Source organism: Pongo pygmaeus, chromosome 21 (assembly GCF_028885625.2).
Source record: "Pongo pygmaeus isolate AG05252 chromosome 21, NHGRI_mPonPyg2-v2.0_pri, whole genome shotgun sequence".
Classification (NCBI taxonomy): Eukaryota; Metazoa; Chordata; class Mammalia; order Primates; family Hominidae; genus Pongo; species Pongo pygmaeus.
The window spans coordinates 15,634-158,282 of record NC_072394.2 but is presented as its reverse complement, the minus strand read 5'-3'; the positions used below and the strand labels follow the sequence as shown (position 1 = coordinate 158,282).

Here is a 142,649-nt window from a genome sequence, read left to right as displayed (position 1 = left end):
TCATATATATGAGCCTAAAATCATATTAATAAAGGGCTATTATATACAAGATTTAATATCCAAAAGAAAAGACAAGTAAAGGTGGTTTAGGTACTGAAATAGTGAGAGAAATCATTGACAATGACAGGGTTCCTATATCCCCTCAGATCTTACCAGAAAGGCTGATGCTTCTTACTCTGCTTTGTTTTTGGTTTTTGTGGGTTTGTTTTTGAGACAGGGTCTTGCTCTGTCACCCAGGCTAGAGTAATCATGATTAGACAGCATAATCATAGCTCACTGCGGCCTCAACTTCCTGGACTCAAGTAATCCTCCCACCCCAGCCTCCCAAAATCCTGGGATTACAGGTGTGAGCCACTATACCCAGCCTGCTTTATTTTTTTATTTTTCATTCTTGAGATGAATTTTGTTCTTTTTGCCCAGGCTGGAGTGCAGCGGTATGATCTCGGCTTACTGCAACCTCTGCCTCCCAGGTTCAAGCAATTCTCCTCCTGCTTCATTTTTATTATATTTTTTATTTAAAAAATTATTAACTTACGAGAGAGAGAGAGAGAGAGACAAGGTCTCATTATGTTGCCCAGGCTGGTCTCAAACTCCTGGCCTCAAGCGATCCTCCTGCCCTGGCCTCCCGAAGTGCTGGGATTATAGGTGTGAGCCACCGTGCCCAGCCTAGGCTGCTTTCTTAAAAGCCTCACTTAGTAGATCTTAGAGACTTTGCAAAGAAACATACTTCAGTAGTCTGTCATGTCGGAAATTGAAAGTCAACTTAAGCATCATGTCCAAAATTGCAAAAACCATCATTTGCCAAGCAATTTGTTTTTGTTTTTGTTTTTTTGAGACAGAGCTTCAGTCTTATTGCTCAGGCTGGAGTGCAGTGGCACAATCTCGGCTCACTTACAACCTCCACCTCCCAGGTGCAAGTGATTCTCGTGCCTCAGCCTCTGGAGTAGCTGGGATTACAGGATGCCAAGCAATTTGTTTTGAACAGTTGCCTTGTCTATGAAGGGCAGCCAGTAGAAGGTAACATTGTACTGTAGCAATGTAAACACAGACTATCTCCTTATAAACACATGCCCTAAAGACCATGAGCCCCTCATTCAACCTTGGGAGTCGGCAATTGCATGTGGATGTAATGATTGGAAGTTTTCAGGTAGGAAAAAAACACAAGGTGTGTCTTTTCAGGGTGAACTAGGGAGATTAATGGTTACATTAATATCCAACTATTAGACATATTTACTGCTGCAGGAGAACCATCTCCTTACACCATAGCTTGGCCTTATGATAGCAGAGAAAATCACCTGCATATATAAATATGAAATGTGACTGACTATAATGGGGCTATAATGTTGAAAATTTGTAATGGTCAGTCAAGGTCAATGGATTACAAGCTTTTGAAGTGTCTAAAGTTTGTCCCAGCTGACGATTATCTGGATAGAGAGGGACTTAGAGGAGTGTCTTAGTCTGCTTTCGCTGTCATAGTAAAATATCACAGACTGGGTGGCTGAAGCAACAGAAATGTATTTTCTCACAGTTCTGGAGGCTGAAAACCTAAGATCAGGACAACAGCAAGGTCAGGGTGTGGTGAGGGCTCTCTTCCTGGCTGGCAGATGGCTGCCTTCTAGCTGTGTGCCCACATGGATTTTCCTCAGTGCAAGCATGTGGAGAGACAGCAATCTCTCTCTCTTTTCCTCTTTCTATAAGGCCACCAGTCCTACGCCTCCACCTTGGACTCACTTAACCTTAGCATGAAACAATAGCACCCTACAGTAAGAGAGGTGTGGAATCTGCAGCTCAGAGCAAGGAGGGCTGGAATATTCAAAGGAGGCTTGATTATTTATTTATTTATTTACTTACTTACTTACTTTAGAGGCAGAATCTCATTCTGTCACCCAGACTGGAGTCCAGTGGCACGATCATAGCTCACTGTAGCCTCAAACTCCTGGGCTCAAGCCATTCTCCCACCTTAGCCTCCTGAGTGGCTGGGACCACAGGCACACATGACCATGCCAGGCTAATTTTTTTATTTTTATTCTTTTAGACAGAGTCTCGCTCTGTCCCCCAGTCTGGAGTGCAGTGGCGTGACTTCGGCTCACTGCAACCTCTGCCTCCTGGGTTCAAGCAATTGTCCTGCCTCAGCCTCCCGAGTATCTGGGATTACATATGCCCGCCACCATGCCCAGCTAATTTTTGTATTTTTAGTAGAGACAGGGTTCCACCATGTTGGCCAGGCTGGTCTCGAACTCCTGACCCTGTGATCCACCCTCCTCAGCCTCCCAAAGTGCTGGCATTACAGGCATGAGCCACTGTACATGGCCATTTTTTTAATTTGTATGGATATAGGAGGCACAAGTGCAGATTTCTTACATGCACATACTGCGCTGTGGTAAACCTGAGCTTTTAGTGTACCCATCACCCAAATAGTGAACATTGTACCCACTAGAAATTTTTTTTTTTTTTCATTACAGATGTGAGCCACCATGCCTGGCCAATAATTTTTTTTTTTTTTTTTTTTTTTTTAAGAGACAGGGCCGGGCACGGTTGCTCACACCTGTAATTCCAGCACTTTGGGAGGCCGAGGCAGGCAGATTCCGAGGTCAGGAGATCGAGACCATCCTGACTAACATGGTGAAACCCCGTCTCTACTAAAAAAATTAGCCAGGCGTGGTGGCAGGCGCGTGTATTCCCAGCTACTTGGGAGGCTGAGGCAGAAGAATGGCGTGAACCCAGGAGGCAGAGCTTGCAGTGAGCCGAGATCATGCCACTGCACTCCAGCCTAGGTGACAGAGCGAGACTCCATCTCAAAAAAAAAAAAAAGAGAGAGACAGAGTCTCGCTCTGTCTCCCAGGCTGGAGTGCAGTGGTGCAATCATAGCTCACTGCAGCCTGGAACTCCTGGGCTCAACTAATTCTCCTGCCTTAGCCTCTCAAGTCGCTAGGAATACAGGCATGTGCCACCACACTCAGCTAATTTTTACTTTTATTTTTGTAGAGATGAGGTCTCATTGTGTTGCCCAGGCTGGTCTGAAAACTCCTGGGCTCAAGTAATCCTCCCACCCTAGCCTCTCAAAGTGTTGGAATTACAGGTGTGAGCCACTGCACTCAGCCTACAATAAGTAATTTTTCAAACCTCATTCCCCTCCCACTCTCCCACCTTTTAGAGTCTCCAATGTCTATTATTTCATTCTGAATGTCCATGTGTACTCATTGTTTAGTTCCCACTTATAAGTGAGAACAGGCAGTATTTGACTTTCCGTTTCTGAGTTATTTCCCTTAGAATAGTAGCCTCCCATTCCGTCCATTTTGCTGCAGATGATATGATTTTATTCTTTTTTATGGCTGAGTCGTATTTCATGGTGTGTGTGTGTGTGTGTGTGTACTACATTTTCTTTATTCAATCATCCATTGATGGACACTTAGGTTGATTCTGTATCTTTGCTATTGTGAATAAATAGTGCTGCAATAAACATATGAGTGCAAGTATCTTTAGTATATAATGATGTCTTTCCCTTTGGGTATATATGCAGTAGTGCAGTAGTGGGATTGCCGGGTCGAATGGTAGTTCTTTGAGAAATCTTCAAATCTTCAAAGAAGACTTTTTTTTTTTTTTTTTTTTTTTTTTTGAGATGGAGTACTGCTCTGTTGCCCAGGCTGGAGTGCAGTGGCACAATCTCGACTCACTGCAACCTCTGCCTCTGGACTTAAGTAATTCTCATGTGCCAGCCTCCTGAGTTGCTGGATTACAGGCACGCACCACCACGCTGGGCTAATTTTTGTATTTTTAGTAGAGATGGGGTTTCACCATGTTGGCCAGGCTGGTCTTGAACTCCTGGCCTCAAGTGATCCTCCCACCTCCACCTCTCAAAGTGCTGGGATTATAGGTGTGAGCCACCACTCCCTGCCCAAGGAAGACTTCGTAAAGTTAGGACTATCTTGGGACAATAAAGCTTAATTGTAATTTTCCTAAAGCATGAATACAGTCAAGTAAATCCCTTGTTCATTGGCTTCCCATTGCTCTTCAGAGAAATGCCCAGACTTTTTACCACTGCCTCCTGACCGTCCATTCCAGTGCTCTGCCTCATCTATTGCCAGGCTCTAATGCAATCCTACTGAGCTTCTTCCAGTCCCAAGGAGCTTGCTTTCACCTTCAGGCATGTGCCTACACTGTTTTCTCTGCCTCGAACACTTATCCAACCAATACCTCACACCTCACCCCTCCACCCTCAGTTTGGGCCTGCTAGCTGATCTTATCCTTGAGGTCTCAATTGAAAGAATGCTTCCTCCAGGAACACATAACCTTCCACCAGGGCTGGTTATGTGTACTTTCTTTTTTTTTTTTTTTTTTTTTTGAGACAGAATCTCACTCTGACACCACGCTGCGCTGGAGTGCAGTGGTGCCATCTCAGCTCACTGCAAGCTCCGCCTCCCAGGTTCAAGCGATTCTCCTGCCTCAGCCTCCCAAGTAGCTGGGATAACAGGCATGTGCCACCATGCCGGGCTAATTTTATATTTTTAGTAGAGATGGGGTTTCTCCATGTTGGTCAGGCTGGTCTTAAACTCCCAACCTCAGGTGATCGGCCTGCCTCGGCCTCCCAAAGTGCTGGGATTACAGGTGTGAGCCACCGCGCCCGGCCACGTGTACTTTTTATGCTCACTATCCACCATGGTAGTGAGAATAGCATCATAACTGCCCACACACCCATCCCCTGGCTTCATTTGGTGATGGAAATCATCAAATATTCCATCAGTGAGCTGAGATGGCACCACTGCACTCCAGCGTGGGGTCCACACTCATATCTACAAGTGAATCTCTAACCACAAACTCACTACTGCTGACATTGTTTCCCTCGAAGCGAACTCACCCAAATGCATTGACAGACAGCCCAGATGTACCACTGATATGGTCTGACCTCATTGTAGAGCTCTTCAAGAGCTGGAGAACTGACAGTGTGCTGTTCTTAAAGGGAAAGAAGGGCAAGGATCTATGGCACCTCCAGGGGGAAACTCTGGGCCCCACCCCAGCGCAGGCTTTGAGGGCATCTCAGGAAGTTTATAACAGGCTGCAAGAAATGTTTGTACACGTGCAGTCTATGTCCCTGTGAGGCACACTATACCAAAAGCTGGATCTAAGTTTAGGTCGTTTCTGAGATCTTCCCTCCTTTCAAGATCCTCTAAAAATAGCTTCTCTCTTACTTAGGAAATCTATCTTGCTGTGGAACACAAATATGCTGATTTGAGTCCAACAGAAAGAAGCGTTACTGCCTGAGAGAAAAACCAGGGCTCCTAGTGAGGGACATGGGTGGGTAAGGAACTATCTGAAATTATTTTCCTTGTCCTTTAGAATGTATGCAATGGCCCCCACCTCCCCCACCCCCAACCCTGGCAAGGTTCTACACTAAAAATGCAGTGGAGGGGGGCTTCACCGTTGAAATTTGGTGAATCTAGGAGGGAGATACGGGCAGCGTTCCAAGGCCTGCTTTGCAACACAGAATGTGTCAGTGAGAGAAATGCTGAAAAACAGAGAAGAGGAAGGGTTGATATTTCCATGTTGGCAGTTGATCACATTCAGTCTTGTTCAGCGAAGCCGCTTCAGGGCTGTTGCCATGGGAACCAGACGTGATTCAGTAGTTTGTTGAATGCAGCTTCCATGGGCTGAAGTTCTGAAGCTGTATCAGGGTTTCCCCCTCTTGACAGGTGTTTTGAAGCTGCCAGAGTATTTTCTTCCAATACATGTGTTTTTTTTTTAATATTTAATTTTTTTTTCTTTAACAATACAGATGGAGTTTCTCTATGTAGCCTAGGCTGGTCTTGAACTCCTGGGTCCAAACAATCCTCCCGCCTCAGCCTTGTAATTTTTAATGTTCATTTTGTGTAGAGATGGGATCTCACTACGGTGCCCAGGCTGGCCCCAAACTCCTCTGCTCAAGTGATGCTCCCACTTTGTATGCCCAAAGTGTTGAGATTATAGGCATGAGTCCCTGTGCTTGACCCCAATACATGTGTTTTTATTTGTATTTTGTAATGTTGTCCTGTTTTAAAATATTTATTTGTAGATTTTTGAGACGGTCTCGCTTTGTCTCCCAGGCTGGAGTGCAGTAGCATGAACATAGCTCACTGCAGCCTCCACCCCCTAGGCTCAAGTGATCCTCCCGCCTCAGCCTCCCAAGTAACTGGGACCACAGGTGTGCACCACTACCCCTGGATAATTTTTTTAATAATTTTTTTTTGAGATAGAATCTTGCTTTGTTGCCCAGGCTGGAGTGCAGTGGCGCATCTCTGCTCACTGCAACCTCCACCTCCCAGGTTCAAATGATTCTTGTGCCTCAGCCTCCCGAGTAGCTGGGACTACAGGTGTGCACCTGTATTTTTTTTGTGTCTTTAGTAGAGATGGGATTTCGCCACGTTGGCCGGGCTGGTCTCGAACTCCTGGCCTCAAGTGATCCACCCGCCTTGGCTTCCCAAAGTGCTAGGATTATAGTTGTGAACTTAAATAATATTTGCAGAGACAAGATCTCACTATGTTGCCTAGGCTGGTCTCAAACTCCTGAGCTCAAGCAGACCTCCTGCCTCAGCCTCCCAAAGTGCTGGGTTTACAGGTGTGACCCACCATGCCAGGCCACAAGTGTTTTTAATTTCACTATCTATGAACACACAAAACAGCTGAAATAAAATGGCTAAATGCATGAGCCTAATATTTGTAGGATTTTAATTATTTTGTCAGGAATGAAATAATTTGGCACATTTCCCAGAAGGAGCCTGTGCTTGTAAATTGCATGTGGGTGCATGCTGAATTCTGCATCCCAATGTAAAAGACGGAGATCACCAAGGTCAGCCCTGATTTGCAGCCTTTGCTCTTTCCTGTCCGTGCTGGTTCAGGAAAACATTCATCATCGCAGTGACTTCCTTGTAACCTTTCCAAGTTCTTCACGGTCCTCATTTGTTCAGACTGGACAGTTCTCTGGTGAGAGTCTGGCCAGACATCTTGTCTCTTTAACCACCCAATGAGGTGTATCACCACCAGTTTCCTCCTTGCCTTCAGCCCTCTTAGTTGCTCACAAGACACACATGGATAGGCAGCTGATACTTAGAAACTCTGATCTGGGATTCTTTCCAGAAATGCCTACAGCGGTCAGTGTGTAGAAATCAGCACACATTGAACAGGAAGTGATGAGGTGGGGGCTGTAGCAGTGGCCTCTGAAAAGACTGAGTTGAGATCCAGGATTGGCCTCTCAGTGACTTGTTTCCTTTTCCATGACTGCTTCCAGATTCCTGGGATGTGCTGCCCAGATTCCTCCTCGGGCTGGAAGGATTTCTTCTCTCAGCTGCTGGAAGTGCTGTCAGCTGATGGCTGATTGCCTCTCCAGGAACTGCCCTCTTCTAAAAAATGGGCCACCCACCCCACTCCAGGCTTTGCTTCCTTCCTGGGCATCCCACAGACCATACCTGGTTTGTGGAGGGGATGGGAGAAAGGCCTGGCCCCCTCACTCCTGCCCACCTTGCTCCAATGCAGGCGCGTCTGAAGGGTCACCTGGCTGGCTGCAGCCCTTACTCTGCCTCGCAGCCCAGCTTCCCCCTCCGCCCCCTCTTGCTATCTGGCCTTCCCTTCCACAGGTGCAGGTCTCAAGGACACCCCCCAATAAACCTGCACACGAATGCTCTTCTCAGAATCAGCTCCTGGGATACAAATCTGCCACAACTCTGAACTTTCCAAAGGAAGTTCCTCCCCTATTTATGCAGTGCAATTTTGGAGTGATTTATTCCATACTCAGCCTCAGGTTTAAGGCATTAAGAAAAGCCAGCCTCTCCTCCTTCCCTGGGCCACAATTATTTCTGAATCAGGGCAGTGAGACAATGAGAAGCTGGCTGAAGCCTTTCAAAAAAGTAGCTTTCCGGCCGTGCGCGGTGGCTCACGCCTGTAATCCCAGCACTTTGGGAGGTCAAGGTGGGCGGATCATGAGGTTAGGAGATCGAGACCATCCCGGCTAACACGGTGAAACCCCGTCTCTACTAAAAATACAAAAAAATTAGCCTGGCGTGGTGGCGGGCGCCTGTAGTCCCAGCTACTCGGGAGGCTGAGGCAGGAGAATGGCGTGAACCCGGGAGGCGGAGCTTGCGGTGAGCCCAGATTGCGCCACTGCACTCCAGCCTGGGCGACAGTGCGAGACTCTGTCTCAAAAAACAAACAAACAAACAAAAAAGTAACTTTCCTAATTTTCCAAAAGATCCACCAGAAGAGAAGTTTCTACATCATTGGATGTGAATGAAGAACGTGCATGGAGCCTTTGAGTTCCTGACAAACGTCTCGAGATGATGAGGAAAGACGCTTGCTGAGATCACAGCTGATCTGGGAAAGAGAAGGCGAGAAATAATCACAAGATTTGACCTACTGGCTCACACTACACCTGCCCAGCCGCATCGGAAGACAGCCTTCCCCTGGATTTCCCAATTTGTGAGCCAATGTGTTTACTCTTAGGCTAGTTGACTTCAAGTTCCCCATCTGTAAAATGGCATTAATGATACTGCAGCCTACCTTATGGGGATATTTTAGAGAATAAACCGTCAATGCATTCAGCACATAGACAGTGCTCCACAAATGTTACTGATTTTTTTTTTAAGACACGGTCTTGCTCTGTTGTCCAGAATGAAGTGCAGAGTGTTGTCCAGGCTGGAGTGCAGTGGTGAGATCATAGCTCACTGCAGCCTCAACCTCCCAGGCTCAAGTGATCCTCCTGCCTCAGCCTCCTGAATGAGTAGCTAGGACTATAGGTGTGTGCCACTAAGCCTGGCTAATTTTTTGTAGAAATGAGATTTCACTATTTTGCCCAGGCTGGTCTTGAACTCCTGGGCTCAAGCAAACCTCTGGCCTCAGCCTCCCAAAGTGTTGGGATTACAGGCATGAGCCACTGCACCTGGCCTGTTACTGATTCTTATAGTTTTCAAAACCCATGGCTGATTTACATGATGAAAGACAGTGTGTTTTTTTTAAGCATGGGTTCCTTGAAGGTACAAAGGTCTTTCATTGACAATTGATACTTTCCTTCAGCCTGTACTTTGAAGTTTGATCCAGAGCTGAGATTTTCAAACAATTTTAAAGCAATGACATTTTATTATTTATTACTATTGTTATTATTCTTTTGAGACAGGTCTTGCTCTGTCACCCAGGCTGGAGTGCGGTGGTGCAATTATGTCTCACTGCAGCCTCAGACTCCTGGCCTCAAGTAATTCTCCCACCTCGCCTCTTGAGTAGCTGGGACTCCCGGCACGTGCCCCCATGCCCATGCCTGGCTAATTTTTAAAATTCTTGTAGAGACAGCATCTTGCTATGTTGCCCATCTGATCTCAAACTCCTAGCCTCAAGCAATCCTCCTGCCTCGGCCTCCCGAAGTGAGCAGTGCCATTTTAAAAAATTGAAATCCTGGCCGGGCGCAGTGGCTCATGCCTGTAATCCCAGCACTTTGGGAGGCCGAGGTGGGTGGATCACAAGGTCAAGAGATCAAGACCATCCTGGCCAACATGCTGAAACCCCATCTCTACTAAAAATACAAAAATTAGCCAGGCATGGTGGTGTGCACCTGTAGTCCCAGCTACTCGGGAGGCTGAGGCAGGAGAATCACGTGAACCCAGGAGGCAGAGGTTTCCGTGAGCCAAGATGGCACCACTGCACTCCAGCTGGGCAACAGAGTGAGAGTCTGTCTCAAAAAAAAAAAAAAAAAAATTGAAATCCCGTGTAGAAGCCATAGCTATGATATACATAATAATAATTTTTAAAAACGTATAAAGCACTTACCAGGTACCATGCTTAGCATTTTACTTACAGATTCTGTGTGTACACTTGCGTTATATATGAGTCACTGAAACCTCCCAACAACCCCATGAGGTAAGCACTATTATTATCTCATTGTAGTTCTTAGGGAGCCTCTCCCTCTGCACTCACAAGAGTGCAGAGGATCTCATGTGGAATTTGATGACTATGACTCTCTATTTACTCTGAATAATGGATACTTTGAATCAGCTTTGGGTCACAAGACTTTTGTTAAAAAGCAGGAAATAGAATATATGTAGGACAAATAGCCCAAAGTAATAACTACACACACACACACACACACACACACACACACACAATATTCATTTCAGAGCTTTAGCTGGGTCTTTGTGTAGCTGAGAGCAGTTGTTGAGAGGCGCAGCAGCTCAGTCACAGACCTCTTTCATATTCCAAACAGGCTTGAGAAGACACAACTGGAAAGGGGAAAGGGGAAGGCAATTTAAGAAAAGGAATTAATATTGCCTTATATAGAAATGTGAAGGCCAGGCACAGTGGCTCACGCCTGTAATCCCAGCACTTTGGGAGGCCAAGGCAGGCAGATCACGAGATCAGGAGATCGAGACCATCCTAGCTAACACGGTGAAACCCCGTCTCTACTAAAAATACAAAAAATTAGCCGGGCGTGGTGGCAGGTACCTGTAGTCCCAGCTACTTGGGAGGCTGAGGCAGGAGAATGGCGTGAACCCAGGAGGCGGAGCTTGCAGTGAGCTGAGATCATGCCACTGCACTCCAGCCTCGTGACAGAGTGAGACTCCGTCTCAAAAAAAAAAAAAAAAAAAGAAATATGAAATTGTATATTTATAGGGGAACGGAAACTGTGCAAATTATAGGGGGTGTTTGGAAAACATTTTACTTCCTCCATTTGCGCTTAGACCGCACTGAGAATTTATGTTTGTCTTTAGGAGACTATGTGTGTGTGTTTGTGTGTATATAATCCTTCGGTTCCCTGGTGGGCAACTAAGAAATTAAGAGTCGTGCCCGGGCACGGTGGCTCACACCTGTAATCCCAGCACTTTGGAAGGCTGAGGCAAGTGGATCACCTGAAGTCAGGAGTTTGAGACCAGCCTGGCCAACATGGCGAAACCCTGTCTCTACCAAAAATATAAAAAATTAGCCAGGTGTGGTGGCACATGCCTATAATCCCAGCTACTAGGGGAGGCTGAGGCAGGAGAATTGCTTGAACTGGAGAGGCAGAGGTTGCAGTGAGCCGAGATCGTGCCACTGCACTCCAGCCTGGGCAACAAAGCTAGACTCTGTCTCAAAAAAAGAAATTAAGAGTTGTATCTGCAACCACACTGGTAGGAAGATTTGGAGTTAGGGCATCCACGTCCACACTGGACTCTTTGGTGAGATTTGGAATGCCAAGACTTCGAGAACTGTCCTGACCCCTTGCCCCAAGGCATTACTCCAGACCTAATAAATCAGTTTCAGGACCATGTACTCTGCTCAGGGAGGGACATAGACAAGGACCCAAAACTAAGTCCTGTGGGCAGGGGCTGGGGTTTTGAATGGGCTATAGAGCTATGCATGGCAGTCAAAGAGGATGTTCGACAGGAAGTAGGAAGTGAGTTGGTGGGGGAAGATTTAGAAACTGAAGTGTGCCAACAAGAAAACCCAGTGAAGATTTGAACTTTTCAGATTTTCCTTTTTTTTTTTTTTGAGACAAAGTCTCCATCTGTCACTCAAGCTGGAGTGCAGTGGTGCGATCTTGGCTCACTGCAACCTCCATTCCCAGGGTCAAGCGATTCTCCAGGCTCAGCCTCCTGAGTAGCTGGAATTACAGGCATGCACCAGGATGCCCGGCTAAGTTTTGTATTTTTAGTAGAGATGGGGTTTCACCATGTTGGCCAGGCTGGTCTCAAACTCCTGACCTCAAGTGATTCACCCACCTTGGCCTCTCAAAGTGTTGGGATTATAGGTGTGAGCCAACATGCCCAGCCAGATTTTCCCTTTAACAAGAGGAAACTTCTTACATAGCCTAATTTTTATATGCTTTACTCATATATTTCATACGTAGTTTGAGATTACCACAACCAGTTAATGAAATCTGATACACTCACATACCTTGTGAATCATGGAGATTTGGGGTATGCGACATGGGGGACAGGCTGAAAAATGGTGTGGAGGTCCAAGGCAAAGAAGTGAGAGACAGGCCTCTTCTCACCAGGAACTGGTGGGATCCAGGATGTGGATGTCAAACCATCCTTCAATGCGCTACATATAACTGAAAGTGCTGCGCTTCAGGAGTCCAGAAAACTGACTATTGAGTTATAAGCATAATTGGGCCAGACACAGTGGCTCTCGCCTGTAATCCCAGCACTTTGGGAGGCTGAGACAGGGGGATCACCCGAGGTCAGGGGTTTGAGACCAAACTGGCCAACATGGTGAAACCCCGTCTCTACTAAAAATACAAAAGTTAGCTGGGCATGGTGGTGTATGCCTGTAGTCCCAGGTTCTTGGGAGGCTGAGGCAGGAGAATTGCTTGAACCTGGGAGGTAGAGGTTACAGTGAACTGGGATTGTGCCAGTACACTCCAGCCTGGGTGACAAAGTGAGTCCCTGTCTCAAAAAAAAAAAAAAAAATTGGAAAGTTTATTTTGCAAAGGTTAAGGACCTGCCAGTAACACAGCCTCAGGAGGTCTTAATGACATATGCCCAAGGTGGTCAGGGTACAGCTTGGCTTTGTATATTTTAGGGAGACATGAGACAACAATCAATGCATTTAAGATGTACATTTGTTTGGTCTGGAAAGGTAGAACCACTCAAAGCAGGGGCTTCCAGGTCTTAGGTAGATAAGATGCAAATGGTTGCATTATTTTGAGTCCCTGATCAGCCTTTCGCTGAATATACAATTTATATATGAGAGCAGGGTAGAGGAATAGTCACTTATGCCTTAGCCTGGCTCAGTGAATCTGCATTTTTCCATAAACAGTAGGGCAGAAGAAGCAATTAGATACACATTTGTCTCAGGTGAGCAGAGGGATGACTTTGATTTCTGGCCTTTGTCCCACACCAGTGAAGATAGCTTTCAATTTACATTGCCAGGGTGAAATCCAACAGAACTGTTTTAGAGTAAAGATCTTGAGGCTCACAGGGAATTTCTTTGTGGACAAACTGCAAGGGAGGTATGTAGCTTTTTTTTTTTTTTTTTTTAATCTTTGTAGCTATCTTATTTAGGAATAAAATGGGAGGCAGGTTCACCTGACGCAGTTCCCACGCTGACTTTTCCCTTTGGCTTAGTTCTTTGGCGTCACGAGATTTAGTTTCCTTTCACATACCCAGGTCCATGACATCCAAGTGCGTTTTTTGGTAGGTGTTGCTGCATGGCAGGATGTCAAGGTGACAAGAGAGAAGCATGGTGTGGGACAGGAAAGAAGGGGCTCCAGCTCAAGACGCCAGCAGCCAGTAGTGTCACTTCAGCCTCTTGGTGCCTCAGATTTCTCTTCTTTACCATGAGAGCGTTGCAAATTTCACCATTAGAGATTCATTTTTGTATCCTAATGTCTTTCCTCTGGCTAAAATACACATACCAGCCAGGTGTGGTGACTCACGCCTGTAATCCCAACACTTTGGGAGGCCAAGGTGGGTGGATCACTTGAGGTCAGGAGTTTGAGACCAGCCTGGCCAACGTGGTGAAACCCTGTCTCTACTAAATATACAAAAATTAGCTGGACATGGTGGTGGGCGCCTGTAATCCCAGCTACTTGGGAGGCTGAGGCAGGAGAGTCGCTTGAACCCAGGAGGTGGAGGTTGCAGTGAGCCGAGATTGTGCCATTGCACTCCAGCCTGGGTGACAGAGCGAGACTCCATCTCAAAGAAAAAAAAAAAAAGAACATCTTTGAATCCACCTATGACTTGTAAGCCTTTCCTCCCCTGCTTCAAGATATTTTGCCTCTTTAGGCTGAGCCAATGTACATCTTCCATATATTGATTTATGATTTTACCCACAATTCCTATCTCCCTAAAATGTTCAAAACTAAACTGTAACCTGACTGCCTGGGGCACACTTTCTCAGGCCCCCTTGAGACTGTTCCCCAGGCCATGGTTACTTATACTGGCTCAGAATAAAGCTTTTTAAAATATTTTATAGAGTTCGGTTTTTCCATTAATAACATATATCAAAATATCACACTATATGCCATAAATATGTGCCATTAGTATGTGTCAATTAAAAATAATATTAGGCCACGCACAATGACTCACGCCTGTAATCCCAGCACTTTGGGAAACCAAGGCAGGCAGATCACGAGGTCAGGAGATCGAGACGATCTTTACTAACACGGTGAAACCCTGTCTCTACTAAAAATACAAAAATTAGCTGGGCATGGTGGCACGCACCTGTAATCCTAGCTACTCAGGAGGCTCAGGCAGGAGAATCGCTTGAACTTGGGAGGCAGAGGTTGCAGTGAACTGAGATTGTGCCACTGCACTCCCTCCTGGGCAACAGAGTGAGACTCCATCTCAAAAAAATAATAATAACAATAATAGTAATATTAAAGCAAAGCCAGGTGTGATGGCTCAGGCCTGTAATCCCAGCACTTTGGGAGGCTGAGGCAGATGGATCACTTGAAGTCAGGGGTTCAAAACCAGCCTGGCCAACATGGTGAAACCCCGTCTCCACTAAAAATACAAAAATTAGCTGGGTGTGGTGGTGTGCGCCTGTAATCTCAGCTACTTGGAGGCTGAAGCACAAGAATCGCTTGAACCCAGGAGGCAGAGGTTGCAGTGAGCTGAGATTGCACCACTGCACTCCAGCCTAGGTGACAGAGGGAGACTCCATCTCAATAATAATAATAATAATAAGGCAAAAAGAAAGGTCTAATCATTCGGTATTTATGCTAAAGTGAACTCATTCAAGAACAGGCTTGGATGGAGGAGAAAAGAGAATTGGAAGGGAAGTGGTGTAGACCTCTAAGGCGGAGGATGAGCACAGAAAGGGGAGGTTGCACAGACCAACGTAAATGTTTGATGAGAACTAATCAGCTGAGTGAAGGAAAAATAAAGAGATTTGACAGTGTCACCTTTTCAAGAGAATAAGGAAGTAGAATCTATATACATGTCACAGTAGTAAGAGTTGAGATTTACTAAATGTTTGTTCTATTGATAAACAGTTGCTACAAAAGTACCCTTGGGTTTCTTCCTGGGTTGTGGTGTGAGTCAAATATACTTCAGAGTGGAAAAACTAATTTCTTTATTCCTTTTTTCCTTGTATCTCTTTTTTATTTCTTTTTCTTTTCTTTTCTTTCTTTTTTTTTGAGACAGGGTGTCACTCTGTTGCCCAGGCTGGAGTGCAGTGGCATGCTCTCAGTTCACTGCAACCTCAACCTCCCAGGCTCAAGAAATCCTCCCACCTCCGCCTCCTAAGTAGCCACCATGCCAGGATAATTTTATCTTATTTTTTTCTTGCAGAGACAAGGTCTCACTATGTTGCGCAGGCTGGTCTCCAACCCCTGGACTTAAGCAATCTTCCTGCCTTGGTCTCCCAAAGTGCCGCGATTACAGACGTGAGCCTCCATGCTTGGCCTAATTTCTTTCTTTCAGTTTTTCTCCCTAAAATATATAGTTGATGTTCCTTTCCTTTCCTTTTCTTTTTGAGACTCGCTCTGTTGCCCAGGCTGGAGTGCAGTGGCGTGATCTCAGCTCACTGCAAACTCCGCCTCCCGGGTTCAAGCGATTCTCCTGCCTCAGCCTTCCGAGTAGCTGGGATTACAGGCGCACACCATCATGCCAGGCTAATTTTTGTATTTTTAGTAGAGATGGGGTTTCAGCATGTTGCTCAGGCTGGTCTTGAACTCCTGACCTCGTGATCCACCTGCCTCAGCCTCCCAAAGTGCTGGGATTACAGGCGTGAGCCACCACGCCTGGCCTCGTTTTCTAATATAGTAATTCATTAAGAATGTAGGAGCCGGGTGCGGTGGCTCACGCCTGTAATCCCAGCACACTGGGAGGCCAAGGAGGGTGGATCACCAGAGGTCAGAAGTTCAAGACCAGCCTGGTCAACATGGTGAAACTCCGTCTCTACTAAATATACAAAAATTAGTTGGGTGTGGTGGCGGGTACCTGTAATCCCCAGCTGCTCAGGAAGCTGAGGCAGGAGATTCGCTTGAACCTGGGAAGCGGAGGTTGCAATGAGCCAAGATCGCACCATTGTGCTCCAGCCTGAGCAACAACAGTGAAACTTCGTCTCAAAAAAAAAAAAAAAAAAAAAAAGAATGTAGGAAAGTTCTACTCTGTTTTATCAAAACTCCAAAACAAAAATTGGTCAATGATTTTTTAAAACAAAATTTTCAGGCCAGGTACAGTGGCCCGGGCCTGTTCAAGACCAGCCTGAGAAACATGGTGAAACCCTGTCTCTGCAAAAAATTTAAAAAAAATAGCCAGACACGGTGATGCGGGCCTATAATCCCAGCTACTTGGGAGGCCGAGGCAGGAGAATCACTTCAACCCAGGCTGTCAAGGCTTCAGTAAACCTAGATGGCACCACTGCATTCCAGCCTGGGCAACAGAGCGAGACCCTGTCTCAAAAACAACAACAACAAAAAAATTGAATTAGAAGTCATAGGTTTTTGGCTGGGTGCAGTGGCTCATGCCTGTAATCCCAGCATTTTGGGAGGCCAAGGTGGGTGGATCACAAGGTCAGGAGTTCCAGACCAGGCTGGCCAATATGGTGAAACCCTGTCTCTACTGAAAATACAAAAATTAGCTAGGCTGGTGGTGCGTGCCTGTAGTCCCAGCTGCTTGGGAGGCTGAGGTAGGAAAATTGCTTGAACCCAGGAGGTGGAGGTTACAGTGAGCCAAGATAGTACCACTGCACTCCAGCTTGGGTGACAGAACAAGATTCCACCTCAAAGAAAATAATAATAATAATAATAATAATAGAAGTCATAGGTTTTTGTTTGTTTTTGTTTTTAGGCAAGAACTTACTTTGTCACCCAGGTTGGAGTGCAGAGGTGTCATCTCAGCTCGCTGCAACTTCTGCCTCCTGGGTTCAAGCAATTCTCGTGCCTCAGCTTCCCGAGTACCTGGAATTACAAGTGCACGCCACCACGCCACCACACCCGGCTACTTTTCATATTTTTGGTTGAGATGGGGTTTCACCGTGTTGGCCAGGCTGGCCTCAAATTCCTGGCCTCAAGTCATCTACCCACCTTGGCCTCCCAAAGTGCTAGGATTACAGACATGAGCCACTGCATCCAGCCTAGATTTTTTTCTTTTTTAAGTGAGAATGTTGGAGGAGGTGACCCCTCAGGTCTCTTCCAGCTCTGAGATATTTTGTTTTGTTTTGTGTCTTGCTTTACTTTCTGAAAGTGACAGTGTTTGAAGGAGGCCCATGCCTGTGGGACCAAATTAGGCAGAGCTCAGAGTTGGCCAATCTGTCTGACTCATTGAGAACAGAAGCACACACCCTGTTAGCATTTGTTGAGCAATGAAGACAGAGTTGCGTCTTGTGTCTCCTGTCTCATAGCATTTCTTAAGTTCTTTCAGAATTTCACCAGACACTGAATTCGAGATAGAGCTGATGTCGTTTCTTTTCTTTCTTTTTTTTGAGATGGAGTTTCACTCTTGTTGCCCAGGCTGGAGTGCAGTGGCGCCATGTCGGCTCACTGCAACCTCCTCATCCCGGCCGGGTTCAAGCGATTCTCCTGCCTCGGCCTCCCGAGTAGCTGGGATTACAGGTACCCGCCACCATGCCCGGCTGATTTTTTGTATTTTTAGTAGAGACGGGGTTTCACCATGTTGACCAGGATGGTCTCAAACTCTTGACCTCAGGTGATCCACCCGCCTTGGTCTCCCAAAGTGCTGGGATTACAGCATGAACCACTGCACCTGGCCAGAGCTGGTGTAATTTTCTACGTAGAAGTTAAACTGGGTAACTCAGTTCAGAGCCCAGTACAGAACAACCCCTTTAGAAGCAGCCAATCTGGAGGCAATATAGGTCATTAAAAAAAGAAAAATAGAAGCAGCCAAGAAAATGGCCTTAGCAGTTACAGCATGCTTGGACAGTTTAGGGAACTCTCTTAGCCCAATCGTATGATTCTTATGGTTAAAACAACGACGGCAACAAAAATGTTTCTCTTGATATTATTCTAAAAGTTTTCATTGAGTCCTGAATAGAGACTGTATTAAAGTGGCATGAGAAAATGCAAAAGCATTTCAGCTCTACCTCAAGCTTTCTTCCTTATAGAAACAAATATAAACAAACAACTAACCACATTTCCTCCTCAACATTTCCTCAGAGACAGATGAGCCTGGGAATTTTGCCCTTTATGGTATCTAGTGACTCGCTTTTCTTTTTTTTTGAGATGGAGTCTCGCTCTGTTGCCCAGGCTGGAGTGCAGTGGCATGATCTCTGCTCACTACAAGCTCCACCTCCCAGGTTCACGCCATTCTCCTGCCTCAGCCTCCCGAGTGGCTGGGACTATAGGTGCCCACCACCACGCCCAGCTAATTTTTGTATTTTTAGTAGAGAGGGGGTTTCACCATCTTGGCCAGGCTGGTCTTGAACTCCTGACCTTGTGATCCACCCACCTCAGCCTCTGGACATGCTGGGATTACAGGTGTGCGCTGTCGCACCCAGCTGCATTTAATTTTTAATTTAACTTTATTATTTTTTTGAGACAGGGTCTCAGTCTGTCACCCAGTCTGGAGTGCAGTTGCATAATCATGGTTCACTCGACTTCCTGGGCTTAGGTGATCCCCCTACCTCTGCGTCTTGAGTAGCTGGGACTACAGGTGCATGCCACCACACCTGGCTAATATTTCTATTTTTGTAGAGATGGAGTTTCATCATGTTGCCCAGGCTGGTCTCAAACTTCTGGGCTCAAGCAATCTGCCCACTTTGCCTTCCCAAAGTGCTGGATTACAAGTGTCAGGCACTGTGCCCGGCCTCCAATATTTATAAAAGTCATAAATCACCTTTGTCGAGTTATAGATCTAGAAATTTTAGCTCAGAAAGGAGCCTATATTCTTTGTGGTATCTAGTGACTCACTTTCTTTTTCTTTTCTTTTTTTTTTTGAGATGGAGTTTCGCTCTTGTTGCCCAGGCTGGAGTGCAGTGGCGCCATGTCAGCTCACTGCAACCTCCTTATCCCAGGTTCAAGCGATTCTCCTGCCTCAGCCTCCCAGCTACTCGGAAGGCTAAGCAGGAGAATCGCTTGAACCCAAGAAGTGGAGGTTGCAGTGAGCTGAGATCATGCCATTGCACTCCAGCCTGGGCAAGAAGAGCGGAACTCCGTTTCAAAAAAAAAAAAAAAAATGAGCTGGGCATAGTGGCACGTGCCTGTAATCCCAGCTACTAGAGAGGCTGAGTCAGGAGACTTGCTTGAACCTGGGAGGCAGAGGTTGCAGTGAGCCGAGATTGTGCCGCTGAACTCCAGCCTGCGCGACAGAGCAAGACTTCATCTCAAAAAATAAAATAAAATAAAATAAAATAAAAATAAATGCTGGAAAGCAGGAGCTTCAGTGAGTTTAATTCTCTGAAAACTTGCTAGTGATTTGTATGCCACACTTATTGATTTATTAACAAAACAGAAGAGAAGCTGTTCAAGTTGTTAGAAGAGAATTCAAATTCCTGAGTAGGTGTTACCCAAATAAGTGACAACTTCAATCACATAATTATTGGGAGATCTGTTGTCAGCTCCGTGCATATGACCTAAGTTTTCACCTTAGAAACAAAAGGGAGAAGCTGTACTTTACAGAGTATGTTTTCTACATGTTGATAGTGTCAATGAAAAAAAATTTGAAAGTGCTGGAGCCCATTCTGGAGTTTCATGCATGCACTCATATAGCATTTGAGTTGAGTTCAAACACTTTTTCACTCTACCAAGGTCCATCTCATGGGACTTTGGTCTTAGAGGAGGAATAAAAAGAGAACAACAATGAGCTCTAATATAAAGCACAGGAAATGAGACTCGTGAGAAAGTTATTCTCGTCTTTACGTGTTCGGTTGAATGCCGCCGTGTCATGTAAGGCCAAGATTGCAGCAAAACAGGATCTGGGTCATTACACACTTTCCACTGAAGGGGGGTCTCAAGAGTATCCTCATTTTGGGTTTGAGATGCTGATTCACCTTAACAGTGTTTACTTTTTAAAAACTAGTTGGGTTTTTTTTTAAGACAGAGTCTCACTCTGTCACACAGGCTGGAGTACAGTGGCACAATCTTGGCTCACTGCAGCCTCAACTTCCCAGGCTCAAGTGATCCTCCCACCTCAGCCTCCCAAGTAGCTGGGACTATAGGTATGTACCATGCCCAGTTAGCCTTTCAATTTTTAGATATGGGTGGAATTGGGTATGACTGGTCATATCCAGCAGGATGCCCAGTTAAGAGAGAAGCAGTTTGTTGTTTATGTGGTGTTTGATTTGTCTAAAATCTAACAAATTCCTCAAAAGTCTTTCTGTTTCCTCATTTGTGGAAAAATTGGGTTGGCATTATGACTGTGGGAATAACTGTGAGGACTGAGGGGAAGAAGGAGCTAAAAAGAGAATAAAGCAAACAAGCTTACTTCAGATAGGATGGTCAGAAAGTCTGTTTTAGTGGACAATAATTAAGCTAAGGCCCAGAGGAAGAGACAAAGCTAGCATGGGAAGAGTAGGGGAAGAGCTTCTAGGATGAAGGAACAGTATAGCAAAGACCTTAGGCTGGACAGGACTGGCATTGTGTGCCAAAGACAGAGTGGCATGAAATGAGCTTCAGCTTGGTAGGATGGGTAGAAGCCAGGTCCTGTAGCAGTTTAGAGGGCACTACAAGTTTATTTTTATTTATTTATTTATTTTGAGATGGAGCCTTGCTCTGTCATCCAGGCTGGAGTGCAGTGGCGAGATCTCAACTCACCCCAACCTCTGCCTCCTGGGTTCAAGCGATTCTCCTGCCTCAGCCTCCCAAGTAGCTGGGATTACAGGTGCCCGCCACTACGCCTGGCTGATTTTTGTATTTTTAGTAGAGACAGGTTTCGCCATGTTGGCCATACTGGTCTCCAGCTCTGACCTCAGGTGATCGGCCTGCCTTGGCCTCCCAGAGTGCTGGGATTACAGGTGTGAGCCACTGTGCCAGGCCCAAGTTTATATTTAGTTCTAAGTGTAGTGGGAATCCAGTGAAGGATGTTGCATAGACTGTGAGGGATCTGATTTTTATTTTTTAAGATAGACCAATTTTCTGGGTAGAGAATGGGTTGGATAGGGCAAGGAGATAGGGTGGTAATTGAGAGGGTAAGGAGATGGGGTGGTAATGGAGAGGGTAAGGAGGTGGGGTGGTAATGGAGAGAGTAAGGAGATGGGGTGGTAATGGAGAGGGTAAGGAGATGGGGTGGTAATGGAGAGGGTAAGGAGATGGGGTGGTAATGGAGGTGGACAAGTTTGAAATGGCTTTGGATACACAATGAACAAGACTTGTGATGAATTGGATGTAGAGAGTGAGGAGAAAAAATGAATCCAGATATAATGAAATTTCCTACTAGTGTGGTTAAATAGGAGGTGATGCTACCTACAAGACAAGTAAGGCCTACTGTGGGAGAACAGGTTTAGGAAGGGAGGAACCAAGAGCACCTGGCGATCCATTGTGCTGTCTATGAATTTCCTGGTTGGAATATTAAGAAGGCAGGTGAATGATAACAGTCTGAAGTTCCAGGAAGAGATCAGGGCTGGAGATACAAATGTTGATAATGCTGGTATCGAGATGGCATTAGAGCCATGGGATTGGATAAAATCATTCAGAAAGAGAACAGTGGAGCTCCAGTACTGTAATCGCTTAATGTGCGGTACTTATATGACAGAAAGCACAGAAACAGCAGAGACGTGGCTGGGTGTGGCGGCTCATGCCTGTAATCCCAGTATTTTGGGAGACCAAGGTGGGTGGATCACCTGAAGTCAGGATTCCAAGACCAGCCTAGCCAATGTGGTGAAACCCCATCTCTACTAAAAATACAAAAACTACCTGGGAGTGGTGGTGCACGCCTGTAATCCCAGCTACTTGGGAGGCAGGATAGTGCGGAGGTTGCACTGAGCCTGTTGTTGCACTCCAGCCTGACTCCACCTCAAAAAAAAAGAAAAGAAAAAGAGAAGAGACGCAATGATTAAGATTCTCAGCTTTATTATTATTATTCTCTTTTTATTAAAAAGTAGAGATGCGGGCCAGGTGTGGTGGCTCACACCTGTAATCCCAGCACTTTAGGAGGCTAAGACAGACGGATCACTTGAGGCCAGGGGTTCGAGACCAGCCTAGTCAACATGGTGAAACCTCATCTTTATTAGAATACAAAAATTAGCCGGCCATGGTGGCAGGCACCTGTAATCCCAGCTGCTCGGGAGACTGAGGCAGGAGAATCTCTTGAACCCGGGAGGCAGAGGTTGCAGTGAGCTGAGATCATGCCACTGTACTCCTTCCGGGGTGACAGAGCAAAACTCCCTCTCGAAAAAAAAAAAAAAAAAAAAAATTGAGATGGGGGTCTCACTATACTGCCCAGTCTGGTCTTGAACTCCTGGCTTCAAGTGATTTTCCCACCTCGACCTCCCAAAGTTCTGAGATTACATGCATGATCCACTGTGCCTGACCAGGATCCTTAACATTTAGAGGTTGGATAATGGAGGATGACTTTAAATAGATCGCCAGGGAGATGACAAACAAGGAGAAAATGGCATCCCTGAAACCAGAAGGAAAGTATTTTCAGAAACAGTGAGTGGTCCATTGAGTCAACGTTGCTTAGAGATCAGAAAACACAAAACAGAAAAATGTCCAGTAGATTGGGCAACATGGAGTCCTTGTTGGCCATAATGAAAGCAGGTTCAGTGAAGTGGTGGTGGGGGCAAAAGCCAAGCCAGAGGGAAGTAGATGGCAGGCAGAGGGCATTCTTCCAAGAAATTTGGCCCAGATGAAAGTAGTTTAAAAAACCCTTTGCTTCTTCTCTGTGTGTTGTGAAAGAACAAAGCTCTAAGGTTATTGTCTTATTGCAGTCTGGTTTTCCCTTCCTGTTTTGATTGCAAAGTTCACTTTGCTTCAATTTTCAATTAACAGTAACTGGAAAATCATCTCCTTTCATCACAGCATGAAACCTGCACAGCATTGTCCTGTAAAGCAACTACTAATTACATTGGCACAAGTAAACTTCCTGAAAGACTGTGTCCTTGTTGAATAAAGATATTCAAGCGACCCTGATTTCTTAGAAGCTAAAAATATCTTTCCATCTTCTTAAAACCAATTAATTATTCAGGAGAAATATTCTCCTTCTAGTTTGGCCAAGAGATTGAAAATGACCTTTTAAGGGCAAGGGCAGCTTGTCTCCTTCTGTGAGTGCAAAAATAACATTGAAAGAGGAAAAATGGGTCTGTCATTCTCACTTCTGTTTTCCCTCCTCTTATCTTCTGCAAGACATGTCAAGGACAACCAGGTCTCAAGACCCTCAGCTCCATTCCCAGCTCTGGGACTCAAATTAGTGCTTGAGTTTTCCTTAAAATGATCCTGGATCCAGTATTACATACCTCCTTTGTCTCCTCTTTTTTTTTTTTTTTTTTTGAGATGGAGTCTCGCTCATTTGCCCAGGCTGGAGTGCAGTCAGCGCACCGCACCTCTGCCTCCCAGGTTCAAGCGATTCTTCTGCGTCAGCCTCCTGAGTAGCTGGGATTACGGGCGCACACTACCACTCCTGGCTAATTTTTATATTTTTAGTAGAGACTGGGTTTCACCATGTTGGCCAGGCTGGTCTTGAATTCCTGAGCTCAGGTGATCTGCCTGCCTTGGCCTCCCAAAGTGCTGGGATTACAGGCGTGAGCCACCGCACCCGGACTCCTCACCTTTTTAAAATTTATTTTTAAAATTTTTTGTAGAGATGGGTTGTTACCATGTTGCCCAGGCTGGTCTCAAACTCCTAGACTGAAGTGATTCTTTTGCCTCAGCCTCCCAAAGTGCTGGGATTACAGGCATGAGCCACCACTCTTAGCCTGTCTCTTCTTTTCTCCCCTTAATATTAGCTTTCCCTTGGCCCAGTCTCCCACCACCTCCTGGTGTTCATACCCTTTCTCATTGAATAGGACTGACCTATGTGACCAATAGGATATTACAGAAATGACAGAGGATGGCTTCTGAGGCTAGCTCACACAAAAACATTGCAGCCTGTTCCTTCTTCTCTCTTGGATTGCTTACTCTGAGGAAGGCTGCCGTCATATCATGAGAACAGTAAAGCAGTCCCTCATAGGGAAGCTCTGAAGGTTCCGGCTAATAGCCAGCACTATGTGAGCAAGCCCTCTTGGAAGTAAATCTGCTAGCCCCAGGCAAGCCTTCAGATAACTACAGCCCCAGCTGACATCTTGTCTGCAGCCTCCCAAGAAACCCCAAGCCAGAACCACTCAGCTAAACTGCTTCTAGTCTTCTGACCCACAGAAACTGCAATATAAAATGTTTATTGTTTCAAACCACTAAGTTTGGGGTGAATTGTTATATGGCAATATATAACTAATACATCGCTGGGATTAAATGACTGGGAACAGCTTCATGACCTCCGGGAAGGAAAGGTTCACATATATTAAAGAGGATTGTTTTAAATTCAGGTATGTAATTGAGGAATTTTAGAAAACAGAAAATATGGTGTGAAGGATCCAAGGCAAGGGGTAAGGAGAGGAGACAGTTTTTCTGTGCACATGCATGTTTTGAGATGTAGGAAAGAGCAGAAGGGGCCAGGTGCAGTGGCTCAAGCCTGTAATCCCAGCACTTTGGGAGGCTGAGGCGGGTGGATCACCTGACGTCAGGAGTTCAAGACCAGCCTGGCCAACGTGGCAAAACTCCGTCTCTACTAAAAATACAAAAATTAGCAGGGTGTGGTGGCAGGCACCTGTAGTCCCAGCTACTCAAGAGGCTGAGGCAGGAGAATTGCTTGAACCTGGAGGTGGAGGTTGCAGTGAGCCAAATTGCACCATTGTACTCCAGCCTGGGCAACACAGTGAGACTCTGGCTGAAAAAAAAAAAAAAAAAGGCTGGCCATGGTGGCTCATGCCTATAATCCCAGCACTTTGGGAGGCTGAGGCAGACGGATCACTTGAGGTCAGGGGTTCAAGACCAGCCTGGCCAACATGGTGAAACCCTGACTCTACTAAAAATACAAAAATTAGCTAGGCTTGGTTGGTGGGCACCTGTAACCCTAGTTACTCGGGAGGCTGAGGCAGGAGAATCACTTGAACCCAGGAGGCAGAGGTTGCAGTGAGTCGAAATCGCACCACTGCACTCCAGCCTAGATGACAGATCAAGACTAAGTCTCAAAAAAAAGCAAAAGGAGCTAACATATAGTTGAGTAGGTCCTGAGAACTTGCCTTCAGATCAAACACCTCCCAGCCTGTATTTGTCAGGGCTTCTTACCTCCCTACACTTAAAAAATATTTTATTGATTACATTATCATGGTAGATTAAAAATAACCCCCTAGGGAAGCCAGTCATCATGTGAGATGTCTGATTCTCTTTAACCCACCATGCTGTAAGGAAGCCCAATTTAGCCATGTGGAAAAGTACTTGAAAAGAGAAAACCAGCCTTAGCTGTTTCAGCCACTCCAATTAGCTACAAGGCATGTAAGTAAAGAGGCCATCCTTCGTCGGACATTGTGGCTCACACCTGTAAACCCAGCACTTTGGGAGGCCAAGGCAGGATTGAGTGAGGCCAGGAGATCAAGACCAGCCTGCAACATAGTGAGACCCCCCCCCCACCCCCACCCCAATCTCTATGAAAAATTTAAAAATTAGCTGGCCATGGCAGCACATGACTATAGTCCCAACTACTCAGGAGGCAGAGGTGGGAGGAACATTTGAGCCCAGGAGTTTGAGGCTACAATGAGCTATGACTGAGCCACTGCACTCCAGCCTCGGTGACAGTGAGACCCTGTCTCAATAATAACAGTAATAGAGGAAGAAGAAGAAGGATGAGGAGGAGAAGGAGGAGCCATTCTGGAAATCTGGTTCAGCTTTTATGCCCACTCCAGCCCCAGCTGCCATCTTACTCCAACTGCATAGAAATCCTGAGCAAGAACCTTCCTACTGAGCCCAGTCATCCAATAGAACTGAAAAAGATAATAAAGTCGTGGTTTTAAGCTGCTAAGTTTTGGAGTGATTTGTTCTGTAGCAAAAATAATCAGAGCAACGAAAGAAGGAATTAATCAGGGAAATACTAGGAATCCTTGTTTTGTAACGGAGCCATTTGTCTGGCTGTGTGACCTCCTCCAGCTCAGCTTCTCAGGTTCAGGAGGAGAGGTAATAAACAGTAGTGCTTATGCAATATTTTCATTTTACCGTGGCACATGAAGAGACATCAAACACCCTATGCGTGATAAATGGGCATTTAATAAAATTGGGGCCAAGTGTGGTGGCTCAAGTCTGTGATCCCACTTTGGGAGGCTGAGGTGGGAGGATTGCTTGAAGCCAGGAGTTTGAGACCAGCCTGGGCAACATAGTGAAACACCATCTCTGTAAAAAAATTTTAAAAGTTGGCCAGGCACAGTGGCTCAAGCCTGTAATCCCAGCACTTTAGGAGGCCAAGGCAAGCAGATCACTTGAGGTCAGGAGTTTGAGACTAGCCTGGCCAACATGGCAAAACTCTGTTTTCACTAAAAATATAAAAATTAGCCAAGCACGGTGATGCGCACCTGTAGTCCTAGCTACTCAGGAGGCTGAAGCAAGAAAATTGCTTGAACCCAGAAGATGGAAGTTGCAGTGAACAATTTAAAAAGTTACCAGACATGCTGGCTGGGCACGGTGGCTCACGCCTGTAATTCCAGCAATTTGGAAGGCCGAGGCGGGCGGATCACGAGGTCAGGAGATCGAGACCATCCTGGCTAACACGGTGAAACCCCGTCTCTACTAAAAATACAAAAATTAGCTGGGCGTGGTGTTAGGCACCTGTAATCCCAGCTACTCGGGAGGCTGAGGCAGGAGAATGGATTGAATCTGGGAGGCAGAGGTTGCAGTGAGCCAAGATCGCACCACTGCACTCCAGCCTGGTGACAGAGCAAGACTCTGTCTCAAAAAAAAAAAAAAAAAGTTACCAGACATGGCAGAGAGACAGAGAGAGATCCTATCTCAAAAAAAAAAAAAGAAAGACAGAAAAGAAAAAATTCTGATTATCTGGCTTACCTTGTTTGACTGTAGGCCATAAGACCCCTATTCCAGAGAGGGTCTTGCCCCATACCCAGAAGGAAGTAGTGCTACTCAGAGAGGCCAGGAATCTAGACAGACAGGCCTTGCTGGGCTCCTCACTCAGTCAATTAACATTAGATCTTGCCCTTTTTGTCCAGTTACCTGGCTGTTCATACTTTGTTGAACCCAAGCATAAAAATCGACATTTTTTCCTGTATCTTTGAGTTTTCATTCTGAAGGCTCCCGTGTATACATGTTAAATAAATTTGTATGCCTTTCTCCAATTAATCTGCCTGTCAGTGTTTTTCAAACCTCCAAGGGCCTTGGCCCCTACGGGAGCATCCACATCTTTTTCGTTTGTTTGTTTGAGACAGAATCTTGCTCTATCACCCAGGCTGGAGCACAGTGGCACTATCACGGCTCAGTGCAGTCTCGATCTCCCAGGCTCCAGCAATTCTCCTGCCTCAACCTCCCATGTAGCTGGGACCACAGGCATGTGCCATCAGGCCTGGCTAATTTTTTGATTTTTTATTGTTGTTGTTGACATAGGGTTTCATTTTGTTGCCCAGCTGGTCTTGAATTCCTGATTTCAAGCAATCCTCTCAACTCAGCCTCCCAAAGTAAAGCCCCACATTATCTTTATTGTTAACATTTTTCTTAAGCATGAAGCAGAATGCTGGAGGGTTTTTTTTATTTTTTTTTTTTGTTTTGTTTTGTTTTTCCTGAGACGAGTCTTGTTCTGTGGCCCAGGCTGGAATGCAGTGCTGCGATCTCGACTCACTGCAACCTCCGCCTCCTGGGTTCAGCCATTCTCGTGCCTCCGCCTCCGGAATAGCTGAGACTACAGGTGCTCGCCACTGTGCCCAGCCTAGAGTGCTGGAAGCTTTTAAAACCCATGGAGGCCGGGTGCAGTGGGCCTTAGGACCCTCCCCAGGGACAGTCCTGCCCTATACACTCGAGTGTTACTGGTAAAGGGTCCGGATCCAGACCCCAAGAGGGGGTTGATCTCGGGCAAGAAAGAATTTAAAGCAAGTCCATAGAGTGAAGTGAAAGCAGGAACGAAAGAATGGCCACTCCATAGGTAGAGCAGCCCCAAGGTCTGCTGGTCTGCTGGTTGCCTTTCTTGAGACGGAGTTTTGCTCTTGTTGCCCAGGCTGGAGTGCAATGGCGCGATCTCGGCTTACCGCAACCTCCGCCTCGCGGTTTCAAGCAATTCTCCTGCCTCGGCTTACCGCAACCTCCGCCTCGCAGTTTCAAGCAATTCTCCTGCCTCAGCCTCCCGAGTAGCTGGGATTACAGGCATGTGCCACCACACCCAGCTAATTTTGTATTTTCAGTAGAGACGGGGTTTCTCCATGTTGATCAGGCTGGTCTCGAACTCCCGACCTCAGGTGATCCACTCGCCTCGGCCTCCCAAAGTGCTGGGATTACAGGCATGAGCCACCACGCCCGGCTGGTTGCCCTTTTTTTTTTTTTTTTTTTTTTTTAAGAGAGACAGAGTCTGGCTCTGTTGCCCAGGCTGGAGTGCAGTGGTGCGATCTCGGCTTACTGCAAGCTCCACCTCCCAGGTTCATGCCATTCTCCTGCCTCAGCCTCCCCAGTAGCTGGGACTCCAGGTGCCTGCCACCACGACCGACTAATTTTTTGTATTTTTAGCAGAGACAAAATTTCACCGTTAGCCAGGATGGTCTCCATCTGCTGACCTCGTGATCCGCCCGCCTTAGCCTCCCAAAGTGCGGGGATTACAGGCGTGAGCCACTGCGCCGGGCCCTGGTTGCCCATTTTTATGGTTATTTCTTGAATATATGCTAAACAAAAGCATATATGCTAAACATAAGCATATATGCTAAACATGTATATGAATATATGCTAAACAAAGGCATGAATGTGGTTGTTCATTCCTCCCCTTCTTAGACCATATAGGGTTACTTCCTGATGTTGCCATGGCATTTGTAAATTGTCATGGCACTGATGGGAGTGTAGCAGTGAGGACGACCAGAGGTCACTCTCATTGCCATCTTGGTTTTGGTGAGTTTAAGCTGGCTTCTTTACTACAAACTGTTTTATCAGAAAGGTCTTTATGACCTGTATCTTGTGCTGATCTCCCATCTCATCTGTGACTTAGAATGCCTAATCATCTGGGAATGCAGCCCAGTAGGTGGCAGCCTTTTTTACCCAGCTCATATTCAAGATGGAGTTGCTCTGGTTCAAATGCCTCTGACAGAAGGAATGCTGAGGCCATGAAGCTTTCACAAAAACACAGAGGATTGGTTTGGAGAGCTTCTGGATGGCTGAACGTGTGGAGATTTCTAGAGGGTGGTGCCCCCAGGGAGGGCATGGAAGCTCTGCACCCCTTTCTTCATATCTATGCATCTCTTCATCTGTATCCTTTATAGTAATAAACTGGTAAACAATACTGTTTCCCTGGGTCCTGTGAGCCTCTCTAGCAAATTAAAGGAACCCAAATTGGGGGTTGTGGAGACTTCAACTTGTCGTTGGTAGGTCCGAAGTTCCAGCGGCACAGACTTGCAACTGATGTCTTCTGTGAGGGAGGCAGTGTTGGGGACTGAGACCTCAACCCATGGGATCTGATGCTATCTCCAAGTAGATAATGTCAGAATGAAATTGTAGGGCCACCACCTGGTGTCGGGTGCTTGGTGTATGGGGAAAAACTCCCACATATTTGGCCACAGAAGCCTTCTTCTGTGTTGACGATCGTTCTGGTGGTGTGAGAACAGTGGAAAAGCACAGTTTGGGAGAGTTTTTCCTGAAACACACCCTTACAGAGGAGTAGCCATTTCCAAGCAACAAAAAAATTGCTGTGAGCTCCATAATCAATGCAAGGGAAGCCTTTAGGAACACTCAGCCTGGTAAAAAACATATATGAAAGGAGATATCTCGGGGAAAAGAAGCAGAGGTGGGATCCAGGAGACATCTCCTACTCAGCAAAGTTTGCGGATGTTCTGCAGGCAGAACACTGGTTTCAGCCTGCTTTAGATCATTTTTGATCCAAGAAAGTCAATTTTTAAAAATTCTAGGTCTAGACATAGGATTGCCAGTTTTAATTTTGCCACAGGGAACACTGTAAAACAAAACACACTCCTGTCACTTCCGGGCTTTTTTGTTTCTGTTTTTGAGATGGAGTTTCACTCTTGTTGCCCAGGCTAGAGTGCAATGGCAAGATCTCGGCTCACTGCAACCTCCGCCTCCCGGGTTCAAGTGATTCTCCTACCTCAGCCTCCCGAGTAGCTGGGATTATATTCATGGACCACCACGCCTGGCTAATTTTTGTATTATTGGTAGAGATGGGGTTTCTCCATGTTGGTCAGGCTGGTCTCAAACTCCCGACCTCAGGCGATCTGCCCGCCTCAGCCTCCCAAAGTGCTGAAATTACACGTGTGAGCCACCGCACCCTGCCGTCACTTCCATTTTAATGGATATTTTGATCCATAAAAAGTAGAAACTGTCTGGGCGCAGTGGCTCTCACCTGTAATCCCTGCATTTTGGGAGGCCAAGTTGGGAGGATTGCTTGAGTCTAGGAGTTTAAGACCAGCCTGGGCAACATGGCGAAACCCCATCTCTACTAAAAATACAACAACAACAAAACCTAACTGGGTGTAGTAGCTTTCACTTGTGGTCCCAACTACTCAGGAGGCTGAAGTGGGAGGATCACACCATTGCACTCCAACCTGGGCAACGAGAGTGAGACCTGTCTAAAAAAAAAAGTAGAAACAAAAGACATTTATGAAAGGATACCTTTTTATGGGATAAATTTTGCTTTTTTTTTTTTTTTTTTGAGACAGAATCTTGCTCTGTTGCCCAAGCTGGAGGGCAGTGGCGCAATCTCGGCTCACTGCAACCTCCGCCTCCAGGGTTTAAGGAATTCTCTGCTTCAGCCTCCCGAATAGCTGGGATTACAGGTGCGTGCCACCACGCCCAGCTAATTTTTTGTATTTTTAGTAGAGATGAAGTTTCACCACTTGGCCAGGCTGGTCTTGAACTCCTGACCTCGTGATCCATCCGCCTCATCCTCCCAAAGTGCTGGGATTACGGGTGTGAGCCACCGCGCCCAGCCAAATTTTGCTTTAGGAAGAACCTGTCACATTTCCTTTGTATTTATCAGTTTTCTTCTGGCTGGTGAGCTTGTTTTCAGAAATCATGACCCGTTCCACGCTGACTTTGGGAAAATTACTCTTCTGCTCAGGGTTCTAATGATTTTAAAGTATAGAAAGGGAAAGCCAGGCTGGGCTCACGCCTGTAATCCCAGCACATTGGGAGGCAGAGGTGGGAGGATTGCTTGAGCTCAGGAGTTCCAGACCAGCCTGAGTAACGTGGCAAAACTCCATCTCTGACAAAAGCCTGTCGTCTCTGCTACTTGGGGGGCTGAGACCAGAAGATTGCTTGAGCCCAGAAGGTCAAGGCTGCAGTGAGCCACGATCACACCACTGCACTCCAGCCTGGGTGATAAAACAAGACCCTCTGTCAAAAAAAAAAAGAAAGAGAAAGTTACTCAGGTGAGTAAAAATAAAGAATGGAATGGTGAGTTGACACAAGGGATGTCATGGAGACCAGTCTTCAACTTTCTGGGATATTCTCTCTCTGCTTCCCTCTATACATCTGTTCCACCCGTCTGTCCCTTGATTGATCCTCTTGAACTTGGCCTGATTAGTTACAACCTCCTGCGCCAAATATCTAGCATTTTCTGAGAACAAACTTCTCAGTATCTATTATGGGTTGACTCATGTTCCTCAAAAACACATATTCAAGTCCCAACCCCCATATCTGTGAATGTAACCTTATTGGGAAAGAGGGTCTTTGCAGATGTCACCAAATTAAGATAAAGTCATTAGGCCAGGTGTGGTGGCTCATGCCTGTAATCCCAGGACTTTGGGAGGCTGAGGCAGGTAGATCACTTGAGGTCAGGCGTTCGAGACTAGTCTGGCCTAAACGGTGAAACTCCGTCTCTACTGAAAATACAAAAATTAGGCCAGGCGCGGTGGCTCACACCTGTAATCCCAGAACTTTGGGAGGCCGAGGCAGACAGATCACCTGAGGTGGGGAGTTCAAGACCATCCTGACCAATATGGAGAAATCCCGTCTCTACTGAAAATACAAAACTAGTCAGGCATGGTGGTGCACGCCTGTAATCCCAGCTACTCGGGAGGCTAAGGCAGGACAATTGCTTGAACCTGGGAGGCAGAGGTTGTGGTGAGTTGAGATCGTGCCATTGCACTCCAGCCTGGTCAACAAGAGCAAACCTCTGTCCCCCCAACCCCCCCAAAAAATACAAAAATTAGCTGGGCGTGGTGGCAGGCACCTGTAATCCTAGCTACTCAGGAGGCTGAGGTGGGATACTTGCTTGAACCCAGGAGGCAGAGGTTGCAGCAAGCTGAGATGGTGCCACTGCACTCCAGCATGGGTGTCAGAGCAAGACTCTGTCTCAAAAATAAATGAATAAATAAAAAGATAAAGTCATTAGGGTGAGCCCTAATTGGTCTCCTTTTCTAAGAAAAGGAGAAGAAACACAGAGACAGACACACAGGGAAGACAACAGGAAGCGAGATACACAGGAGAACACTGTGCAACAACACAGGCAGAGATTCAAGTGATGCGTCTACAAGCCAATAAGTGCCAAGCATTGCTGGGAGCACCAGGAGCTCAGAGAAAGGCATGGAATAGATTCTCCCCTACAGCCTTCAGAGAGATCATGGTTCTGCTGTCACCTTGATTTTGGACCTCTGTCCTTCAGAACTGTGATAGTATAAATTTATTTCACTCCAAATCAGTGGGTTGGCCGGGTGCAGTGGCTAGCTGGGACTACAGGTGTACTCCACCATGCCCAGCTAATTTTTTGTATTTTATAGAGATGGGGTTTCACCATGTTGTTGAAATGTAGAGATGGGGTTTCACCATCTTGTTCATGCTGGTCTAGAACTCCTGACCTCAAGGAATCTGCCGACCTCAGCCTCCCAAAGTGCTGGAATTACAGGTGTACGCCACCACACCTGGGCCAAATTATGTTTAAAAACTGATCCCCGAATGCTTGGAGAGACTGATTTGAATAATACAACTGTGGCCAGCTCTGTGTGAATTACTCTTTCTCTGTTGCAATTCTCCTGTCTTGATAAATTGGCTCTGTCTAGGCAGCTGGCAAGGTGAACCTGTTGGGTGGTTATATTCTGGGCTCCAGTGATCCTCCCACCTCAGCCTCCCGAGTAGCTGGGATTACAGGCACGCACCAGCATACCTGGTTAATTTTTTTGTTTTTAAATTGTTGGTAGAGACAGGGTTTCACCATATTCCACAGGCTGGTCTCACACTCCCGGGCTCCAATGATCTGCCCTCCTTGGCTACCCAAAGTGCTGGGATTACAGGCATAAGCCACCTCACCTGGCCTTAATAAAATATCATAATTTCTCTATGCCAAGCATTTGTACAAGATATGGTCCCTTAGGAGAAAAAACACTGTCTGGTTAGTAAAATAGTTACTCCAAGATGCAAGTATGCCAAACAAATTGGGCTATCATGGCTGAGAGTGGTGGCTTACACCTGTAATCTCAGCACTTTGGGAGGCCAAGGCTGGCGGATCACTTGAGGTCAGGAGTTTGAGACCAGCCTGTCCAACATGGTGAATCCCCATCTCTACTAAAATTAGCCAGGCATGGCAATCGCCTGTAATCCCAGCTACATGGGAGGCTGAGGCCTGAGAATTGCTTGAACCCGGGAGGCAAAGGTTGCAGTGAGCTCAGATCGCGCCACTGCACTCCAGCCAGGGTGACAGAGCGAGACTCTGCCTCAAAAAAAACCAAATTGGGCTATTCATAAATATCATTAATCAGGGCCCTTTATGGAAGCAACAGGCAGCATAGAGATCAAAAAAAAAAAAAAAAAGAAAGAAAAAAGCTCACATCAACACTCAAAGATGTTATGTATAGTGTATTGTGTTTCCCTAATCAGATTGAAACAGCTGAAATGGGAAAAATCTTTGGGAGACTTTTTTTTTTTTTTGCCATTCTTGGAATTCCTTCATGTTACAGTTGAGAAGATAGTGCTCATGACATGCAGAGTTCAGTTCTGAAGCATTCTACCTAAATAAATAAATGAAGGCTGAATTTGAGCCAGATTAGTAAGTTCATCAATCATCTTTCAATTTAGGAATTGTACATGCAGGTAAATATCGACCAAATGGCTCTCCAAGGAGAATAGCCCTGATGAATGGTGTTTTCTGCTGGCTTCTGATTCCCATCATGGCCAATTTCAAGTCCCCAGGCTGAGGACAGTGAACTTGAAGTTGAGAGGAGATATGTGTACCAAGCATTTGAGCTATCTTCCAAACTGTATTGCTAAGGAGTCTGTTTTAATAGTAGCACTCGACATCTGCAGAGAACATAAAGGAAGAGTATTGTTTTCTGTAGACCAGGTATCTCATGTAAGAACTCCTTCACAGTTGGCATTCTTTTTTAATCCTTACATTTAATGAGGGAGATACTATCTCAGTTTTATAGGCCATAAAACTAAGGGCCTAAGAGAATTAGTGGTTTGTATAAAGCCGCACAGCCAAGCTGAACTAGGTGTGTTATTTAACCTTTATGGCTTTTGTTTCCTTTGCTGTAAAATGTACTAACAGTAGTATTTCAAAGATGGGCCAGGTGTGGTGGCTCACGCCTGTAATCCCAGCACTTTGGGAGGCCAAGGCGGGTGGATCACTTGAGGTCAGGAGTTTGAGACCAGCCTGGCCAACATGGTGAAACCCCGTCTCTACTAAAGATAAAAAAATTAGCCGGGTATGGTGGCTGGGGCCTGTAATCCCAGCTACTCGGGAGGCTGAGGCAGGAGAATCACTTGAACCCTGGAGGCAGAGGTTGCAGTGAGCTGAGATTGTGACACTGCACTCTAGCCTGGGTGACAGAACAAGACTCCATCTCAAAAAACAAAAAAAACAAAACAAAACCAAAGATGGTTGGGAGCAGTTAGTAAGATAATGCATGTAGAATTCTTAGCACATTGCCTAGTATGCAGTTATTCTCTACTTGAAATGGCAACAAGTGTTCATGATAGAAAATTAGAAAATACCAATATACCAAAAGAAGAAAATTTAAAATGCTATTAACTGCCAACGGTCTTGATGGAGAATTCAGTTCTGGCTTAACATGACTTATGAAAGGCAGTCCCAACATATGAAATGCTTTTTTCAATGATGAAGCATTTGAGCAATTGTTTTGTTTTGTTTTTTTAATTTTTTTTTTCTTTCTTTTTTAGAATCAGGGTCTTGCTCTGTCACCCAGGCTGGAGTGCAGTGGCATTATCACAGCTCACTGCAGCCTCAAACTCCTCAGCTCATGTCATCCTTTTGCCTAAGCCTCCTGAGTAGCTGGGACTACAAGCATGTACCATCACGCCTGGATTTTTTTTTTTTTTTTTTTTTTTTTTTTTTGAGACGCAGGGAGCCTTGCTCTGTCACCCAGGCTGGAGTGCAGTGGCGTGATCTTGGCTCCCTGAAACCTCCCCCTTCTGGGTTCAAGTGATTCTCCTGCCTCAGCCTCCCCAGTAGCTGGGACTACAGGCATGCACCACCATATCCAGCTAATTTTGTAATTTTAGTAGTGACGGGATTTCACCACCTTGGCCAGGCTGGTCTTGAACTCCTGACCTCAGGTGATCCACCCACCTTGGCCTCCCAAAGTGCTGAGATTATAGGCCTATTGTTTTTTGTTTTTTGTTTTTTTTTGGTGGGGGGACATAGGGAGTCTCTCTATTTTGCCTAGGCTAGTCTTGAACTCCTGGCCTCAGGCAATCCTTCCACATCAGGCTCCCAGAGTGTTGGAATTACAGGTGGGAGCCACCACACCCGGACTTGAGCAATTGTTGAATGCAATTCTGTTTGGATTATAATGAAAGTTTAGAGGCAGGGCAGGGTAGCTCAGGCCTGTAATCACAGCACTTTGGAAGGCCAAGCCGGGCAGATCACTTCAGGTCAGGAGTTCGAGACCAGCCTGACCAACATGGCAAAATCACATCTCTACTAGAAGAAATACAAAAATTAGGCAGGAGTTGTGGTGCATATGTGTAGTCCCAGCTACTTGGGTGGCCAAGGCACGAGAATTGCTTGAACCTGGGCAGAGGAGGCTTCAGTGAGCCAGATGCCACCACTGTACTCTAGCCTGGGTGACAGAGGAAGACTGACTCAAAAAAGAAAAAAGAAAAAGAAAAGAAAAGCAAGCAAGTAAGCAAGATTGGGTTGTATACAGATGCATGCAAATTATTTTAAAAAATAAATTAGAGCAGGAATAATAATGTCATTGCCACTCATGGATGTTATGATATTCTGTCTGGGGTGGGAGTACCAAGAAAGAAGATGCAGCCAAGGCCCCAGGGCATTTAATAACTGTTGGATGAGACACCCATGGGTACACAGTGGTGTCTGTAAATGATATTTCTCATGAGTGTTGTAAGAGAGATAGGAAGACAGAATTGAGTTGAACACATTCACAGCTAGACAGGGAGAGCAAATGTGTTTCTTTGTAGCCTACTGTGCTGGTGGGTTCTCCTTGGAGCCTTGTGTTGAAAATGACTGCGGGGCCTCTCCTGTGGAGGTGCAACAGGGCTTCGTGTTCATCACATCTGCCTCCTCCTCTTCCTCATATTGCATTGAGGCCAAAAGGTAGAGAATTACTTGAAGCAAGCAAAGGGAAGCCTTCTGAAACTATAGATTCATAATATAGTTTGTGATATGACTTTGGTATATAGAACACAGAGAACATGCACCAATAGTATTTACAAAGAGAGATGAAAAGAGACATTATAAAAAAAAACAGAGATGGAAAGAAAACTGAATACTATATAAAGAGATGTGAGCATCTTGGTTTGGCTGAACCTGGTGAAACAGGAAATTTTCCTTGATCCCATCATGGGCCTCATGACAGGGATGCCTCGCTTACTCAGCCCATAGCTCTCAACCCCTCACAGGAGGGGGAGCACGCAGGTAAGCAGGTGCAGGTGTCAGAGTGAGTGCTTTTGGGTGCCAACAGGAGCAAAATTCCACGTGGGCCCCTGGCAGTGTCTAGCGGGGAGTACCCACGACCCCCAAGGCCCCAGAGGGTGTGTGTTATAGTGCTCTTTTAGCTTTGCCATCTACAGATGGCTTAAATGTTAAACAGCTCAGTGGGCCCTCTCTTTTTTCGTGAGGTGGTTGCTCTCTGCCAGCGAGGGCAGAAGGTCAGTGTGACAGCCTTTAGCATCCACACCCGTGGCACTTGAGCTGTTGATTAGCATCCAGGAAAAATCAGGTCACACAAATGAACTGAAGAGTGGTGAATACAGAGGATTTTATTGCTGATGAAAGTGGCTCTCAGCAGGAAGGGGAGCCAGAAGGGGGATGGAGTGGGAAGGTGATCGTCCTCTGGAGTCCAGCTGGGACGGAAGCAAGGTTGTCAAGCCATCCCTCTGAAGTCAAGCTGCTTCTCTCTGACATCAAACTGCAGTCTCTGATGTCCAGCTGCTTCTCTTCTCCCCTTCTCTGCCCTCTGCCAGTCAGGTCAGGGGTTTTTATGGGTACAGGATGAGTGGCAGGGTGGGTCATGGGCGGTTTTGGAAAAGGCAACTTTCAAGTGGGAAAACAGGAATGCATGTTCTCATTTTGGGCCAAGGTTCCAGGCTTGAGGGTAGGGCTTTACCAGGGACCCTGCCCTTTTCTGCCTACAATTTCTCTGACTCCTGTCCCTATCACTGGCATACTACAGATCAGCATTATTTTGAAGACAAAAAGAGATTTCTGGGTAACACAGGAATCTTAGGGCTCTGAGTTCCTTATAATTTTCAAAAGGAGTTTTGATCTTCTAGGGAAAGAATTTTGGCTGTTTGCCTTATACTATGGGTCTTCACTTTGATTATAATTCTATAATTTGAATCATGAATTGGTGATTTGAAAATGGCTTCTCTGGAGTTTGATCTGGGACCTAAGGACATAATCACTGATTTTAATGATGTTTTGATACTTTATTAGACAGTGATACCATTTTCTTTCATTTTCCTTTTTTTTTTTTTTTTTTTTGAGAAAGGGTCATACTGTCTCAAAGTGTCTTGGAGTATGGTGACGTGATCGTGGCTCACTATGGCCTTGACTTTTCAGGCCCAAGCAATCCTCCCACCTCAGCCTCCCAAGAAGCTGAGACCACAGGCACAGGCCACTACACTTGGCTAAATTTTTTAGTTTTTGTAGACAGGGTCTCACCATATTGCCCAGGCTGGTCTTGAACTCCTGGGTTTAAGTGATCATCCCACCTTGGCCTCCCAAAGTGCTGGGATTACAGGCATGAGCCACTGCACCCAACCTGAGGCCATTTTTCTTTTCTTTTTTTTTGAGATGAAGTCTCACTCTTGTTCCCCAGGCTGGAGTGCAAAGGCACAATCTCGGCTCACTGCAACCTCGGCCTCTCAGGTTCAAGTGATTCTCCTGCCTCAGTCTCCTGAGTAGCTGGGATTACAGGTGCCTGCCACCACACCCGGCTACTTTTTGTAGTTTTAGTAGAGACGGGGTTTCACCATGTTGGCAAGGCTGGTCTCGAATTGCTGACTTCAGGTGACCCACCCGCCTTGGCCTCCTAAAGGATTGGAATTACAGGCGTGAGCCACCGCGCCCTGCCACCTGAGGCCATTTTTCTATAGAACCCTTCTGTAGTCAATTCCCTGCCTGGAACTTCTCTCCCCAAACCCAGAAAAATGTTGAAGCCACCATTGCAAAATTGTAACTGAGCTGACCTAACCAACTCCATCTTGCTTCTAACCTCCAAGCTGTCCTTGTTCATTCTTGGGCATAGGCTGAACTAACTTTGGGAGGAACTTAGTTTATAGTTTAAAACAAAGACAATAACAGACCTTTCCCAAAAAAAACCCTCCTTCTTGCCTGGGGACTAGACTGCCTTTGTAGGATTAACAAATGAGCCACAAGATTAGAAATTATGGTTTAGGAGTCATGCAGCTGGAGGCTACAAGATGCTGACCCTCCCTAAACTGCTCCTAAGATTAGTGCTTGAGATATTTTGCAAACTCTGCCCTTGATGGATCAGCTGGCAACACCCAGGAAGATAAACTGGTTCATCTGACCTTGTGGCCCCACTCAGGAACTGACTCAGTGCAAGAAGGCAGCTTCAACTCCCTATAATTTCATCTCTGACATGGCCAATCCACATTCCCGGCTCACCAGCTTCCTCCCACCAAGTTGTCCTTAAAAACTCTGATCCCCTGGCCAGGCGTAGTGGCTCACACCTGTAATCCCAGCACTTTGGGAAGCCGAGGTGGGCAAATCATCTGAGGTCAGGAGTTCAAGACCAGCCTGGCCAACATGGTGAAATCCCATCTCTACTAAAAATACAAAAATTAGCCGGGTGTGGTGGTGTGTGCCTGTAATCCCCGCTAGGTGGGAGGCTGAGGCAGGAGAATTGCTTGAACCTGGGAGGCAGAGGTTGCAGTGAGCCGAGATTGAGCATTGAGCCACTGGATTCCAGCCTAGGCAACAGAGCAAGACTCTCTCACCAAAAAATAAATAAATAAATAAATAAAAACCTCTGATCCCCAAATGCTCGGGAAGACTGATTTGAGTAATAATAAAACTCCAGTCTCCTGTACCAGCTCTGTGTTAATTACTGTCTCTATTGCAATTCCCCTGTCTTGAGAAATCAGCTCTATCTAGATAGCAGGCAAGGTGAACCCACTGGGTGGTTACAAATTCTCTAAAATCAACTAATACTATTGATTGATTGATTGACTGATTGAAACAGAGTCTCACTCTGTCGCCCAGGCTAGAGTGCAATGGCACGATCTTGGCTCACTGCAACTTTAACCTCCCAGGTTCAAGCGATTCTCCAGTCTCAGCCTCTTGAGTAGCTGGGATTACAGGCACTCACCACCACGCCCGGCTAGTTTTTGTATTTTTAGTAGAGATGAGGTTTTGCCATCTCTACTAAAAGATGAGTATGTTTTACTCATGCCATGAGGTAAAACATACAACTCAATCATATTGGCCAGGCTGGTCTCGAACTCCCGACCTCAAGTGATCCACCTGCCTCGGCCTCCCAAAGTGCTGGGATTACAGGTGTAAGCCACCAGCTCTCAGCCTCAACTAATATTAGAATTTATTAATCCCTATTAATTTTTTTTTGCAGAGATGGTATCTCACTATGTTGCCCAGGCTGATCTCAAACTCTTGGCCTCAAGGGATCCTCCCACCTCAGCCTTGCAAACTGCTGGGATTACAGATATGAGCCACCACGCCCACGCAAATGCTATTTTCCATACTTGGCTGAGTAATAAAGTAACTTAGGAGATAGTTTTCATTTCTGATGGGCATTGGTTGACTGCACACACTATAATTTAGTCTTTTTTTTTTTTTTTGAGACACAGTCTCGCTCTGTCACCCAGGCTGGAATGCAGCGGTGCAGTCTCTGCTGACTTCAACCTCTGCCTCCTTGGTTCAAGGATTCTTCTGCCTCAGCCTCCCAAGTGGCTGGAATTACAGGTGTGTGCCACCGTGTCTGGCTAATTTTTGTATTTTTAGTGGGAACCGGGTTTCGTCATGTTGCCCAGGCTGATCTTGAACTCCTGATCTCAAGTGATCTGCCCACCTCAGCCTCCCAAAGTCCTGGGATTACAGACATGAACCACTGTACCCGGCCCTAATTCAGTTTTCCAATCATGAGTTATAGGTATAATGTTTGTATTAAATAAGTAAAAACCACTTATTCTGATTTTAAAAAGTACCAGCTAGGGTGGTGGCCCACACCTGTAACCCCAGCACTTTGGGAGGCCAAGGTAGGTGCATTCATTGAGCTCGGGAGTTCAAGATCAACCTGGGTAATATAGCGAAACCCCATCTCTACAAAAAAATACAAAAATTAGCCAGGCATGGTGGCATGCACCTGGAGTCCCTGCTACTGGGTGACAGAGCAATATCCTGTCTCAAAAAAAAAAAAAAAAAAAAAAAAAAGCCTTAGAATGCTAATCATTACTTTCATATTCCCTTGGTATTTTTTTCTTTTCTTTTTTATTTATTTTTATTTTATTTACTCATTTTTTTTTTAAGACAGAGTCTCCCTCCTGCCACACAGGCTGGAGTGCAGTGGTGCTATTTTGGTTCAATGCAACCTTACCCTCCTGGGCTCAAGTGATCCTTCCACCTCAGCTTCCTGAGTAGCTGGGACTATAGGTGCACCCCACCACACCCTGCTAATTTTTGTATTTTTAGTAGAGATGGGGTTTTGCCATGTTGCCCAGGCTGATCTCAAGCTCCTGGGCTCAAGTGATTGGCCTGCCTCAGCCTTCCAAAGTGCTGGGATTATAGGCGTGAGCCACCCCACCTAGTCTGTCTTCCTTTTTCTTTAGGAAAATATTTTTATTATTTCATTTTTGATCTCTTAGCCTGTTTGTATCTAGTCATATTAATTGATTGTATGATAGCATTGGTGAACTCCAAGTGGTTTGGATGATTTCCACCTTCTCTCCATGCACCTTGGGTTTGGATTTAATTTGCTCTTTTAGCAGGAAAATACAGCAAGGGACATAGCCAGGATGCCCAACTATTTTCATGAAAGAGGATAAAGTTCCCTTTACCGAACAGGATTGAGATAATCAGGAGTTTGTTCTTTACCCTGAAATCCAAAGCCTGGAATCCTGGGCCAGGCCGGAAATATGAAATGCATGATTAGGAGAGTGAGTGAGCAACAGGGCATGGTGGGGGCCTGTGCTGGGTTGGGGTATGCATTCCAAAGTCAATACTTTTTTTTTTTTTTTTTTTTTTTTGTGACGGAATCTCGCTCTGCCGCCCAGGCTGGAGTGCAGTGGCGCCATCTTGGCTCACTGCAACCTCCACCTCCCGGGTTCACGCCATTCTCCTGCCTCAGCCTCCCAAGTAGGTGGGACATCAGGCACCCACCACCATGCCTGGCTAATTTTTTGTATTTTTAGTAGAGACGAGGTTTCACTGTGTTAGCCAGGATGGTCTCGATCTCCTGACCTCGTGATCCGCCCGCCTCGGCCTCCCAAAGTGCTGGGATTACAGGCGTAAGCCACCACGCCCGGCCCAAAGTCAATACATTTTTTAAAAAAACCTCTCCAGTGGCTAAGCCCAGCATTGTTATATGATTAATAAATAAAATATTGACATCTAGGGTTGACAAACCTAATACTTTTTCCTGAAATTTTCAGTGCTGTCTGTGAGTATATTTGCACTGTTATGTGCCAGCAACTGTGCACATAACAACTGGTATGATCAATAAGACATAGTCCTCACCAGGGCCAGGTGCAGTAACTCATGCCTGTAATCCCACCACTTTGGGAGGCTGAGGCAGGCAGATCACTTGAGGTCGGGAGTTTGAGACCGGCCTGGCCAACATGGAGAAACCTCGTCTCTACTAAAAATACAAAATTAGCCAAGTGTGGTGGTGCATGCCTGTAATCCCAGCTACTCGGGAGGCTGAGGCAGGAGAATTGCTTGAACCCGGAGGTGGAGGTTGCAGTGAGCTGAGACTGTGCCACTGCACTCCAGCATGGGCAACAAGAGCGAAACTCTATCTCAAAAAATAAATGAATAAATAAATAAAATAAAATAAAATAAAAAAGATCTCCTTGCCTTGAAAGCCTGCTTATAGGAAAGCAAAATAGAGATATAACAGATAAAGGCAAGGAAGTGTTAGTCGTCACTCTCGTTTTCATATTATAAGTAAATAACAAAGGTAGGGTATGAGCCAGCAAGTCAGGAGCAGAACAGAAAGCAAAAGCATAGCCTCTAATCTTCCCCCATCTAAATCATGCACATAATTAATTGGGTGTCATTGCCAAGAACCCCTGTCTTCCTGACTCCAGTCCTAGCTCATTTTGGCTGGCTTCCAGCCTGGAGTTGGCAGCTGGGTTTTTGAGCCTGGTGTGTGGTAACCACGCTGTTAGAGCTCTTTTATTCACAGGAAGGATATACCCGGCAAACAGCAGCTCATTCTGTAGACAGTCATCAATATTTTCACTAAAATGATAAAATGATAGCCAGTGAATTGTTGAAACATTTAAGCAGTAGTAAGAATTCCCTTGGGGAATCCATTTTAATACAGAATGCACAAGACTGAGAGGCATTTGGAAAGATACAAAAAATTAATCATAATAACATTATTATTCATCATCATAATAAATGGACCAGGGAGGAAACAAAATGGCTCAGTTCAATGTTTTCTGAAGTAACTTTGGCTTCTTAGTTTTATAAGGGTTTTTTTTTTTGAGACGGAGTTTCACTCTGTCACCCAGGCTGGAGTGCAGTGGCACAATATTGGCTCACCGCAACCTCCGCCTCCCGAGTTCAAGCGATTCTCCTGCTTCAGCCTCCCAAGTAGCTGGGACTACAGGCGCCTGCCACCACGCCCGGCTAATTTTTTGTATTTTTAGTAGAGACGGGGTTTCGCCATGTTGGCCAGGCTGGTCTTGAACTCTCGAGCTCAGGCAATCCACCCGCCTCGGCCTCCCAAAGTGCTGAGATTACAGGTGTGAGTCACCACGCCCGGCAGTTTTATAAGGTTTTGATTTCTAAAGAGTCCATATTACATATGCCTTAAAGAGCTGCAATTGGGAGGCTGAGGCAGAAGAATGGCGTGAACCCAGGAGGCAGAGCTTGCAGTGAGCCGAGATCGCACCACTGCACTCCAGCCTGGGTGACAGAGCGAGACTCTGTCTCAAAAAACAAACAAATAAACAAACAAAAAAAAGAGCTGCAATTATGTTACATTGTGTTAAAGGTGGTAATTTTTCTTTAGAGCTTCATTGGGCCGGGGGCGGTGGCTCACACCTGTAATCCCAGCACTTTGCAGGGCCAAGGCAGGTGGATCACCTGAGGTCACAGGTTCAAAATCAGCCTGGCCAACATGGCAAAATCCCATCTCTACTAAAAATACAAAATTAGCTGGGCATGGTGGTGCATGCCTGTAATCCCAGCTACTTCAGGGGCTAAGGCAGGAGAATCGCTTGGACCTAGGAGGCAGAGTTTGCAGTGAGCCGAGATCACGCCACTTCACTCCAGCCTGGGTGACAGAGTAAGACTCCATCTCAAAAAAGTGGGGGGAGAAAAAAGCATTAATATGTTTCTTAATGAAAAAGAAGAGCCAGCCAAGAGTGGTGGCTCACGCCTGTAACCCCAGCACTTTGGGAGGCAGAGGTAGGCGGATCACCTAAGGTCAGGAGTTCGAGACCAGCCTGACCAACGTGGTGAAACCCCACCTCTACTAAAAATACAAAATTTGCCAGGCATGATGGCGCAAGCCTGTAATCCCAGCTACTCGGGAGGCTGAGGCACGAGAATCACTTGAACCTGGGAGGCGAAGTTTGCAGTGAGCCAAGATTGCGCCATTGCACTCCACCCTGGGTGACAGAGTGAGGCTCCTTCTCAAAAAGAAAAAAAAAGGAAAAAAGAAAAGCCAGGCATGGTGGCTCACGCCTGTAATTCCAACACTTTGGGAGGAAGAGGCAGGCAGATCACCTGAGGTCAAGAGTTCGAGACCAGCCTGGCCAACACGGTGAAACCCTGTCTCTACTAAAAATACAAAAATTAGCCAGGCATGGTGGCGGGTGCCTGTAATCCAAGCTACTCGGGAGGCTGTGGCAGGAGAATCACTTAAACCCAGGAGGTGGAGGTTGCAGTGAGCTGAGATCATGCCACTGCACTCCAACCTGGGCGACAGAGTGAGATTCCATCTCAAAAAAAAAAGAAAAAGAAAAAGAAAAAGAAATAAAAAAGAAAAAGATTTTTTCTTTTTTATTTCTTTTTCTTTTTCTTTTTTTTTTTTTTTTTCTTTTGAGGCAGGGTCTGGCTCCCTCACCCACCCTGAAAAAGAAAAAGATGTAAAAAATTAAAAAATGATAACAGCCTTTCTCAAAACTAAACTGCCTTTGTAAAACTAATGAAAGGCCACAGGTTAGGAGGATGGAAGGGGTTAAAATTTGACTACGATGCAGATGTATTACAAATCTTTATTTTGGAAATCACAAGATTTGCGACTTCTCCAATTACTCCTGTAATTAACATCACTGTTGTAGAACCTAAGACTAGACTTTTGAGATGGCTTTTGAATTTTTTTTTTCTTTCTTTCTTTTGGAGACAAGGTCTCCCCTCTGTTGCCTGGGCTGTAGTGCAGTGGTGTGATCAGAGCTCACTGTAGCCGCAACCTCTCAGGCTCAAGCAATCCTGGCACCTCAGCCTCCCAGGTAGCTTAAACCACTGGGACATGCCATCACGTCTGGCTGATTTTTGTATTTTTGTAGGGACAGAGTTTTGCCACATTGCCCAGGCTGGCCTCAAACTTCTGGGCACAAGCAATCCACCTGCTAAGGCCTCCCAAAGTGCTAGGATTACAGGTGTGAGCCACCATGCCTGGCCTTTATTTATGTATTTATTTATTTATTTATTATTTGTTTTTGAGACAGAGTCTTGCTCTATCACCCAGGCTGGAGTGCAGCAGTGAAATCTTGGCTCACTGCAACCTCTGCCTCCCAGGTTCATGCAATTTTCCTACCTCAGCCTTCCAAGTAACTAGGATTACAGGCGTAAGCCACCACGGCTGGCTAATTTTTTATTTTTATTTTTTAGAGATGGGGTCTTGCTATGTTGCCCAACTGGTCTCACATTCCTGGTCTCCAGCAATCCTCCCCCGTCAGCCTCCCAAAGCATTAGGTTTACAGGCATGAGCTACCACACCAGGCCGTCCTGTAGTGTTAAATTCCCATTTCATAAAGGAAGAAATGGGTCAAGGAAGACCTTTTGATCTTATCATGTGAACCTTTCTTGTTCCAGACATTTGGATCTTATGATGGATTCAGGAAGTTGGAAAGCAATATACCCAAAAAACTGCAGCCAATTTAAAATTGGTTTAAAGGCTCACATTTGAGGCACTTAAATTGCTTTGGAAATCAGCAATTCCTTGGTCTTCTCCATATAGAATTAATCTTTATCTTTGTTTTGTTTCTTTTCTTTTTTTTTTTTTTTTTTTTTTTTTTTTTTTGAGACAAAGTTTTGCTCTTGTTGCCCAGGCTGGAATGCAATAGCGCCATCTCGGCTCACTGCAACCTCCGCCTCCTGGATTCAAGGGATTCTCCTGCCTCAGCCTCCCTAGTAGCTGGTATTACAGGCATGTGCCACCACACCCTACTAATTTTGTATTTTTAGTAGAGGCAGGGTTTCTCCATGTTGGCCAGGCTGGTCTCGAACTGCTGACCTCAGGTGATCCGCCCGCCTCGGCCTCCCAAAGTGCTGGGATTACAGGTGTGAGCCACCACGCCCAGCCTTTAGGATTGATCTTTATCTAAAAGAACAATCAATAGCAAACACTAACAATTTTATCACCTACATGAAGCCTAGGTAGTGCATACTATAATTTGGGAAATTGCCACATGGACTCAAGCCAAGGGAGTAAAAGGCATGGAAATCCTTTGAGTAGCAGGGCCACCAATGAGGTGCATAAAACACATAAAATTGACAGTGTTTGAGTCTGGTAAAAGATTCTCACAGTAGATCAATTGTGGAATATCTGAGGAGAATAGTCAAAATATTTTCATGAATTGGCCAAGAGATAAGTATATGTGATTACTCTTTTATCCAACTCATAATGAATACTTCTGGGAGAAGAATCAGTGCAAAACGAAGCTGATAATAGCTAAAACTGCCAAGGTAAGCTGTGCTATTACCCAAACATTGCTGGAAGAATCAATACTTTGTAACAAAATATAGACTTGCAAAATTGGATTCATGAAATAATGTGGCCACAGAAAGAAACTCACAATGGTGGAAGCTACAGTTGGTGGTTGGTTTAAAAAAAAAAAATCACTGTATTGGCTGGGTGCGGTGGCTCACGCCTGTAATCCCAGCACTCTGGGAGGCCGAGGCAGGTGGATCACAAGGTCAGGAGTTCGAGACCAGCCTCCCAACATGGTGAAACCCTGTCTCTACTAAAAATACAACAATTAGCTGGGTGTGGTGGCGGGCACCTATAATCCCAGCTCCTTGGGAGGCTGAGGCAGGAGAATTGTTTGAATCTGGAAGGTGGAGGTTGCGGTGAACTGAGATCGTGCCATTGCACTCCAGCCTGGGTGACAGGGCTAGACTCTGTCTCAAAAAAAAGATTCTCATAGTAGAGCAATTGTGGAATATCTGAGAATAATCAAAATATTTTCATGAATTGGCCAAGAGATAAATATAAGTGATTATTCTTTTTTTTTTTTTTTTTTTTGAGATGGAGTTTCACTCTTGTCGCCCAGGCTGGAGTGCAATGGCACGATCTCGGCTCACTGCAACCTCCGCCTCCCAGGTTCAAGTGATTCTCCTGCCTCAGCCTCCCTAGTAGCTGGGATTATAGGCATGTGCCACCACGCCTGGCTAATTTTGTATTTTTAGTAGAGACGGTGTTTCTCCATGTTGGTCAGGCTGGTCTCGAACTCCCGACCTCAGGTGATCCACCCGCCTCGGCCTCCCAAAGTGTTGGGATGATAGGTGTGAGCCACCACGCACGGCCTATAAGTTATTATTCTTTTATCCAACTCATAATGAATATTTCTGGGAGAAGAATCAGTGCAAAACGAAGCTGATAATAGCAAAACTGCCAAGGTAAGCTGTGCTATTACCTAAACATTGTTGGAAGAATCAATACTTTGTAACAAAATATAGACTTGCAAAATTGGACTCATGAAATAATGGCCGCAAAAGCCAACTCATAATGGTAGAAGCTACAGTTGGTGGTTGGTTTAAAAAATCCCTGTATTGGCTGGGCACGGTGGCTCATGCCTGTAATCCCAGCACTTTAGGAGGTGGATGTGGGAGGATCGCTTGAGCTCAGGAGTTTGAGACCAGCCTGGGCAACATGGAGAAGCTCCCCTTCACCAAAAATGGTGGCATGCACCTGTGGTCTCAGCTACTTGGGCGGCTGAGGTGGGAGGATTGCTTGAGCCTGGGAGGCGGAGGCTGCAGTGAGCTGAGATTGCATCACTTGCACTTCAGCCTGGATGACAGAGTGAGATCTCGTCTCAAAAAAAAAAAAATCACTCTATGATCCTGGGCAACATAGTGAGACTACATCTCTACACTCACGCACACACACACACACACACACACACCCCAAATTAGCCAGGCATGCTGATGTGCACCCATAGTCTCAGCAACAGAACAAGATCTTGTCTTGGCCAGGCCCAGTGGCTCACTCCTGTAATCCCAACACTTTGGGAGGCTGAAGCAGCAGATCACCTGAGGTCAGGAGCTTGAGACCAGCTGGGCCAACATGACAAAACCCCGTTTCTACTAAAAATACAAAAATTAGCTGGGCATAATAGTGCACATCTGTAATCCTAGCTACTTGGGACGCTGAGGAAGGAGAACCACTTGAACCCAGGAGATGAAGGCTGCAGTGACCCAAGATTGCACCGTTGCACTTCAGCATGGGGGACAGAGCAAGACTCCGTGTCAAAATAAATACATACATACATACATACATACATAAACCAGTAGCAGCAAAATTTTTACCAAAGATTAATGTTCACAATGTCACAGGCTGGGTGCGGTGGGTCATGCCTGTGATCCCAACACTTTAGGAGGCTGAGGCTGGAGGATAACTTAAGGTCAGGAGTTCAAGACCAGCCTGGCCAACATGGCAAAACCCTGTCTCTACTAAAAATACAAAAATTAGCTGGGCGTAGTAGCACACACCTGTAATCCCAGCTATTTGGGTGGCTAAGGCAGGAGAATCGCTTGAACCCAGGAGGTGGAGGCTGCAGTGGGCCAAGATTACACCACTGCACTCCAGCCTGGGTCACAGAGTGAGTCTCTGTGTCCAAAAAAGAAAAAAAAAAAAAGCCACTAGTCACTTGTAAAGGGTAGGATTCAAGCCCATGTCTGGCTTCTATGTCTAGAGTTTTTTGCATCAATATTGCTGATTTTTTTTTTTTAATTAAAGAGGCACAGCCTCCCTTTGTCACCCAGGCTGGAGTGCAGAGGTGCAATCATGGTTCATTGCAGCCTGGACCTCCCAGACTCAAGAGATCCTCCCCTCTAAGCCTCTGGAGTAGCTAGTGCTACTGGCTGGTGCCACCATATTCTGCCATATATCTGACATGGATATATATATATATGTGTATATATATATATATGTGTATATATATGTATATATGTGTATATATATGTGTATATATGTATATATGTGTATATATGTGTATATATGTATATATGTGTATATGTGTATATATGTGTATATATGTATATATGTGTATATATGTATATATGTGTATATATGTATATATGTGTATATATATGTATATATGTGTATATATGTATATATATGTGTATATATATGTATATATATATATTTATTTATTTATTTATTTATTTAGCTAGAATCACTTTTTTGTTGCCCAGGCTGGACTGCTACCGTTTTTCTTTCTTTTTTTAAATCAGGCAGCCTCCTGAGCCAGAGTAGGCTCAGACTCCCTACTAATGTTTTTCAAAAAATGATTGCATAAGGTGACATCCTGTGGTCCTGATTTCAGACAAATGAGGTAACGTATTTCATTATTTAATCAAGTACAATAATGAATGTTAAATATTTTATACAATTTAAAACATATGGAGCTCTTCTGGAAGTAATCAGTTAAGACCTAAATTGATCTGATTAACCATATGTTTGAAAAGTTATGGCTGGGAGCCATGGCTCATGCCTGTAACCCCAACACTTTGGGAGGCTGAGGTGAGAGGGTCTCTTGAGCCTAAGAGTTCAAGTTCAGCCTGGGCAACATGACAAGACCCCATCTATACAAAAAATAAAAAACAATTAGTTAGACATAATGGCATGGTGGCCCACACCTGTGATCCTAGCTACCAGGGAGGTGGAAGTGGGAGGAGCCTTTGAGCTCAGGAGGTCAGGGTTGCAGTGAGCTGTGATCATGCACTCCAGCCTCGGCGACAGAGCAAGACCCCGCCTCAAAAAAAAAAAAAAAAGAAAAGTTAACATTTCACAGACTGTTGGGAGAAAGGAATGTGGGAATGCATTACCTATATTCTAATTATCTATATTCTACTTCAGTATCCCAATCAGAACAGTGTGATTATGGAGTAATCTAAAATACATTGCATTATCAAAGAGTTTCTAAGCAAGGCTGTGTAAAATGGCATCTGTAGGAATTCCTTCTTCTCTTGGATGGGTATAGGTTTCTCTGCCAGTCTTCTTATTTATTTATTTTGAGATGGAGTCTGGCTTTGTCACCCAGGCTGGAGTGCAGTGGCACGATCTCTGCTCACTGCAACCTCTCTCTTCCAGGTTCAAGCGATTCTCCTGACTCAGCCTCCCGAGTAGCTAGGACTACAGGCGTGTGCCACCACGCCTGGTTAATGTTTTGTATTTTTAGTAGAGACAGGATTTCACCATGCTAGCCAGGATGGTCTCAATCTCCTGACCTCATGATCCACCCTCCTCGACCTCCCAAAGTGTTGGGATTACAGGTGTGAGCCACCGCGCCCGGCCTCTGCCGGTCTTCTAATGCTACTGGTTTGTTCCATATCTTTTAGAGCAAGCTTGTCCAACCCATGGCCCAGGGGCTACATGTGGCCCAGGGTGGCTTTGAATGTAGCCCAACACAAATTCGTAAATTTTCTTAAAACTTTATAAAATTTTTTTGCGATTTTTAAAAAGGTCATCTGTTATCTTTAGTGTTAGTGTAGTTTACGTGTGGCCTAAGACAATTCTTCTTCTTCCAGTGTGACCCAGGGGAGCCAAAAGAACCCTGTTCTAGACATTTCTCAGTCTCTGGCCATTGATGGCATCCTTTGAATATGTATAATTCTTCTGTCATTTCAAAAGGATTTAGGGAAGGAGCATGGATTAGGTCTATTAGCTGGAACTACAAACACTAGGCAAATAGCTTCACTAAATGGTGGTTATAGAAAAATAAAGATCTGGCTGGATGTGGTGGCTCACACCTGTAATCCCAGCACTTTGGGAAGCCGAGGTGGGTGGATCACCTGAGGTCAGGAGTTCGAGACCAGCCTGGCCAACATGCTGAAATCCCATCTCTACTAAAAATAAAAAATTAGCCAGGCATGGTGGCAGGCGCCTGTAATCCCAGCTACTCAGGAGGCTGAGGCAGGAAAGTCGCTTGAACCTGGGAGGTGGAGGTTGTGGTGAGCCGAGATAACGCCATTGCAATCCAGCCTGGGCAACAAGAGCTAAAGTCTGTCTCAAAAACAACAACAAAAACTCCATTTCAAAAAAAAGAAAAATAAAGATCTATAAACATTTTAAAGAAGCAAACTCTTATGAAAAAATTCATCACTGAAGTATGACTAACAGAGGAAATTCACTCCAAACTACGTAGGAAATGTAAGACCAGAAGGAATTTTAATTCTTTAAGAAATCTGGGATTAAAATGAGTACTATCAAAAAACTATTGCATCCTGAGCCTAGCATAAAGCAGGCACTTAATTATTTAACTGAATGGATGACATTGTCAGAAATTTTCTGGGATTGAATCCAAGCTAAATATCAAATGTGGTAGAGAACAATCCGATTTATAAAACCAGAAATTCTGCCTAAAGCTAGAGCTCATCTAATCCAAACACATTTTTAGTAGGCCCATTTTGAACCAGCGTGCAACTCGAGCTATTTCTCTACGTCTTGTTGTAAGAGAACTTCAACATCTCCTGAAAGGTGGTTCTTTTTAGTCGGTTTTTTGTTTTGTTTTGTTGTTGTTGTTGCGAGAGTCTAGCTGTCACCCAAGTAGGAGAGCAGTGGTGCAATCTTGGCTCACAGCAACCTCCACCTCCCAGGCTTAAGTTATTCTAGTTCCTCCGCCTCCTGAGTAGCTGGAATTACAGGCGCCCGACCACACCCGGCTAATTTTTGTATTTTTAGTAGAAACGGGGTTTCGCCATGATGCCCAGGCTGTTCTCAAACTCCTGACCTCAGATGATCTGCCCGCCTCGGGGTCCCAAAGTGCTGGGATTACTGGCATGAGCCACCGCACCAGGCCTCTTTTTACTTTTCAATATCTCACTTGATTTAAGTAAAAGCTGCTAATATAATTTTATATTGGACACTAACCAGAGGGTAACTTTGATACTGGTAAGGTAACAGTGTAAGTTAGGTGAGTCGCAAAGTTTTTTTTTGTTTTGTTTTGTTTGAGACGAAGTCTGGCTCTGTTGCCATGCTGGAGTGCAGTGGCGCGATCTCAGCTCACTGTAACCTCCACCTCCCAGGTTCAAGCAATTCTCCTGCCTCAGCCTCCCAAGTAGATGGGACTACAGGCGTGTGCCACCATGCCTGGCTAATTGTTGTATTTTTAGTAGAGACGGGGTTTCACCATGTTGGCCAGGATGGTCTTCATCTCTTGACCTCGTGATCCGCCCGCCTCGGCCTCCCAAAGTGTTGGGATTACAGGCGTGAGCCACCGCGCCCGGCAAGTTGCAAAGTTTCATAAGAGAACTTCAAGTGGCAAACGCTGATTAACTTTCTGGAGACCACCAAAGGAGAGGAAAAAAAAATTTTTTTTTTGATACGGTTCATTTTTTAGAAAATAAATTACAACTCTGGCAGGGAGAGTCAGCTTTCAAAAAAGTTCCTTCTGCTTTAATTTGCATACTTGTTAACCTGGGGATGTTGCTAGAGGCAGATTTGATAGGGTAGGTCTGGGATGGTCCTGGGAGTGTGCAATTCTGAGTTCTGGCAGGTGCTACTGGCTTGCCGACCATACTTTGCGTAGCAAGGGTATAAACTCTCATCCAGCTTAGGTGACTTAATAGTTTTCAACTAATGATTTGATCCAAGTGTGATTGTTGTTTTGCAACGAAAGAAAGTTTCCAGAAAACATCAGTACTGGTAATTTCCCCCGTTTTCAAATGGGGAAAAAAAATACAACTCTGAATTGTAGCTCCAGGCTCCATAGTCGGTTTTTGTTTGTTTGTTTGTTTTGTTTTTTGTTTTTTTGAGACAGTTTTGCTCTCGTCCAGGTTGGAGTGCAATGGTGGATTTCGGCTCACTGCAACCTCCGCCTCCCGGGTTCAAGCGATTCTCTTTGTCTCAGCCTCCTGAACAGCTGGGATTACAGGCATGCGCCACCACACCCGGCTTATTTTGTATTTTTAGTAGAGACAGGGTTTCACCATGTTGGCCAGGCTGGTCTCGAACTCTGATCTTAGGTGATCCGCCCGCCTCGGCCTCCCAAAGTGCTGTGATTACAGGCGTGAGCCACCGCGCCCGGCCCACGTGGGTTATTTCTAAGGCGGCTTTGATGGACCACAGTACACGCCTATGACCCCAGGGCAGCTCTCCAAGGTGTGGGCGCCGGGGTCGGCTGAGAAGGGCAGCGGGGACACTGGGGATGCCCGGCCGCCCTCTGCCGCCGACGTCAGCCCTTTCCAGGAACTCGCGGGCCCGCACCCCCCCGGCGCGCGACTGCCGATTGGCTGGGACGGCGCCGGGCGTGACGTCAGGGCCCGCCCCACCGCCCTCCGGCCCCGCCCCGCGGGGGGGTGGCCTGGCAGTTTGGTCTGGAGCAGCTGAAACCGGTTTGAGCGTGGCTGCTTCCTGCCGCTCGACGCCGCGGCAGGCCGCCTGGGGAGCGCTGGCTAGGCGCGGACGGCGGGCGCCCGGTACCTCTGCCCGCGGTCCTCGCTCTCGGGCGGGGCGGCGGCGACGCGGACCTGCGGACTAGCGAACCCGGCAGGTGAGGCGGCGAGCCGGGTGCGGGGGCCGGGCGGCCGCTCACGTGGCGGGCTGAGCTGTCAGGGCGGCCCGGGACGCGGTGGGGCGGGGGGCGTCGGGGCCGAGGCGCGCGCGGGGTCCTCGGGCCGGGCCGGCCACTGCCCGCAGAGGAACGGCGGCCGGGCGTTCGCTGCGCTAAATCGGTGGCTGGGACGCACTCTTCGACTTTTATTGTTCACTGCCGAGCTTCCGCTGGGCTGCCTGGGGCTTAGTTCCCTTCTGAAAAATAACGTGGAGCATTTGAGGCGTAGCAGGGTGCGTGGAGCATAGGGCCACTGCAAATATGCAGAGTACTGAGTCGGGGAACAAAGACACCAAAAATGCAGGTGAGGTCCTCTGGGGACATCCCCTGCCCCACAGCGGCCCCCTGGCTCACCGCCGCTCTCTGTCCCTAAGTTACTCATCGTGTTTTGACAACTGCTTATTTTCTGAAATTGCCTGGACACGTAGTCTAGGGCATGCTTGTATAATTCAGTTATTCCGAGGAACTAAAGTGCCTTTCCTAGGAAAAGGTTCCAGGAATAGTCATGAGTGCCCTCGATACAATTTTTTAGGTCTGCTTCCCCTTCTCTCCAAAGCTCAACTTTTCCCAAAGCTCTTCAGACTGCCTTGCTGAGGTAGGAGAGAGAGCCTCAATCACTTAGGTGTCCTCATCAGCCCTCTCCCCAGACTCCACTGGCTGGCTGGAAAAGAAATCGGGCATGAATTGTAGAGGATTATTCCACCTTAAGGCAGCTGTTAGTCTGATGTAGACCTGCATAGAGGAACTGATGGAACTGAGCAGGATGTTTGGACCTGATGTTTTTTCTTCATACTCTTCTGTCGCCTCCTCCCATTTCTGCACAGTTCTCACCCACTACTCTACCCCGTCATGCTTCCTCTTGCTACGTTTCTGACGAGTTGTGACTTAACTAAGAAATATTTACAAGGTATCAGTCTTTTTTTTTTTCAAAATTCCTAATGTCGTGGATACAAATAACACCAAGCAAACAAGCAGAACTGCACATGGTGCAATCCATTCCTGATTTAAGAACTAGGAAGAACCAAGAGCTAGAGAAAACCAGTATTCTAGACAAAATTTAAATCTGCAAAATAACGACGTGGGAAAGCTGGACTCTGAGAAATAATGACCACAAAAGAAAACTCATCGTAGCAAAGTGAGTAAAATTTGATACGTACATAAAGTACGTTGATGAATCGAATCTTTATGTATGAGTTAAAACAGGAAAAAAGGTATGAAACATACACAAGAGAATAATATCACGGTAAAATAAATGGAAAACATTTGAGAAAATGTTACTGCATTGTTTAGAAAGTTGATCAAGGAGTTAACTTGGCGTAATGAAACTTATTCCAGAAACACTTTTTTAATAAAGATCCATTAATATCTTAACATATTTGATTAAGATATTGGCTTCAAGTATATGGGAATCAGAATGACAGTCACAACTTGTCGGAAATGTAGCAAGGGTCGTAATGATGCTTCACCAAGATGAGCAAAAATTAACTCAGGGAAAGTTAGGCATTTTATATATTACTTTATTTAGCCAGTTAGGAGGATCAAAGCTGCCAAGGCCTGGGAAAGGGCAAGAAGAATTGGAAACAGCTTTTTTCCTTGAAAAAATTCGAAGGAAAACAGACATGTTCCTTGTAGCCAGAAAAACACTTTAGCTAAAAATATTTGACTTCAATTTAGCTCTAAAGTGAATGTCCCTGTACCTTGGTTTACTTCATATCCCTTTTGTTTCCCAGCCTGGTAAATCAGTAGTGTCACGTGTCGGGAAAGTTTATTTGAGGAAAAGAATAGAGTAAAATTTATTTTGGCAGGTAGTGTGAACTCTGAAATTTTTAAAAATGTGGATTAATTACCATGTTGTATTTTGCTAATTGCTTGAGTCTTTTAAAAAGGGTTATTTAAATACTACCCAGAATCTCAGATGAGAATGCTGTTTAGTGTTTCTCTTCAAAAAGTACAGAATAGATGTTACGTTTTCAAAAACCAAAAAGCAAAAGCCTGTCTCAGGAAGTGTAGTCTGTATGTGAGGTAATAGGCAAGTTGGTTAAATTATCTGGTCAGCTCATGTGCATACAATGACTAACATTTTTCATCTTACTCTTGTTTTTATGTATATCCAGAACTGACCTTCCCTTTCCAAGCTGTGATTTTTTTTTTTTCTTCCTTGTTTAGAAGAAGGTGTATGGGTGGGTGCATACATTTTTTGTTTCACAACACAGTCTTTTTACTTGGTCACTGCTGTTTTGGTGGTAACTGGATGCCAAAATTGTATACTTCAACACTGCACCAGACTTTTGGCCTCTGTCCAAAATCAAGTAAATTGCATTTGGAACAGCTCCTGAGGCTTTTATTTGGTATGGTATCAAATTTGGGGAGAGGGGGTGCTCAGGGTGGAAATCAAACCAGATTGCTTGACTTTGGTAAATCAAGTGGAAGATGATGCTTTGTTGACTTTTGGAGAGGTTTTCTGGGAGGTGTTTTTGTGCTTGTGTATATAGCTTTGTATAATACATTTACTGCAGCTGTTTACCGCTAAGTTACTGTAGTCACTCTTCTAAACATCTTTGAGAATAAAAGACTCAATTTCTGTAATCAGTTCGTTTCCCTTTTATTATATTTACTTAAGTTTTCCATTTGCTTTAATGCAGTAGAAATCTAGAGATAATTTTGTACTAGCTGTTGATTTTAGTACATAGGAATAATATCTGATTTCCCTTAAGTTGATTAAAATAGTTATTTAAAGTTAGTCAACAAATAGCAAAATACAAACTATTTAATCATGTATATGAGGTTGTCCTTAGTTGAGAACCGCGGCAGTAAACACCAAATGAAAGGGCACCTTATAGGTTAAGACTGAAGTGGTCATTCAGCCCTTTTGATGGGTGATGGAGTATTTGCTCTCTTAAAATTAATTCAGTAACTTAAATGTCAGGCTTTTTTTTTTTATTATTATTTTTATTTGAGACAGAGTCTCACTCCGTCACCCAGGCAGGAGTGCAGTGGCACAATCTCAGCTCACTGCAACCTCCGCCTTCTGGGTTCAAGTGATTCTCATGCCTCCCAAAGTGCTTGGATTATAGGCGTGAGCCACCACACGTGGCCACCATGTTTACTCTTAGATGCAGAAAGTAGAATAAGAAATTATTTATTTTAGAAATTATTTTGATGAAGGGAAGGCTTTTTTTTTCTTTTTCTTTTTTGAGATGGAGTCTCCCTCTGTTGCTCAGGCTGGAGTGCAGTGGCGTGATCTCGGCTCACCACAACCTCCGCCTCCTGGGTTCAAGTGATTCTCCTGCCTCAGCTTCCCAAGTAGCTGGGACTACAGGCATGTGCCACCATGCCCAGCTAATTTTTGTAGTTTTAGTAGAGATGGGGTTTCACTATGTTGGCCAGGCTGGTCTTGAATTCCTGACCTCATGATCTGCCCACCTGAGCCTCCCAAAGTTCTGGGATTACAGGCATAAGCCACCATGCCCGGCCTTTTTTCTTTCTTTCTTTTCTTTTGAGATAGAGTCTCGCTGTGTTGCCCAGGTTGGAGTGCAGTGGCATTATCTTTGCTCACTGCAACCTCTGCTTCCCAGGTTCAAGCGATTCTCCCGCCTCAACCTCCTGGGTAGCTGGGATTACTGGTGCCCACCACCATGCCCAGCCAATTTTTGTATTTTTAGTAGAGACAAAGTTTCACCATGTTGGCCAGACTGGTCTTAACTCCTGACCTCAGGTGATCCACCCGCCTCGGCTTCCTAAAGTGCTGGGATTACAGGCATGAGCCACCGTGCCTGGCCAAAGGGAAGGTTTTCACTAGTGTAGTGTTGGGTATTCTAACCAAAATGGTAGAGTTGCCAAATAGGGAATTTCATATCCGAATGTGACATGACTCCACATTGGTGGTCTTGCGCTCTGTGAGATGAATATTTGACAATGTACATTTATAAATATATATGTATGTATTCAGTGTTACATTTTATAATTGATGTAAATGTGATGATACATAGTTTATAGTTAACATGGAGCCTGGACTCTTGACCCTCATCTCAACCTGAGCCCTGTTGATGTTTGGAGCTGGACAATTAATTATTTGTGGAGGGCTGTTCTGTGTATTGTATGGTGTTCAGCAGCACTCCTTGGCCTTTACCCGCTAGATGCTAGGAGTGCCACTCCCAGTTGTGACAGCCAAAAATGCCTCCTGACATTACCAAATAATCCCCTGGAGGGCAGAATTGCCTTTGGTGAGAACTGCTGGTATAGATCTATCTACCTTGACTGGGAAGTGTGGTTAATTGTGTGTAGCAGTGTTCATTAAATGATTCAGGGGGAGGGGAAGGGAGCAAAGCAGAACTAGAAAAATGACTATGTAAGGTAGCTATGAAAGGTACTTTAGAATTGTTTCATAAGGTAATATATAAATGCAAATGAAATTTAAGCTGGTAGAGTAATGTACATGATGCAGAATAAAGATGTGATTGGAATTCTTGTAGTAACATTGGTGGGGGGGGCAAAGGTTTTTTTGAGGGGTCCTGGAGAAGTTACGATGTAGAATATGGTGTGTCTTTGGATGGAGTATGTTCTTTCTCCATTTAAATTATGTAAGTATCTCGAAGTTATTGTATGCACATGTGTGTATTAATCTATTTTTTATATTCCTTTAGGTACTTAAGTTAGTGGATAGGAAACAGATTCCTTTGACAGGGAAGAAATGAAAAAAAATTAGCTAGACAAAATGTGGATAAGTGGAAAAGAACTTCAAAGGCTTGGATTTTAGACTTCTTTCTTATTCTTTTTTTAATCTCCTTAAATTCCTTTTACTGTGGAGTTCAGATTTCTATAAATAATCAAAGTGATTCCAAGCCAGGGATGTGAGGAAGAATCCTAATTGACAAAATGGATATAAGGTCAATTAGATAGAATCATCAGGATTTGATAATAGGTTGTAGGTAGAGTTGAGACTGTAAATTTGAGCCTGTAGAACCTGAGTAATGATGGTCCTAGGGTTAATAAAGAGAAAATCTGAAAAGTTATTTGTGTAGAAAGTTTTTTCTTTTCTTTTTTTTGGGGGGGGAGGCAGGTGGGGGGCTCACCTCAACCTCCACCTCCCAGGTTCAAGCAATTCTCCTGCCTCAGCCTCCTGAGTAGCTGAGATTACAGGCATGTGCCACCACGCCTGGCTAATTTTGTATTTTTAGTAGAGACGGGGTTTCTCCATGTTAGTCAGGCTGGTCTTGAACTCCTGACCTCAAGTGATCTGCCTGCCTCGGCCTCCCAAAGTGCTGGGATTACAGGTGTGAGTCACTTGCCTGGACTCTTTCTTTTCTTTTTCTTTTAATGATAAGTTACATTGTGTCTTAGAAGCAGATTCTCAAACTTGTTCCAGAACATAACAAGTAGTTTGTTTTAGTGGGTGATACTTTGGTTGTTTCCTTTTTGTTAAAGTAGAAATTCATTAAGTCAAGCTTTTTTCTCTCTATAGTTGTTTTTCTTCTCTACCACAGTATTACCCTGGTCAGGAAAGATAGGTTGAATTCAGAACAGCTGCTTATCAGAAGAGAAAATATGTAGCAAAAGAATCTTGACGACTTAAAAAATAACAAGTTTGGATACTTTGTTTTACAGTGTGTATTTCGGGCATGCATTCTGTCTTGTTTTGTTTTCTTTTTGAACATACATTCTTAAAGAATAGCTTTGTAGCACTAGGCTTCAGACTTGCTAGATACTTCCCAAGTAATTGAGTCACTGTATATATAAGGACTCTGAAATTAATCTTTTTTTGCTCATAATTGAGATTCATTTTCATTTTTTGCTTTTTTAAAAAAAACTTTATTGAGACTTTGTGTTTTGTTTTTTTTGAGACAGGGTCTTGCTCTATGGCTCAGGCTAGAGTACAGTGGCACAGTCACAGCTCACTACAGCCTCAACATCCTATGCTAAAGTGATCCAGCTGAATCTCAATCTGTAGCTGGAACTACAGGCATGCTCCCCATGCCCGGCACGTGTCTGTGTGTGTGTGTGTGTGTGTGTGTGTTTGTAGACATGAGGCCTCACTGTCTTGCCCAGATTCGTCTCAAACTCCTGGGCTCAAGTCATCCTCCTGCCTCAGCCTCCTTAAGTGTTTGTATTCCAGGCATGAGGCACTGTGCCTGGTTTATTTTTTGCTTTTTCACGTGTTTCCTTTTTCCCCCCTGCACTAAAGTTACTTTAAAAAAAACAAAAACAAAAACAATCCCACCATAAAACTGCAAAGACATTAAATATTGCTTTTAAAAATATAAATAGCTCTTGGTTGAAGTTGTTTGATGGTGGCTATCTAAGACATATATTTTTATACTATAAGTTACTTTTCTTTTTTTTCCTAGCACGACATCATAAAATAAATCCATCAGAATGACACCTTCTCAGGTTGCCTTTGAAATAAGAGGATCTCTTTTACCAGGTATTGTAAAAGTTTTACTTTAAAACAATTAAAATTAAATTAGCATGTTTCTTATCTGGATTATCTTAAATATGGAGTTGCTATTAGAGTGGGCCTGATTTTTTAGATGAAAATATCTATAGGTCTTGCCTGACAGCAGAAATGTACTTGGAGCATAGTAAACACACCAAAAACCTCCTCAGACTCTGTCTTGTTCTCATGTTTTCCCGAGAAAGCTATGAATTTATACCTAATTTTGCACAGGGCAGAGATGGTTGTGCTATGGTTTCTAGGCAGTATGAAAATGAAGGAAACTTTGCTAGTGCAAGAAGTTGGTAGGCTGGGCGCAGTGGCTTATGCCTGTAATCCCAGCACTTTGGAAGGCTGAGGCGGGTAGATCACTTGAGGTCAGGAGTTCAAGACCAGCCTGGCCAACATGGTGAAACCCCATCTCTACTAAAAATACAAAAATTAGCTGGATGTGGTGGCATGTGCCTGTAATCCCAGCTACTTGGGAGGCTGAGGCAGGAGAATTGCTTGAACCCAGGAGGCGGAGGTTGCAGTGACCTGAGAGCGTGCCATTGCACTCCACCTTGGGTGACAGAGCCAGACTCCGTCTCAAAAAAAAAAAAAAAAAAAAAAAAGAATAAGTTGGTGAAACAATTGGCTGGGATAACCTTGTTCCTATGTGTGAATATGTTTTTAGCCTCATTGTATTTTTTGCTGTCCCTTAAAGTGCTGTGAGATAATTTTAGTGTAAGATAGCATGTCAAAGCCATATCACACCTGGGCTCTCATAAAACTGAGGTACCTCTCGGTTTTATGTACTCTGGCTATACTGGCCTTTCAGTTCCTTAAATGTGCTGCATTCCTTCCTCCTTTCTTCCTCTTTTAGGACTTTCTCAAATGCTGTTTCTTCTGCCTAGATCTTTGCCCACTCTCATACTCCCCCTGTTCCTTCTCTTCTCTCCCCTGTCCCCACTGCCAGACTCCAGATTCCACTAGGTTCTGGCCCTATTTTATAGCACCTCTTGGAGATTTTATAGAATTATTTGAGTGACAGATTGTAAACTCTGTTGAAAACATTACTTTTTTTTTGAGATGGAGTCTTGCTCTGTTGCCCAGGCTAGAGTGCAGTGGTGCAATCCCAGCTCACTGCAACCTCCGCCTCCCGGATTTAAGCAATTCTCCTGCCTCAGCCTCCCAAGTAGCTGGGATTACAGGTGTCTGTCATCGTGCCCGGCTAATTTTTGTATTTTTGGTAGAGACAGGGTTTCACTATCTTGCCCAGTCTGGTCTTGAACTTCTGACCTCGTGATCCACCTGCCTCTCGGCCTCCCAAAGTGCTGGATTACAGATAGGAGCCAGCGTGCCCAGCCCTTTTCTTTTTTTTTTTTTTTTTTTTTTTTTTTTTTGAGATGGAGTCTCACTCTGTTGCCCAGGCTGGAGTGCAGTGACGCGATCTCGGCTCACTGCAACCTCTGCTCCTCGAGTTCAAGCGATTCTCCTGTTTTGGGCTTCTGAGTAGCTGGGATTACAGACACCTGACACCACACCTGGCTAATTTTTGTATTTTTTGTAGAGATGGGGTTTTGCCATGTTGGCCAGGCCAGTCTCAAATTCCTGACCTAAGGTCATCTGCCTACCTTGGCCCCCCAAAGTGCTGAGATTACAGGTGTGAGATTACAGACCGTGCCTGGTCAAAATGTGACCTTGTCTTGTTTATGCTGAATTCCTGCACCTAGCAGAGAGCCCGGATCAGAGCAGGGGCATAGTATATCTGTATTCAAAGAATGAGTGAATGACTCACACTACATCTAGCTTCGTTATTCTAGCATTCATCACAGCAATTGGTAGAGTGTGTGTGACTCTAAGTTCAAATTCTTAGCCAAGATGATCTGGTGTAGTTCTACGCCTGGGCAGAATTCAGCAGATTGAAGATTGCTAGTCAGCTGATGGGTTGGCTCCCTTGAGCCAAGTGCTCACCTCTGGTTTATTGTGTGGCCACTTCCGTAGAGAGAAGATGGAATTTTCTCTTTCTGGGGAGTTGTAGGCAGGCAGTTAAAACTAGAAGGAGCTGGCCATGTCAGGCAAAGGGACTGACCGCAGAACTGGCCACAGAAGTGTCAGCTTGATTGGGGTCAGGGGGATGCTTATTGTCAGGGATTAGAGGGAAGGAGATAATGGTGGATGTGGATATAGATGACTCTGTATGTGCCAAGGAGGAGGCTGAGGGACAGCAAGGGGATACTGGGGGAGACCCCACCTCAATTCCCCCATCACCTTGATTTCCTCACTGCACAGGAGGAAGGATCCTCTGCTAAATGTAGCGAGAATGGTAGTGCAGAGAGGGCTGACCTTGGGGGAAACAAGTATAACCAGGAGAGGATACAAAGAGAGTATGTGGAGGTGCTGTTTGCAGATTCCTTTAGTAAGCATTCGAGTCTTCATAATCTTTTATAAATGAGAGCCAATTAAAGAAAGGTCTGTTTGTTTTAGTGAAAAATTTCCTCATTTTCAGCAGCCATATTCCCCTGGAATCAGCAGAAAGAGAAAGTAACATTGCAGGAGGAATTGGTAAAATGCAGGAGCACCTATAAGAGGAAAGTGAACCATTGATTCCCCATTTTACTTTTTCCAATTGGAGTTTGTTCTTTTCATAGCAAAAAGTTAGCCTGCTGTTTTATGGGGGGGATGAGAAATAACGAGTCCATGAAGAAGGTTTTTTTTTTTTTTGTTAAGAGACAGGGTTGGCCGGGCGTGGTGGCTCATGCCTGTAATCCCAGCACTTTGGGAGGCCGAGGTGGTGGATCACCTGAGGTCAGGAGTTTGAGACCAACCGGACCAACAAGGTGAAACTCCGTCTCTACTAAAAATACAAAAATTAGCCGGGTGTGATGGCGCGTGCTTGTAGTCCCAGCTACTCGGGAGGCTGAGACAGGAGAATTGCTTGAACCCTGGAGGTGGAAGTTGCAGTGAGCTGAGATTGCGCCACTGTACTCCAGCCTGGGTGATGGAGCAAGACTCCATCTCAAAAAAAAAAAAAAAAAAAAAAGATTAACAGGGTCTCCCTCTATTGCCCAGGTTGGAGTGCAGTGGTGCAGTCGTAGCTCCTCAAACTCCTGGGCTCTGGTGATCCTCCTGACTCAACCTCATGGGGAGCTGGGTCTGTAGGTGCACAACACAATGCCTGGCTAATTTTAAAATTATTCTTACTTAAAAATTTTTTTTGTACAGACAGGGTCTCACTATGTTGCCCAGGCTGGAGCGCAGTGGTGCAATCTTGGCTCACTGCAACCTCTACCTCCCCCAGGTTCAAGTGATTCTCATTCCTCAGCCTCCTGAGTAGCTGGAATTACAAGTGTGCGCTGCCATGCCTGGCTAACTTTGTGTTTTTATCTATTTTATTAAAAAATATATTTTTTCGAGACAGAGTCTTGCCCTGTCACCCAGGCTGAAGTGCAGTGGCATGATCTTGGCTCACTGCACCCTCTGCCTGCCAGGTTCAAGCAATTCTCCTGCCTCATCCTCCTGAGTAGCTGTGATTACAGGTGCTTGCCACCGTACCCGGCTAATTTTTTTTTTTTTTTTTAAGAGTCTCGCTCTGTCGCCCAGGCTGGAGTGCACTGGTGTGATCTTGGCTCACTGCAGCCTCAGCCTCCTGGGTTCAATCGATTCTCCTGCCTCAGCCTCCCGAGTAACTGGGATTACAGGCACCTGCTACCATGCCCAGCTAATTTTTGTATTTTTAGTAGAGATGGGGTTTCACTATGTTGGCCAGGCTGGTCTTGAACTCCTGACCTAGTGATCTGCCCGCCTTGGCCTCCCAAAGTGCTGGGATTATAGGCATGAGCCACCGCACCCGGCCTGCACCCAGCTAATTTTTTATTTTCAGTAGAGACGAGGTTTCACCATGTTGGCCAGGCTGGTCTCGAACTCCTGACCTCAAGTGATCCACCCACCTCAGTCCTCCAGAGTGCTGGGATTACAGGCATGAGCCAATCACACCTGGCTTTTTTGTATTTTTAGTAGAGACAGGGTTTTGCTATGTTGGCCAAGCTGTTCTCAAACTCCTGGCCTCAAGTGATCTCCCTGCCTTGGCCTCCCAAAGTGCTGGGATTATAGGCATGGGCCACTGCGCCCGTCCCACATGTATTTAGAGCCCTGAAATCTGAATGACTGTCACACTTGGAATTTTAGTTAATTTTTAGACAGTCCAAGCTAATAAAATGCTCATGCAGGTGGCTAAAGCTGAGTACAATTCTAGTCTTACTAGAGCAGTGCTTCAAGCTTGGAATCCCAGCTGTTCTCAGAATGTGGAGGAGTCTGTCTTGAGCCAAATTGGCAGTTGGACTCAGTTCATTATCTTTTTCTTTATGAATTTTAATTGTATTCAGAATGTGTTGATATTTAAGTCAGAGACTTCTACGTACTTTTATCCAAGTGTGTTCTGCTAAATATATAAAATTTAGCAAGAAGAGGTGGTAGCTATATGTTGGCTTTTAAAGTCTATTGATAAGTGTTCAAAAGAAATGATAGTCATTACCTTAGTTAAGAAGTACTAGATTTTGGCTGGGCGCAGTGGCTCATGCCTGTAATCCCAGCACTTTGGGAGGCCAGGGCGGGCAGATCACCTGAGGTCAGGAGTTCAAGACCAACCTAGCCAATATGGTGACCCCATCTTTATTAAAAATACAAAAATTAGCCGGTTGTGATGGTGCGCACTTGTAATCCCAGCTACTAGGGAGGCTGAGGCAGGAGAATTGCTTGAACCTGGGAGGTGGAGGTTGCAGTGAGCCCAGATCATGCCACTGCACTCCAGCCCGGGCAACAGAGCAAAACTCCATCTACAAAAACCAAGAAGTACTAGATTTTCCAACTATATAAGTCTTTGTTTCAATGGGTTTTTAATTACATTTCTGCTGTCTCATTGATAGTTTTGTTTTTGTTGTTTTTGAGATGAAGTCTTGCTCTGTTGCCCAGGCTGGAGTATAGTGGTGTGATTTCGGCTCACTGCAACCTCTGCCTCCTGGGTTCAAGTGAATTCTCCTGCCTCAGCTTCCTGAGTAGCTGGGATTACAGGCACCTGCCCCCACACGCCCACCTCAGCCTCCCAGAGTGCTGGAATTATAGGTGTGAGCCACCACGCCTGGCCTTAATAATGTTCTTGATGTGAAACTTATTAATAGCTACTGTTTGACTTTCTAGAAAATATTGATTAATAACCCTTTAGAGTACTGATAGGCATTTAGTGTTTGCCTGTTAAAATTGGAAGCTGTCTTGAAAGCGGAGACTGTGGTTTTATCCCATTTGTACTCTTGGGTTCTTGTTACTGGCTCAATGAGTATTTGAACAGATGAAGAAAACTTCATCCGTATGCCTTCCACCTTTTCTCTGGTTTTGGTTCTAGAAAGGTGAGTCGAGTTAATAGGCAGGTGTTAGTGAGTGGTAGGTACCTGGGCCCAAACCTATATCTGGTGAGGCTCTTTCATCTCTGCTAAAGGAGGCAGCATATGTGGTTGAACTAATGCAAACTTCCCTGCTTATCCCACTGTGACTGATTGTTTGTTTCTCTGTGACTGATTGTTCTGTTTCTTTAGGAGAAGTTTTTGCAATATGTGGAAGCTGTGATGCTTTGGGAAACTGGAATCCTCAAAATGCTGTGGCTCTTCTTCCAGAGAATGACACAGGTGAAAGGTGAGTATGGAAATGTGAAGTTACAGAATAACTGTGACATTAACCTTATGATGTTAGGGGCTTTTAAGATATCTTGGTATTTTTTCTTTTAGTTATAATTTTTATCAACATTATCACATTGCATAGTTTTATGAGTGAAATAATTTTACAAAATTTGTGTGGGAAAAACAGGTTCCTCTCTTACTGTTAATCCCTGCCTCTCAACCACTTTCATTTCTTTTTTTTAAAATGTATTTTTTATTTTTACAACTCAGGATAATTGAATACTTTTAATTCTTGACTTGTTCTTTAGGTACTTACCACCATAATTAGTTAGACAGGGTCTCACTCTGTTACCCAGGCTGGAGTACGGTGGTGTGATCCTAGCTCAATGCAGCCTTGAACTCCTGGGCTGAAGTGATCCTTGCACCTCAGCCTCCTGAGTAGCTGTGACTATAGGCAGCCATCACCATGCCTAGTTAATCGTGGTTGTTTTTTTGTTTTTTGTTTTTGGTGTGGAGATGGCATTACTTTTTTGTTTGTTTGTTTTTTGGGGTTTTTTCCGGCACAAAGGTGGTGTCTGGCTATGTTGCCCAGGCTGATCTCAGATTCCTGGACTTGAGATCCTCCCACCTTGCTTTCTTATTTAAAGAAACATTTTAAGGCATTAACATTTGTCTGGTCAGTATATATTATTTTCTTCTTTTTCATTTTTTCTGATTTCTTTTTTTAAGAAATCTTGATAAGATTCTTGATAAGAGATCTAATTTTTGTATTTGCCTATAAAAGTATTTCCTTGAAGTATGTGGTGTTAAAAGGAGCAGAGAGTGGAACACATACTTAGATATCTTAGCTAATATAAATAAATGTATTCACTAGTGGCATTGAGTCCATCAGTAAACTTAGTACGGTCCCAGTGGGTGGAGAAAGGTAAATCTGGGTGTCAGCCACTCTTCTGCAGTTAGGTGTGAGCTTGGGCGGCTGATGTCTGTAGGCCTCAGTTACCTCATCTACACGATAAAGGGGTTAGCATAGATGAGTGGATGTCAGCAGAGGTGGCACTTAGCCCACTGTGGATAGTTGGAAGTGTTACAGGTTTTCCTAAATAGCATACAAGTATATCCAGTGCCCGATTAGGTGATTGCTAAGGCTCTATTTTCCTGTAGAGCAGCATGTCTTAAAATGTGGCCTGTGCACCAGTACCAGTCCAAAAGACTTTAAAAAAAATCGATGCACGATGTGAGAAATACAAAAATTGAGAGCAAGCATTTAGAAATGTGTATAGCAGTTTGACTCCATGCGTGTCACTGTGGACACATCTCATTGAACTGGGTATGTAGATCAGAATATTGGTCACCAGACAGGTTGAGTAAAGCAAACAAAAACTGCTGGTCATTCACAGCAAATAGTTTAAGGAGCACTGGTGGTAAAGCAATGGAAAATAACAAAGGAAAGTAAAACAATAACAGTAATGTAAGCTAGGAGAAAGAAAATTAAAAAACACAGAACTCCCTTTTTTCTAGTTTGTCACTAGTATGACATATTTTCTCAGCTCTCCTTATAAGAGTTCTGTTGGTAAATAGTATAATTTTAATAGTATATATTCTTTACTAGTCTTTCACAGACTAGTATTTCCTTCAAGTGGCTATTTTTTCTTCGATTTTCAGATCAGCCACTCTGGTCTGAAGTGAAACCTCATATCTTTCTGAACTTGTCTCTAAAACACACCCCTGCCTGTCCTAAGTCAGTTTCAGCCAACTTGGTCAAAAAGATGTGAACAGGGTAAGACACTTAACAATTTTAAGAGGACCAGTTGTTCATATGTTGTGCATGTACAATGAAATAGAACTGATTCACAGGTAGCAGATAAACAGTGTTTCACAGGGAGAAGGGAGTAGATGACACAGGAATCCATGTGCCTTTAGACAATATTCGTGAGTTTTAGAATTGTGTTTCTTTGGAATTTTAATGTGCTCTGCATCTAAGTCTGCTGTGCCCCTCTCTTTCAGGGAGCGTCTTAAGCTTTCTCTTACCAGCTCTCCCTACCCACAGGCTCATGGCAGCTAGAGCTCTCCTGGAATTTTTTTCTACTTAGAGATAACTTGAAGGTCATGGTATTGTTTCCTAATACTGCTGAAGATGTGGGTCACTTGTGGTTTCATTTGCCCTCTTTGTAGAAATTTTATGGTATTTTGGGAAAGGATATAAGGGCAATTCAGAATTAGGCAGCTGCACTAAACCACCATATGACTACCCGTCTTTCCTGGTTTTGATTTAATTTCATCAGATTATTTTGTCTTTAGTTCACCAAATAGTTGTGATTCTTTTTTTAAAATTTTTTAGACAGGGTCTCATTCTGTCACACAGGCTGGAGTGCAATGACGCGATTTCAGTTCACTCTAACCTCAAACTCCTGGGCTCCAGTGATCTTCCTGCCTCAGCCTCTCGAGTAGCTAGGTGTACACCATCATGCCCAGCTAATTAAAATTTTTTTATAGGAATGAGGTTTCACTGTGTTGAGACCCAGGCTGTTCGTGAACTCCTGGGCTCAAGCTGCCCTCCTGCCTCGGCCTCCCAGCGTGCTGGGTATAAGCCACTATGCCTGGGTTCTGGTTCATTCTTAAATTTGCCACAGTTGCTTAGACAAGTGGAGTAAAAAGACTCACTGCTTTGCCTTCTTCATGTCTTGTGTTCATTTAGTGGTTCTTTACCAGGGATCGCATTAGAATCACTTGGGAGGACTTGAAAAAAAATACACATACCTAGATCCTGCTCCTGGAGATTGAGAAATAATGGCTGAGAGAGAGGCTGCAGCACATTTTTCAAAGCTTATTAGTAATTCTACTCTGCACATCTGGGGCTAGTTTCACATGCTCCAACTGGCTGTTTTGTAGATGAGGTAGTACTGGGAATTTGCCCCCCTCCCTTTTTTTCTTTTTGGGGTAGCAGAAATGGCAACTTTCTATTCTTAATTGGAAGAGTCCACCTGGAAACCTCTGTTGAAAAGGATTCTGAGGCTTATTGGAGAAAATTAGGGAACATGTGTCAAGCATTTGCTATGCTTTTTTTGTTTTTGTTTTTGTTTTGAGATGGAGTCTCACTCTGTCACCCAGGCTGGAGTACAGTGGCGTGGTCTGGGCTCACTGCAACCTCAGCCTCCCGGGTTCAAGCGATTCTCCTGCCTCAGCCTCCTGAGTAGCTGGGATTACAGGCACGTGCCACCTCACCTGGCTAATTTTTATATTTTTAGTAGAAATGTGGTTTCATAATGTTGATCAGGCTGGTCTTGAACACCTGACCTCGTGATCCGCCCACTTCAGCCTCCCAAAGTGTTGGGATTACAGGCGTGAGCCACCACGCCTGGCAACATTTGCTATTCTTGCTTTAAAGCAGTGATTTTTATTTATTTATTATTTATTTATTTATTTTTTATTATTATACTTTAAGTTCTAGGGTACATGTGCAGAACGTGCAGGTTTGTTACATATATATACATGTTCCATGTTGGTTTGTTTAAAGCAGTGATTTTTAAAAATGTACATACCTTAATTAAAAAATGCTTTATTGCTAAAAGATGATACGATCATTTGAGCCTTTAGTGAACTGCAATCTTTTTGCTGGTGGAGAGTTTTGTCTCAATGTTGATGGCTGCTAACTGATCAGAGTTGTGGTTGCTGAAGGTTGAAGGACAGTGTCAATTTCTTAAAATAAGACAGTGAAGTTTACTACATTGATTAACTGTTCCTTTCATGAAAGATTTTTCTGTAGCATGCAATCACCATAACAGATATAATAATAACAAAAAAGTTTGAAACATTATGAGATTTGCCAAACTGTGATATAGACACGAAGTAAGCACATGTTGTTGGGAAAATGGCACTGATAGACTTGCTCGACTCAGGTTTGCCACAGACCTTCAATTTGTAAAAAACACAGTATCTGTGAAGTACAATAAAGTGCAATACAATGAGCTATATCTGTATTTATTTTAGGAGCTAAGCTTGTATCAGAGTGAGGACAATGCCCTAAAACCTGTCTTAGCAGAGCCAGGTAGGGCTAAACTACTCATGCTGAATTAATGTTTGGTTAATGGTCTATGACAGGGGTTCTCAAAGTGTTTATAAAAGTTACCTGGAGGCGGCCGGGCCCGGTGGCTCATGCCTGTAATCCCAGCACTTTGGGAGGCTGAGGCGGATGGATCATGAGATCAGGAGATCAAAACCATCCTGGCTAAAGCGGTGAAACCTGTCTCTACTAAAAATAAAAAAACAAAGTTAGCCAGGCGTGGTGGTGGGTGCCTGTAGTCCCAGCTACTGGGGAGGCTGAGGTGGGAGAATAGTGTGAACCCGGGAGGCGGAGTGAGCCGAGATCGCGCCACTGCACTTCAGCCTGGGTGACAGAGCGAGACTCCGTCTCCAAAAAAGTTACCTGGAGGCTTGTTAAAATACAGGTTACTGGGCCCCCACCCCCAGAGTTCCTAATTCAATAAGTCTGAGTGGGGCCTGAGAATTTGCATTTCTAAGAAGCTCCCAGCTACTAATGATGGTCTGGGACCATGCTTTGGATAGCACTAGTTTATTATTTGAAGCTAAAACTCAGTTACAGTAATGAATTGTAGTGAATTCTTGACCTTAAGGTAGCTGTTGAGTCAAATCTTTAGTTTCTGTTAGAATAACATAGTTCAGAGAAAGACATTGGCCTGAAACAAGATACAGGTTCTGACTGCTTGTCTAAGGAATAGCCAGAGCCTGGGTAGGACAGCTTAGAATAAGAGATAGTCAAGAACAGGAGTGTAACTCATGTTTATCTCTCATTTGTGACACAAAAGCTGTGACCCAAAGTCTCTTATCAGCCATGTAACATCCCTCACTAAGTGGGGAGTCAGAGAAGATTCTGACTCTGGCTTCCACTTTTGTACGACTTGAATTTTCTGTTTGGAAACTTATCCTGGCTCTTTATATGGCTGGTTCCTTCTCATCATTTAGACCTTAGCTCAGACAGCGCTTCCTCATTAAAACCTTCCTTCCTTTTAAAAGCCTCCTCCAGAACTTCGTTGTGTCTATCTTCTTTGGTTATTTTTCTATCTACCCACACAGCAAAGGAAGCTCTTTGAAGATGAGGCTCTTTCTGCAATATATACCCCTGTGTTCCCATTGCCTGCTACAGAGTAGGCCTGTAAAATTTTGTGTGGGAATAAATAAGTGATATTGGTCATACGTTTTATTTGAGGGGTTTTGTGAATTAAGTCTTCATGCACTGTAGTTTGATATTGATGCTGCTGCTTTTAATTTTCTTTCTTCACAGCATGTTATGGAAAGCAACCATTGTACTCAGTAGAGGCGTATCAGTTCAGTATCGCTACTTCAAAGGGTACTTTTTAGAACCAAAGGTATGTTTTCTTTATCTAGTTTCCAGTTTCTTTGGCACTTCCTTCAAAAGCAACTCACTTAAGTTTGAACACATTCAAAGTAAAATGCATTTGCTTTGGTCAAATGGAATAGAACTCTTGATTAATAAAATTTACCAAAACCAAGGAAGTAGCCACTTCAGAGGCAGATGATGTCTGCCATGGAATTTTAAAAAGACATAGTAAGTATGTTCTGCAATATTCTTATGAAATTGGTTTTAATGTGTTCTCTATAAGTGTGCATTTTCGGTAACTTTTGTAAACTAGTTAGGAACCACTTGCAGAGGTTTTACTTTTGGTTTTGTTTTTTAATCCTTATGTGATGTAAATACATTTGGAGAAGTATATAGCCTGTTTTAAGTGAGTAATTAAATTATTTCACAGTAGCCATCTCTTAGTGGCTTTGTTAACTCTGATCAAAATTTAATTGATTCCTGTTAGATTTTTTCAAAGATGTTATTGATAGACCCCTATCTTTTCTGGAGGCCTTTGGCATATCTATTCTAAATCTGCCTGCTCACAATTCATTATTTTGGGATTGTTTTCATATTCAGAAAAGAAAAAAAAGTTAGTCATTTTCCTTTTATTCTAAAGATACTTATTTGCTGAAAGGATTCTTTTCCTTCAGATTTTTACATTTGACACCCTTGGGCTGCATATGAACAAGGGTTTAGGCAGGGGTCTAGGAAACAAATCATGGATTAGCTCTCGTTAAAAAATGTATTTCCTTTGGGAGTCATTAAGTGTTTTTGTTACATGTGAAAAATGCAAGCAGCCACTGTTACCTTGTGCTCTTAGCCACCATTATACAAAGAAAAGAAAAAAAATTGACAAACCCACTTTAGCTGTCTTTTGCACCTATTACGTTTCTTATTCCAAGAATATTTTGTGAATACCAGTAATTGAACTTAAATTACATAGTGGTTGATCATTGTGTTGGCTTTTCTTGACAATAGTTTCACTTTAAGAAAAGGGCATCTCATTTATTTGGCATGGGGTTATGCATCATGGTAAAGTTCTTTAATATAACTTAAGCAATTGTGTGTAGATACGTAGGTCATAGATATGGCAAGTTTACCTGAGGATCCTGGTATATGAAATATAGCTTTGTAATATGTGAAACCAACTAAATTTTACTTAGGGGAGTTTGGACGAGAAAGATGATAATGAGTTCTTTGGGCATAGTTTTCTAAAGTAAGACTATTGTCAACACAGGTCAAATTAAGCCAACCTAAGTATTTATACTCTTCATTGAAAATGTTACCAAAAGCAGCAGATCAGTCCAAAATACCTTTTGAAAAAATTGGGCAAGAAGTCTGCTTAACAGTAAAAACAAGTTTTTCTCCTTGTAATACTTGCAAAAGTTTACAGTATGTGTTGGTGAGTGTGTTTCTTTAAGTAGGTGCTCTGTATCGTGTACACATGTACCGTGTGATGCAGGGGCTGCCATGGTAAGTATGTTTTTCGTGGAATCGAGTAAATAGCTACATAAAATCCCATGCATATGGCTACAGTTTTTTTCTCCACATGCCAGCTTAATGTGACACTTTAAAAAAGTTGGTGGCGCTTTTTAAATAAAACATTTTTAATAGAAGTATTATGAAACTTTGTCTAGTTGTACGTTGTCAAATAATAGAAGTAATGTGCAAGGCATCTTAAATGGTGAAATGATATAAATTATTGGAATACATAATGTTACGAATAGAAAGAATGATAGGAAAACAAATAATGAAAGCATTAAAAAGCTGAAATGGGAGAAAGGTTAATTTTACTGTGTTGAAAGTTTTAGGAGGTAATCTACCCAGGCAGTTTTGGAACCAAAGCTAAAAGTTTTGCGATTGTGGACAAGCCAGTTGACCTTTAGGCTTTAGCCTCCTCATCTATAAAACAAAAGGTTTGAACTATAGATTTTTAGATCCTTTCATTGCAAAATTTTATTGAGTAAATGAAATTTTACCATTCATATTTTTCTCCCATGCACTGCTTTTTCTGGCATATTCCTTTTAGTTTAGAAGAGTCCTGAAATCGTTTTTCTCAGTTTTTCACAATGACATGTTCTCTTTGTGAATTAGGATAAGGTGTTAATGTGTTACATTTTAAAATAATTTCACAGATGACAAAACAAAATATTACCTTATTTGAACATAGCACACAAAAGTAGTGAGTATTCCTGAAATGAAAACATTGGTATGAATCTGCAGGTAGTCCACTGATGTCACATCTTCACCAAAGATACTTTCTGAATTAACATGTAATTTCAACATTTTTTTTTTCTGTATCCACCCCTCTTTGCTTGTGGGTAGAATTAGGGATGTTTCCTCATAGTGAAATATTAGCCAGTTTTTCATTGTATCGTTTGAAATTTTTCCTTCATTTTTGTAGAAATACATCTTTATTTTTCAGCACATATCTATGTCTCTAACTTTCATAGCTGCTAACATTCACTCATAATTAGATACATTACAAACTGTCTTATTTTGACCTCGGTCTCCCTTGAGTTTTGTTTAAGTCCTTTAACAAGACAATCAGTCACCTGCAATAGATAATTGTTTATTTTCAGAATAGTCTAGTTTGTCATTTTGTACAATAGTTTATTAGTGTCTAAAATTCTTCTGAATAATAAATACTGTCAGGTGTTAACTTGAGATTTGAACACTCTCAGAGAGTCTGTTGGCCTAGCTTCCTTTGCTTTACTCATGCCTAGGTGAGTATTTCTTTTACTGGTTGTACCAAAAATAGAGTTTTTTTTTTTTTTTTTTTTTTGAGACAGAGTCTTGTTCTGTCGCCCAGGCTGGAGTGTAGTGGCACGATCTCGGCTCACTGCAACCTCCGCCTCCTGGATTCAAGTGATTCTTCTGCCTCAGCCTCCAAGTAGCTCAGATTACAGGCATGCAACCACCATGCCTGGCTAATTTTTGTATTGTTTTAGTAGAGACAGGGTTTCGCCGTGTTAGCCAGGCTGGTCTCAAACTCCTGACCTCAGGTGATCCACCCGCCTCAGCCTCCCAGAGTGCTGGGATTATAGGCAGGAGCCACCGCACATGGCCTTGATTCCTCAGACCCCCTTTTACATTCAGTTTGTTTTCAAAATTGTGGAAGGAAAACAATCAGTAAAAGTTCTAAAAATTTGTGATATATGCAAGCAGTGATATTACATGGCTAGCTAATAATTTTGCTTGGTGATTTGTTAAAAAACAAACTTCCAATCTACATATTGGATAGTCTTATTTAAATTTCTCTCAGTGCTTGGTATAACTGAGTGATGTCAGTAACTGTTTAAGAAAACAATCATTAAGGCTTATTCTTGTGGGAAGAAATTTTTAAAAATATTTTTGTTAATATGCACGTTTGGAAACATTTCTACAGTCATGTGACATTATGTATGCTAAATTGTGAAATAGCTCTACCAGTACTGTTAATGGAATATTGTCTTAGATTGACATCATTACTTTTTTCTCCAAAGATCTATCTCCCATGTTACTCCAAAAAGCTTAAAATTTTGGCAGACTTTTCCAGAATGTTTTCTTTCAGAACTGTTTCCTTTTCTTAGATCTTAAAGAATAAGTTATTACAGATAATATATTAGAAAGTATTGCAAGTACAATGAGACCAGGATTAAAAAATAAATAAATGAAAGGATTGCATGTTTTGGAGTTATCACTGAGATTTTGAATTTCCCAATGCTCAGTTGTTAGTTTTTCTTTGTTTTTTTGAGATGTAGTTTCGCTCTTGTTGCCCAGGCTGGAGTGTAATGGCTCATTGCAACCTCTGCCTCCCGGGTTCAAGTGAGTCTCCTGCCTCGGCCTTCCGAGTAGCTGGGATTACAGGCATGCACCACTATGCCCGGCTAATTTTTGTATTTTCAGTAGAGACGAGGTTTCTCTATGTTGGTCAGGCTGTTCTCTAACTCCCGACCTCAGGTGATCCACCCGCTTTGACCTCCCAAAGTGCTGGGATTACAGGCATGAGCCACCACGCCTGGCCTGTTAATTTTTTTTAAAGAAGTAAAGCTGAAAATTTAAGATTGCCTTCTAAAGTTTAATAAAGTAGGCTTAACAATTTTGGAAATTCAGTGTATTTTAAAACTAGGTTCTTTTTTTTTCTACATTATAACAGTTTACCAACCAGTGTACATTTGTAGTCTGAATGATGATAGACATAATTCTGTCATCAGTTTACCTGGCCCTTTGGACTGTTCCTCAAATATGCTATTCTATTCAAGTCTAGGTGGTTTTATGCAGTGGGGTAGTGGGTAGGTGAGACTGGAGTTGTTAAAATTGCTACTGAAATATGTTCCCTATCAAATTTAATCCAAAGGACTATTCTTACCTGATTAAGTAAAGATACTGCTATCAACAGTCTGTAAAGTTCCCCTGACATCTGAGTTAAAACAAACTCTCTGCTATGCCAACTTTATCTCTTTTTGACATTTAATATTATATTCATAGCACCCTTTTCTTTTTCTTTTTTTTCTTTTTCTTTTTTGAGACATAGTCTCGCTCTGTTGCCCAGGCTGGAGTGCAGTGGTGCGATAGCTCACTGCAGCCTCCGCCTCCCAGATTCATGGGATTCTCCTGCCTTGGCCTCCCAAGTACCTAGGATTACAGGCGTGCGCCACCATGCCTGGCTAATTTTTGTATTTTTGGTAGAGATGGGGTTTCACCATGTTGGCCAGGTGGGTCTCGAACTCCTTACCTCAAGTGATCTGCCTGCCTTGGCCTCCCAAAGTGCTGGGATTACAGGCATGAGCCACTGTGCCCAGGCTATTTCTATTTTTATGTATGTATTTGCAACTTTTTTTTGAGAAGGAGTCTCACTCTGTCACCCACGCTGAAGTGCAGTGGTGTGATCTTGGCTCACTGCAACCTCTGCCTCCCAGGGTCAAGCAATTCTTGTGCCTCAGCCTCACACGTAGCTGGGACTACAGTTGTGTGCCACCACACCTAGCTAATTTTTGAATTTTTAGTAGAGATGGGGTTTCACCATGTTGGCCAGGCTTGTCTCAAACTGCTGACCTCAAGTGATCCACCTGCCTTGGCCTCCCAAAGCGCTGGGATTACAGGCATGAGCCACTACGCCTGTCCTATATTTGCAATTTTTGAGGTTTAGAAAGTTTGATATTTAAAAAACACCTTTAAAAAATATTTCAGGAAAAATATTATAGTAAACATCATCTAGAATTAATTTGATTTTCTTTTTAGTATAATGGATATGAAATTCACCATATTTTTAAAAGAGCAATTTCACATTACATTTTTTAAAAATCTACCCAGTCTACCAATTAAGGTTAACTATTATAGTAGGGAAGTATTTAGCTAGAGAAAAAGAGAATTTTATTTAGTGTCCCAGGATTAATGATTTGGAGAAATATATAGTGCTATTTTAGTTTTTAAACTTCAGAAGTTTGAGGATTTCAGAAAAGAATTTAGCCTGGTTATTTTAAGTGACAGGATTATTTATTGCATTTAATACTTAATAATGTGCCTAATTTGTTACATATTTGTTATTGTTTGGCATATTATCAAATTTAATCAATATTAAAATCCTATAGAAAGTATAGGAGAATATTTTAATCCATTCTTAATGCCTTCTAAAATAATAGAGAAGCTTTTCTGTCTAGGCTTTTTAAGAGTATGTATAGGCTGGGTACAGTGGCTCACACCTGTAATCCCAGCACATTGAGAGGCTGAGGTGGGTGGATCACGAGGTTAGGAGTTCAAGACTAGCCTGGCCAACATGGTGAAGCCCCATCTCTACTAAAAATACAAAAATTAACTGGGTGTGGTGGCACGTGCCTTTAATCCCAGCTACTCAGGAGGCCGAGGCAGGAGAATCACTTGAACCCAGGAGGCAAGGATGCAGTGAACTGAGACCGTGCCGTTGCACTCCAGCCTATAATGCCTAGAAAAGGGCTCAAAGATTATATGTGAAAATCTTGGTGGTGATTATCCCTAAATGGTATGATATGGGTGAATTTTGTATGTTCTTTTTGCTTCTCTGTATTTAATTAAATTTATGTAACAAATAAAATACCTTGTAAGATTATAGTTTGAAAATGTGCTTCCAAAATGTGTATTTAAGGGTTTTATTTCAGCATATAACTAGTGAGTTTCTTTTTAAAAATTAAAGGAAAATTAGAATACTTAAATTTTAGTCTTTTAGGTATACTCAGGGAATCTTTCATGGTTATTCACTACCGTATATGTTATCAACACATAGCTTTATGTTCTTTATTAGTGGGGGAACTTGATAATGGAAAACAGTATGAGGAATTGTCACGCTGTATTGAGATTTTAAACTAAGGCATAAGAATGAAACCGGATGTTAGTTCCTCTTTTATCACACTTGCTCTTCAAGTTTACCTGGCCACATGTCCCTTCTAGAATTTCCTGTGTTCTTTAGAAACACTGGTTCCTATGATATGAGAAATCTTCCTGTTTTTCACTTAGTATTCTTAAATAAATGTAATAAATAACTTTATTATGCTTCTTTAGTTCCTTGAGTAGCTTGCGATAATTGCTCTTGAGTACTTATTCCTACTATTTTTACTTTTGTAGACTTGTTTAGGCTTTTTCTAAATGCATAGAGCAGGAGGTACATACTTTATCTAGCAATACCTCATTGATGGCTGACATACCAAAGAAAGTATATTTGATATTTATCTTAAGAATTAATAGCAGTTAAAAATGAAAATTTCTTTGAAACAATTGAGTATTGTAGGCAGATTTAGGAATGGGTTTGAGACAGTTCTGTGTGCCAGTTCATCTCGTTTTTCTTTGTTTACTGCCTCACTCTAATTTTCTTCCAGCATTTCATCTTGTTTTGTGATCTGGTACATTCCGGGCTTTTGGCATATAATATTGATAATAAGATGAATCTTTTGGTCTCATATTTAGTATAAGATTTAGGCCACAAACATCAAATGGAGTCATGGGTAGAAAATAAGATATAAGAAATTATTGCAGACGTTTAACTTTTAAATTGCAGACTTTCGGTGGTCCATGTCAAGTGATAGTTCACAAGTGGGAGACTCATCTACAACCACGATCAATAACCCCTTTAGGTATGGGCATTAACTGCATCTGTTTGAGGCATATGCATAAAGTTACTAATATGCTGCACAATGGCTTAGTGGGATTTAATAAATTTTTATTCTAAAGTTAAGGTCAATGCATTGTCAGTGCTACAAATTTCACTGAGCATTTCATAGATCTTTCAAAACTGAACAGTTTTTAATTGCCTTTTAAAATAAACTTTATTAGAAATATTTACCTAGATATTTTTGTTTTCTTGGGTTAGATTAGTTTATTATGAAATATTTACTTTCATTTGGAATGGTTAGGAAGTTTATAAGATAACATTCTTCTTGACTGAGCATCCATGGCTCTATTTGTTTACTTGCTCAGGCTTAGTGAACATTTGAAGAAAAAATTAATCCAAAACAAAGATTCTTAAATTTTTAACTTTGAATATTAATAGAGTAAGTTATGCTATTTTTTCTTTTCTTCTTAATTTTTTTTTAAAGAAACTGGTAAATACTTGAATAAAGTTGTATGAATGAATTCAAATTTCTTAAATTCCCTGCTGGCTATGCTAGAATTGCTACTCAGAAAGCTGTTTACTTTTTTTTTTTTTTTGAAAGTTGTTTTCTTTTAAACACATTCACTTTTCTTATGCTTAAATATGGCATTTCTCTTCATAGAAGTATTTTTGAATTTCTTTGTCCATATTGAAAATCAAATTTGAAGTTCATTTCACATACATTAAATTACCCACATGTATTCATCTATAAATTGACTCAGTGCTGAGAAATGTATCTTTTAGTTTCTAGGTAAAGTTAAAATTGAAAGATAACTGGATGCCAGTTTTCTGGTTTAAATTAGAAAGCAGTGGGAGTTTCTGCTTTATCCTGGAGTAGGGACACATCTCGTTTAAACAGTATCTCATTCCATCCTCTTTATTGGATTTTCTTTTTGTATGTTTTAATACATTTTTGATAGCGTATTTAGGATTTTTATGAGAGTATACTTAAAATTATAATATTCCCATACTGAGGTTGGAACTTACTAGGTATTGAATGTTTTTTAAAAAATTGTATTTTAAAGCATCTTGCAGTTAAATATATGTTATTATGAGAAGTGGGGTGATTTTGTTTCTGTCTTTTAGAAAGGAATGTATACTTTTGAGAAATATAACTTTTGAACTTAAAAGCTGTGTGAAACTTACCAGAGAATCTTTATTAGGAACTGTCACATCCATTTTGCAAGTATTTCAGACTAACGTTTAAAGTAAACTGGGAAGGGAAGTAGGCAAGGAAGATAAATTGTATTTTACTCAAAGGGTGGGGTTTTACAGCTTTTCTCATTGAGTTGAAATTTCTATTAGGAGAAGGGGTTTTGCTAGCATTTATTCTTTTGCTAGTTCCTCACAGCTCTGTACATGCAGGTAAGTTCACGCTGTTTGTAAAGCTTTTAACTGGCAGTAGTGAATAGTTGGGATATGAGGAGAATTACATTTGAGACAAGTTCAGAATATGCACTACATAAGAATAAGCATTTTAATTGTGCCAAGACCTTTGGTTTGAAAATCAAGAAGGAGTTATCGTTGTCCAGCAACCTGTGAGTCTTGTACATTGGTTAGTGTAGAAGTTAATCCCAGTGCCTCTAGAGCACCTTTCTGAAGAGTTTTCTTTTTCTTCCTTTTAACATAATGGACAATCAACGAAGTATGTAAGAACTATTACTGTTTGCTAGCCTCCTTTAAAGGGAATTCTTTATTGAGGGCTACAATAAATATGCTTATTCACCTTGGGCTGCTTTTAAGCTGTAGATTTAATATTATAAACGATCTTTAAGGTGGGTAATTTCTCAGTTCATTGGGTATGCATCAAGAGTTTTAACTAAATTTTCTATTTTCCTTAAATTCTAGAAAGCGAAATTATTATTGACGATGGACAATTTGGAATCCACAGTAAGTGAGACTGACTTACTTAAATGTTTACTGAAATGATTGAGATTGTTACTTTACATTTCATTGGAGTTATATAGCACAGGAAAATAGAACATACAGTCATGTGCTGCATAACGATATTTTGGTCAAAGACAGACCACACATGCAGCAGCGGTCTTATACAATTATAATGAAGCTGAAAAATTCCTGTCGCCCAGTGACATCATGGCTGTCATAACGTAGCACACATTATAGTACAGTGCATTATGTTTTCTATGTGTAGATGTGTTTAGATACACAAATGCTTACCATTGTGTTATATAGTTGCCTATAGTATTCAGTATGCTATACAGTGCTGGAATCTAGGAGCAATAGGCCACACCATCTAGGTTTGTGTAAGTACATTCCCTGTACTTACACAAACAACAATGAAATCGTCTAATGACGCATTTCTCAGAACTTATATTCACTGTTAAGCAATGCATGACTGTAGTATGATTTTGAAAATAGAGACTGGATCCAAAAAACAAATCCCTACTGTTAAATAATTAGTTTCTAATATAATTCTTGCACTTTAAAATGTTATCCTTTTGGTTTTTATTTGACTAGCAATTTCAGGTGTATGATGTTATATAATTAAAAGTGTGTAATATACTGAACTGCTAATGTAGCCTTTTACCTCTTTTATGTTTGAAATTACATTAATGTTTCTAAATATCTAAAGTGTGAAATGTTACACTTAGGCTAAGTTTGTGTGTTTTGTGTGTTTGTATATCTGCATATACAGTAAAATTCAGACTAACCAAAGTGTTCTAGTAATTCTGGCTGAATGTTTAAAAGTTAATTTGAGATAGAGTAGAAAATGCTTTAACTTCTGAATATGTCGAAAATGTTATTTGTGTACTTTATGTTTTAGTAAATACTATATCCTGAGAATTCTAATTTTCTTCAGTGACTGGAATTCTTACCCCCACCCGCCCAGGCTAGAGTGCAGTGGTGCAGTCTCGGCTCACTGCAACCTCCGACCCCGAGGTTCAAGTGATACTCCTGCCTCAGTCTTCTGAGTAGCTGGGATTATAGGCGCCTGCCACCATGCCCAGCTAATTTTTGTATTTTTTTTTTTAGTATAGATGAGGTTTTGCCATGTTGGCCAGACTGGTCTCAAACTCCTGACCTCAAGTGATCCACCCACCTCAGCCTCCCAAAGTGCTAGGATTATAGGTGTGAGCCACCGCCCAGCTGGGTGACTGAAATTCTTTTTTTTTTTTTTTTTTTTTTTTTTGAGATGGAGTTTTTGCACCTGTTGCCCAGGCTGGAGTGCAATGGCACAACCTTGGCTCACCGCACTCTCCGCCTCCCAGGTTCAAGCGATTCTGCTGCCTCAGCCTCCTGAGTAGCTTGGATTACAGGGATGCCCAGCTAATTTTGTATTTTTAGTAGAGATGGGGTTTCTCCATGTTGGTCAGGCTGGTCTTGAACTCCCGACTTCAGGTGATCCTCCTGCCTCAGCCTCCCAAAGTGCTGGGATTACAGGCGTGCGCCACCGCACCTGGCTGGAATTCTTACAGTGTATCAGGGCTATTATACTAAACTGCATTCTCTTTTTTTTTTTTTTTTTTTTTGAGATGGAGTCTTGCTCTGTCACCCAGGCTGGAATGCAGTGGTGCAATCTCCGCTCACTGCAGCCTCCACCTGCTGGGTTCAAGCAATTCTCCTGCCTCAGCCTGCTGAGTAGCTGGGACTATAGGTGAGTGTCATCACACCTGGCTAATTTTTGTATTTTTAGTAGAGATGGGGTTTTGCTATGTTGGTCAGGCTGGTCTCAAATTCCTGACCTCAAGTGATCTGCCTGCCTTGGCCTCCCAAAGTGTTGGGATTACAGGCGTAAGCATCCTCATTTTGGATGCTGTACTGTAGGGGTCAAAAGTTGGAAAGAGGGTGGGCGGAATTGTGTTTGTACTGACTCTGAATCAGAGATAAATTGCTGATAACCAGTTTGCTTTCCTGCTAAGCACAGGAAAGAACAGGCCTGAATGTTTTGGTTGCGGTTTTTATTAGGTATATATATGTTTATGTATGGTAGAAATGAACATGCTCTGGCAGTATTTAGATAGGAATTTGACATCTTTTGCTTGATTTTGTTTGGGATTATTTATATTACATCAGAAAACAGTGTACAGTACTTGAATAGCTTTAGTGTTAAGTGTTTTGGAGTCTTTAGTACTTCATAAGTAATATTTACACTACATGTTTTGGAGTGCTTTATGGAGTAGTAGTTTCGCTTGAGCCGTAATGCATGGTCTCACTTTGTCTTTTCTGCAAAAAAAAAAAAAAAGGTTAAAGTCCCACAATTATTAAGCATTCTTAGGAGAGAATTTCTAAGGAGAGAAGTTTCTTGGTATTTATTTATTTTAACCCTGTTGATGAAAAAGCTTAGATCCAAAACAGTTGACAGCTTCTCTGGTATTTATGAACATTTTATTACCTATGTTAAGTAGGTGGGTAGCTTCAAGTTAATGCCAACAGTGTTGTCACGATCATGCAGTTTATTTATGGCAGAATATATAAATTTGAGAATATGGAATTGACTCACAGTTCTGTTCTTACCTTCTGATATCTCAGACCCCCGGCACTAGTGGCATAACTAGTTGCAGCTGAATATCTAAAGTGATGCTTTGGAAGTCTAACAGTGATCCCTAGTAGAGCAATTGCTAGGTTAGATGCTGTCTTGTACCATGTGCTCTTTCTGAAATAGATTTGTATTATTTTAGTCATGGATTCAATATGAATATTTTAATTTATTTGTGTTGTGACAGCATAGCTAATTATTAATATTCATTTAATTTTTCCCCCTACTTCATATAAAAGTTATATTTTAATGAAGAATTTAAGACTACCTGTATATTTGCTTTGGGGAGAAGAGTACCAGTGTTATGTAACCTCAATGTATTATTACAGTGTGAATGTGGGCAGGGTGAGGTGGCTCATGCCTGTAATACCAGCACTTTGGGAGGCCTGAGGAAGGCAGATCACTTGATGTCAGGAGTTCAGGAGTTGGAGACCAGCTTGGCCAGCATGGTGACACCCTGTCTCTACTAAAAATACCAGTCAGCTGGGCATGGTGGGCGCCTATAATCCCAGCTACTTGGGAGGCTGAGGCATGAGAATCACTTGAACCTGGGAGGTGGAGTCTGCAGTGAGTTGAGATCGTGCCACTGCACTCTAGCCTGGGCAACAGAGCAAGACTCTTATCTCAAAAAAAAAAAAAAAATGAAATTGATTCCTTTTAGATTTTTTTCAAAGATGGTATTGATAGAACCAGGATCTTTACTGAAGGCCTTTGGAATATGTATTCTAAATCTGCCTGTTCACAATGATTCATTATTTTGGGATTATTTTCTTTTTCTTTTTCTTTTTTTTTTTTTTTTTGAGATGGAGTCTCGCTCTGCCGCCCAAGCTGGAGTGCAGTGGCGCGATCTCGGCTCACTGCAAGCTCTGCCTCCTGGGTTCACGCCATTCTCCTGCCTCAGCCTCCCGAGCAGCTAGGACTACAGGCGCCTGCCACCACGCCCGGCTAATTTTTTTGTATTTTTAGTAGAGATGGGGTTTCACTGTGTTAGCCAGGATGGTCTCAATCTCCTGACTTCGTAATCTGCCTGCCTCGGCCTCCCAAAGTGCTGGGATTACAGGCGTGAGCCACCATGCCCGGCCTATTTTCATATTTAGAAAGGAAAAAAGTTAATTCTTTTTTTATTGTTATTCTAAAAATACTTATTTGCTGAAAGGATTCTTTTCCTTCAGATTTTTACCTTTGGCACCCTTGGGTTGCATATGAACAACGGTTTAGGCAGGGGTTTAGGAAACAAATCATGGATTAGATCTCATTAAAAATGTATTTCCTTTGGAGGTTAGAAAAAAAAAGTGAATGTGAACTAGAATTATCCATGCCTATAGGTACTTATTGTGTTGTTTAAAAAAACATGTATAATAATTACTGTTCTTCATATTTATTCTGTCAGATGGTGTTGAAACTCTGGATTCTGGATGGCTGACATGTCAGACTGAAATAAGACTACGTTTGCATTATTCTGAAAAACCTCCTGTGTCAATAACCAAGAAAAAATTAAAAAAATCTAGATTTAGGTATGACCATGTTTATGTGTTACTTAGGCCATTTGTTTTCACTGGTGCTGTAGATTTCAGACTCAACTGGTTTTATTTAGCCTTTAAGTGTACAGTTTGGGATAATGTTACATATTCTAGTAACTACAGGGCTTTGTAATAGTGAACTACTTATCCCCGCTCAGATTGCTACTGTTGCAGTTAGTCCTAATTTCTACATGTAGAACCAGAAAACATTTGTTTATATAGATAAGTGGTTTTCTAAGCTTATGTATTTTTATAGTTTCTATTTAAATTTTCATAGTGTAGCAATAATTCGTTGTAAAATTGATATAATGTGTCAGGCGTGGTGGCTTACGCCTGTAATCCCAGCACTTTGGGAGGCCAATGGGCACGGTGGCTCACAACTGTAATCCCAGCAATTTGGGAGGCCGAGGTGGGCAGATCACCTGAGGTCAGGAGTTCAAGACCAGACTGGCCAACATGGTGAAACCACGTCTCTACTAAAAATACAAAAATTAGCTGGGCATGCTGTTGGGTGCCTGTAATCCCAGCTGCTTGGGAGGCCGAGGCAGGAGAATCGCTTGAACCCGGGAGGCGGAAGTTGTAGTGAGCTGAGATGGCACCACTGCATTCCAGGCAGAGCGAGACTCTGTCTCAAAAAAAAGAAAAAATAGATATAATGGAAATGATTGTCTGCTACATAAGAATGCCATAAAGAGAAAATATTTTTTGGAAATATTCTTCAGTGTTCTAAATTTTATTGTGTCTTGAAAATGAAAAATTTTCCACAGAGGAGAAAATTTTTGAATATTATATGTGTTTAATAATATATATATTTTTTCTTTTGAGAGAGGGTCTGGCCGTGTCACCCAGGTTGGAGTACAGTGGTGCAATCTCAGCTCACTGCAACCTCCACCTCTCAGGCTCAAGTGATCCTCCCACCTCAGCCTCCCGAGTAGCTGGGACTACAGGCATGTGACACGTGCCTGGATAATTTTTATATTTTTTGCAGATGCGGTTTCACTACGTTGCCTAGGCTGGTTTCAGACTTGTGAGCTCAAGCAATCCTCCCGCCTCAGCTTCCCAAAGTTCTGGGATTACAGGCGTAAGCCACTGGCCCAGTCCTAGATTTGTTTATTTATTTTTTAATGAAAGAATCAGCAACCTTAGTAGGCATAATGGTCATTTATCCCATTTTAATACTTTGCAAAAATATGTGTAGATAATAACATCAGTATTTTATAAAACATACCTAATTCCTTAACCTGTAGTATGTGTAATCTTTGCATAATACATTATTTTTGTTATTCGAAGATTTAGCATATTTCAGGGCACTTTAAAATGTAGAATTTAGGCAACATTTGTATGAATTTTTCTTTTCTGCCACTTCTTGCATCTCATTTTTTTTTTATTACGTAGGGTGAAGCTGACACTAGAAGGCCTGGAGGAAGATGACGATGATAGGGTATCTCCCACTGTACTCCACAAAATGTCCAATAGCTTGGAGATATCCTTAATAAGCGACAATGAGTTCAAGTGCAGGCATTCACAGCCGGAGTGTGGTTATGGCTTGCAGCCTGATCGTTGGACAGAGTACAGCATACAGACGATGGAGCCAGATAACCTGGAACTAATCTTTGATTTTTTTGAAGTGAGTAGTTACTGCAGTGAGGGGATTGAGAAAGAATGCAGGGGCAAGCTTATTTTAATGTTGGTTTTTATTTTTATTTTAATTTAATTTGTGTAAAGCTAACTTTTTAGAGGTATGCTCCTCGTACAGTTAAGCTTAAAAAACTTAGAGTTGTCATCTTCAAGTACTATTAAGAATATAATTAAGAGAACAGCAGTATTGATATTTCAAATCAAGACCAGATGTCCTTGATGCCTGTCTACTAAATAATCTAAATGTAAATGAATTGTATCCAAAGGAACCATCAGTGGTAAATAGAGACCAGGGCAGGCTTTGTACCTCTTGGCGGGCATCCCGATGTAACAAGCGTGATTGAGTTCTCACTATGATGGAAGCCTGTCATTAATTGAGGTACTTTATTAGGATTTGTTGATGGGACTGACTTGCAACTTGATACTGTAAATATGTAATGAAATTATAAAGCTTGTGCCAGGTTATTGACAATCTGTGCTGCTAACTTTCTGGAGCTACATGTGATACACTAGTGCTTGTAGATCACTGGCTGTTCATATTTCCCCAACACGTAATACTTGGTACATCCCCTAAGGTCCTTACTGCTGTGGGCCTGGCTCGGTAGTGATATGTAGTGGTTTCCTTAGCCTCTAGCTCCACCTCCACACCCATTTATACTAGATTAGAGTTCAAATCTTGGAGGGTAGGGAATGTGTCTTGACCACCAGTAGCCCCCAGCCAGTTTCTTGAGAACAACAGAATTCAGGATGGATTTTAAAAAATCTAATCTTAAGCAGTAAGATCTGTGGGACTCTATTATAAAAGTATGAAATTTTGATGACTTCTTTCTTTCTTTCTTTCTTTCTTTTTCTTTCCTTTTTTCTTTTCCTTTTCTTTTTTTTTTTTTCCCGGAGAGAGGGCCTTGCTCTGTTGCACAGTCTGGAGTATAGTGACATGATCATGGCTCACTGCAGCCTCAATCTCCTGGGTGCAAGTGATCCTCCTGCCTCAGCCTCTCAAGTAGCTGGGACTACAGGTGTGTACCACCACACCCAGCTAATTAAAAAAAAATTTTTCTGGCCTGGCACGGTGGCTCATGCTTGTAATCCCAGCACTTTGGGAGGTCAAGGCAGGCGGATCATGAGGTCAAGAGTAAGAATACAAAAATTAGCCAGGCGTGTTGGCACGTGTCTGTAATCCCAGCTACTCGAGAGGCTGAGGCAGGAGAATTGCTTGAACCTGGGAGGTGGAGGTTGCAGTGAGCCAAGATCACACCACTGCACTGCAGCCTGAGCGACAGAACAAGACTCTGTCTCAGAAAAAAACAAAAACAAAAACAAAAAACTTTTTTTTGTTGTTGTTGAGATGGGGTCTTTGTTGCCCAGGCTGGTCTTGAACTCCTGGGCTCAAGCGATCCTCCTGCCTCGGCCCCTCAAAGTGCTGGGATTGCAGGTGTGAGCCTCTGCTCCTGGCCTGAACATTTTCTTGTTGCTTCCTTTTAATAAACCTACCTTTTAATAAATTATATCTTGAATGTCCTACCTTCCCTTTACTTTGTTTAGCATTTTTTGTAATAGTGTTTTGTTCATAGACTAGGCTGATAAAATATCCAGTGTAATTTCAAAGTGAGTGTAGTATTTGGTTTCCTAGAGAGTTGCTATCCCATGTGACGCTTGTGTAGAAACATTTTTAGAGAATATGTTAAAAATTCACTACAAATTTATCTTAGTCTTACAACAACATAAAAGTGATTAGAAATTTTCGAGCAGTGCTTTAAACTGAATGAGACTCTGTCTCAAAAAAATATATATTTTAAAATGTACAAAAGAAAATGTATTTAATCATAGAGAAGCCATCAATTCACTTGAATATAAATTTGATTGTATCTCTTTCTTATCAGTTCTACCCCAGAGATTCTCAGTTGACTTTAAGTGAGGTTTTTGATCTTTAAATTGAAAATATTGAATTTTTTTTTTTTTTTTTTTTTTTGAGATGGAGTGTTGCTCTGTTGTCCAGGCTGGAGTGCAGTGGTACGATCTCAGCTTACCACAGCCTCCACCTCCCGGGTTGAAGTGTTTCTCTTGCATCAGCCTCCCAAGTAGCTGGGACTACTGGCATGCGCCACCATCCCTGGCTAATTTTTTGTATTTTTAGTAGAAACGGGGTTTCACTATGTTAGCCAGGCTAGTCTCAAACTCCTGACCTCGTGATCTGCCTGCGTCGGCATCCCAAAATGCTGGGATTACAGACGTGAGCCACTGACCCTGGCCGAAAATACTGAAGTTTTTATAAAAAAAAAAAAAAAAAATACACATTTCATATATAGGAGATATATATGTGTGTGTGTGTGTGTGTATGTGTGTATGTATGTAATGTAGAAGTTTAAAAATTAAGATTATTTTAAATCTCATTTTTTCAGGAAGATCTCAGTGAGCACGTAGTTCAGGGTGATGCCCTTCCTGGACACGTGGGTACAGCTTGTCTCTTATCATCCACCATTGCTGAGAGTGGAAAGAGTGCTGGAATTCTTACTCTTCCCATCATGAGCAGAAATTCCAGGAAAACAATAGGCAAAGTGAGAGGTAAGGTTGAAGACACTGCCAAATAACCCAAGGTTAAGTTAGAATTTTAATTAGTTTCAAATTAAGTATTTGATAATGATAAAGATGAAATTAATAATTTGCTTTAGTATCAATTTAAGGAGCATGTCTGTTACGTTTTGAATCTTGTTTTTTTTTCTGTTCAACAGAAACTGATAAAGCTGACTTGAGTGGTATTTAAACATAATGCAGCTCATAATGGCCCTTTTAATCATTTTTATTTTTGTTCCTCCCTCTTTTTTCCTATGCAAGTTGACTATATAATTATTAAGCCCTTACCAGGATACAGTTGTGGCATGAAATCTTCATTTTCCAAGTATTGGAAGCCAAGAATACCATTGGATGTTGGCCATCGAGGTGCAGGAAACTCTACAACAACTGCCCAGTAAGTTGAATATTTGAGTAGGATTTGCATTTGGTGTAGCTCATGTTTGATAGAGTTACACTGGTTTTCTCAGCAAAGGTCAAATGATGTTTTTATTATTTACCAAGGGAATTTAATGTAATTTGGTAATTGGGGTTAGAGACCAACCTTAAGATTCTGGTCAGTTTTTTAATATATCTACTGAATTGATAAGGAGGAAGACATTAAAAGTAGAAAGGCAGGAAGGAAAGCTTGATGCAGAAAGCTTTGGTAGCATCAGTGTGTGTGTCTGTGTCGTGGTCCTTACTTTTGACGTGTTGCCCTCTCTGAGTCTGAGTTTCTGCATCTATAAAATGGAAGGGTTTGGACAACATTATCCCAAGTCTAGAAAAGTGTGACTAAACTCAAGGAATATTAGTTAACTTGGACCTCAACCGAAAGATGCTCTGTTTTCTCAACAGACATTAGATTGTAGCCTGGAATAGTTGTCTTCCCCTTCTACTTTTGTAAGTTTATTTAATTACCAGTGCGATAGCTCATGCCACTGATTTTCTACTGTAAATTTTAATCCCTCCCCATTTTATTTTAAAGTGATGCTATGGAGACCATTAGGATTTTTTAATTTTAAGGTCTATAAAAAAATAACTATTTAAGGAAGAAGCACCCTCACCCGCCCCCACCTTTTTTATTTGTTTGTTTTTGAGACAGAGTCTCTGTTATTCAGGCTGGAGTGCAGTGGCACATTCTTGGCTCACTGCAGCCTCAATTTCCGGAGCTCAAGCCATTCTCCCACCTCAGTCTCCCCAGTGTCTGGAACCACAGGCAGGTGGTACCATGCCCAGCTTTTTTTGGTATTTTTCTGTAGAGACCAGGTCTCATCTTGTTGCCCAGGCCAGTCTTGAACTCGAGCTCAAGTGATCTGCCTGCCTCAGCTTCCCAAAGTGCTGGGGTTACAGGCGTGAGCCACCGCACCCAGCTTCTCAGGCCCCATCTTAAACAATACATTTTCCCTCTTTCTGTTATTATTAATAGAGTTTCCATACTTCTATCCTATGTGTGTATCAGTTGTTTCTCATTCCCCCACAGTCTGCCAGTATTAAGTCCTTTGGAGGCTGTATTGCAAGGAGCAGGTTTCTATGTCTCTATTTCTTCTGCCATTGAAAAGGATTGTGTTTATTGATCACTTTGCATGTCTCCAAGAAAAAAGTCCATAGTACAAGGCAAGTGTATGTTGTGTTGGCTATGTCGGTATTCAGCTTGTAAATAGCTATCATTGTTAGAGCTTGCGTTTAAGGAATAAATTCCTAGTGACAGCCGTAGTCATATTTTGGGGATGTCAAAATTGGCCTCAAAATACAGAATAAGTACCATTTCCCATTGTTGAAAGTACACTTTGCTTCTTTATTACATTTGTTTCTTTATCTTCTCTATAGTCTATTATAACTGTATTTCTTTTCAGGCTGGCTAAAGTTCAAGAAAATACTATTGCTTCTTTAAGAAATGCTGCTAGTCATGTAAGTAACCTTTAAACAACTTTAGACTGCTGAGGTAGAGAAATATGGATCAGGGAGTCTCCTCCAGTTTTTATTAATAGTTAGGGGAATATCTCTTGGCATTTATATTCAGATCCATGGTGAAGATCGGGATGAAGACAATAGAACCATAAACATCTTTTCTTTTTTTTGAGACAGGGCCTCGTTCTGTCACCTGGGCCTGGAATGCAGTGGTGCGAACATGGCTCACTGCAGCCTCAACCTCCTGGGCTCAGGCAGTCCTCCCACCTCAGCCTCTGTAGTAGTGGGACTAGAGGCATGTGCCACCATGCCTGGCTAATTTTTAAATTTTTTTTTTTCTTTTGTAGATTCAGGGTCTCACTATGTTGTCCAGGCTGGTTTCAAACTCCTGGGCTCAAGCGATCCTCCCGCCTCAGCCTTCCTAAGTACTGGGATTACAGGCGTCAGCCACTATGCCCAGCCAGCATCCTTTTTTGAGATAATAAATTTTGAGTAATTGAGACAAAAGAAAGTTCCCACTAAGCATTGGTTTTCACTACCTGAATAATGTGCTTATTCAGATACTCACTTTGGAAAAAATGCCTTTAGAAAGATTTGATGGGACGGGTGTGGTGGCTCACGCCTATAATCCCAGCACTTTCGGAGGCCGAGATGGGCAGATCACCTGAGGTTGGGAGTTCAAGACCAGCCTGGCCAACATGGTGAAACCCAGCCTGTACTAAAAATACAAAAAATTAACCTGGCGTGGTGGCCCGCGCCTGTAATCCCAGCTACTTGGGAGACTGAGGCGGGAGAATTGCTTGAATCTGGGAGGTGGAGGTTGCTGTGAGCTGAGATCATGCCACCGTTTTCCAGCCTGGATGACAGAGTGAGACTCAGTCTCAAAAAAGAAAAAAAAGAAGGAAAGATTTGATGGTGATTTTATGTAACACTTGAAAGAAGTGTCTCAGCTGAGTGTGGTGGCTCATACCTATAGTCTCACCTACTTGGGAGTCTGAGGCAGGAGCTTTGCTGGAGCCCAGGAGTTTGAGGCTACAGTGAGCTATGATCATCCAGTGCACTCCAGCCTGGGTGACAGAATTAGACTCTATCTCTTTTAAAAAATAAATAAATAAAAAAGTATCAGTTTCCACCCTTGCATACCAACTTGATTGTCTTCCTTAACTCCTTTTTTTTTTTTTTTAATCCAGTTAGAGTCTGTTTTTTAGCTGTTAGTATTTTCAGCAATTGCAACTTGGACATTTTTAATCAATAACCTGAGATTTTTCTCCCCTATTCCTCTGTACTTGTCTGAGCCGCCTCACATTCCAAAGTGAAACTAGGGGAAAAATGGAGGAACGTCTCATTTTTTAATTTCCACTTTTTCCACAGTGTACTCCATATGCCCTCAACTTTGCCTTGTGAAAAATAGTTCGGGAAGTAAACTTGGTTAGTCAGTGTTTAGCTTTATTATTTATATGAACTGACATCTATTCTAAGGTGTACTTTTAAAATATTTTAACCTCTTGGAAATTGGAATGGGTTTATAACTTAGCTTTGAGTCATAATTTAATTGGCAGCGTATTTCCCCCTCTTAGTGGTATATAAAATAATTTTAAAATTCATGACATCTTGAATTGATTATAATTTTAATGTTTAAAATATTAGATTGTTTTATCTTTCTGTTGAAAATATGATATTTATTAGTATTATTAGGCTATAGTTTATAATTAATTTGGAACCAGTTTTACTGTCATAGCTAGTCTAAACATCATTTCATTAGCTATAAACGTGATGGCTTGGTCACCCAGGCTGGAGTGCAGTGGCACGATCATAGCTCACTATAGCCTCAACCTCCTGGGCTCAAGTGATCCTCCTGCTTTGGCCTCTCAAGTAGCTGGGACCACAGGCATGTGTCATCATACCTGGCTAATTGTTGTATTTTTTGTAGAGACAGGATCTCACTATGTTGCTCAGACTGGTTTCGAACTTGTGGGCTCAAGCGATCCCCTCACTTGGCCTCCCTAAGCGCTAGAATTACAGGCATGAGCCATCACGCCGGTGTGATGACCCTGTTAAAATTTTTTTTTTTTTTTGAGATGGAGTTTTGTTCTGTCACTCAGGCTGGAGTGCAGTGGCGTGATCTCGGCTCACTGCAACCTCCACCTCCTAGGTTCAAGCGATTCTCCTGTTTCAGCCTCCCGAGTAGCTGAGATTACAAGCGTTTGCCACCATGCCCAGCTAATTTTTGTAATTTTAGTAGAGATGGGGTTTTGCCATGTTGGCCAGGCTGGTCTTGAACTTCTTACCTCAGGTGATCTGACTGCCTCAGCCTCCCAAAGTGCTGGCATTATAGGCATGATGAGCCACTGTACCCCGCCAATAATTTTTAGATATGTGCTTTTTGAGAGAGGATTTCATTAAGCCTTTTTCTTCCATATTCTAATGAAATTCTTTATAACTCACAGGGATCACATTTTCAGATGTGTTATTTTAATTATTATTGGCTTATTTTAATGTTAAATACATATCTATGAAGATGTTTCGGTCTGTTACTGGCTTATTACTTAAACCTCACAATGAATTTTGGGATTAAGTTTTGTCTTCTACTAAGATTATTTTCTGTAAGGATTATGGTTGTCTAAAACCAAACGAATTAGAAAGCTACAACTTAAAATGTTTAATAGTTAGAACTACTTGGGAATGGTAGGGTTTGTCCTCTTTGGTAGAAAGGTTTTGGTATTGTCTTGTTTAAAATAAGAGGTGCTAAGTTTCTCGCTTCAGAAGTCTGCAAGGAAGTAGGCTTCCTCGCCAGACTCTTGAACTCCTTTGACTCTAGTCTGTGATCCATGTGTATTCCCAAGTTGAGTTCTACCCCTTGACAACTTAGAGCCATTGTAAGGGGTAGAAATGCACCCATCTTTTCAGTAAAGTAGTGTTACAGAATTTTCAAACCTTGCTTCCTTCTATCGCAGCTGGCCTTCTTTCAGAAAAGGTAGATATTTGTATGTCAGTTTATGACATACAGACTTTAACTGAATTAATTCATAGGGGTGAGTGGATCTGCCTTTTCTTTTCTTTTCTTTTTTTTTCTTTAAATTAATTTCAGTCCTGCTCCTTCTGTGTGGATCTGCTTTTTAGAAATTTGGCTTTAACTATAATTCATGTCTTCCTCATTTGTTTGGCTTTCATTAGGAAACCGGACATGAGCATCATCTTTTTCCTGTTTCTGTTGTCTCTGTCTTTTCATCAGCAGTTATGGCTTCCTCTTTCATTCAGTACTGACATTTTGCTGAGAAAGGCTGTACAGTGGACTACTCAGGTGCCCTAAGGAGCCAAGCTAAGGCGCTTTGCAGCTTATTCCTTCCCTCACCGAATCTTTCATGTTAGCTGTGCAGCTAAGGTTTGCAGGGGCAGTGGGCAGCAATGTGAGGGATCCCTGAGCTCGGGACTTTTGTTGGGTTCCTTTTCTGTCAATAGCAGTTGCAGAAGTGACAGCCCCGAAGGCTGTCTCACTGCCACTGCGGTGCCTCTGACTGTTTTGAAGTGAATCTGTGTCCATTTTTTTTTTTTTTTTTTGGCCAGGAAAAAGTAGCTGTGCTTTTGCAAAAGAGAAAAGCCATTGTTTTAAGAGAATACATTACTTTTTAGAAAAAGTTTGTACAGGTCCGTAATTTTATAGTGAACAAAAATTTCCTATGTTCTTGCAGTTTGAGAGGTACTGTGTACCAGGCAATGTTTTTCAAATACTTGCTTCCTTCTGTCAGGGTGCAGCCTTTGTAGAATTTGATGTACACCTTTCAAAGGACTTTGTGCCTGTGGTATATCATGATCTTACCTGTTGTTTGACTATGAAAAAGGTACGTTGAAATTTCTTCATTTCAAACTCTTAATGTTAAGTAAAAGGTTTAAAAACTAGGAAGTTTTTTTATATTTTTAATTACTTATTAAATAGAATTGGTTAATTCATTTTCTCGGTGAATTACTGCCAGTCCTTCCCTCTCATGCTCTTGCAACATTGAGACAGTGATGAGATGGGGATACTGCCTTCCTAGAGTAGGATCTCTATTGCTGAATATACTTTATTATGTTACAGAAAAGGGACATTCCAGGTGGTTTCTGTAGCGGTCTGTCTGTGCTACTATATTGAGGCAAGAGAGGAAGATATCACAGTGTTTGTTTTCTAGGATTCCAGCTGTTTCTGCTTCAAGCTTCTTCAATTAACAAGGCTAGTGAGCCACAGTGACAAATTCAAAAAGAGGCTTGGAATTAGACGGTGGAGGGCCTCAGTGAAGAGGTTTAGACTCAAGAACTAGGGGTGTAGGAAATACTTTTTAGCTGAAAAGGGAAATGTTCAAGACTAATGTTTTGGTAGCTGATGAAATAGGAATTTCAGAGAACAGAGACTGCAGGCAGGGCGAGCAGCAATGTGGGCTACAGGAAAGGTAAGCCTGAATTGGAGTAGGGGACCAGAAGAATGGAGAAGAGGGCATAATGGGGGTGGGGGGGGGGGATCCAGAATGAGATTTAAAAACTTATATAGCTTTAAAAAAACTGTAATTGTTTTTGTACAAACATAATCATGATAATGATATAGTCCCTAAACGTCAGTATACTGTGTAACCAAGTGATTTCTCGGGGATTTAGACTCTAAAACTGTGTTGGGTATTAATTTCCAACTGAGTTGATTTAAAGTTAGTCTAGTTGGCTAACATCACTGTACCAGATACTGTCTGTTGTATTAAAGAGTGTGACAAGGACCCTGGCACTACCTGCTGGTGAATTTTAATCAGTTCCTAGGGGTTGGATTATTATGATGTATATATGATGTATAGGAAAGGACCCTTTTGTTTCTGCGAAATGGTATTGGGAGAAGGAAGGAAGAAAGGAAGAAGGAGAGGGGAGGGGAGGAAGGAAGGGAGGAAGGGAGGAAAGGAAGGAGGTGCATCTATTCAGATTACATTAGTAGAGTGACCAAACACATGGAACAGGTTGTTTTAGCCATGGAAGAACATTCATGAAAAGATAAATGAGAAAGAATGAAGTGATAAATTATCTTATTAGCCAAGATTGAGATTAATTGATCTAGCTGCAATTTATTTATTTATTTATTTGAGACCGAGTCTTGCTCTGTCGCCTAGGCTGGAGTGCAGTGGTGTGATCTTGGCTCAACCTCCACCTCCTGGGTTCAAGCGATTCTCCTGCCTCAGCCTCCTAAGTAGCTAGGACTGCAGACTCCTAAGTAGCTGGACCATGCCCAACTAATTTTTGTATTTTTTAGTAGAGACGGGGCTTCACCATGTTGGCCAGGCTGGTCTCAAACTCTTGACCTCAGATGATCCGCCCATCTCAGCCTCCCAAAGTGCCGGGATTACAGATGTGAGCCACTGCACCCGGCCGAGCTACAATTTACTTCTGAAAATCAATGAGAGTTCAAATATTACTAATGCCCCATTTTCACCAGGCTATATCTTGATCTGAAGTTGAACCTGAATGAGTTAACTGAGAAATGAAAGCAATGAACTTTTATACTGAATTTTGATTTTTAAGCTGGTGTTTTTCTTATAAAAACAATTCGTCTTCATTAGAAAAAATATAAGTATTTCAGAAGATTATGGAATGAGAAATAAATCTTTCCTGTTTTTCCTTGTTCTCACTGTCTTACTTTTAATAGTTTCTTGTGTATTCCAGAAAAACTTCATGCATGTACAGGTTCATACCAATGTACATGAATGAATATATATGTGATAGATTTTAGTATATTTGTTGGACAGATGATTTATTGGTGATACCTTAATTCATTTCCTGTAGAAGTGCCTTCAACAGAGTGACACTGATCATTTGACAGACATTAAAACCTAATACAACAGATTTGCTTGTGGGGGAAACATGATAGCTCAGTGCTTAAGTATTATGGTTTATAGCTAATCAGACAATTTTTTCATGACATTTGGTATGTCTGCTGTTTTTAATCAAATGTATAAAAGTCTTCGAAAAGATTAGAAACTTACAGAAATAAATTTTATATAGTACTTTCATATTGATTTCTAGTCATGTAGTATGGATAAGTATCAAAGAAAATGTATAGACAGCATAACAGGAAGTAGGGGAGATGACTGACCTCTGGTTCTATCCTCAGCTGTCTTTAGCACTACAGCTTTCTCCCAGCTGCATTTTCCTTCCAGGTATTCTACACTGCAATAAAAATGAAAGCCAGAATAAGGGCTGGGAGGTGGTGTTAGGTTAGAAGGGCTGTCCTGCATGGGCTCAGTATGGCTACTAACAGTTATTCTCACTGTTGAGTAAATAGAGTTGCTAGGCCTGTCTAGTGTAAGCATTCAGTAATAATTTAGGGCTCACTTTTCTCTTAATTTTCTTTATTCTTTCTTTTTCTTTCTTTCTTTCTTTTTTTAGAAATTTGATGCTGATCCAGTTGAATTATTTGAAATTCCAGTAAAAGAATTAACATTTGACCAACTCCAGTTGTTAAAGGTAGTAATAATAACATGAAATGTAAATTATCCCTTAGCTTTAGGACTATTGTACTTGCTTGTATATGGTTATGTTCTCTTTGCACATGGGGATGACTGTTACATTTAATGTGTAGAGTGTGTGCTTTGGTATTCTGTTCTGTTTGGGAGAAGGGTTCTGTATTGATCCAGCTGTCTTCTCCAACCATTTCCATGGACCCCACTGGTTTTTGTATTTATGAAGGAACGAACTAGACCATAAGTTTTTGTAGGCCATAGTGGCTAGCCCTTCTCATTCATAATCTTTAGGTTGCTTCTGTTCTGCAGTAGCCCTTCTTCATACAATGGTCATTATTTTACGATAGGCCTTTTATGCAATAGTTGGCAAATATATGTTAATTTCCAATACCCTTGAATATTTTTTATCATGTAATTTTACATGGTACCTCTTCCTATCCCTATTAGGAACCTAAATAAATGCATGATTCCCTATTAACAGTTATCTAGTGAAGAATTTTTATATTCTTCCCTAATTGAGTATTTGATCATTGTCTTAAATGTGTATGCACATATAAAGTATATATAGTGGCTAGTGCTTATTCTTATTAAACTGATAGTTCTACATTTTATAGGCTTTTTTATCTTGCTAGTTTTTCAAGATATTTTCTGTTAACCATCTCTTCATAAGCTAAGGCTTCCTTTCTGATTTCATTTTGTTTGTGTGCTTTCTAGCTCACTCATGTGACTGCACTGAAATCTAAGGATCGGAAAGGTATGTACCAATATGGAAACACTGTTTTCCTTTTGTAGTTAGCATTAATAGGATTTTTAAAATCGATTTTAGTACATACTTGATACTTGGTCATTTTTATGAGTATAATACTGGGCCTTCTAAATGTAATTTTATAGTTCGGAAATTAATTTGCATTGGTTTTCTACTAAATATATATCGTGTATAGTAACCATTGCATTGCTTTTCTTAGCTTGATGATCAAAGTGTTAATACCTATCAATCTTTCCAAACATTCTTAACCATTACAAAGTAGAAAGTAAATCAACTATAGAATCTGGCTACAGGGTCAATTTGAACCAACTCTTCATTTACCTGTTATGACCGTGGGCAAGCTTTGTCCTGCCTACCACATCCCTTTATAATTTCACTTCACTTTTCTACTCCCATAGAAATTAATGGCTGTGCCATTCATATGAGGCTTATTGTATTCATTTTAAATCCTTTATTTTCATATATGTCCTGTCTTTTCAACTGGAGTGTTAGCCCATCAGGGGTAGGAAAATGTTTTTATATTCCCAGAGACTGATGGTGCTGTACATATAGTAGGTGTACTATAGATATAGGTGTTTATCTGTAATTGTGATAACCATACAGTTTTAATATCTTTATAAAGATTGTGAAGTGCTTAAGACCAAAGATTATCCCCACCCAGAGCATAAACGTAACTATATAGGCTTATAGATATTTTATGAGTCTTAGTAATAAAATGAATTTTACCTTTAGTTTATTCCACTGGAAAATTATACATGATTTTATCTTTGAATTTGTAATACAGGTTTTGTGTGTGAGTTTTTAAGAAAAACTTGATATTTTAATTTTTTCCACTTTTGGAAAATAATTCTTTTTTTTAGTCTATATTGATTAATTGATAATAACAAAAGCACAGTAGTAGCTATATATTCTCTAATTTGTAGTTTCTGAGCTGATTTTAGTATTTCAAATAGTAGTCTTAGCAAAATCACACAACTCTTAATTCTCTGGAGAAATAGCAAAATCACAGCTTGTGACTACTTTTTAAAGAGTAGTACTTTAGTACAAATTTTATAAGAAAGTAATCACTCTTGAGTCTACAGACTGGTGTCTATTAATCGTTGCAAATCGGTTTTCATGAAGGTTGCTTATTTAGAAAATGGGTTTTTGAGAAGTATCTGTTCATGTCCTTCGCCCACTATCAAAACCACAATGAGATACCATCTCACACCAGTTAGAATGGCAATCATTAAAAAGTCAGGAAACAACAGGTGCTGGAGAGGATGTGGAGAAATAGGAACACTTTTACACTGTTGGTGGGACTGTAAACTAGTTCAACCATTGTGGAAGTCAGTGTGGCGATTCCTCAGGGATCTAGAACTAGAAATACCATTTGACCCAGCCATCCCATTAGTGGGTATATACCCAAAGGACTATAAATCATGCTGCTATAAAGACACATGCACACGTATGTTTATTGTGGCACTGTTCACAATAGCAAAGACTTGGAACCAAGCCAAATGTCCAACAATGATAGACTGGATTAAGAAAATGTGGCACATATACACCATGGAATACTATGCAGCCATAAAAAATGATGAGTTCATGTCCTTTGTAGGGACATGGATGAAATTGGAAATCATCATTCTCAGTAAACTATCGCAAGGACAAAAAACCAAACACCGCATGTTCTCACTCATAGGTGGGAATTGAACAATGAGAACACATGGACACAGGAAGGGGAACATCACACTCTGGGGACTGTTGTGGAGTGGGGGGAGGGGGGAGGGATAGCATTAGGAGATATACCTAATGCTGAATGATGAGTTAATGGGTGCAGCGCACCAGCATGGCACATGTATACATATGTAACTAACCTGCACATTGTGCACGTGTACCCTAAAACTTTAATAAAAATTAAAAAAAGGAAAATGGGTTTTTGATGTTTAATACATACAAGAGCCTTTAAAAATACTGTATATAGGGGCTGGACACAGTGGCTCACTCCTGTAATCCCAGCAGTTTTGGAAGCCGAGTTGGGAGAATTGCTTGAGGCCAGGAGTTCAAGATCAGCCTGAGCAACTAGACCTCATTTCTACAAAAAAATTTTTAAAATGAGCTGGATGTGGTAGTGCATGTCTATGGGCATAGCTACTTGGGAGTCTGAGGCTGGAGGATCAATGCTTGAGCCTGCTTGAGTTTGAGGCTACATTGAGCAATGATCATGCCACTGTGTTCCAGCCTAGATGACAGAGTGAGACCCTACCTCTATAAAAAAAAAAAAAAAAAGGGGATCTCAGAGTTACTTATGCTCTTGTGCTTGCTCATACACACACTCTCTCTTTCTTTCCCTGTTTTTTTTGGCGCTAAGGATTTAAGAAAGCTCTTAGTGATATAGTGGTATGTTATTTACTAAGATTTTGTATTTTAAAATTTCAGAATCTGTGGTCCAGGAGGAAAATTCCTTTTCAGAAAATCAGCCATTTCCTTCTCTTAAGATGGTAAGTTATTGAGGAAAACCAAAGCAAGGCTATCATTAACTTTGTTATATATGAATAATTTACTTTTGTTTCTTAAAAAGGATCCTAAAAAGGCTGTGTTAAAGACAAAGTTAATATGAATTTATCATCATTGGTGCCTTTTAGAGAAGATACTTTGTGTGTTTGTGTGTGTGTGTGTGACAATCCCACTTTGACATCCAGGCTGAGTGCAGTGGCGTGATCAGGGCTCACTGCAGCCTCAACTTCCTTGGCTCAAGTGATCTTCCCATCTCCCTCAGTCTCTCAAGTAGCTGGGACTGCAGGTGTGCACCACCATGCCTGGCTAATTTTTTAATTTTTTTGTAGAGATGGTCTCACCTTGTTGCCCAGGCTGGTCTCAAGGGAATTCAAACCTCTGGACTTAATGCTGTCCCCCAGCCTCAGCCTCCCCAGGGGTTGAGAATACAGGCATGAGCCAACACACCCAGCCAATAAGATTCATTCTTGTGTGGTATACTTGTGCTACTTTTTTTCTTTCCCCAAGACTAACTTCTACTCAAATAAATAAAAATTCCCATCTCAGTATGTTAATTTGGTAAGAGTAGCAAATCCATGTATTTCTGTTTATAAATGGGAAGGAGAGGGCACAGGTATAGGAGTGAGAGAAAGGTGATGATGGGAGAGAAAGTTTTTTTTTTTTTTTTTAACAATATTTTAAACTGTTCCTTAGTTTTGAGAGGGAAGCGAGTTTCTTCAACCAAAGAAAATAAGTGCCTCTCTTACTTAAGATGATATTGAAATTTCAGAATTTCACTCTGAGAAAACAGATCTTCACACAAAACTAGCATGAAGACTTAAAAACTAGATACAATTTAATACAGGAACACCCTTGACAGCATCAGGAAAGCCCACACAGATGCTGAGGAGATGCTGGCTCTGCTTTGTTCCGCCGACTCCAGTTTCTAAATTCTGGTCTTTCTCATTGTCTTTTTCTGTTCATGTCAGGTATAGTAGATTTCTTAGGCAAAAATAGGTAATTTTAGTTTACTATTATGTGGAAATTCTTATTTGGGGAGTGGAGCTTATTAGCTTAATGGGTTTTATGTATATTAGCTACTTGCTAAAACGTGTATATAAATATATATATGATTTAGAAAGGAAAGAAGTGACTATAATGAAGATTTTGTTAAAATATTTAGGTATGTATTTCTTGAGGGGTTCATAAAACAATCTAAATCATTAAAATCTCAGTGGTTAAAGGTAAATTAAGTATTGATTATTCACTCTGCAAAAAGGATGCTGAAAGAGAGTCCCTACAATGAACATTATCCTAGTGCATTTAAAACATCATTTTTGGCCGGACATGGTGGCTCATTCCTGTAATCCCAGCACTTTGGGAGGCCAGGGCAGGCAGACAGTTTAAGCCCAGGAGGTTGAGGCTGCAGTGAGCTGTGATTGTGCCACTGCACTCCAGCCTGGGCAACAGAGAGAGATCCTGTCTCAAAAATAAATAAATAAATAAAATGTAATTTGTATAACTTTTAAGGTACTTATGAAGCCCATCTAAGTAAGATCATTTCTTCTAATTCAATTTTCTAAAATCATTTGTTTTTTAGAAATCTCATGATTCCCAGGAAAAAAAATTTTAAATTGTAATACAGGTTTGACAACCTTTTAGTCAAATAAGTTAAAACATACGCACAAACTCATTTGCTCACTTTGCCATTATAATTCAATCACAAAGAAATTTTGGCCAGGCGTGGTGGCTTACGCCTGTAATCCCAGCACTTTGGGAGGCTGAGGCAGGTGGATCACGAGGTCAGGGGATCGAGATCATCCTGGCTAACATGTGAAACCCTGCCTCTACTAAAAATACAAAAAATTAGCCAGGTGTGGTGGCGGGTGCCTGTAGTCCCAGCTACTCAGGAGGCTGAGGCAGGAGAATGGCGTGAACTCGGGAGGTGGAGCTTGCAGTGAGCCAAGATTGCGCCACTGCACTCCAGCCTGGATGACAGAGCGAGACTCCGTCTCAAAAAAAAAAAAAAGAAATTTTAACGCCAAAATAATACCAAATATAATCTCATTATATAGACACTTTTCTGGCAAATTCGCCTTTTAGCAATCTCAACACTAATATATTGTCCTAGTCTTTCTCATTTTGCATTAGTCCAGCAAAAATATGACAGATGTGTTAAATAAGTCTTTAGATATAGGAGAAAATAAAAAAAGTCCCACACAAAATTGAATACAAACTGTTTTAGATGCTGTACTTTACATGCAGCTGGTTAAGAGTAGACCCAGAGCTAGATGCCAGGTCACCAGACTCCTGGGCTGTGTTCTTACCACTGTATTATTCTGTTTGTATGCGTTTATTTGCTGTTAAAAATTAAATACCATATGTGTTACACATGTTCTTTGATACCTGAAATTTTGAAGTATCTAAAATAATCTGCCGGGCACAGTGGCTCACGCCTGTAATCCCAGCACTTCTGGAGGCCAAGGCAGGTAGATCACCTGAGGTCAGGAGTTTCAGACTGGCCTAGTCAACATGGTGAAACCCATCTCTACTAAAATACAAAAAATTAGCCAGGCGTGGTGGCAGGCACCTGTAATCCCAGCTACTCGGGAGGCTGAGGCAGGAGAATTGCTTGAACCCTGGAGGTGGAGGTTGCAGTGAACTGAGATTGTGCCACTGTGCTCCAGTCTGGGTGACAGAGTGAGACTATGCCTCAAAAATAATAATAAAACATAATCTCTGTCAAATTCATTTTGCCCTGAGCATATTTATGTATATGTCTGGCCTTCATGTTTGTTTAAGACTGAACAAGTCCATTCTTTGGAGGTTACTAACCAAGTTTCATATTTTCAATGTCATTTTCTAGTTAAGACTGCCAAAATAATCTGATGGCAAAGTGTCTAGATAATTTAGTTTAGATACACTGATAGCATTTGTCATTTATATAAATTATAACTTTTTTGTTTTATGAGCTGCAGCATAATCTTTTCATTTGGGGATACATCTTTTCAGGAAGTTATGGTATTTGTTTAGCATCATCACCTTTAAAACAATCTAAAAATCATGGATTTTCATAGATTTTAGGCAAGTAGATTGACATCCCCAAATGCAATGTAGAATACATGACAAATGTCTTGAATTCATGATGTTGCCTATTGTGTTAGAGTTCACTTTGGATGTTTACTAGTAATGGCGAAAAGGATTTGAGGTTAAGGACCATCTTTGTGTTGGTCAGTTATCACAGACGGTGCCTGAGACTCCTGCTTTTGCTGCTTAATTTCTTTTGACCTTATTTAACATAATCATCTACCAGGTTGTCACTTTGAGTATGAGAAAATATGTTTGTGCATTATGCACAAAACATTTTATTGCTACTAATGATAAATTCTTATTTTTAGTAATAATTCTATTTTTTTGTTTTCTTATTCTGCTATCCATCTCATCAAAAACAAAATTTACCACCAACAAACAAAACTGTAGGTTTTAGAGTCTTTGCCAGAAGATGTAGGGTTTAACATTGAAATAAAATGGATCTGCCAACAAAGGGTAAGTAATTCTCTATGCAGCATATTCTGTACTCTCTATGCCCTTTCTAAAAAATTCTTTCATTTCTATCTTTGTATTTTAATGGAATAAGCTAAATTGAAATCTCATTGTGGCGTCCTCCATCAAGCACAATGCTTATTGGACCCTTTAAATAAAACATATCTTGCATTCATGCTAGTATGTGAGTATTTCAAATTAATGATGAATATTGTAGAAATTTCAGTTTACATGTGTCTTGTGTGAACAATATGATGGTTTTGGGGAGATACTTATAAAGTGGACAGTCACATCTCTTGGATTTAGTTTTTACTTTCTTATTTCCCATATAAGAATATGTTTTAAATAATTTTCTAAGCAGTTTTCTGTTGTTAACAGTAGCTAGTAATAATTACTCAGGAAAAAAAATTTCTGCAGTTGTTTTAAATCACTTACAAATTTAGTCATTTTTTTGTTCAACAAATATTTTTTGAAAAGCTGCTATGACCAGGCATTTTCCAAGTGCTCGGGACAAGTAGTCCACAAAAGAGAATAAGGCCTTGTCTTCCTGGGACTTATATTTCAGTTGTGGAAAACAATTAGCTAACTATTGAATATATCAGAGAGAATATGTGCAGATTGATGGGATGCATTGCAAGGGGCTTGGGGTAGTAGAGTGTGGGGCGTTGAAAGTAGTTAATTCAGATGTCATGATTGGGCATTGAGCAATACCCTTGAATTTGTTTTGGTCAGAATAATCTGTAATTGCCCTCAAATTATGCTGTTTGTGACAAGCTGGTCCTCATTAATGTAGTGAATTCTCGACTAAGGTTTCCCTAATAATGTGATTTTTAGTTTTCTGAGCTTCTAGAATTATTTCAGTGACTAATACTTAAAACATTTAACATTTGAATGTCAATAGAGCTGGCTTGGTGTCTTGGCTATATTTATTGAGTTACTTTAATTAATTTTTGGTTACTTGATATGCCCAAGACCCGAAGAATGAGACTTTTAAACTGGTAATTAATAATTAGTAGGGACATTTTATTAATTTGTTAGCAGATGATGTGTCTTATAATTTATGGAAATAAAGTCATAGCAGACTGCAAAATTCTAGAGTTTTAGCTTTTATTTTAACTTTGTTAATGCAAAAGTGTATTGATAATATAGTTAATAGTTACTTGCTTTCTGTATGAGAGTCTCTATGTCTGAATTATGACCTGTGTCATCACTAAATAGCTTTGTGATCTTGGGCAGATCACTTAATCTTTTCAGGTTTCATCATCTATAAAATAATAGTTGGACTAGATGCTGTCAGGGGTTTTATCATCATAGCTTGCAAGAATAAAAACAGAGTTTCTAGCACTGATTTTAGGATGTGCAGTGACTTTTATTTTGCTTTCTCTTTCACTAGGATGGAATGTGGGATGGTAACTTATCAACATATTTTGACATGAATCTGTTTTTGGATATAATTTTAAAAACTGTTTTAGAAAATTCTGGGAAGAGGAGAATAGTGTTTTCTTCATTTGATGCAGATATTTGCACAATGTGAGTAATACTCTGTGTTTTTTCCTGTACTCTTAGAATGTGTCTAGCACTTAAGGCACCATTCTGGAGGTGGGGTAGTTGTCCAGCTTTCCCCCATGATCTGTCCTCTGAAATCACGTCGGTTGTGTGTATCCTCATGCCCTTTCTTCACTGCTTGCTAGGGTGCCTACTACTTCTGTGAAGTCCACACCTACTAGGTCTAGAGTCTTACACCCTTTATTTTACAGGCAGGTCATATACTCCTTACCATATTGTAAGCTCCCTAGGGATTTATCACTGCCGATATCTGAGAATATTTTAGCTCTTGTATAGAAAAATTTTAAATTCGTATTTATCTTTTATTTAAAAAAAATTGTTTTTGAGACAGGATCTCACTCTGTCACCTAGGCTGCAGTGGTGCGATGATGACACTGCAGCCCTGACCTCTTGGACACAAGCAGTCTTCCTGCCTTGGCCTCTTGAGTAGCTGGGACTGCACGTGCGTGCCATTAAGACTGGCTAATTTTGTATTTTTTTTGTAGAAATGAGGTCTCCTCCTGTTTCACAGGCTGGTGTCAAACTCTTAGGCTCAAGTGACGTTTCTGCCTTGGCTTTCCAAAGTGTTTGGATTACAGGCATGAGCCACTGCACTGTACCTGGCCTGAAAAGGCAACACATGTTAATGGTGGTTTTAGCTGAGAAATGGGAATATGTTTCTTTGTTTCCTTTCTTTCTTTCTTTTAATCTATTTATTTATTTGAAACAGAGTCTTGGTCTGTTGCCCAGGCTGGAGTGCAGTGGTGTGATCTCAGCTCACTGCAACCTCTGCCTTCAGGGTTCAAGTGATCTTGTGCCCCAGCCTCCTCAGTAGCTGGGATTACAGGCCTATGCATGATACTCGGCTAATTTTTGTATTTTTAGTAGAGACGGGGTTTCGCCATGTTGTCCAGGCTGGTCTTGAACTCATGACCGCAAGTGCTTTGCCCACCTTGGCCTCCCAAAGTGTTGGGATTACAGGTGTGAGCCACCATGCCTGGCCTCGTTTGTTTTCTTTATACGTTCAGTGTTTTCTAAAATTCCAAAAAGGAATATTACAGTTACCCCCATTGAAAGGTATTTTTTAAATTGTTTCTTTTCAGGGTTCGGCAAAAGCAGAACAAATATCCCATACTATTTTTAACTCAAGGAAAATCTGAGATTTATCCCGAACTCATGGACCTCAGATCTCGGACAACCCCCATTGCAATGAGCTTTGCACAGTTTGAAAATCTACTGGTAAGTTATGTTTGAATTTTTATCTTTTTAATTTTCTATTTTCTATTTTAGAGTAGTAGTAAAGATTTCATATTACTTTACCCATCTAATGTTAATGTTTTGACTAAACTGTAGCAAACAAGTGGCTCTACTTAAAAGCGAGGATATTAGATCTCAGGATGAAAAACAAATTAAGTACAAAATTTGTTATAGGCATACATTAAATTTTTTAGTTTAACTTTCTGAATAGATTTTATGAATAATCTAAAAATGTTTAGACTGTATGCCTTTTAAAAATATTATTCCCATTTTACAGATGAATGTAAACTTGTTTTGATAGAGCATTCCATTAGTACATTTTTTGACTGCACATTCAATATGTATGTTTATACATTATGTATATATTAATATATTGTGAATATATTTATGTATGAAGTGTCCATTAAAAATAATAAGATAAAATTATTGGAAGAAAAAAATCTGACATTTTATTTTCCCGCCTACTATACTTTGGAGAGCACTGATTTAGAGTGTGAGCATTTAGCTTTGCAGTTAATGTTTTCTTTTTCATGCACAACTAATTTTTCTTCTTCTAGGGGATAAATGTACATACTGAAGACTTGCTCAGAAACCCATCCTATATTCAAGAGGCAAAAGCTAAGGGACTAGTCATATTCTGCTGGGGTGATGATACCAATGATCCTGAAAACAGAAGGAAATTGAAGGAACTTGGAGTTAATGGTCTAATTTACGATAGGTATTTGTTTTTCATGAAAAATTTTCATGGAATTTAGAAGTATAGATTTCATCTTATGAAATTATAAATAAAATTAAACTTAGTTAAGTTAAAATTCTGCAGTTCAGCCTGAGGTTATCTTGACATTTGCCTGTGGGTGTTTTCAAAGTTTGAAGGAGAGCAGAATCACTTGGGAAGCTTGTTAAGGATTCAAATGACTGGGCCCTAACTCAGATATATATACTAAATCATCCTGGGGGTGAGGGTGACTGCCAGCCCTTAGACCTCTTCTCTGTCTATACCGACTCTCTCATTCCTCTTGTCCAATTCTGTGGCTTTTCATAACTTTCTGTGTTCTCACACTTACATATCTCCAACTCAGACCCTTCCCTAGACCTCTGTACACTTTTATTTCCAGGTACTGACACCTGTTCCTCTTACAGTCTTCCTGATTTCAGTATAAGTGACAATTCAGACCATATTCTTAGTCTTCCATGACTCTGTTCTTTATCTCATACCCCAAATCCAGTCAGATAGAAAATCTTTTTGTTCTGTCTTCAAAATATATCCTGAATCAGTCTACTCACCAAGTTAACTGTTGTCACTCAACTAAAGCAGCTCATCTTTGGTGTGGATTGTTGAGGTAGCCTGCCCCCTGGTGACTGTCTCTACCCTTAACGGTCAGGCCGTTTATTCTTAGTACAGTAGTCAGAGGGAAGCTTTTAAGACCTATGTCTGATCATGTTGCTACTTAAAACTCTCCCACAGTTTTCTGTGTCACCTAAAGGAAAAGCTGAAGCCTGAGGGCCCTATATGAGCCAATCTGCCACCCCACCACCTTCCAACCCTCTTTCCCTCTCTGACCTTCCACAAAATTCCCCCATCTGCTGTTTCCCATTCTTTGGAGAAAGACTTCCATAACAAATTAAATGTCACCTCAGTGAGGACTTTCTTGAATAACCGATTTCAAATAACAACCTCTATTCACAGTGCACTTCCTGACTTGTCTCCATATCATTTATCATCATCTGACACACCACATATTCTGTGTTATATTTTACTTGCTTTTCTCCCCAGCCCCTTTCCTCCATCCTCCTTGGCACTAATGCACACGTGCAAATGAGAATATAGGCTACATGAGGAGGACAAGGCTGTTTGTCTGATTTGTTCATTGCTATTGAGGTTAGAACAATGTGGGGCACCCAGTAGGGATTCAAATAATTTATTGAACAAATCTTTTTTTTTCCATCAGCTTCTTTGGCAGCCACTAATCTGAGAGTCAAAAAGGTTTCTTTAGTATAAAGACATTTGGGATTAGAAGGGATGTCATTTACTCTGCTGAGGGATTAGCAGACTTGCTCATACAGGTGTACCTCAGCGATAGTGAAGGCTGGGATCCAGACCACCACAGCAAAGCAAGTCCTAAATCTTTTGGTTTCTGAGTGCATATAAATGTTATGTTTAGGCCGGGCGCAGTGGCTCACGCCTGTAATCCCAGCACCTTGGGAGGCTGAGGCGGGCAGATCATGAGATCAGGAGTTTGAGACCAGCCTGACCAACATGGTGAAACCCTGTCTCTACTAAAAATACAAAAATTAGCTGGGTGTGGTGGTGCGTGCCTGTAATCCCAGCTGCTCGGGGCTGAGGCAGGAGAATCGCTTGAACCCAGGAGGCAGAGGTTGCAGTGAGCCGAGATCGGGCCACTGCACTCCAGTCTGGGTGACAGAGTGAGACTCTGTCTAAAAAAAGAGTTATGTTTATACTACATTGTAGTTTACCAAGTGTACAGTAGCGTTGCGTCTGAGAAAACACAGTATATATCTTAATTTTAAAATACGTTATTATTAAGAAATGCTAACAATCTGCCTTCAGCAAATCATAATCATTTTGCTGCTGGAGGGTCTTGCCTTGATGTTGATGGCTGCTGACTGTTTAAGGTGGTGGTTGCTGAAGGTTGAGGTGGCTGTGGCAATTTCTTAAAATAAGATACAAATGAAGTCTGCTGTACCAGTGGACTCTTCCTTTTACACAGTATTTCTCTGTTGCACATGATGGTGTTTAAGAGCATTTTTCACCCACAGTAAAACATCTTTTTTATTTGTTTTTGCTTTTTTGAGACAGAGTCTCACTCTTATCACCCCGGCTGGAGTACAGTGGCATGATCTTGGCTCACTGCAACCTCCATCTCCTGGGTTCAAGCGATTCTTCTGCCTCAGCCTCCTGGGTAGCTGGGATTACAGGCGCGCGCCTGCCACCATGCCCGGCTAATTTTCGTATTTTTACTAGAGAAGAGGTTTTGCCATGTTGGCCAGGTTCTTGAACTCCCGACCCCAAGTGATCCACCCACCTTGGCCTCCCAAAGTGCTGGGATTACAGGTGTGAGCCACCGCGCCCTGCCAAAACATCTTTATTTTTATTTTATTATTATTTTTTTGAGATTGAGTCTCGCTCTGTCGCCCAGGCTGCAGTGCAATGGCACAATCTCGGCTCACTGCAACCTCCGCCTCCCAGGTTCAAGTGATTCTCCTGCCTCTGCCTCCCGAGTAGCTGCGACTACAGGCATGCACAACCACATCCAGCTAATTTCTGTGTTTCTGGTAGAGACAGGGTTTCACCATATTGGCCAGGCTGTTCTCGAATTGCTGACCTCAGGTGATCTGCCTGCCTTTACCTCCCAAAGTGCTGGGATTACAGGTGGCCACCACTCCCCGCCCCACAGTAGTACATCTTTAAATTGGAGTCCATCTTCTCAAACCCTGCTGCTGCTTTATTAACTAAGTTTATGTAATATTCTGAATCTCTTGTTGTCATTTAAACAATGTTTCAGAGCATCTTTGTTGGGTGGATATATCTCAAAAAACCATTTTCTTTCCTCATCCATAAGAAGCAAATCCTCGTCTGTTAAAGTTTTATCATGAGATTGCAGCAATTCAGTCACATCTTTAGGTTCCACTTCTATTTCTAGGTCTTTTTCTATTTCCGCCACATCTGCAGTGACTTCTTCCACCAAAGTCTTGAACCCCTCTGGCATCTACGAGGATTGATATCAGCTTCTTCCAAATGCCTGTTAATGTTCATATTTTGATCTTGTCCCATGAATCAGAAATGTTCTTAATGGTATCTGGAATGATAAAAAGTTTTCAGTTTACCTTGCCAAGATCCTTCAGAGGAATCACTGTCTGTGGCAGCTACAGTCTTTGAAATGTATTTCTAAGGTAATAAGACTTGAAAGTCAAAGTGACTCCTTGATCCATGGGCTGCAGAATGGATTTTGTGTTAACAGGTATGAAAGCAGCAGTCTCCGTTAGAGCTCTTGGGTGACCAGGTGCATTGTTAATGATCAGTAATATTTTGAAAAGTATCCGTTTTCTTCCTGAGCCATAGGTCTCAACTGTGGGCTTAAAATATTCAGTAAACCATGCTGTGTACAGATGTGTTGTCATCCAGACTTTGTTGCATTTCTGGAGCACAGACAAAGTAGATTTAGCGTAATTCTGAAGGGCCCTACAATTTTCAGAGTGTTAAATGAGTATTGGCTTCAACTTAAACTCATCATCAGTTGTATTAGCCCCTAACAAGAGAACCAGCCTGTTTTTTGAAGCTTTAAAGCCAGGCATTGACATCTCTCAAGCTACGAAAAGTCTAGATGGCATCTTCCAATAGAAGGCAGTTTTGTCTACATTGAAAATCTGTTGTTCAGCCGGGCGTGATGGCTCATGCCTGTAATCCCAGCACTCTGGGAGGCCGAGGTGGGCGGATCACGAGGTCAGGAGATTGAGACCATCCTGGCTAATACGGTGAAACCCCGTCTCTACTAAAACTACAAAATAATAATAATAATAATAATAATAATAATAATAATAATAATAATTAGCCGGGTGTGGTGGCGGGCGCCTGTAGTCCCAGCTACTCGGGAGGCTGAGGCAGGAGAATGGCCTGAACCCAGGAGGTGGAGCTTGCAGTGAGCAGAGATCACACCACTGCACTGCAGCCTGGGTGACAGAGCAAGACTCTGTCTTAAAAAAAAAAAAAAAAGAAAAGAAAATCTGTTGTTCAATGTAGCCACTTTGTTAAGTGATCTTAGCAAGACCTTCTGGATACCTTACTGCAGCTTCTCCATCAGCACTTGATACTTCACTTTGCACTTTTATGTTATGGAGACAGCTTCTTTTTCCTTAAACTTCATGAAGCAACCTCTGTTGGGTTCCAACTTTTCTTCTGCAGCTTCTTTACCTCTCTCAGCCTTGATAGAACTGAAGAGAGTTAAGCCCTTTGAATTAGGTTTTGGCTTAAGGAAATGTTTTGGCTGGTTTGATCTTCTATCCAGGCCATTAAAACTTTCTCCTTATCAGCAATAAGGCTGCTTTGCTTTCTTTGCATTGTTGTGTTCACTGTAGTAGCACTTTCAATTTCCTTCAAGGACTTTTCCTTTGCATTCATAACTTGGTTAACAGTATGGTTCAAGAGGCCCAGCTTTCAGCCTGTCTTAGTTTTCAACATGCCTTCCTCACTAATCTTAATCATTTCTAGTTTTTTATTTAAATTGAGAGATTTAAGACTCTTCTTTCACCTGAACTCTTAGGGGCCCTTGTAAGGTTAATTGGCCTGATTTCAGTATGGATGTGTCTCTGAGAACAGGGAGGCCAGAGGAGAGGCAGAAAGATAGGGAGTGGAGAGGCTGGTCAGTGGAGCAGTCAGAACACACTGATTTATGGGTATGATTCGTGGCACCTCAAAACAATTACAATAGTGACATCAAAGATCACTAATCACAGATCACTATATCAGATAGAATCATAATGAACTTTGAAATATTGTGGGAATTACCAAAATGTGACGCAGACATGAAGTGAGCACATGCTGTTGGGAAAATGGCACCAACAGACTTGCTGGGTGCAGGGTGGTCACAAAGCTTCAATTTGTAAGAAACACAGTATCTGAAAAGCGCAGGTGGGGCATGGTGGTTCATGCCTGTAATCCCAGCACTTTGGGAGAAGACCCCATCTCATATAAAATAAAATTAAATTATAAGAAATTTAAAAAAAGAAGACGAAGTGCAGTAAAACGAAGATTGCCTGTGCTTGAGAAGTGTTACACAAAGAGTAAGTGATAAAATCTCACTAGGCCTGCTTTAAACAATACATTCCTTGGATTTGGTTCATATTACTATTCTTCCCATAAAGTTATTACTTTCTGAATAAAGCTTGTTTTCCTTCCAGTATTTTGTCTCAATTAGTTTGGTTTTAAAATTGTAGTCCAAGTAAATCCTACCAACCTGCCCTTTAAACTGTTTGGTTAATTTGCATGAAATAGCATGAGTGACGCATAGCGCTCTTCAGCGTTTCCAACTAATTTAATTAAAATTTTAAGTAATTTGGAACAAGTACTGGCTTTAGCAGATTTTTGAATGTATATGGTTATATGTGTATTTTTGTTACAAGGAATGATTACAAATATTTTCCGACAAGGAAGAATATTATGAGATTATATCATTTATGGTTTTGTAGAGTATACAAATTTCAGGCAGATCCTTCATCTCAAGGGCTTTACTTGGTTGAAACCAAATGTTGACATTTAATGGAGAACAGCAAGATACATGATATAACAGGTCCTCAAGAAAGTTCTTCCTGGCTTGGAGCTTTAAAGAGGAAGAATTGAGTTGGAATTTGGGGAGTGGTTATGTTTACTTTGACAAGATTTGTGTTCTAGGCAGAGGCAAGAGTGTAAATCAGGGCATGACTCTGTTGAGGGTTTCAGGAAGGTGGCCAGGCACTGGATTCCTAATAGGGTCTGAGGAGGGGAAAGGTGGGTTGATGAGTTGGTTTTTACCCTCAAAAATTTTTTAAATTTTATTCAAAAAGGCATGTGTATATAGTTTTAAAATTCAAATAGTTTGATAAGACTTAAAATACCAATAATTTCTTGTACCTATTTCTTCCATTGTCTCTGGCCAAGACCCTGTCCCCTCAAATCTTTATTATCTGGCTCTTCTGGCAGTTACCTCTATTTCTAAATAATCTGCTTATGCTATTTTTTCCATTATCAAATTTAGATATCACATAGAAGGCTTTGAGTGATTAGTGACTTGGAGCCTTTGAGGCATTTTGGATTGGAGAGAAGTGTGGTGAGAGTGTGTGAGTGTGTTTTCAATGATCAAACACTCAACTGCTACATATCATTTTCTGGTATTTTGTTTGGGAAATTTGCACTTAGGATGATGAGTAAGAGGCCGTTCTTTTTATTTTTTTGAGACAGAGTCTTTGTCACCCAGGTTGGAGTGCAGTGGCACTGTCTCGGCTCACTGCAACCCGGGTTCAAGTGATTCTCCTGCCTTAGCCTCCAGCTCCTGGGTTCAAGTGATTCTGCTGCCCCAGCTGTAGTTTTGTATAGTTTCAAGCTTTAATTATACTTCGTAAAACTTGTAATTATGTTCTTAAAATTAACCTATATTGTTGCATGTAGCTATACCTTACTCCTTTTCGTGATCTTATTAATACTCCATTGTTGTCTTTACCACAACTTAGACTGCTATTTAGGAACAGTTAGGTTGCTGCCAAGTAATTACTATTTTATAGTGTTGCTGTGAACATTATTAATAGTACAGTGACTTTCAAACCTTTTTGCACCCAGCTTATTTTATGCGGCAACCCAGTACACAGATAAGGTGTATTTATAAGTATGCACCTGAAACAGTTCCAAGTGTCCTTTAGATAATTCCTGTTCGTGCGTGTACTTCTTTGTGTGTGTGCGCTTAAATGCTAGTCTTAACTTTCCAAACTGATTGTGTGACTCGCTAGGTCTCTAGCTCAGCACATCTGCCTGTGGGTCAGGCATTGGAGGTATAGCAGGAGTGGGCTATCCTGTATTTCCTGGTTCTACACTCGTTGTAGCCTGTTACCAGTTCTCAGGAGTAGGCTGAAGCATTATAATCCTGCAGGTAATGTGGAAACTTAAATCAGCACACAGTTAGACCATATTTAAGTAATATGCCAGTTCAGGCTTATGAGGGCACTCTGTTCTTAGGTTAACATAGCTGCTAGAGTGACAGTGTCTCTCTCGGAGTAATAGCCCCTCAACACATCTGCCTCTCCACCGGGCTGCTCCAGTACTGATTTGTTGATTGTGCTCAGCTGTCATCCTGTGCCCTGCCATTCTCTGTGTTAGATCTCCTGTTTCCTGTAGCTCATATCTTTTTCTCTCTTGGTTCAGTGAGTTTTATGGGACATGTCTTTCAGCATCTTCTTAAGAAAGGTGGACACAGGAGGTCAATGTTTTTGAGGTTTTATATGTCCAGAAATGTCATGGCTGTGTATAGAACTCTAGGTTAGAAATACTTTAGAATTTTAGAAACATTCTACATTATCTTTACCATTCCGGTGTTGCTGCTGAGTGTGAAGCCACCTCGATTATGTTCTCACACATGTAATCTGTGTTTCCTGTTTAGAAGCTTTGAGGGTCTTCCTTTTATTACTAGTGTTTGGAAATTCTATAGAGATGTGTTTTCTTGTGGGTCTGGCTTGGTCCACTTTGCTGGACACTTGGTAACCCTTTTAGTCTGTCAATACATGTTCTTAAACACAGGAAGATTTTTTCAAAAATACTTCTTTTGATTTTTGTCCCTTTCAATTTTCTGTTTTTTTTTTTTTTCTTTATAGAAGTCTTTTTGTTTGAATCAAATAGCTCTTGGACCAGATTTTTCATTTTTTTTTTCCTCCCATTTTTTCTTTTTTTTTTTTTTGCTTCATTTGAAAGGTTTTCTCAATCTTACTTTCTACTCATTCTGTTGAGCTTTTATGTTTTTTGTTTGTTTGTTTTTTGAGATCGTCTCACTCTTGTCATCCAGCCTGGGGTTCAGTGGTGCGATCTGGGCTCACTGCAACCTCTGTCTCCTGGGTTCAAGCAAATTCTCATGCCTCAGTCTCCCGAGTAGCTGGGCCTACAGGCGCATGCCACCATGCCTGGCTAATTTTTTTTATTTTAGTAGAGACAGGGTTTCGCCATGTTGCCCAGGCTGGTCTTGAACTGCTGAGCTCAGGCAATTTGCCTTCCTTGTCCTCCCAAAGTGCTGGGATTGTTGGTGTGAGCCACCCTGCCTGGCTTCTGTTGAGTTTTTCATGTCTGCTATTGTGTCTTTAATTTCCAAGAACTATATTTTTTTTCTCAGAATGTACTTTTTTCCATATATTTAGCATCCTATTCTCATTTAATGAACATGCTATTTCCCTGAAGTCATTAAGGATTTTTTTTTTTTTTTTTTTTTTTTTGAGACAGGTTCCCTCTCGCTCTGCTGCCCAGGTTGGAGTGCAGTGGCACAATCTCAGCTCACTGCTCCCTTGACCTCCTGAGTTCCAGTCCTCCCACCTCAGTGAATGAGACTTCTCTTACATCTTAACAACATTTGGATGGAGATCAAATTTAAATCCAGTCCACTCTAGTAGTTTTTGAAGAGGCTTTGATTCAGCTCCAAAATCTCGATTGCTTGACTTGGTCTCTTATGAGAATACTCAGAAGGTGTCTTCTTAAACAACAAACCTATTTTTAGTGGTGGAGCTGTTTTTAGTAGCTGTGTCTGCATGGGACTGATAACCAATCACGATATTTGGAGGAAGTCCTAACCTTTCCTTGTATACCCTCTCTATATGTGTAACAGCTTCTCTGTTTTCACATTCAGTAGTCCATACTGCTATCTTATCACCTTTAGCTCTAACATTAACAACAGCTGCACATATATCATCACTGAGTCATCAAAAGATTCTCCAATAAGGCACAGTAGAATCTTTAGCCAAAAGTGATTGAGGTCCCTTCGTCTCTGCTGTTTGTTCAATGTAAATTAGCCATCATCCTCCCCATTTGTTTTTCTCATCTTCCCACATGGGCTCAACACCATCATTAAAAAGTGAGTAGTCACAGCCAGACATTAAATTACTAGACAACTGGATATGGTTGTACAGAGCCCAAAAGTCAACAGGATCAAACTTAGAGATCAGCGGCAGGTTTGCTTGCCAAGTTTTGCTTTTATCTTTTTTAAAAAAACCAGAGTGCCCATCTGTTCTGTAGAGGATGTTTAATATAGTGTTCTGGGTTAGCAACCTCCTGATTAGATTCTGTTTTCTTCTCTTCATAGGGGGATTAGGAGTAGGGGTGGTTTCTGGTTTGACAGTCCGCCGTCTTACATCGATCTGCTCCTGCTTTTAACTCTGCTCTTCTTGTTTCCTACCACTGGCCTGTGAGCCAGCCTTTTCCGTTCTCTCACTGACAAACTTTTAGTTCTTATTTATCCATCTGTTTTCCAGCTTTCAAAATGTTGTAGCTTTGTCTCTTGGGTTTTTTTCATACTTACGGATTTTATTAAAAATAATCTTTATTTTATTTTTAATGGAATATAGGGAGAGAACGAAGTTAGATGCTTCTGTTCTGTCTTGATACCTTGACCCAGAGGTCATTTTTCATTCTTTTAGATATGTCTTTAATAATTAATAGAAACTCTTTGTTTTAATACAGTCAGATATTTATTAGAGTCACCATATTTTTTATCGTGTTGAAAAAATTCTTTCCTACTGTGATGTCATAAAGATTCTCTGATACTGCCTTATATAGTGCCTGGCTGTCACATTCAGGCACAGGAGGTCATCTTTTCTCTGCTGATAGGTAGTGCCAGTGTCAAGTCACCAGAGGCTCTTTCAGAGTTCTCCACTCTGGATGCGTCTGTCGTTATTGAGCAGCTTTAGAGTAGTTCCCACGCTAGTGAGCAGTCTTCTTATCTTGATCTTTAGTGACTTTGAAGTCAGAGCAGTCAGTTTTTTATAGATTTCCATTTGTTAAAAAACAAAAGGCAAGTTGGAGGGCAAATACTTTAAGCTAGATCACAAGTAAACTAGACATTTCATTTTCTGATTCAGCTGCTTTATGTTGAGCTCCATTGCATCGGGGGAACAAAAGGGCAATGCTGCTATTCTGGATTATTGGAAAGACTGGGAAGAAGAGAAATTTTAAAAAAGAGAATAGATACTTTCATCTTTAAAACAAAACAAAAACTCTGATGTGGATGTTCCAGGCATTCTGTAAACTAATTCTTATGAAAAGGTTGAGTCAGACAGGTCTTAGGTAAACCATAAAATTACAGTATTTTATGTATTTTCTATTTGTTTCATCATAGGATATATGATTGGATGCCTGAACAACCAAATATATTCCAAGTGGAGCAATTGGAACGCCTGAAGCAAGAATTGCCAGAGCTTAAGAGCTGTTTGTGTCCCACTGTTAGCCGCTTTGTTCCCTCATCTTTGTGTGGGGAGTCTGATATCCATGTGGATGCCAACGGCATTGATAACGTGGAGAATGCTTAGTTTTTATTGCACAGAGGTCATTTTGGGGGCATGCACCGCTGTTCTGGGTATTCATTTTTCATCACTGAGCATCGCTGATCTATGCCTTTTGGGCTTCTCAGTTCAATGAAGCAATAATGAAGTATTTAACTCTTTCACTACAGTTCTTGCAAGTATGCTATTTCAATTACTTGGCCAGGTATAATTGCCAGTCAGTCTCTTTATAGTGAGAAAATTTATTGGTTAGTAATATAAATATTTTAAACTAAATATATAAATCTATAATGTTAAACATGTTCATTAAAAGCATAGCACTTTGAAATTAACTATATAAATAGCTCATATTTACACTTACAGCTTTTCATTTGATCAGGTCTGAAATCTTTAGCACTTAAGGAAAATGACTATGCATAATTATACCTGACCATGAAAAAAATAAGTACCTCAAATGCATGCATTTGCACTGGTGATTCCAACTGCACAAATCTTTGTGCCATCTTGTATATAGGTATTTTTTACATGGGTTCACATGCACACAACACCATTTTCATTCAGTATGAACCTTGAGGCTGCTGCCATTTTTCCATTTAACCAAACCAGCCTGAAGGTGAACCTCGAAACTTGTTTCATAAATCTTTCAAAAGTTGTTTTACATCAATGTTAAAATTTCAAAATGCTGCAGGGTAATTTAATGTATAAAATATTAGTAAGAAAAAGTATGTATTGCATACTTAGTAGAATAGATCACAACATACAAATACAATTCAGTGCATGCTTTAGGTGTTAAGCATAGGATTGTACATGTTTACTGTTAGGTTCTTGCATCTGTGGTGCTAGGTGAGTATGAGATGTCAAGGACTGGATGTATTTTGTTGCCTAAAAAAAAAAGGCTGTTTGTAGGCATTTTAAATATGCTTATTTTGTGTGTCTCTCACTACCTATTACACACTGTTGCTTTGTGGGTTTGTTTTGTATATGCATGTGTTGTACAGTAGTTAAGTTTCCATGCAGAAAAATAAATGTCCTACATTCTCATATTAGTATTCTTTATTGTATATCATGCATGTAATTTATTTAGAAATGTAGGTCTTACTAAATGTATATGCATGTGTTTCAGATTATACTAGGATTTCTTGGATTAGAAGCAGATTGTGTTAACTGTAACTTAAAGAATGAATGTTAAATAAAACGATGCAGATTTATTTTCTTCATTACAAAATGAAATTTCAAGAAGGTGTTACTTTTGTAGAATGGTTTTATAATATGACAAGAAATTTTAATATAGTGTCTACCCTAAAGGGATGGCTTATTTGCATCTACCTTTTACTGCATGTTTTTCACGAGGCAGTTTATTCATATATTGACATATTTTGGTAGTAGCTGAGAACCTAAGACTTGAAATTATACATTGTGTATTATTTTTTAAGCTAAGCAATGCAATTTTGGTCAGATCTTGTTTGTGTGAAGATAGGCTGTGAAATCCTATGGTATTGCATTTGTAACGTTGATATTAATGGAAAATAGTTTAGGAAATGGAGTCTTCTGCGAGGGTTCTGTATACTTTCCCCACATTGTATGAGATTTTCCAACATTTTGGTGTGAATTGGGCACTTCTGGAAAACTCCTGAAAAAGAATTAGTTTCCTTCATCTGCAGACCTTTGTCCAATACGGTTACCATTTCTTTATAGTAACTCGATTAGCCATATGTGTTTGTTTCTAGTCCTGCTCCTTTGCTCCTCTCCTATGCCTTCCCAATGCTGGCTCCATTTTGAAGACTCGAGGACAGAGGGGAAGCAGATCATAAAGAGAAAAAGGAGACAGAAGAAAGGATGAAGGAAGGAGGTCATGGGGAGTGTGGCTTCTGAGCAGTTTAGTTGCTGGGGAGAGCAGACAGTCGACTGCCTACAATACAGACAGAACCTTCCTGCTCACTTTCTGTCCTATCTCTTCCTGACCTTATGAACCAGTGTTAGTAGATGATTAAAACATGACAAGCAATGGCTCCTTATTTTCACAGGACTAAGTCCGGGCCTTCATATCACTAGCTGTTGCCTTTTACACCCCGCTTCAGCCACCCTGTCCCTGTCATTGGCCCTGGACTTCCTCTCTGTGCCCGTGTGTCCTCTGCCTGGGAGCTCTCTCCTACCATAGTCACTTTCTCTCTGCCAAACTCATTTCTTCTTGTGCCCAAGACCTCTCTCCTGAGCCCTTGTGGAAACTTCAGAAAGGATGAATCCATCTTTGTGTTCCATGGCTCGTACCTTGGTCAGGCCGTGCATCACAGTAATTCTATTCTAGGTAGGCAGAGTTGATCTTTGTCTCATCGGCCAGGCTGTGGGCTCTTCAAGGGCAGGGACCTTGTCATAGTCATTTTTATTTTCACAGTGCTTGGAACATGGTGGAAAATGAATGTTGGAATTATTGGAGTAATGTAATTTGTATCAAATGTCCTTTTGAATTAAGAGATTTAGTTATGTTTACTAAGAATGTAAACTTTGGTTTACATTTTGACAATTAGGATGGTTTATTGATGTGAATTTTGAAATGTAGAGGTATAATGTTAAATTATTTTATACTTTATGGAAATCAAGTGTAATGTTTGAAAAAATGCCGCCATTATCCTCTGGTATTTTCTACTCTCTGGAATTATGTACTGTAAATGATCGGATGTAAATGTGAGGCACACCGCTCACCCCTGTGTGGGAAGTGTGGTGGTACTTCCTGCCACCCACCTCTCTGCCGTTGCTCCTTGTGACACTTGTCTGTGGTCTCTCCTCCAAACTCCAGGCTTACAGCTACCTCAGTACTGCTTTGCTTGTCTGAAACACCTCCTTTGCCTTCCTTCAGTGTCCCGCTCAGGTGCCACCTCCTCCATAAAGCTCATCTCAGCTTTTGATCTGAATGATGATGGAAACATGCAGACAGCCTCTCAGTCTTACTATTTAATGTTGTAGCTGGGAAAAAACCCAGAGAGGTTAACTGATATACTGGGTTGGGACTAGGATGTGGGTTTTGTGACTCTGAATCCCATGTTCTCAAACTACGCTGCCTTCCGAAGTCTGGCATTTGTTAGCTCATGCTTCCTTGTAGTCCAGCTTCTTATGTGCCTGTTATATTCTCCAGTAAGATTGTAAGCCCCTTAAGGGCAGGGACGTCTTTGCAACTCTAGCACTGCTATAGTATTCTATCCTTAGTTATGAACTAGATAAATAAATGGTGGTGGCAACAATCCTAGTTTCCTAACTCAGATTGTTTCACGATAAACACAGTTTTGTATGGCATGCTTGGCCATAATGTCTGGAGTATATGTGCGCTCACATGTGTGTGTGTGTGTTTGCATGTGTTTGTATGTTTACCCATGGAGTTCTCTGTCCTGGTTGCTTGGAGTCATGTATTTGATGGATTATGCTAAAACCAATTTTTTGCTCCATGCAGACTGAGGAGAAATACAGGGATAGTTATTCCATTTAAGTGGAAGAAGAAGATACAGTTTTTCCCCCAGGCCTGGTTGCCTCTTCCTGGGGCAGCATACCTAAATCCCGCAGTTGGTGGACTGGTAGTGAAAAGGGCGCTGCCTTGGATAGGAATTGTGTGGCCTGGGGCAGGTTGCCTCATTAGTCCTGGTGGACACTCATTGCCCTTTCTGCCTAGGCTCGCTCTCTATGCCTCTGACTAAATTCTGCCTCTCACATTATTACTGGCTTGGTACTCTAGGTTGATAATGGAGTCCCATTAATTGAGTTATGGATACAATTGATTTATTCCTTTGCATTTTAGTTTTGGATCATGTATTTTTGGGGTAGAAAGCAAAGTATTTGTATTAGAAATACTGCATGATTTTGGCATTCATGATTGGAAACTCATTCCAATATGACCTCTTAGTGGGCTTGTACAATTTGAGAAATAGGTTTGAGGTTTTTAAAATGCAAGAGACCATATGATGAAGACTACCATGCAAATGTATGTGGAGATGAGGAGGGGAGATGATGGGCTGGAACAGTTGGAGACTTCGTAGAGTTCTCAAGCTCTTACAGATAGAGGTACAGGTGAAGGGAGTTGTGAAACCCGTGTGGGTCGCAGTCTGCGTAAAGTCGGAGGCCAGGGTCATATTCGTGGTGTGTTGAGGAGGAACGAAGGAGCTGTTTTGACTATGGAGAATATATTGTGAATGCCAGAGAGAAGCTTAGCATCGTATAGGAGATAAAAGTTAATGATTTTTAAGAAGGGAAATGACATGGAAGTCAAGTGTTTAAAAGTAATGAGGAAAGTAATATTAGTATAGGAATAATACGAGGAATACTATAATTTATCTAGTCCTCTACTAAATTTACCTAAACATGAAAATAGAAATGTGGATAGGATGGGTGAACTTCTGAAGCTTACTTGCAAAGCCAAAATACTTAACAGGAAGAAAGCTATAAAAGCTCAGCAAAAGTTCGGTGGCGTCCCACAGTTTTAAATGTATCTCTCTGCAGACCAGACCTCTCAAATAAGTTCTAGATTCATACATCCAACTGTGTCCCCATCTCCACTTTAAGGTCTAATAAGCATCTCACACTTAACATACCTCAACAAAGCTCTTCCTTCCTCCTTCCTTCTACCAAACCTGCTCCCATCCCACCTCCTCCCAAGTTCTGTCTCAGTGTGTGGTACTTGGGAGTAATCCATGCAATTAGTATAGCTTTGTGTTATGTGTGTTAGGGTAGTTGCTCGATATTTTTAAATAACTTTTAAAATAACTTTTAAATATTTTAAATATTTTCAAATAACTTGATACTTTATCAAATGCCAGAAGAGTACGCTTGAGAGTCTGATCAGTGTTGGACTAATTTGCTATATTAAGAATATAGCAGGGGCCGGGCGCAGTGGCTCATGCCTGTAATCCCAGCACTTTGGGAGGCTGAGGCAGGCGGATCACCTGAGGTCAGGAGTTCGAGACCAGCCTGGCCAACATGGTCAAACCCCATCTCTACTAAAAATACAAAATTAGCCAGGCATGGTGGCGGGAGCCTGTAATCCCAGCTACTCGAGAGGCTGAGGCAGGAGAATCACTTGAACCTGGAAGGTGGAGGTTGCAGTGAGCCGAGATCATGTCACTGCACTCCAGCCTGGGTGAAAAAACTAAAATTTATTTGGAGAGGCAAAGGAACTAGAATAGCTAAAAACAATTTTGAACAAGAAGTAAGTGGGAGGAATCACTCTACCTGATTTTAAAACTTACGTAACTACAGGAATCAAAACTGGTACTGGCGGAAGGATAGATACATAGATCAGTGGCCCAGAATAGAAAAATCCACACAAGCACAGCCAAATGCTTTTTGACAAACATGCAAAGGCAATTCAATGAAGGATTGAAAGAAGGATGGTCTTTTTAAGAAATGATGCTGGAGCGGCCAGGCGTGGTGGCTCATGCCTATAATCCTGGCACTTTGGGAGGCCGAGGTGGGTGGATCACTTGAGGTCAGGGGTTTGAGACCAGCCTGGCCAACATGGCAAAATCCCATCTCTACTAAAAATACAAAAATTAGTAGTGGCATGCGCCTGTAATCCCAGCTAGTTAGGAAGCTAAGGCATGAGAATCGCTTGAACCTGGGAGGCGGAGGTTGCAGTGAGCCAAGATTGTGCCATTGCACTCCCGCCTGGGCAACAGAGTGAGACCCTGTCTCAAAAAAAAAAAGAAAAAAATGCTGGAGCAATGGGACATGCAATGCCACGAGAGTGAACGTTGGCCTAAATTTTACACCTATACAAGAAGTAACTCAGAATCATAGATTAAAATATAAAAGCCCACATCTTCTAGCAGATAACAGGCTGGGTGTGGTGGTTCACACTTGTAATCCCAGACCTTTGAGATGAAGACTAGTCTGAGCAACACAGTAAGATCTCATCGCTACAAAAATTTAGAGTATTAGCCCAGCATGGTAGCATGCACCTGTGGTCCCATCTACTCCGGAGGCTGAGGCAGAAGGATTGCTTGAACCCAGGTGGTTAAGGCTGCAGTGAGCCATGATTGTGCCACTGCATTCCAGCCTGGGTAACAGCAAGACCCTGTCTCCAAAAAAAAAAAAAAAAAAAAAAAGATAACGTAGGAGAAAATCTTCAGGACCTAGGGCTTGGTAAAGAACTCTCAGACATGACACCAAAAGTACCATTCATAAAATTTAAAAATCAATAAATCGGACTTTGTAAAAATGTAAAAGTGTTGCTCTGTGAAAGACCTGTTAAAAGGACAAAAAGGGCCAGGCATAGTAGCTCACGCCTGTAATTCCAGCACTTTGGGAGGCTGAGGTGGGCAGATTGCTTGAGTCCAGGAGTTCAAGACCAGCCTGCACAACAGGGTGAAACCTCATCTCTACAAAAAATACAAAAATTAGCTAGGTGTGATGGCACATGCCTGTAGTCCATCTACTCAGGAGGCTGAGGTGGGAGGATCACTTGAGCCCTGGAGGTTGAGGCTACAATGAGCCGAGATTGTGCCCATACACTCCAGTCTGGGCAACAGAGCAACACCGTCTCAAAAAATAAATAAATAAATAAAAATAAAAATTAAAAAAAGACAAGTTTACAAAGTGAGAGATAATATTTGCAAAACAAGTCTCTGACAACGAACTCTGAAAATTCAACATTAATAGCCAGGTGCAGTGATGCCTGTAGTTCCAACTACTGCTGAGTGGGAGGATCACTTGAGCCCAGGAGTTCAAGGCTGTAGGGAGCTGTGATTGTGCCACTGCACTTCAGCCTGGGTGACAGAGCAAGACCTTGTCATAAAACAATAACCAAGAAAAAAAAATGAAAATTCAGTTTAAAAAGAGCAAAAGATATGAGGATATGTCATATTAAAGATGATATAAGAATATCAATAAACACATGATAAGATATTCAACATCATTAGCCATTAAGGAAATGCAAATTAAAATCATGATGAAGGCCAGGCCTGGTGGCTCACACCCGTAATCTCAGCACTTTGAGAGGCCAAGGTGGGTGGATAACTTGAGGTCAGGAGTTTGAGACCAGCCTGGTCAACATCTCTACTAAAATACAAAATTAGCCAGGCGTGGTGGCACATGCCTGTAATCCCAGCTACTCAGGAGGCTGAGGCAGGAGAATCTCTTGAACCTGGGAGGCAGAGGTTGTAGTGAGCCAAGATCATGCCACTGCACACCAGCCTGAGCAATAGAGTGAGACTCCATCTCAGAAAAAAAAAAAAAAAAATACCCAATGGGTAAATGGTCTCCAAGTTCCTAGAAACCAACTTTATAAGTGATCTTTAGAAGCATAGAATCTAATTCTGTTCTATGAACAGAATTCTCTGTTCATAGAATCTGCAAGTGGATATCTGGCGCGCTGTGACTCCTACTGTGGAAAATAAAATACTTTCCAATAAAACCACACAGAAGCATTCTGAGAAACTTCTTTATGATGTGTGCATTCAACTCACAGAGTTCAACCAATCTTTTGATTGGGAAGTATTGAATCTCTCTTTTTGGAGAATCTGCAAGTGGATGTTTGGAGAGCTTTGAGGCTTTGTGTAAAAGGAAATATATTCACATAAAAACTACACAGAAACATTCTGAGAAACTTCTTTGCAAGGTGTACATTCAAATCACACAGTTGATCTTATCTTCCCATTGAGCAGTTTTGAATCTCTCTTTTTGGAGAATCTGCAAGTGGATATTTGGAGCCCTTTGTGCCGTATGGTGGAAAAGGAAATATCTTCAAATAAAAAGTACAGAAAATCATTCAGAGAAACTTCCTTGTGATGTATGCATTGAACTCATAGAGCTGAACCTGTCTTTTGATTTAGCCATTTTGAATCACTCATTTTGCAGAATCTGCAGGTGGATATTTGGAGACATTTGAGGCCTATTGTGGAAAAGCAAATATCTTCTCATAAAAACTACACAGAAGCATTCAGAAAAACTTCTTTGGGATGTGTGCAATCAACTCACAGAGTTGAACCTTCGTTTGATTGAGCAGTTTTGAATCTCTCTTTTGCAGAATCTGCAAGAGGATATTTGGAGCCCTTTGTGGCCTATGGTGGAAATGGATATATTTTCAAATAAAAACTGCACAGAAATATTCTGAGAATCTTTTTGAGGAGTGCACTCATCTCACAGCGTTGAACTGATCTTATCATTGAGAAGTTTTGAAACACTCTTTTGTAGAATCTTCAAGTGAATATTTGGAGCCCTTTGAGGCCTACCATGGAAAACCAAATATCTTCAGATAAAAACTACCCAGAAGTATTCTGAAAAACCTCTTTGTGATGTGTGCATTCAACTCACTGAGTTGAAACTTTCTTTTGATTAAGCAGTTTGGAAACACTATTTTACAGAATCTGCAAGTAGATATTTGGAGCTCTTTGAGGCCTACTGTGGAAAAGGAAATATCTTTAAATAAATACTACACAGTAGCATTCTGAGAAACTTCTTTGTGATGTGTGCATTCATCTCACAGAGTTGAACCTTTCTTTTGATTCGGCAGATTGGAAACACTCTTTTCGTAGAATGTGCAAGTTCGGGTTCGGGTTCGGGTTGTTAGGGTTCGGGTTCGGGTTGTTAGGGTTCGGGTTCGGGTTGTTAGGGTTCGGGTTCGGGTTGTTAGGGTTCGGGTTCGGGTTGTTAGGGTTCGGGTTCGGGTTGTTAGGGTTCGGGTTCGGGTTGTTAGGGTTCGGGTTCGGGTTGTTAGGGTTCGGGTTCGGGTTGTTAGGGTTCGGGTTCGGGTTGTTAGGGTTCGGGTTCGGGTTGTTAGGGTTCGGGTTCGGGTTGTTAGGGTTCGGGTTCGGGTTGTTAGGGTTCGGGTTCGGGTTGTTAGGGTTCGGGTTCGGGTTGTTAGGGTTCGGGTTCGGGTTGTTAGGGTTCGGGTTCGGGTTGTTAGGGTTCGGGTTCGGGTTGTTAGGGTTCGGGTTCGGGTTGTTAGGGTTCGGGTTCGGGTTGTTAGGGTTCGGGTTCGGGTTGTTAGGGTTCGGGTTCGGGTTGTTAGGGTTCGGGTTCGGGTTGTTAGGGTTCGGGTTCGGGTTGTTAGGGTTCGGGTTCGGGTTGTTAGGGTTCGGGTTCGGGTTGTTAGGGTTCGGGTTCGGGTTGTTAGGGTTCGGGTTCGGGTTGTTAGGGTTCGGGTTCGGGTTGTTAGGGTTCGGGTTCGGGTTGTTAGGGTTCGGGTTCGGGTTGTTAGGGTTCGGGTTCGGGTTGTTAGGGTTCGGGTTCGGGTTGTTAGGGTTCGGGTTCGGGTTGTTAGGGTTCGGGTTCGGGTTGTTAGGGTTCGGGTTCGGGTTGTTAGGGTTCGGGTTCGGGTTGTTAGGGTTCGGGTTCGGGTTGTTAGGGTTCGGGTTCGGGTTGTTAGGGTTCGGGTTCGGGTTGTTAGGGTTCGGGTTCGGGTTGTTAGGGTTCGGGTTCGGGTTGTTAGGGTTCGGGTTCGGGTTGTTAGGGTTCGGGTTCGGGTTGTTAGGGTTCGGGTTCGGGTTGTTAGGGTTCGGGTTCGGGTTGTTAGGGTTCGGGTTCGGGTTGTTAGGGTTCGGGTTCGGGTTGTTAGGGTTCGGGTTCGGGTTGTTAGGGTTCGGGTTCGGGTTGTTAGGGTTCGGTTCGGGTTGTTAGGGTTCGGGTTCGGGTTGTTAGGGTTCGGGTTCGGGTTGTTAGGGTTCGGGTTCGGGTTGTTAGGGTTCGGGTTCGGGTTGTTAGGGTTCGGGTTCGGGTTGTTAGGGTTCGGGTTCGGGTTGTTAGGGTTCGGGTTCGGGTTGTTAGGGTTCGGGTTCGGGTTGTTAGGGTTCGGGTTCGGGTTGTTAGGGTTCGGGTTCGGGTTGTTAGGGTTCGGGTTCGGGTTGTTAGGGTTCGGGTTCGGGTTGTTAGGGTTCGGGTTCGGGTTGTTAGGGTTCGGGTTCGGGTTGTTAGGGTTCGGGTTCGGGTTGTTAGGGTTCGGGTTCGGGTTGTTAGGGTTCGGGTTCGGGTTGTTAGGGTTCGGGTTCGGGTTGTTAGGGTTCGGGTTCGGGTTGTTAGGGTTCGGGTTCGGGTTGTTAGGGTTCGGGTTCGGGTTGTTAGGGTTCGGGTTCGGGTTGTTAGGGTTCGGGTTCGGGTTGTTAGGGTTCGGGTTCGGGTTGTTAGGGTTCGGGTTCGGGTTGTTAGGGTTCGGGTTCGGGTTGTTAGGGTTCGGGTTCGGGTTGTTAGGGTTCGGGTTCGGGTTGTTAGGGTTCGGGTTCGGGTTGTTAGGGTTCGGGTTCGGGTTGTTAGGGTTCGGGTTCGGGTTGTTAGGGTTCGGGTTCGGGTTGTTAGGGTTCGGGTTCGGGTTGTTAGGGTTCGGGTTCGGGTTGTTAGGGTTCGGGTTCGGGTTGTTAGGGTTCGGGTTCGGGTTGTTAGGGTTCGGGTTCGGGTTGTTAGGGTTCGGGTTCGGGTTGTTAGGGTTCGGGTTCGGGTTGTTAGGGTTCGGGTTCGGGTTGTTAGGGTTCGGGTTCGGGTTGTTAGGGTTCGGGTTCGGGTTGTTAGGGTTCGGGTTCGGGTTGTTAGGGTTCGGGTTCGGGTTGTTAGGGTTCGGGTTCGGGTTGTTAGGGTTCGGGTTCGGGTTGTTAGGGTTCGGGTTCGGGTTGTTAGGGTTCGGGTTCGGGTTGTTAGGGTTCGGGTTCGGGTTGTTAGGGTTCGGGTTCGGGTTGTTAGGGTTCGGGTTCGGGTTGTTAGGGTTCGGGTTCGGGTTGTTAGGGTTCGGGTTCGGGTTGTTAGGGTTCGGGTTCGGGTTGTTAGGGTTCGGGTTCGGGTTGTTAGGGTTCGGGTTCGGGTTGTTAGGGTTCGGGTTCGGGTTGTTAGGGTTCGGGTTCGGGTTGTTAGGGTTCGGGTTCGGGTTGTTAGGGTTCGGGTTCGGGTTGTTAGGGTTCGGGTTCGGGTTGTTAGGGTTCGGGTTCGGGTTGTTAGGGTTCGGGTTCGGGTTGTTAGGGTTCGGGTTCGGGTTGTTAGGGTTCGGGTTCGGGTTGTTAGGGTTCGGGTTCGGGTTGTTAGGGTTCGGGTTCGGGTTGTTAGGGTTCGGGTTCGGGTTGTTAGGGTTCGGGTTCGGGTTGTTAGGGTTCGGGTTCGGGTTGTTAGGGTTCGGGTTCGGGTTGTTAGGGTTCGGGTTCGGGTTGTTAGGGTTCGGGTTCGGGTTGTTAGGGTTCGGGTTCGGGTTGTTAGGGTTCGGGTTCGGGTTGTTAGGGTTCGGGTTCGGGTTGTTAGGGTTCGGGTTCGGGTTGTTAGGGTTCGGGTTCGGGTTGTTAGGGTTCGGGTTCGGGTTGTTAGGGTTCGGGTTCGGGTTGTTAGGGTTCGGGTTCGGGTTGTTAGGGTTCGGGTTCGGGTTGTTAGGGTTCGGGTTCGGGTTGTTAGGGTTCGGGTTCGGGTTGTTAGGGTTCGGGTTCGGGTTGTTAGGGTTCGGGTTCGGGTTGTTAGGGTTCGGGTTCGGGTTGTTAGGGTTCGGGTTCGGGTTGTTAGGGTTCGGGTTCGGGTTGTTAGGGTTCGGGTTCGGGTTGTTAGGGTTCGGGTTCGGGTTGTTAGGGTTCGGGTTCGGGTTGTTAGGGTTCGGGTTCGGGTTGTTAGGGTTCGGGTTCGGGTTGTTAGGGTTCGGGTTCGGGTTGTTAGGGTTCGGGTTCGGGTTGTTAGGGTTCGGGTTCGGGTTGTTAGGGTTCGGGTTCGGGTTGTTAGGGTTCGGGTTCGGGTTGTTAGGGTTCGGGTTCGGGTTGTTAGGGTTCGGGTTCGGGTTGTTAGGGTTCGGGTTCGGGTTGTTAGGGTTCGGGTTCGGGTTGTTAGGGTTCGGGTTCGGGTTGTTAGGGTTCGGGTTCGGGTTGTTAGGGTTCGGGTTCGGGTTGTTAGGGTTCGGGTTCGGGTTGTTAGGGTTCGGGTTCGGGTTGTTAGGGTTCGGGTTCGGGTTGTTAGGGTTCGGGTTCGGGTTGTTAGGGTTCGGGTTCGGGTTGTTAGGGTTCGGGTTCGGGTTGTTAGGGTTCGGGTTCGGGTTGTTAGGGTTCGGGTTCGGGTTGTTAGGGTTCGGGTTCGGGTTGTTAGGGTTCGGGTTCGGGTTGTTAGGGTTCGGGTTCGGGTTGTTAGGGTTCGGGTTCGGGTTGTTAGGGTTCGGGTTCGGGTTGTTAGGGTTCGGGTTCGGGTTGTTAGGGTTCGGGTTCGGGTTGTTAGGGTTCGGGTTCGGGTTGTTAGGGTTCGGGTTCGGGTTGTTAGGGTTCGGGTTCGGGTTGTTAGGGTTCGGGTTCGGGTTGTTAGGGTTCGGGTTCGGGTTGTTAGGGTTCGGGTTCGGGTTGTTAGGGTTCGGGTTCGGGTTGTTAGGGTTCGGGTTCGGGTTGTTAGGGTTCGGGTTCGGGTTGTTAGGGTTCGGGTTCGGGTTGTTAGGGTTCGGGTTCGGGTTGTTAGGGTTCGGGTTCGGGTTGTTAGGGTTCGGGTTCGGGTTGTTAGGGTTCGGGTTCGGGTTGTTAGGGTTCGGGTTCGGGTTGTTAGGGTTCGGGTTCGGGTTGTTAGGGTTCGGGTTCGGGTTGTTAGGGTTCGGGTTCGGGTTGTTAGGGTTCGGGTTCGGGTTGTTAGGGTTCGGGTTCGGGTTGTTAGGGTTCGGGTTCGGGTTGTTAGGGTTCGGGTTCGGGTTGTTAGGGTTCGGGTTCGGGTTGTTAGGGTTCGGGTTCGGGTTGTTAGGGTTCGGGTTCGGGTTGTTAGGGTTCGGGTTCGGGTTGTTAGGGTTCGGGTTCGGGTTGTTAGGGTTCGGGTTCGGGTTGTTAGGGTTCGGGTTCGGGTTGTTAGGGTTCGGGTTCGGGTTGTTAGGGTTCGGGTTCGGGTTGTTAGGGTTCGGGTTCGGGTTGTTAGGGTTCGGGTTCGGGTTGTTAGGGTTCGGGTTCGGGTTGTTAGGGTTCGGGTTCGGGTTGTTAGGGTTCGGGTTCGGGTTGTTAGGGTTCGGGTTCGGGTTGTTAGGGTTCGGGTTCGGGTTGTTAGGGTTCGGGTTCGGGTTGTTAGGGTTCGGGTTCGGGTTGTTAGGGTTCGGGTTCGGGTTGTTAGGGTTCGGGTTCGGGTTGTTAGGGTTCGGGTTCGGGTTGTTAGGGTTCGGGTTCGGGTTGTTAGGGTTCGGGTTCGGGTTGTTAGGGTTCGGGTTCGGGTTGTTAGGGTTCGGGTTCGGGTTGTTAGGGTTCGGGTTCGGGTTGTTAGGGTTCGGGTTCGGGTTGTTAGGGTTCGGGTTCGGGTTGTTAGGGTTCGGGTTCGGGTTGTTAGGGTTCGGGTTCGGGTTGTTAGGGTTCGGGTTCGGGTTGTTAGGGTTCGGGTTCGGGTTGTTAGGGTTCGGGTTCGGGTTGTTAGGGTTCGGGTTCGGGTTGTTAGGGTTCGGGTTCGGGTTGTTAGGGTTCGGGTTCGGGTTGTTAGGGTTCGGGTTCGGGTTGTTAGGGTTCGGGTTCGGGTTGTTAGGGTTCGGGTTCGGGTTGTTAGGGTTCGGGTTCGGGTTGTTAGGGTTCGGGTTCGGGTTGTTAGGGTTCGGGTTCGGGTTGTTAGGGTTCGGGTTCGGGTTGTTAGGGTTCGGGTTCGGGTTGTTAGGGTTCGGGTTCGGGTTGTTAGGGTTCGGGTTCGGGTTGTTAGGGTTCGGGTTCGGGTTGTTAGGGTTCGGGTTCGGGTTGTTAGGGTTCGGGTTCGGGTTGTTAGGGTTCGGGTTCGGGTTGTTAGGGTTCGGGTTCGGGTTGTTAGGGTTCGGGTTCGGGTTGTTAGGGTTCGGGTTCGGGTTGTTAGGGTTCGGGTTCGGGTTGTTAGGGTTCGGGTTCGGGTTGTTAGGGTTCGGGTTCGGGTTGTTAGGGTTCGGGTTCGGGTTGTTAGGGTTCGGGTTCGGGTTGTTAGGGTTCGGGTTCGGGTTGTTAGGGTTCGGGTTCGGGTTGTTAGGGTTCGGGTTCGGGTTGTTAGGGTTCGGGTTCGGGTTGTTAGGGTTCGGGTTCGGGTTGTTAGGGTTCGGGTTCGGGTTGTTAGGGTTCGGGTTCGGGTTGTTAGGGTTCGGGTTCGGGTTGTTAGGGTTCGGGTTCGGGTTGTTAGGGTTCGGGTTCGGGTTGTTAGGGTTCGGGTTCGGGTTGTTAGGGTTCGGGTTCGGGTTGTTAGGGTTCGGGTTCGGGTTGTTAGGGTTCGGGTTCGGGTTGTTAGGGTTCGGGTTCGGGTTGTTAGGGTTCGGGTTCGGGTTGTTAGGGTTCGGGTTCGGGTTGTTAGGGTTCGGGTTCGGGTTGTTAGGGTTCGGGTTCGGGTTGTTAGGGTTCGGGTTCGGGTTGTTAGGGTTCGGGTTCGGGTTGTTAGGGTTCGGGTTCGGGTTGTTAGGGTTCGGGTTCGGGTTGTTAGGGTTCGGGTTCGGGTTGTTAGGGTTCGGGTTCGGGTTGTTAGGGTTCGGGTTCGGGTTGTTAGGGTTCGGGTTCGGGTTGTTAGGGTTCGGGTTCGGGTTGTTAGGGTTCGGGTTCGGGTTGTTAGGGTTCGGGTTCGGGTTGTTAGGGTTCGGGTTCGGGTTGTTAGGGTTCGGGTTCGGGTTGTTAGGGTTCGGGTTCGGGTTGTTAGGGTTCGGGTTCGGGTTGTTAGGGTTCGGGTTCGGGTTGTTAGGGTTCGGGTTCGGGTTGTTAGGGTTCGGGTTCGGGTTGTTAGGGTTCGGGTTCGGGTTGTTAGGGTTCGGGTTCGGGTTGTTAGGGTTCGGGTTCGGGTTGTTAGGGTTCGGGTTCGGGTTGTTAGGGTTCGGGTTCGGGTTGTTAGGGTTCGGGTTCGGGTTGTTAGGGTTCGGGTTCGGGTTGTTAGGGTTCGGGTTCGGGTTGTTAGGGTTCGGGTTCGGGTTGTTAGGGTTCGGGTTCGGGTTGTTAGGGTTCGGGTTCGGGTTGTTAGGGTTCGGGTTCGGGTTGTTAGGGTTCGGGTTCGGGTTGTTAGGGTTCGGGTTCGGGTTGTTAGGGTTCGGGTTCGGGTTGTTAGGGTTCGGGTTCGGGTTGTTAGGGTTCGGGTTCGGGTTGTTAGGGTTCGGGTTCGGGTTGTTAGGGTTCGGGTTCGGGTTGTTAGGGTTCGGGTTCGGGTTGTTAGGGTTCGGGTTCGGGTTGTTAGGGTTCGGGTTCGGGTTGTTAGGGTTCGGGTTCGGGTTGTTAGGGTTCGGGTTCGGGTTGTTAGGGTTCGGGTTCGGGTTGTTAGGGTTCGGGTTCGGGTTGTTAGGGTTCGGGTTCGGGTTGTTAGGGTTCGGGTTCGGGTTGTTAGGGTTCGGGTTCGGGTTGTTAGGGTTCGGGTTCGGGTTGTTAGGGTTCGGGTTCGGGTTGTTAGGGTTCGGGTTCGGGTTGTTAGGGTTCGGGTTCGGGTTGTTAGGGTTCGGGTTCGGGTTGTTAGGGTTCGGGTTCGGGTTGTTAGGGTTCGGGTTCGGGTTGTTAGGGTTCGGGTTCGGGTTGTTAGGGTTCGGGTTCGGGTTGTTAGGGTTCGGGTTCGGGTTGTTAGGGTTCGGGTTCGGGTTGTTAGGGTTCGGGTTCGGGTTGTTAGGGTTCGGGTTCGGGTTGTTAGGGTTCGGGTTCGGGTTGTTAGGGTTCGGGTTCGGGTTGTTAGGGTTCGGGTTCGGGTTGTTAGGGTTCGGGTTCGGGTTGTTAGGGTTCGGGTTCGGGTTGTTAGGGTTCGGGTTCGGGTTGTTAGGGTTCGGGTTCGGGTTGTTAGGGTTCGGGTTCGGGTTGTTAGGGTTCGGGTTCGGGTTGTTAGGGTTCGGGTTCGGGTTGTTAGGGTTCGGGTTCGGGTTGTTAGGGTTCGGGTTCGGGTTGTTAGGGTTCGGGTTCGGGTTGTTAGGGTTCGGGTTCGGGTTGTTAGGGTTCGGGTTCGGGTTGTTAGGGTTCGGGTTCGGGTTGTTAGGGTTCGGGTTCGGGTTGTTAGGGTTCGGGTTCGGGTTGTTAGGGTTCGGGTTCGGGTTGTTAGGGTTCGGGTTCGGGTTGTTAGGGTTCGGGTTCGGGTTGTTAGGGTTCGGGTTCGGGTTGTTAGGGTTCGGGTTCGGGTTGTTAGGGTTCGGGTTCGGGTTGTTAGGGTTCGGGTTCGGGTTGTTAGGGTTCGGGTTCGGGTTGTTAGGGTTCGGGTTCGGGTTGTTAGGGTTCGGGTTCGGGTTGTTAGGGTTCGGGTTCGGGTTGTTAGGGTTCGGGTTCGGGTTGTTAGGGTTCGGGTTCGGGTTGTTAGGGTTCGGGTTCGGGTTGTTAGGGTTCGGGTTCGGGTTGTTAGGGTTCGGGTTCGGGTTGTTAGGGTTCGGGTTCGGGTTGTTAGGGTTCGGGTTCGGGTTGTTAGGGTTCGGGTTCGGGTTGTTAGGGTTCGGGTTCGGGTTGTTAGGGTTCGGGTTCGGGTTGTTAGGGTTCGGGTTCGGGTTGTTAGGGTTCGGGTTCGGGTTGTTAGGGTTCGGGTTCGGGTTGTTAGGGTTCGGGTTCGGGTTGTTAGGGTTCGGGTTCGGGTTGTTAGGGTTCGGGTTCGGGTTGTTAGGGTTCGGGTTCGGGTTGTTAGGGTTCGGGTTCGGGTTGTTAGGGTTCGGGTTCGGGTTGTTAGGGTTCGGGTTCGGGTTGTTAGGGTTCGGGTTCGGGTTGTTAGGGTTCGGGTTCGGGTTGTTAGGGTTCGGGTTCGGGTTGTTAGGGTTCGGGTTCGGGTTGTTAGGGTTCGGGTTCGGGTTGTTAGGGTTCGGGTTCGGGTTGTTAGGGTTCGGGTTCGGGTTGTTAGGGTTCGGGTTCGGGTTGTTAGGGTTCGGGTTCGGGTTGTTAGGGTTCGGGTTCGGGTTGTTAGGGTTCGGGTTCGGGTTGTTAGGGTTCGGGTTCGGGTTGTTAGGGTTCGGGTTCGGGTTGTTAGGGTTCGGGTTCGGGTTGTTAGGGTTCGGGTTCGGGTTGTTAGGGTTCGGGTTCGGGTTGTTAGGGTTCGGGTTCGGGTTGTTAGGGTTCGGGTTCGGGTTGTTAGGGTTCGGGTTCGGGTTGTTAGGGTTCGGGTTCGGGTTGTTAGGGTTCGGGTTCGGGTTGTTAGGGTTCGGGTTCGGGTTGTTAGGGTTCGGGTTCGGGTTGTTAGGGTTCGGGTTCGGGTTGTTAGGGTTCGGGTTCGGGTTGTTAGGGTTCGGGTTCGGGTTGTTAGGGTTCGGGTTCGGGTTGTTAGGGTTCGGGTTCGGGTTGTTAGGGTTCGGGTTCGGGTTGTTAGGGTTCGGGTTCGGGTTGTTAGGGTTCGGGTTCGGGTTGTTAGGGTTCGGGTTCGGGTTGTTAGGGTTCGGGTTCGGGTTGTTAGGGTTCGGGTTCGGGTTGTTAGGGTTCGGGTTCGGGTTGTTAGGGTTCGGGTTCGGGTTGTTAGGGTTCGGGTTCGGGTTGTTAGGGTTCGGGTTCGGGTTGTTAGGGTTCGGGTTCGGGTTGTTAGGGTTCGGGTTCGGGTTGTTAGGGTTCGGGTTCGGGTTGTTAGGGTTCGGGTTCGGGTTGTTAGGGTTCGGGTTCGGGTTGTTAGGGTTCGGGTTCGGGTTGTTAGGGTTCGGGTTCGGGTTGTTAGGGTTCGGGTTCGGGTTGTTAGGGTTCGGGTTCGGGTTGTTAGGGTTCGGGTTCGGGTTGTTAGGGTTCGGGTTCGGGTTGTTAGGGTTCGGGTTCGGGTTGTTAGGGTTCGGGTTCGGGTTGTTAGGGTTCGGGTTCGGGTTGTTAGGGTTCGGGTTCGGGTTGTTAGGGTTCGGGTTCGGGTTGTTAGGGTTCGGGTTCGGGTTGTTAGGGTTCGGGTTCGGGTTGTTAGGGTTCGGGTTCGGGTTGTTAGGGTTCGGGTTCGGGTTGTTAGGGTTCGGGTTCGGGTTGTTAGGGTTCGGGTTCGGGTTGTTAGGGTTCGGGTTCGGGTTGTTAGGGTTCGGGTTCGGGTTGTTAGGGTTCGGGTTCGGGTTGTTAGGGTTCGGGTTCGGGTTGTTAGGGTTCGGGTTCGGGTTGTTAGGGTTCGGGTTCGGGTTGTTAGGGTTCGGGTTCGGGTTGTTAGGGTTCGGGTTCGGGTTGTTAGGGTTCGGGTTCGGGTTGTTAGGGTTCGGGTTCGGGTTGTTAGGGTTCGGGTTCGGGTTGTTAGGGTTCGGGTTCGGGTTGTTAGGGTTCGGGTTCGGGTTGTTAGGGTTCGGGTTCGGGTTGTTAGGGTTCGGGTTCGGGTTGTTAGGGTTCGGGTTCGGGTTGTTAGGGTTCGGGTTCGGGTTGTTAGGGTTCGGGTTCGGGTTGTTAGGGTTCGGGTTCGGGTTGTTAGGGTTCGGGTTCGGGTTGTTAGGGTTCGGGTTCGGGTTGTTAGGGTTCGGGTTCGGGTTGTTAGGGTTCGGGTTCGGGTTGTTAGGGTTCGGGTTCGGGTTGTTAGGGTTCGGGTTCGGGTTGTTAGGGTTCGGGTTCGGGTTGTTAGGGTTCGGGTTCGGGTTGTTAGGGTTCGGGTTCGGGTTGTTAGGGTTCGGGTTCGGGTTGTTAGGGTTCGGGTTCGGGTTGTTAGGGTTCGGGTTCGGGTTGTTAGGGTTCGGGTTCGGGTTGTTAGGGTTCGGGTTCGGGTTGTTAGGGTTCGGGTTCGGGTTGTTAGGGTTCGGGTTCGGGTTGTTAGGGTTCGGGTTCGGGTTGTTAGGGTTCGGGTTCGGGTTGTTAGGGTTCGGGTTCGGGTTGTTAGGGTTCGGGTTCGGGTTGTTAGGGTTCGGGTTCGGGTTGTTAGGGTTCGGGTTCGGGTTGTTAGGGTTCGGGTTCGGGTTGTTAGGGTTCGGGTTCGGGTTGTTAGGGTTCGGGTTCGGGTTGTTAGGGTTCGGGTTCGGGTTGTTAGGGTTCGGGTTCGGGTTGTTAGGGTTCGGGTTCGGGTTGTTAGGGTTCGGGTTCGGGTTGTTAGGGTTCGGGTTCGGGTTGTTAGGGTTCGGGTTCGGGTTGTTAGGGTTCGGGTTCGGGTTGTTAGGGTTCGGGTTCGGGTTGTTAGGGTTCGGGTTCGGGTTGTTAGGGTTCGGGTTCGGGTTGTTAGGGTTCGGGTTCGGGTTGTTAGGGTTCGGGTTCGGGTTGTTAGGGTTCGGGTTCGGGTTGTTAGGGTTCGGGTTCGGGTTGTTAGGGTTCGGGTTCGGGTTGTTAGGGTTCGGGTTCGGGTTGTTAGGGTTCGGGTTCGGGTTGTTAGGGTTCGGGTTCGGGTTGTTAGGGTTCGGGTTCGGGTTGTTAGGGTTCGGGTTCGGGTTGTTAGGGTTCGGGTTCGGGTTGTTAGGGTTCGGGTTCGGGTTGTTAGGGTTCGGGTTCGGGTTGTTAGGGTTCGGGTTCGGGTTGTTAGGGTTCGGGTTCGGGTTGTTAGGGTTCGGGTTCGGGTTGTTAGGGTTCGGGTTCGGGTTGTTAGGGTTCGGGTTCGGGTTGTTAGGGTTCGGGTTCGGGTTGTTAGGGTTCGGGTTCGGGTTGTTAGGGTTCGGGTTCGGGTTGTTAGGGTTCGGGTTCGGGTTGTTAGGGTTCGGGTTCGGGTTGTTAGGGTTCGGGTTCGGGTTGTTAGGGTTCGGGTTCGGGTTGTTAGGGTTCGGGTTCGGGTTGTTAGGGTTCGGGTTCGGGTTGTTAGGGTTCGGGTTCGGGTTGTTAGGGTTCGGGTTCGGGTTGTTAGGGTTCGGGTTCGGGTTGTTAGGGTTCGGGTTCGGGTTGTTAGGGTTCGGGTTCGGGTTGTTAGGGTTCGGGTTCGGGTTGTTAGGGTTCGGGTTCGGGTTGTTAGGGTTCGGGTTCGGGTTGTTAGGGTTCGGGTTCGGGTTGTTAGGGTTCGGGTTCGGGTTGTTAGGGTTCGGGTTCGGGTTGTTAGGGTTCGGGTTCGGGTTGTTAGGGTTCGGGTTCGGGTTGTTAGGGTTCGGGTTCGGGTTGTTAGGGTTCGGGTTCGGGTTGTTAGGGTTCGGGTTCGGGTTGTTAGGGTTCGGGTTCGGGTTGTTAGGGTTCGGGTTCGGGTTGTTAGGGTTCGGGTTCGGGTTGTTAGGGTTCGGGTTCGGGTTGTTAGGGTTCGGGTTCGGGTTGTTAGGGTTCGGGTTCGGGTTGTTAGGGTTCGGGTTCGGGTTGTTAGGGTTCGGGTTCGGGTTGTTAGGGTTCGGGTTCGGGTTGTTAGGGTTCGGGTTCGGGTTGTTAGGGTTCGGGTTCGGGTTGTTAGGGTTCGGGTTCGGGTTGTTAGGGTTCGGGTTCGGGTTGTTAGGGTTCGGGTTCGGGTTGTTAGGGTTCGGGTTCGGGTTGTTAGGGTTCGGGTTCGGGTTGTTAGGGTTCGGGTTCGGGTTGTTAGGGTTCGGGTTCGGGTTGTTAGGGTTCGGGTTCGGGTTGTTAGGGTTCGGGTTCGGGTTGTTAGGGTTCGGGTTCGGGTTGTTAGGGTTCGGGTTCGGGTTGTTAGGGTTCGGGTTCGGGTTGTTAGGGTTCGGGTTCGGGTTGTTAGGGTTCGGGTTCGGGTTGTTAGGGTTCGGGTTCGGGTTGTTAGGGTTCGGGTTCGGGTTGTTAGGGTTCGGGTTCGGGTTGTTAGGGTTCGGGTTCGGGTTGTTAGGGTTCGGGTTCGGGTTGTTAGGGTTCGGGTTCGGGTTGTTAGGGTTCGGGTTCGGGTTGTTAGGGTTCGGGTTCGGGTTGTTAGGGTTCGGGTTCGGGTTGTTAGGGTTCGGGTTCGGGTTGTTAGGGTTCGGGTTCGGGTTGTTAGGGTTCGGGTTCGGGTTGTTAGGGTTCGGGTTCGGGTTGTTAGGGTTCGGGTTCGGGTTGTTAGGGTTCGGGTTCGGGTTGTTAGGGTTCGGGTTCGGGTTGTTAGGGTTCGGGTTCGGGTTGTTAGGGTTCGGGTTCGGGTTGTTAGGGTTCGGGTTCGGGTTGTTAGGGTTCGGGTTCGGGTTGTTAGGGTTCGGGTTCGGGTTGTTAGGGTTCGGGTTCGGGTTGTTAGGGTTCGGGTTCGGGTTGTTAGGGTTCGGGTTCGGGTTGTTAGGGTTCGGGTTCGGGTTGTTAGGGTTCGGGTTCGGGTTGTTAGGGTTCGGGTTCGGGTTGTTAGGGTTCGGGTTCGGGTTGTTAGGGTTCGGGTTCGGGTTGTTAGGGTTCGGGTTCGGGTTGTTAGGGTTCGGGTTCGGGTTGTTAGGGTTCGGGTTCGGGTTGTTAGGGTTCGGGTTCGGGTTGTTAGGGTTCGGGTTCGGGTTGTTAGGGTTCGGGTTCGGGTTGTTAGGGTTCGGGTTCGGGTTGTTAGGGTTCGGGTTCGGGTTGTTAGGGTTCGGGTTCGGGTTGTTAGGGTTCGGGTTCGGGTTGTTAGGGTTCGGGTTCGGGTTGTTAGGGTTCGGGTTCGGGTTGTTAGGGTTCGGGTTCGGGTTGTTAGGGTTCGGGTTCGGGTTGTTAGGGTTCGGGTTCGGGTTGTTAGGGTTCGGGTTCGGGTTGTTAGGGTTCGGGTTCGGGTTGTTAGGGTTCGGGTTCGGGTTGTTAGGGTTCGGGTTCGGGTTGTTAGGGTTCGGGTTCGGGTTGTTAGGGTTCGGGTTCGGGTTGTTAGGGTTCGGGTTCGGGTTGTTAGGGTTCGGGTTCGGGTTGTTAGGGTTCGGGTTCGGGTTGTTAGGGTTCGGGTTCGGGTTGTTAGGGTTCGGGTTCGGGTTGTTAGGGTTCGGGTTCGGGTTGTTAGGGTTCGGGTTCGGGTTGTTAGGGTTCGGGTTCGGGTTGTTAGGGTTCGGGTTCGGGTTGTTAGGGTTCGGGTTCGGGTTGTTAGGGTTCGGGTTCGGGTTGTTAGGGTTCGGGTTCGGGTTGTTAGGGTTCGGGTTCGGGTTGTTAGGGTTCGGGTTCGGGTTGTTAGGGTTCGGGTTCGGGTTGTTAGGGTTCGGGTTCGGGTTGTTAGGGTTCGGGTTCGGGTTGTTAGGGTTCGGGTTCGGGTTGTTAGGGTTCGGGTTCGGGTTGTTAGGGTTCGGGTTCGGGTTGTTAGGGTTCGGGTTCGGGTTGTTAGGGTTCGGGTTCGGGTTGTTAGGGTTCGGGTTCGGGTTGTTAGGGTTCGGGTTCGGGTTGTTAGGGTTCGGGTTCGGGTTGTTAGGGTTCGGGTTCGGGTTGTTAGGGTTCGGGTTCGGGTTGTTAGGGTTCGGGTTCGGGTTGTTAGGGTTCGGGTTCGGGTTGTTAGGGTTCGGGTTCGGGTTGTTAGGGTTCGGGTTCGGGTTGTTAGGGTTCGGGTTCGGGTTGTTAGGGTTCGGGTTCGGGTTGTTAGGGTTCGGGTTCGGGTTGTTAGGGTTCGGGTTCGGGTTGTTAGGGTTCGGGTTCGGGTTGTTAGGGTTCGGGTTCGGGTTGTTAGGGTTCGGGTTCGGGTTGTTAGGGTTCGGGTTCGGGTTGTTAGGGTTCGGGTTCGGGTTGTTAGGGTTCGGGTTCGGGTTGTTAGGGTTCGGGTTCGGGTTGTTAGGGTTCGGGTTCGGGTTGTTAGGGTTCGGGTTCGGGTTGTTAGGGTTCGGGTTCGGGTTGTTAGGGTTCGGGTTCGGGTTGTTAGGGTTCGGGTTCGGGTTGTTAGGGTTCGGGTTCGGGTTGTTAGGGTTCGGGTTCGGGTTGTTAGGGTTCGGGTTCGGGTTGTTAGGGTTCGGGTTCGGGTTGTTAGGGTTCGGGTTCGGGTTGTTAGGGTTCGGGTTCGGGTTGTTAGGGTTCGGGTTCGGGTTGTTAGGGTTCGGGTTCGGGTTGTTAGGGTTCGGGTTCGGGTTGTTAGGGTTCGGGTTCGGGTTGTTAGGGTTCGGGTTCGGGTTGTTAGGGTTCGGGTTCGGGTTGTTAGGGTTCGGGTTCGGGTTGTTAGGGTTCGGGTTCGGGTTGTTAGGGTTCGGGTTCGGGTTGTTAGGGTTCGGGTTCGGGTTGTTAGGGTTCGGGTTCGGGTTGTTAGGGTTCGGGTTCGGGTTGTTAGGGTTCGGGTTCGGGTTGTTAGGGTTCGGGTTCGGGTTGTTAGGGTTCGGGTTCGGGTTGTTAGGGTTCGGGTTCGGGTTGTTAGGGTTCGGGTTCGGGTTGTTAGGGTTCGGGTTCGGGTTGTTAGGGTTCGGGTTCGGGTTGTTAGGGTTCGGGTTCGGGTTGTTAGGGTTCGGGTTCGGGTTGTTAGGGTTCGGGTTCGGGTTGTTAGGGTTCGGGTTCGGGTTGTTAGGGTTCGGGTTCGGGTTGTTAGGGTTCGGGTTCGGGTTGTTAGGGTTCGGGTTCGGGTTGTTAGGGTTCGGGTTCGGGTTGTTAGGGTTCGGGTTCGGGTTGTTAGGGTTCGGGTTCGGGTTGTTAGGGTTCGGGTTCGGGTTGTTAGGGTTCGGGTTCGGGTTGTTAGGGTTCGGGTTCGGGTTGTTAGGGTTCGGGTTCGGGTTGTTAGGGTTCGGGTTCGGGTTGTTAGGGTTCGGGTTCGGGTTGTTAGGGTTCGGGTTCGGGTTGTTAGGGTTCGGGTTCGGGTTGTTAGGGTTCGGGTTCGGGTTGTTAGGGTTCGGGTTCGGGTTGTTAGGGTTCGGGTTCGGGTTGTTAGGGTTCGGGTTCGGGTTGTTAGGGTTCGGGTTCGGGTTGTTAGGGTTCGGGTTCGGGTTGTTAGGGTTCGGGTTCGGGTTGTTAGGGTTCGGGTTCGGGTTGTTAGGGTTCGGGTTCGGGTTGTTAGGGTTCGGGTTCGGGTTGTTAGGGTTCGGGTTCGGGTTGTTAGGGTTCGGGTTCGGGTTGTTAGGGTTCGGGTTCGGGTTGTTAGGGTTCGGGTTCGGGTTGTTAGGGTTCGGGTTCGGGTTGTTAGGGTTCGGGTTCGGGTTGTTAGGGTTCGGGTTCGGGTTGTTAGGGTTCGGGTTCGGGTTGTTAGGGTTCGGGTTCGGGTTGTTAGGGTTCGGGTTCGGGTTGTTAGGGTTCGGGTTCGGGTTGTTAGGGTTCGGGTTCGGGTTGTTAGGGTTCGGGTTCGGGTTGTTAGGGTTCGGGTTCGGGTTGTTAGGGTTCGGGTTCGGGTTGTTAGGGTTCGGGTTCGGGTTGTTAGGGTTCGGGTTCGGGTTGTTAGGGTTCGGGTTCGGGTTGTTAGGGTTCGGGTTCGGGTTGTTAGGGTTCGGGTTCGGGTTGTTAGGGTTCGGGTTCGGGTTGTTAGGGTTCGGGTTCGGGTTGTTAGGGTTCGGGTTCGGGTTGTTAGGGTTCGGGTTCGGGTTGTTAGGGTTCGGGTTCGGGTTGTTAGGGTTCGGGTTCGGGTTGTTAGGGTTCGGGTTCGGGTTGTTAGGGTTCGGGTTCGGGTTGTTAGGGTTCGGGTTCGGGTTGTTAGGGTTCGGGTTCGGGTTGTTAGGGTTCGGGTTCGGGTTGTTAGGGTTCGGGTTCGGGTTGTTAGGGTTCGGGTTCGGGTTGTTAGGGTTCGGGTTCGGGTTGTTAGGGTTCGGGTTCGGGTTGTTAGGGTTCGGGTTCGGGTTGTTAGGGTTCGGGTTCGGGTTGTTAGGGTTCGGGTTCGGGTTGTTAGGGTTCGGGTTCGGGTTGTTAGGGTTCGGGTTCGGGTTGTTAGGGTTCGGGTTCGGGTTGTTAGGGTTCGGGTTCGGGTTGTTAGGGTTCGGGTTCGGGTTGTTAGGGTTCGGGTTCGGGTTGTTAGGGTTCGGGTTCGGGTTGTTAGGGTTCGGGTTCGGGTTGTTAGGGTTCGGGTTCGGGTTGTTAGGGTTCGGGTTCGGGTTGTTAGGGTTCGGGTTCGGGTTGTTAGGGTTCGGGTTCGGGTTGTTAGGGTTCGGGTTCGGGTTGTTAGGGTTCGGGTTCGGGTTGTTAGGGTTCGGGTTCGGGTTGTTAGGGTTCGGGTTCGGGTTGTTAGGGTTCGGGTTCGGGTTGTTAGGGTTCGGGTTCGGGTTGTTAGGGTTCGGGTTCGGGTTGTTAGGGTTCGGGTTCGGGTTGTTAGGGTTCGGGTTCGGGTTGTTAGGGTTCGGGTTCGGGTTGTTAGGGTTCGGGTTCGGGTTGTTAGGGTTCGGGTTCGGGTTGTTAGGGTTCGGGTTCGGGTTGTTAGGGTTCGGGTTCGGGTTGTTAGGGTTCGGGTTCGGGTTGTTAGGGTTCGGGTTCGGGTTGTTAGGGTTCGGGTTCGGGTTGTTAGGGTTCGGGTTCGGGTTGTTAGGGTTCGGGTTCGGGTTGTTAGGGTTCGGGTTCGGGTTGTTAGGGTTCGGGTTCGGGTTGTTAGGGTTCGGGTTCGGGTTGTTAGGGTTCGGGTTCGGGTTGTTAGGGTTCGGGTTCGGGTTGTTAGGGTTCGGGTTCGGGTTGTTAGGGTTCGGGTTCGGGTTGTTAGGGTTCGGGTTCGGGTTGTTAGGGTTCGGGTTCGGGTTGTTAGGGTTCGGGTTCGGGTTGTTAGGGTTCGGGTTCGGGTTGTTAGGGTTCGGGTTCGGGTTGTTAGGGTTCGGGTTCGGGTTGTTAGGGTTCGGG

General features: G+C 43.8%; 1 protein-coding gene and 1 pseudogene across 5 annotated transcripts; one reads left to right on the top strand and one right to left on the bottom strand.

Annotated features, from left to right (window-relative positions):
* Positions 1-53,400: 53,400 nt before the first annotated feature.
* On the top strand, positions 53,401-118,666 carry GPCPD1 (glycerophosphocholine phosphodiesterase 1). Of its 5 annotated transcripts, none has more exons than XM_063659310.1 (21): positions 53,429-53,635; positions 54,610-54,830; positions 60,040-60,116; positions 65,696-65,792; positions 71,076-71,160; positions 78,166-78,241; positions 80,107-80,148; positions 84,147-84,270; positions 85,672-85,903; positions 88,314-88,476; positions 88,747-88,879; positions 90,318-90,372; positions 94,119-94,211; positions 96,766-96,843; positions 97,554-97,593; positions 100,024-100,085; positions 103,561-103,626; positions 105,017-105,153; positions 106,272-106,407; positions 106,983-107,143; positions 117,279-118,666. In XM_063659310.1, the coding sequence occupies exons 3-21, from the start codon at positions 60,068-60,070 to the stop codon at positions 117,466-117,468; spliced, it is 2,019 nt and encodes a 672-aa protein (XP_063515380.1). In that variant the 5' UTR covers positions 53,429-53,635; positions 54,610-54,830; positions 60,040-60,067; the 3' UTR covers positions 117,469-118,666. The 5 variants fall into 5 exon arrangements, with proteins under 5 accessions (XP_054323066.1, XP_054323065.1, XP_063515380.1 ...); XM_063659309.1 differs by having other exon boundaries at positions 53,440-53,635; positions 54,660-54,830; XM_054467090.2 differs by lacking the exon at positions 54,610-54,830 and having other exon boundaries at positions 53,416-53,635.
* On the bottom strand, positions 115,617-116,572 carry LOC129021752 (eukaryotic translation initiation factor 4E-like; annotated as a pseudogene).
* Positions 118,667-142,649: the final 23,983 nt, after the last annotated feature.

What these genes read in the sequence shown, in the direction of transcription:
- GPCPD1 (XM_054467090.2), top strand. Translation starts at nt 60,068, where the DNA reads ATGACACCTTCTCAGGTTGCCTTTGAAATAAGAGGATCTCTTTTACCA. An exon ending in GAGAATGACACAGGTGAAAG is followed by an intron (nt 65,793 to 71,075) that starts GTGAGTATGGAA and finishes CTTTCTTCACAG; the next exon opens with CATGTTATGGAAAGCAACCA. An exon ending in TGGACAATTTGGAATCCACA is followed by an intron (nt 80,149 to 84,146) that starts GTAAGTGAGACT and finishes TTATTCTGTCAG; the next exon opens with ATGGTGTTGAAACTCTGGAT.